The 124,239-nt window shown below is 52.9% G+C and overlaps 10 protein-coding genes across 24 annotated transcripts in view; 6 read left to right on the forward strand and 4 right to left on the reverse strand.

The window, feature by feature from the left end:
- LOC111162182 (F-box and leucine rich repeat protein 19) overlaps positions 1-460 on the forward strand; it is a 21,748-nt gene extending 21,288 nt beyond the window's left edge. For all 7 annotated transcript variants that reach the window (XM_022526398.1, XM_022526400.1, XM_022526399.1 and 4 more), the window contains one exon: positions 1-460. This exon is cut by the window's left edge and continues 1,654 nt beyond it. The gene's annotated coding sequence lies outside the window, so the exon portion shown is untranslated.
- A 230-nt stretch (positions 461-690) lies between these two features.
- On the forward strand, positions 691-5,416 carry LOC111162183 (ORAI calcium release-activated calcium modulator 3). Of its 2 annotated transcripts, XM_022526407.1 has the most exons (3): positions 691-978; positions 3,943-4,258; positions 4,370-5,416. In XM_022526407.1, exons 1-3 carry the CDS (start codon positions 751-753, stop codon positions 4,600-4,602), a joined length of 777 nt encoding a protein of 258 aa, XP_022382115.1. In that variant the 5' UTR covers positions 691-750; the 3' UTR covers positions 4,603-5,416. The 2 variants fall into 2 exon arrangements, with proteins under 2 accessions (XP_022382115.1, XP_022382114.1); XM_022526406.1 differs by having other exon boundaries at positions 3,943-5,416.
- A 1,716-nt stretch (positions 5,417-7,132) lies between these two features.
- Positions 7,133-28,832, forward strand: LOC111162294 (SET domain containing 1A). 3 transcript variants are annotated; one of them, XM_022526603.1, is made up of 19 exons: positions 7,133-7,697; positions 8,490-8,654; positions 8,875-8,970; positions 10,692-10,962; positions 12,068-12,189; positions 12,420-12,649; positions 12,938-13,790; positions 13,951-14,736; positions 15,080-15,256; positions 15,393-15,480; positions 16,219-16,376; positions 16,532-16,619; positions 18,457-18,795; positions 24,517-25,563; positions 25,992-26,164; positions 26,253-26,363; positions 26,530-26,649; positions 28,223-28,360; positions 28,465-28,832. In XM_022526603.1, exons 2-19 carry the CDS (start codon positions 8,505-8,507, stop codon positions 28,636-28,638), a joined length of 5,121 nt encoding a protein of 1,706 aa, XP_022382311.1. In that variant the 5' UTR covers positions 7,133-7,697; positions 8,490-8,504; the 3' UTR covers positions 28,639-28,832. The 3 variants fall into 3 exon arrangements, with proteins under 3 accessions (XP_022382311.1, XP_022382310.1, XP_022382309.1); XM_022526602.1 differs by lacking the exon at positions 7,133-7,697 and adding an exon at positions 7,878-7,908; XM_022526601.1 differs by lacking the exon at positions 7,133-7,697 and having other exon boundaries at positions 8,258-8,654.
- A 954-nt stretch (positions 28,833-29,786) lies between these two features.
- LOC111162271 (hydroxy-delta-5-steroid dehydrogenase, 3 beta- and steroid delta-isomerase 7) lies at positions 29,787-33,089 on the forward strand. 2 transcript variants are annotated; one of them, XM_022526563.1, is made up of 7 exons: positions 29,787-29,884; positions 30,251-30,422; positions 30,630-30,785; positions 31,043-31,151; positions 31,229-31,328; positions 31,512-31,674; positions 32,110-33,089. In XM_022526563.1, the coding sequence occupies exons 2-7, from the start codon at positions 30,257-30,259 to the stop codon at positions 32,523-32,525; spliced, it is 1,110 nt and encodes a 369-aa protein (XP_022382271.1). In that variant the 5' UTR covers positions 29,787-29,884; positions 30,251-30,256; the 3' UTR covers positions 32,526-33,089. The 2 variants fall into 2 exon arrangements, with proteins under 2 accessions (XP_022382271.1, XP_022382272.1); XM_022526564.1 differs by having other exon boundaries at positions 29,865-29,884; positions 30,255-30,422.
- A 3,009-nt stretch (positions 33,090-36,098) lies between these two features.
- Positions 36,099-50,745, reverse strand: LOC111162304 (syntaxin 1B). Its single transcript, XM_022526631.1, has 10 exons — positions 50,692-50,745; positions 42,588-42,662; positions 42,280-42,379; positions 42,089-42,163; positions 39,541-39,614; positions 39,089-39,197; positions 38,833-38,906; positions 36,774-36,911; positions 36,573-36,683; positions 36,099-36,277 (listed from the first exon to the last, which is right to left on the reverse strand). Exons 1-10 carry the CDS (start codon positions 50,719-50,721, stop codon positions 36,197-36,199), a joined length of 867 nt encoding a protein of 288 aa, XP_022382339.1. The 5' UTR covers positions 50,722-50,745; the 3' UTR covers positions 36,099-36,196.
- A 12,704-nt stretch (positions 50,746-63,449) lies between these two features.
- On the forward strand, positions 63,450-69,427 carry LOC111162320 (syntaxin 4). Its single transcript, XM_022526673.1, has 11 exons — positions 63,450-63,831; positions 64,020-64,121; positions 64,236-64,335; positions 64,471-64,545; positions 65,064-65,134; positions 66,530-66,638; positions 66,712-66,788; positions 67,026-67,163; positions 67,898-68,008; positions 68,129-68,227; positions 68,323-69,427. Exons 1-10 carry the CDS (start codon positions 63,802-63,804, stop codon positions 68,207-68,209), a joined length of 894 nt encoding a protein of 297 aa, XP_022382381.1. The 5' UTR covers positions 63,450-63,801; the 3' UTR covers positions 68,210-68,227; positions 68,323-69,427.
- A 17,667-nt stretch (positions 69,428-87,094) lies between these two features.
- On the reverse strand, positions 87,095-95,835 carry LOC111162329 (zinc finger protein 668). 2 transcript variants are annotated; one of them, XM_022526689.1, is made up of 3 exons: positions 95,774-95,835; positions 89,224-89,910; positions 87,095-88,732 (listed from the first exon to the last, which is right to left on the reverse strand). In XM_022526689.1, the coding sequence occupies exons 2-3, from the start codon at positions 89,886-89,888 to the stop codon at positions 87,520-87,522; spliced, it is 1,878 nt and encodes a 625-aa protein (XP_022382397.1). In that variant the 5' UTR covers positions 89,889-89,910; positions 95,774-95,835; the 3' UTR covers positions 87,095-87,519. The 2 variants fall into 2 exon arrangements, with proteins under 2 accessions (XP_022382397.1, XP_022382396.1); XM_022526688.1 differs by lacking the exon at positions 95,774-95,835 and having other exon boundaries at positions 89,224-92,507.
- A 772-nt stretch (positions 95,836-96,607) lies between these two features.
- LOC111162324 (zinc finger protein 646) lies at positions 96,608-105,249 on the forward strand. Of its 2 annotated transcripts, none has more exons than XM_022526679.1 (3): positions 96,608-96,910; positions 97,991-103,395; positions 104,661-105,249. In XM_022526679.1, exons 2-3 carry the CDS (start codon positions 98,073-98,075, stop codon positions 104,780-104,782), a joined length of 5,445 nt encoding a protein of 1,814 aa, XP_022382387.1. In that variant the 5' UTR covers positions 96,608-96,910; positions 97,991-98,072; the 3' UTR covers positions 104,783-105,249. The 2 variants fall into 2 exon arrangements, with proteins under 2 accessions (XP_022382387.1, XP_022382386.1); XM_022526678.1 differs by having other exon boundaries at positions 96,608-96,808.
- Positions 105,250-105,483: 234 nt separating this feature from the next.
- LOC111162327 (protease, serine 53) lies at positions 105,484-110,301 on the reverse strand. The gene is made up of 10 exons (XM_022526687.1): positions 110,244-110,301; positions 109,300-109,320; positions 109,050-109,212; positions 108,166-108,712; positions 107,786-108,005; positions 106,853-107,003; positions 106,523-106,767; positions 106,296-106,441; positions 105,866-106,082; positions 105,484-105,593 (listed from the first exon to the last, which is right to left on the reverse strand). The coding sequence occupies exons 1-10, from the start codon at positions 110,299-110,301 to the stop codon at positions 105,574-105,576; spliced, it is 1,788 nt and encodes a 595-aa protein (XP_022382395.1). The 3' UTR covers positions 105,484-105,573.
- Positions 110,302-111,397: 1,096 nt separating this feature from the next.
- Positions 111,398-114,140, reverse strand: LOC111162267 (vitamin K epoxide reductase complex subunit 1). Of its 3 annotated transcripts, none has more exons than XM_022526556.1 (3): positions 113,740-114,140; positions 112,869-112,978; positions 111,398-112,363 (listed from the first exon to the last, which is right to left on the reverse strand). In XM_022526556.1, the coding sequence occupies exons 1-3, from the start codon at positions 113,910-113,912 to the stop codon at positions 112,155-112,157; spliced, it is 492 nt and encodes a 163-aa protein (XP_022382264.1). In that variant the 5' UTR covers positions 113,913-114,140; the 3' UTR covers positions 111,398-112,154. The 3 variants fall into 3 exon arrangements, with proteins under 3 accessions (XP_022382264.1, XP_022382263.1, XP_022382266.1); XM_022526555.1 differs by having other exon boundaries at positions 111,398-112,447; XM_022526558.1 differs by lacking the exon at positions 112,869-112,978.
- Positions 114,141-124,239: the final 10,099 nt, after the last annotated feature.

The following is a 124,239-nucleotide window of genomic DNA, read 5'->3' on the forward strand; positions in this document are numbered from 1 at the left end:
GGGCAAGTGGGGGGTCCCAGCCGGGCTGGGCCCCTGGGCCCCAGGTCTGTACAATACGGTTTGCTATAAAACTCAAAATCTTCCAGCCAGGGCCGCCGCGTTCGTGTGTCTCTTTCCGGCGTTGGGGTGGGGGAAGAGCTGGGACGACCGGAGTGCTCATCCTTTGGGCCTCCTGGAGAAGGGAGCTGTTTCGATGGATCTGGGGGTCCTTAGGACCTCCTAGGCTTCTCGGAACTGAGGATGCCGGACTCCCTGCGATCCCTACAGGTAGATGGGTTCACCTTTTCGCAGCTCACCACTAACGGGAAGGGATTTGGACGTCGGCATCTAGGGGGTGTCCAAGTGTGCCGAATTGTCCCAGGCCCGGGAACTCCCGCTGGAGCTCGGGCGCCTGGGTGATGGCGAAGTGGCCGGGGGTCGCGAGGTCCCTTGGGATCTCTGCGGACGGTCTACCCTCCCCCCGCCCCGCCTCCCCGAGCTCCACCCCATCATGTGGCTGCACCGGCTCCGCCTCCGCCCCAGTTCCGGTTTCGGCTTCTGCTTTCCAGCTCCGGCCCCTGGGGCTGCCCGCGGACTCCTGCTTTTCCTGCTCCGCCCGGGCGCCTTTTTCTGGGCGCCCGCCGCCAGCATCCCCGCTCGCCCCGCCGGGGGATGGGGCCTTCCGCGGGCCTGGGCCGCCCCTCGTGGGGCCCCCGGGGCGACTCCGCGCCCCCGTGACCACCCAGCCCGCCCAGTGCTTCGGCCCCCAGGATGAAGGGCGGCGAGGGGGACGCGGGCGAACAGGCCCCGCTGAACCCGGAGGCCGAGAGCCCCGCAGGCTCGGCCACGTACCGAGAGTTCGTGCACCGCGGCTACCTGGACCTTATGGGGGCCAGTCAGCACTCGCTGCGGGCGCTCAGCTGGCGCCGCCTCTACCTCAGCCGGGCCAAGCTCAAAGCCTCCAGCCGCACGTCTGCCCTGCTCTCGGGCTTCGCCATGGTGAGGGGAGGCAAGGGGTTCCCGGGGTGGGGCTGAGGCACATGGGGGCAGGGGTTCGTGGGCGAAGCGAACGGGTACCCAAGGGAGATGGGACAGAGGAAAGGGAAGGGTTTTTAAGAGGTAAAGGAGCACCAATAAGGTCCCAAGGGACTACTCGATTCCCTTTTTGCGCGCGCGCGTGTGTGTGTGTAAACCCTTAGCATGAAGTGGGCCACTGGAAGTAAAGAGCCCCAAAGGTGTCATGAGGGGAAGACAGATCACGAAGGGGGGGGAGTATATATGCAAGGGTGGGGCAGAGAGGTCCAGGAGCGTGGTTCCAGGCAGAAGTTATTACCAAGTTCCCATGAGAGAGCCCAGGGCAAATCAGAGCTATGTGGGGATTGTATAAACAGAACTGGGAGAGTCAAAGAAAATAAACTGGATGCAGTAGTCCCCCAGGAGGGTGGCCAGTCCCTAGCAGTCACAGAGAGTTCTTGGTGTAACCCAGGACAGCTTTGAGCAGAGGGGATGGCCCTTGAGGAAGCTGCTGGGGAAAGAAGCTGATTGGGAAGCTGATACATGATTTCTGATCTGATAAACGGCACGTGTGGGAGGATGATACCAGCTAACGGTCCCTGCAGTGGCCTCGCAGGAAGTGGGGCTGGAGGAGTCCTGGGGTCAGGAGGAGTCAGCAGACACAAATCCTGCGTCCTCTGGGCCTGTGGCCAGCTGTGTGGCCCTGGAAAGGCATCCAAATCCTTGAGGGCCAGTGGGAAACTGTGAGATCATAGAGGGTGTGCCTTCTGTAGCCTGCAAATAGCTGCGGGGGGATGAGCTGACTCTTGGGAAGCTCTAGATCCTAGCATGTCAGAGCGACACACACATCGGAGATGGCTCAGACTGCCTTTTACTAGGCAGGCACAGAAACCCAGGCCCCGAATGGGCTAGTGCCTCTGCCAAGGGTGCTCAGCAGATGAAGTTTGCAGAACGAACCGGGACCCTGGATCCCTGAACTGTTGTTAGTGCGGACTTTCTCCACATCATGACGGGAAGGAGAAAGCAAGCTGGAGGGGGATCTTCATAGGAGTACGTGGAGATGGGGATTTGCGCTAGTTTCTGCCCTGCTTTTTACCAAAGTCTTTGTATTTGAATGATGAGAGGAAAAGTCTATCCCTAGGGGTCATCCAAGGTCTCTGGTTTTCTGTATGGGCCAGCCCACTTTTCCTGACGTGGGGTCAGCTAGGGACAAGGAAGTGGCTCCCTTTCACCTGTACAGACTGCAGAGAGAAGGAAGTGACTTCATGGACCTAGCTGAGGGAGGTCCCCCACCCCCATCCATCCCACGGTCCAGCCTGTTCCCAAGCCTGCGGCTGGACTTGCACGTTGCTGGGGCGACAGCTTAAATGCCAGGTCCTTCTAAAGGCCAGATGAGTAGGTTCTGAGGGCAGGAGTGGCCCCAGTCCTGCCAGGGAAGAGCAAGGTTGGGTCAGGCTCTGGCGGAAACCAGGCCTAGACCTGGCCCAGATCTCTGTCTGTGGAAAACTGCAAACACTCGCCATGGCCCAATTTCCCAAAATACTTAGCCTTGTCTCCCTACCACCACCCTCCAGGCTGTGTACCTTCTTCCTTCCTCCAGCCCCAGAGCAATCTAATGGATCCTGCAAGAACCAGGCATGGGGAGAGATCCAGATTCTGGGATCTAGGTAGCCTGGGTTAGAAAAACATGATACAAATTGTATTGCCCTGTCATGCAGTACCAGCTTTTATGTGTTTCACATTTATTATTCTGTGAAGTAGGTACCACTGCTATGGCTGTTTTACAGATGAGAAAACAGGATCAGAGATGTTACGACACCTGCCCAGGGTCCCACAGCAAGGAAGTGGCAGAATTTGAACTTAGGGAATCTGGCTCTGGAATCCGAATTTATACAACCCTAGAATCATCAAAGCAAATGTTTGCCAAGGACAGGCGGGTACTACGGACGCCAAGTTGGCTGAGTGGGGACTGTGGCTATCAGGAGACCCCATGACCTGTCCAAGGGAGTATTCATGAGCCAAATCTAGCTATAGTTGAAATGGAGGAATGTGGGTCTGGTGTAACCAGATCTTCCAAATTTTCAAGAGGATCTGAAAATAAGGATATTTATAGGAAATCTCTTGAGTTTTAAAAGTACAGACTAGTTTCTTAAAAAACACACTGTATGAGCCAAGCAAAACATGTGTGTAAAGTTGGCTTGGGTTCATGGTACACCACTTTGCAAACTCTGGCCTTGGACTTCGTTCAGTGTTCTTAAGAGCCTTGCTCTCCCCTGGCAGGACTGGCTGACAGGACTGGGGCCCCAGAACCTCTTAACAGTGTTTAGACCACTAATAATAACACCAGTATTAATAACAGCTAATAACCCTACTAATAAGTAACAAACACCTAGTGCTTACTGTGTGTCTTATACTGTGCTTAGTGCTTGGTGTACATTATCTCATTTAATTTTCACAAGAACCCTGGAAGGCAAGTAAGGTGCCGTTATCAATCCCCACTTTCCAAATGAGGAAATGGAGGCATAGAGCTAAATCACTTGCTGAAGATTCCACAGCTTGTAGAGCTGAGTGAACCCAGGAAGCCCAGCTCTGGAATCTGCTTCTTCTTCTTTTTTTTTTTTTTTTAAAGATTTTATTTATTAGGGAGAGGGAGAAGCAGACCCCCAGTGAGCAGGGAGCCTGATGTGGGGCTCAATCCCAGGATCATGACCTGAGCCAAAGGCAGACCCTTAACTGACCCAGCCACCCAGGTGCCCCCAGAATCTGCTTTTTTAACCCCCATAACAAGGGAAGATTTTCAGTGGATGTGTCAGCCCTCTCAATAGCCAGGTGCAGAAACCAAAGCCAGAATGACACGAAGCCTTACCACCGTTCTATGCCCTAGGGATATACCGGTGATGTATAGCAATAGGCAAGACAACCCTCAGTCCGTCTCCTCTGTCCCCACAGGTGGCCATGGTGGAGGTACAGCTGGAGAGCGACCACGAGTACCCGCCAGGCCTGCTGGTGGCCTTTAGTGCCTGCACCACCGTGCTCGTAGCTGTGCACCTCTTTGCACTCATGGTCTCCACGTGTCTGCTGCCTCACATAGAAGCCGTTAGCAACATCCACAACCTCAACTCTGTCCACCAGTCGCCACACCAGCGACTGCACCGTTACGTGGAGTTGGCTTGGGGCTTCTCCACTGCCTTGGGTACCTTCCTCTTCCTCGCTGAAGTTGTCCTGGTGGGCTGGGTCAAGTTTGTGCCCATTGGGACGCCCTTGGGCACACCAGCCTCCGTGGTACCTGCCTCCCAGGTGCCTGGGACTCTGTTACCACTGACCACCTCCCTTAGTCCAGCTTCTAAGCCCTCCTCTACTTCTGTAGCTCCGTCAGAGTCTGAGCCGTCTGAGGCCTGCCCACCCCTGCAAGCATGTGTTGGTGGAGGGGCCCACGGACCAGGCTGGCAAGCGGCCATGGCCTCCACGGCAATCATGGTACCTGTGGGGCTTGTGTTCGTAGCCTTCGCCCTGCATTTCTACCGCTCCTTGGTGGCACACAAGACAGACCGCCACAAGCAGGAGCTGGAGGAGCTGAGTCGCCTGCAGGGGGAGCTGCAGGCTGTGTGAGGCTGATGTGAGCCACCGGCGCCAACACTGCCTCCCTCTGGTCTGCGGGGGGGGACCCAGGTCCACAGACCCCATTCCCTGCCCCTGCCTGGAGCCACTTCTTGTGGCCACTCTCAGGTAGAGACCAGATTCCTGCCTTCAGGGTCCTTGGGGCAGCTTCCACATTCCCAGGGATTCTCCCTATCGGTTGATCCCAGTCTGTCTACATCTGGGCTGGGAGGAGCGAGGGAGGAAGTAGGTCTTCAGTCCAAGGATCATTGTAGGTAGAGGGGAGGCAGGGAGACCCTGGTCAGACCTTTGGTGCTGACCCTTAGCCACTTATCCCTATACAGGATGTGGAGGTCAGAAGGTTGCACACCCACCCAGCTGCCTCAGAATGTGGTTAACCCTTGCTTTATTTTTGTAGAATCTATGGTAGGCATGTGGGGGAAGATTTTCCCCATCTCCAGATCTTGATGGGTTCCACATGCTTGCTTACGTTGCTGTAGACAAGGATTTGGGTGGTTCTACCACAGACATAGGTCCAGCATTTCCTAGGAGGAGCCTTCCTATTTTTTGGGAGGTTCAAGTGCCTGCTCCACTGCCCTAGACCCACACTTAAGTTTCTGTGTCTGGTTCCTACTCTCCTAGGCTAGGGCTGGAGATCTTTGGAGACTGAGGGCCTCTGTGACCAACCTGACTCCCTAGCAAGGGTTGTGGGGTGAGAAGGTTTTTAAGGAAGAAGGTCCAGTCACTAGCCCTTGGAATACAGAGCTATTCTGACACTGAGGTTTTGATGCACCTTGTTTTGTATAATAAAATGTGTTTCACAGATGTCTCTGTGGCTTTGAATGGGGTGAAGGGGATGCCTCCTTTGGATCAAGTGACTTTCTTGCTCTCTATTTTTTTTTTTTTAATATTTTATTCATTTGAGAAAGTGCAAGCAGAAAGAGAGAAGCAGACTCCCCACTGAGCAGGGAACATGACATGGGGCTCCATCCCAGGACTGTAGGATCATAACCTGAGCTAAAGGCAGATGCTTAACCCACTCATTTGCGCAGGTGCCCCCAGGTGACTTACTCCTAAGAGCCAGGTGCAAGCAGTGTACCTGGGGGTGGAGAAGAATAGTTCCAGATAGGACCCCTTCTGGTGCTGACGGGGGCCAACAGCTCCTGATCTGGAGACTGAGTTATTCCAAAGCTAAAAATTTTTGCACTCTTGTTCCTGAGCCCAGAGTCTCCATCTCTTCCACTGTGGATTTAGAGTAAGTTTCTTTTGGTGTAACTTTCTTGAGTGACTACTACATACTAAAAGCTAGGTAATCTTATTTAACTCTCAAAACCACCTCAAGAGACAAGTCTTTATTATTTGCATTTCAGAAATAAGGAAGCAGGCCTGAGAAAACTGAGGATCTTGCCCAAAGCCAATGAAAACTTGGACTACCTTTACCATAGCCTGGGACATCTCTTTCCGTCTGACATAAGCCAATACCTTTGAACTGAGACAAAGGAATCTGCTCTCATCACCCATGCGTTTTTGTAAATTCTTTTCATCCTAATTTTCCTCAAAATTTTAAGGGGTTCTAATCCTCTCATCTATTCTTACCGCGTGAGACCTCAGTCAAGTCCGTCTTTTCTCTTTTCCTATTACTTAGAATAGTGAATTTGCATGAACCAGGCCTGCCTTTCCTGCACGGACTGTTTCGACGCCTGCAATAGTCCCGTGTGACAGGAATTAACATCTTTTCAGAGGAGGAATCTTAAGAGAGGTCAGTGGCTTGCCCAAGGTCACATAGTGAGGGACTAACGTAGGTAGAAATATATGAAAGCTAGGGCGTCCTCAACTCAAGCCGAGGGGCCTCCTGGGAGTGCCGTTACCCAGAAACCGAGATGCCCTGCGTCCCAGGCAAAGAAAAGGATGCCCGGCCTCGGTGACCTCAGCGCCTGGGCTGGTGCTGCCCTCGAGCGGCGGGACCACGTAAGCACAGGGCCTCCCCCACACCCCCACCTGAAAACTGGGGGCAATGGGATCACGATGCGTGGAAAATCGACCAGCCCAGCCCGTACTAGTTTATTTTTCACAAGACCTGTTCTAGGGCTTTTAGGCACCACAAGTCTTGTAACATTACTTTGGGGCAGGCTTCGACTTAATCACGAATGGTGGATCGAGTATAGGTAAAATGCGGCACTTTCTGCCGGCCTCAGTCTCCCAATCTGTCATATGGGCATCTTAAACAGCTACCGGCCCAAGGGGGTATAGCGACAGGAAAACCCTCCCCGTATTATGCGCGACGCCAGGCAAACGGCCTGAGTCACCACTGTCGGTTGTATTTTTCCACCTCCTGGGCACCCCTCCCAGCCCGCACGGTTTCTGTGGGTCCTACAGGAAGCACCCCCGCGACGCTTTACACGCCCTGGCCACGCCCTCTGCGCGCGGCGCATTGGCCCCGCCCACAGCAGGGTCCGCAGATTCGCTAGGTCGGCTCTTCCTCGGAATTACTTGGGCTTCTTTATACTCAGCCGAAAATTCTCATCGTACTCCGAGAGCAGCTTTGGGCCGTAGCCATTTACCCAGGGCCGGATCTGAGCATCCCCTAAGCTGTGCTACTAAGAAAAATCCCGATAAAGTGGCCGACTCTGCCAACAGGGTTTGGCTAACCGGGCATTAGTTTCTTGACTCCGCCAAGACGGGTGAAGGGAGGCGACAGCGAGGCCAGAACCTGTGGCGAATCTGCAGCCTTCTAGGTCTTTGGCCGCGCGAGAAAGAGGCAGGAAAGAGGAGCGAAGGAGCGCGCATCCCGTCCACCGATTCGCCCCGCCCGCCTGACGAATCTGCGCCTGTTCAACGCACCACTCAAATCTCCCCAGCTCTGGCTGGCCTCCTCCCCTCCGCCCCTCCCCTCTTTCCTCAGGGATTAGTCGCTGCTTCCGTCGCCGCCGATTCGTCAAGGACCCCAGGCCAAAGCAGCTGGATAGTCGTAGTGAAGCCCACTCTCCGGGGAATGCGGCCAATCTCCAGGTTCCCTGGGCCGCACCTTTCGAGCCTTAAAGGGCGCCGGCCGAGGCGAAGCCGCTTTCCTCGGCCCCGTGGATCTCCTGGCGGCACCCATGGCGAAAGTGCGAATGTAGACGTTGTGCTCGCTGGGCCTCACGCAGGTGGCGGTGGTGTTTGGTGCGCGCGCCGGGGAGGTGGTGGTGGGGGGGCGCCGCCGCCGCCACCGCTGCGGGGCCGGGTCTCGCGCTGCCGCCGCCGCCGCCGCCGCCGCCGCCTCGCGCCGCTGAGGTGCCGCGCGGGGTGGGGGGAGGGGGAGCCGCTCGCCACGAGCGGGTGAGTGAGGCCTCGCCGCGCGTGCGCGGGGATGGGGGGGCAGATCGCGCCGGGGCGGGAGGAGAGGGCAGCGGCGCGCGTTCCCCCCACCCCCCCCGCCCGGATTCGGGGCCGAAGCCGGGTCTCGGGCTCGGTCTCGCGGTGTTTCCAACGCCCCGAAGAGGTGCCACCTCTTGGCCAGAGGATCGGGGCGCGGGGACGCGAGCGGGTGTGTGGGAGCGAGAGCCGGGCTTGGCCCGGGCCGCTGGCCGGTGAGGAGGCGGGAGGGGGCGGGGCCTGCCAGGGGGCGGGGGAGGGGTCTTGCTCTGAGGCCAAGTGGGGCGCGCGCTAGGCAGAGCGGGAAGGTAAGGGGGCGCGAGATGGGCCTGGGGGCCTGAGAGGAGAGTTGGGAGGTGGAGAGAGAATGGGGTGTTGTGGTGAAAGAGGGTACTTGGGGGGAAAATCTGGGGGAGCCACGGGTCATGGTGAGGTGTGGAAACTGCGGTGATGAGAGGACCTGAAGTCTGAGCTAGTCGGTGAGGGGCAGCAAGGGAGTCAGGCCTAAGTCCTGAACCCCCTTGCGTATTCCTCTTTCCTAACAGTGTAAATGAGCAAAGATGGATCAGGAAGGTGGGGGAGATGGGCAGAAAGCCCCGAGCTTCCAGTGGCGGAACTACAAGCTCATCGTGGATCCTGCCTTGGACCCTGCCTTACGCAGGCCTTCTCAAAAGGTGTACCGCTACGATGGAGTCCACTTCAGCGTCAACGTGAGTGCCCCAGGCCTTGCCAACTACAGGGAGCACCGGGCCCCATTCTTCTCTGTTACCTCGGTTCAGCACCCTGAACTTTCATACCCACAGCCTGCCTTCTTAAAAGTGGGCAACCAGAACCCTGCTCTTTTGCATGTGGAGCTCTAGATGTGCTTCCTAGAGCTCAACAGCATGGTTTCACCTGAAGCTGTTTTTCTGTTCCTGCTTTCTTTCCTAGGACTCGAAGTATATACCAGTGGAAGATCTCCAAGACCCCCGTTGCCATGTCAGGTCCAAAAACAGAGACTTTTCCCTCCCAGTCCCCAAGTTTAAGGTAGGTGTCTGCTAGACTCTGGGTGTGGTGGCCCTTGATGGGTGGGTGCGTGTGTGTGGAGGAGCCATCCTGGTAATAAGTCTCAACAGTAGCTAGTAAAAAGGGGAAGGGGCTTTTCTATGACAGATCACAACCAGATCTTATCATCTCTGAGGCTGTGAGACTGAGTTGTTCTGGAGAAGAGTTGTGTTTCTTTTCTGGAAAGGTATAGGTGAGGTGTTCCAAGTGGGGGTGCTGACTTCTTGAAGGATGAAGTAAAGGCATGTTTAGTTGCTGTACCTGGCACTGTGTACTCCTAGAAGACACACAGCATGACAGTGCCCTGGTGTGGGACCCCAGTTTCTTGTCACAATTAAGCAGAGTGACAAGGCTAGGGACTCCATCGTTGGAGTCCTAAACCCTCCTTTCGTCACTTGATCCTCCATCTTGTTTTCTCAGAAAATTCCTATTTCCCTGTCTAGGCAGGATACTCATCAGGCCTTGGACTGGCCCTCGAAAACTGTTGGTTCTTGGTTTCCTCCACTCATTCTTTATTCTCCTTCATTTTTAAAGGAGTTATCTGTAAGGTTCTCCCCATTTTTTTTTTTTTATCACTTTGTATAATCTCTTTGGACAGTCTTTTTCATGCCCATAATTGTGACTTCCAGATTTCTGTTTCCACACAAAATCAGTCTCTTAACTCGAGACTTGTATGCCTGGTAGAGGGACAGCTCCATCTGGAGGCCCCAAAGACATAGCAAACTCAAGAGATTGAAAACAAGTTATCTTTACTCCTTAATCCTGCTTTCCCTTCCATTTCCCTTTTACTGATGAACGGTAACCATCTACTCAGCTGCAGAAACTGGAAACCTGGGAGTCATCCTTTGATTGTCCTCTCCTTTATTACATAATGCGTTACCAGGTCCTGCTGATTCCTTTTCCTAAACCGATCTTTGTTTTATCTTAGTTTCCCTATTTCCATTGCTGTTTTTTTAATGCAGACTCTTATATTCATTTTTCTGGGTTTTCTTGCTTCTTTTCTCTTCTCCCATTTCATGTTGCACCCTGCCACGTGTTTTCTTTATTTTATTCTTATATTACTTTCATTGCCAAGTCCATGTTTTGTGCATTGGCATGTATGGTTATTGATCTAGCCATGCCTCATCTCCTGCCTTCATCGTGTACACCTGTGTTCCACTCTACCGTACATTTTACAGCTCCTATGAAATGCCAAGTAATTTTATAGTTCTGTGTCTTACAGTCCTTGTCATCTGGTGAACTCTTGCTACCCAAAAAGCCAATATGAGTGTCACCATCTTTATGAATTCTTCCCTACCTCCACTCACCGGGCCTCCGGAAACCCTGTCTACACTCATGTTGACATTTGTGTCTTGTTGTGACTGTGTGTGTCTGTCTTATCTGCTTTTTTGAACCGGAATCTTTATTTTTTTTCATCTTTGCATTCCTACTGTTCAGTCCGTGGCAAAAGGTAAACTAGTGAGTTAGTTTCTACAATTAATTTTTTCCACATACGCGTATTTCTCAGTTGTACTTTCTTTTCTTGGTTCTTGTGGTATTCTGTGATAAGAAGGCAGAGCAGAGAGGGGTCAGTCTTGTTGGGGCCCTTTTCCCCGTTTCTTTGCCTGTGTTTCCCGGTCTTCTCTGGACCAAGCTTTCCAAAGGGCAAAGGCACCATGGTCAGTATTGAGACTCCAGACTCAAGACTCCTGTCCTCTCCACAGCTGGATGAGTTCTATATCGGACAGATCCCACTGAAGGAAGTGACTTTCGCGAGGCTGAATGACAATGTGCGGGAGACCTTCCTGAAGGATATGTGCCGAAAGTACGGTGAGGTGGAAGAGGTAGAGATCCTTCTTCACCCCCGTACTCGCAAGCACCTGGGCCTGGCCCGCGTGCTCTTCACTAGCACTCGGGGAGCCAAGGAAACAGTCAAAAACCTCCACCTTACCTCCGTCATGGGCAACATCATCCATGCCCAGCTCGACATCAAAGGTGAGGGCTCTCTTGCCTGCTGCCTAAGGTTGAGCTCCAGCAGAGACTGTACGTGCAAATGCCTGTTGGGGCCAGGCATGTGATCAGGTTCATGATTCCTCCGTGAAACTCTTGGGGCCAGGTGTGTTTCTGAAATTAGAATTTTACAGAGGAATTATGGCTTTTTTTGTGTTTTGCGTGTGTGTGATCTTTGGCAAGGTTGGGTAGCATCTTACAGGCTAACACGGAACTGTATTTGTAAGAAAACATACGAAGGGTCACGCTGTACGATCAGTACGAGCTGGTAAATCCCCTCAGCTCAGATCAGATTTTGAGGTCAAGTTCCAAAAAGGCTTGGTCTGGAGGTTCTTGGGTTTTTGAAAATTTGAATCGAGAATTTGGGACCTGTACAGAGGACTGAAGCAGCCTGGGGTTCTGTGTGAAGAGGCAGTAGGGAGGAGTGAGGGGCTGGGGAGGACTGTAGAGTAACGTGCCGTCAAAAGGAGGCAGCTGTTAGTTGGCATTAGCTAATTTGCAAGTGGGAATCAGGACTAATATGGCCAAGTACTGTGTTATTATTAAGTCAGAAATCTAGGCTTTTTGTGCATTCTCAGGGTTTTAAATGCTGCAACCCCTTCCCCTAAGTTTCTTAAGAGATTTTGTCGGGCAAGTGAGACAACTGTGGCCTGGATTTAGCCCCCAGGCTGCCATTTTGCAACCTTTAGTTTATAGGATGAAGAGCATGGTGGGATGTAGCATCAGATGTTCTGGGTTTGAATTCGTCTGCTACTGACCAACTTTGTGACTTGTGCAGGTCAATTTTCTTTGAGCCTATAAAATAGGGGTACTGATACTTCTCTTTGCTGGTGATATCCTACTCCGTAAGATAAGTAGAGGTGTTTGTTTATAAGCTGCAAAGCGCTGTTCGGTATGTCGTTTGTAGCATCATTAGGCAGACACGAGATAGGAGGTCCCAAAGATAGAGGTAACGTAACTGAAGTCCCTGAGCCCAAGACTCCCAAGAAATTGTAGGAAACTTGAGGTCTGAGAAAGAAGTGGGAAAGACAAATCAGGGAGGAGGGGTTTCTCTCTCTCAATCTGATGGTTCCCCTCTTCCTCCCTCTAGGACAACAGCGGATGAAGTACTATGAACTGATAGTCAACGGCTCCTACACCCCTCAGACGGTGCCCACCGGGGGCAAGGCCCTGAGTGAGAAGTTCCAGGGTTCTGGTGCGGCCCCTGAGACGGTAAGTAGCTTGTGGTTGCTGTGGCCCTAGCCACGTGGGCACAGTGCTAGGGTGCCAGGAACAGTATTTGAGAGGTTCTGGACTTCCCTGTTAAGGATAGCAAGAACCAAGAAAAGATGCTGAGATACTTTCCGAAGACAGGGAATTGGGGTTCTTGGTTTGGGGAAGGACAGGTTGTCACATGGTACTTGATCTCTTCTTTTCTCCCTGCTCTACTTGTGCCATTCCAGACTGAATCCCGCCGCCGCTCCTCCTCTGACACGGCTGCCTACCCGGCAGGCACCACTGGTGTGGGCACTCCTGGCAATGGCACCCCTTGCTCCCAGGACACAAGCTTCTCCAGCAGCCGACAAGACACCCCATCTTCCTTTGGCCAATTCACCCCTCAGTCCTCCCAAGGAACCCCTTACACATCTCGGGGCAGCACCCCCTACTCTCAGGACTCTGCCTACTCCAGCAGGTGCAGAGTGAACACCTCTGGGACCCCCAGATTCTGGGAGTTACCACTGGGAAGAAGATACTTGGAGTCTCTCTAAAAGGGAATTGGGAGTCATTTGTCCTGGTTTCTATGTGGCTTCAGCTAACATATCCCTGTCCTCAGGGAACTCACTGTCTAGCTAGAAACCCAAGAGCATTTAGATTTTTCTTTGGGGGCGGTGTCTCGAGGGGCTTCGAGTCCTGAGAACGAGGACTCTAGGGTTTGGTCCTACAGAGCTGAACGCAGCTAACTCCTGCACTTTCTCTCCAGCACCACTTCAACCTCCTTCAAGCCCCGGCGCTCGGAGAACAGCTACCAAGATTCCTTCTCCCGCCGCCACTTCTCCGCATCTTCAGCCCCCACAACCACCTCTACAGCTGTCTCTGCCACGACTGCAGCCACTGCCTCCTCCTCCTCCTCGTCCTCCTCCTCGTTGTCCTCGTCCTCTTCGTCGTCCTCTTCGTCCTCATCCTCTCATTTTCGTGGTACTGACTCTAACTACCCAGCGTATTACGAAAGCTGGAATCGCTACCAACGCCATGCTTCCTACCCTCCCCGCCGGGCGACTCGGGAGGAGCCCACTGGGGCATCTTTTGCTGAAAATGCAGCTGAGCGCTTCCCACCCTCCTACACCTCCTACTTGCCCCCTGAGCCCAGCCGGCCCACTGACCAGGACTACCGGCCTCCTGCCTCAGAAGCCCCACCCCCGGAGCCTCCAGAACCTGGTGGAGGCGGGGGTGGGGGGGGGCCCAGCCCGGAGAGAGAAGAAGCTCGGACCTCCCCCCGCCCAGCTTCACCTGCCCGCTCCGGCTCCCCGGCCCCAGAGACCACCAATGAGAGTGTGCCCTTCGCTCAGCACAGCAGCCTGGATTCCCGCATTGAGATGTTGTTGAAGGAGCAGCGCTCCAAGTTTTCTTTCCTGGCCTCTGACACAGAGGAAGAGGAAGATAACAGCACCGCAGGCCCTGGGTCTAGAGACTCAGGGAGCGAGGTGCCTTCTGGGTCAGGTCACGGTCCCTGCACGCCCCCTCCAGCCCCTGCTAATTTTGAGGATGTAGCACCTACAGGGAGTGGGGAACCCGGGGCTACCCGGGAGTCTCCTAAGGCCAACGGACAGAACCAGGTGAGCTTGGGGTCAGCCAGCAGAGGTGCCTGGGATCCGGGAAGCAGGGTTGGGCTCCTCGAGGGAGGGAAGGGAAGGGAATTAGGCAAGAGAACGGATTTGAGGAAAAGCCCTGGGAATAGACAGAAGCTTTCTGTGACCCTCCTCTGCATCCCTACAGGCTTCTCCATGCTCTTCTGGAGAGGACATGGAGATCTCCGACGATGACAGGGGCGGCTCACCCCCTCCGGCCCCAACACCCCCCCAGCAGCCTCCGCCTCCTCCTCCTCCGCCCCCTCCTCCCCCTCCTTACCTGGCTTCTCTACCCCTTGGTTATCCTCCCCACCAGCCTGCCTACCTCCTCCCACCACGCCCTGATGGGCCACCACCCCCCGAGTACCCCCCACCTCCTCCGCCACCCCCCCACATTTATGACTTTGTGAACTCTCTAGAGCTCATGGATCGACTTGGGGCTCAGTGGGGAGGGATGCCCATGTCCTTCCAGATGCAGACCCAGATGTTAACTCGGCTTCACCAGCTGCGGCAGGGCAAGGGATTGACTGCTGCCTCAGCTGGTCCCCCTGGTGGAGCCTTTGGGGAGGCCTTCCTCCCATTCCCACCCCCCCAAGAGGCAGCCTATGGCTTACCGTATGCTCTGTACACACAAGGGCAAGAAGGCCGAGGGGCCTACTCCCGGGAGGCCTACCACCTGCCTTTGCCCATGGCAGCCGAGCCCCTGCCCTCCTCCTCGGTCTCAGGAGAAGAGGCCCGGCTACCTCCCAGGGAGGAAGCAGAGCTGGCAGAGGGAAAGGCCCTACCATCGGCAGGCACTGTGGGACGTGTGCTGGCCACCCTTGTCCAAGAGATGAAGAGCATTATGCAACGAGACCTCAACCGCAAGATGGTGGAGAATGTGGCCTTTGGAGCCTTTGACCAGTGGTGGGAGAGCAAAGAAGAGAAGGCCAAGGTGAGGGCCAGTGCCTGGGACTGGGGAAACCTTGGGGCTCCGTTGGAGAAAGTAGATTTCTGGTTTATAAGGCCCTTAAATCTCTTGAGTTTCGATCTTCAATGTTACCGTTTGTAGAGTGGGACTAATAGTAGCTGCTTTGTGAGGTGGGTGGACTAAATGAGCAGACTTTGGAGAAAATGCCTGTACAGGGGCTGGTGCACGGGAGGTATGGCATAGATCTGTGTCAAATAGAGGAGTGAGTAGATGCATTTCTGTATTCCTGGGACCTGGGAGTAGTTCTCAGGCAGGAGGCAGGAGGGAGCGCCTGGGTTCTGGGGCTCAGTCCCCCTACTGCCTGCAGCCATTCCAGAACGCAGCCAAACAGCAAGCCAAGGAGGAGGATAAAGAGAAGACAAAACTCAAAGAGCCGGGCCTGCTGTCGCTCGTAGACTGGGCCAAGAGTGGGGGTACCACGGGCATCGAGGCCTTCGCCTTTGGATCAGGGCTGCGAGGGGCCCTGCGTCTGCCTTCTTTCAAGGTACCTAGAACTGATTTTGCTTCATAGGGAGGAAGAGGGTGGGGTGGGGACCTCTCTCCCTAGGGGTAAGTAGTGGGTGGTTGGGAACCATGAATGTTCGGGTTCAAAACAGGCCCCATCTCTTCCCACTCCCCAGGTGAAGCGAAAAGAGCCTTCAGAAATTTCAGAAGCCAGTGAAGAAAAGAGGCCCCGTCCTTCCACTCCAGCTGAGGAAGATGAAGATGGTGAGTGGGAGGTCAGGTGGGAGCAGAAAGGGGAAGAGGGTGCCAGCTTCTGGTAGGAACGCTGGAAGCAGTGAGAAAGGGGGCGTAGGTGTTGGGCAAGTGGCCAAGTAGAGGTTTCGGTATGGAGTTAAAGCAGTGCTGAGAGGTATGAGAAGCTTAAGATAGGGTTATCCCTGGGTCCTGGTTGTGGTTCTTACCCTGGTGTGCTGGTTGTAATTTCCCGTTTCGTATTTCCCTTGTAACATAGAAATGGTAATTTCAGTATCTAGAATCCTGTGGTGTCAAGGTTAAACATGTCACTTACCTAGGTTTCCCGTCTAATGCTTAAGCTCTTCTCCAACCATCCTTCCAGTTTGCCTTGGTATGAGGTGTTGGTTGGCAGCTTATGTGGCCAGGAAACTTCTTTATTGAGTCCAGTTGGCTTCCCTGGAGACCCGTTGGTCTTAGTGCTATTTTCTTGGGGCAGGCATAGCAAGTCTGCTCCGTCTTCCACCAGACCCAGAAAAGGATGAAAGGTGAAACAGGTGTGTTGTGGTTAAACTACAGAAAATGCTAGGTAGCTCTGGGGTTTTTGTGTTTCTCTGTTGAGCTTCCGCTTCTTGTCTGTAAAATGAGGTCTGTGTTGTGGGACCATCAGAAAGGTCAGCAATGGTGTGTGCAAGGCTCCTTTCAGGCCAGGGGAACGGGAACTGTTGTTGCTGATGGTAAATTCCCTAACTGCCACTCAACTGGGCCTAGACCCTGAGCGAGACAAGGAGGCTGGAGAGCCTGGACGTCCGGGGACCAAGCCCCCAAAGCGAGACGAAGAGCGAAGCAAGACCCAGGGCAAGCACCGCAAGTCCTTTGCTCTGGACAGTGAAGGAGAGGAGGCGTCCCAGGAGTCCTCCTCAGAGAAGGTGAGGGGCCATGGTGCCCACTCCCTGCCAAGAGCCTGCTTCCTGAGTTCCCGTCCCCATAACCACCTCCTCTCTGGGCTGGAGCCCAGATAGCTGTGCCTCCTGGAGGACAGCTGTCTTCTTCTTATTAGTCCCCATTTGTCCTTTTTTTTAAGGATGAGGAGGAGGATGAGGAAGATGAAGAAGATGAAGAACGTGAAGAAGCCATGGACACTGCAAAGAAGGAGACCGAAGCATCAGATGGTAAGTACAGACAGGACGGTAGAATCCTGCCTTGGGGAAGAAGGGGTTCCACTGCCTATTGACCCTTCTTTGTTGAGTCCACAGAAACTTCGTGCTGGATGTGTTGGTCTCCTTTGCTCTTCCCCAAAGCAGCTTTGTTTAGTCCCATCTTTTGGAACCCTTGGCCCACTGTAAACAGTAACTGATACCCAGACTGCTCCCTTCTGCTTACTTCCTGTGCTGACAAATAGTTCTCTCCTGAAGGGAGGATGGCAGAGCTAACTTACTTTCCCAGCCCCTCAAGATGAGGGGTCTGAGTTCCATGCTGCCCCCTGATACTACCAGACTGTGCCTTTCTGCCTTTGAGCACTGCTCTTTGAAGGCCCGGCCCCTGAGCTGTGCTTCCTCTCCCCTCAGCTGCCATCACCAGACACAGCTCCACTCAGTTGAAGAGTTCGTCCGTCCACATCCACTGAGTCTGGGCTACATGGTTTAGTCTTGCTTCTCCTTCATTTGTTCAGAGCTAGCTGTTGAGCCCTTACTCAGTACCAGGCCCTGTTCTAGGTATTGGGGACACATCTTTTATGGAACTTGGGATCGGTTGGAGGGGAGGAGGAGACTTGACAAATGAACAAGTAGTAGCGCCTTGGATAGAGATCTGTAGTTTGAAGAAGAGAAACTAGGTTACTGGGGTAGAGAGTAACGGGTGGGGGAGCTGGGGAAAGATGGGCTGTTCTAGATCTCTTGGAGAAGGAGTGCCTCTGAGAAGTGCCATTTCAGCAGAGGCCAGGTGGGGAGAATGATGATCTGAGAGACTGTCTTTTCAGGAAGGTAGAGGGTGGGGTCACGTGCTTTAAGCAGGGAGACTGCCACACATCCACTTGGTCACCGCTTTCTGTCCGTTTCACCGCCTCAGTGTCACTGGGACTTGTTGCCTTCTTTGATCCTGCTGGCCTGTCTTAGAAGACTTTCTTGTGAGAAGTGAGAAGATTCACTTAGAGTCTTCTGCAGCAGTGTTGACGGATTTCCCTGTCTTTGGTTCATTCCTTCCTCCTCCTCTCCAATCCATTTTCCAGTCTGCAGATGGAATTCTCTTTCCTTCCGCGCACACCTGATCCTGTGACTTCTCTCCATAAAGTCTATTTCTAGCTCCCTATTTTCTAGAAGATGACTCCTCAGCCCGATACTTTGGGCCATTTATAACCTAGCTCCTGTTTATTTGTTCAGCTCCATCTCACCACGCTCCAGACCCATCCCAGGCCGCCACCACCACCACCACCATCTATTCTAAATTCATCCACTTGTGTTCCTCAGACACTTCATAATTCTTAACTTCTTATAAAGCCCTTCCAATATATTGGCCATTTCTTGGAGGCATAGAGCATATAACGCTTTGAAAGCTTATTTTACCCTGGAATCCTTTTTATGAGTCTTCTCCAGGCAGCTTCTCTGAGACCCACCTTGGGAAAGTCTTTGGTAGTTAAAGAAGACTGCTTAGCGGTCTCAGGTCTCCTATCTCCCTTCACCTCTGACAACCCCGTTTAGCCCTCATGTCTTCCTAGTGTACTTCTACCTGTCCTCCTTGACTTGAGCATCTCCCACCTGGGGCTCCCTCCCCTGCCTGGATCTTCCAGGCAGAATCCAGGACTTCCCTTTGCCACACTCTACTGGTCTTCCACACTGAAGTTGGTCTCGCTGTGAACAATTAGCCTGCTCATCTAACTCCTTGAGGGTTGGACTTCCCAGTACCTGGCACAGAGCCTAACCAATCCGTAGTAGAGAGTCAGTGAATGGACCCATGGCTTGACCAAGTGAGGGGTGTTCCCACCTCGCCTGATTGCCCCTTCTGGATTTCCAGGCGAGGACGGGGAAAGCGATTCGTCCTCCAAATGTTCTCTGTATGCTGACTCAGATGGTGAGAATGACAGCACGTCGGACTCCGAGAGCAGCAGCTCATCCAGCTCCTCATCTTCCTCGTCTTCCTCCTCATCGTCGTCATCCTCATCATCATCTGAGTCCTCCTCAGAAGAGGAAGAGGAAGAGGAGCAGCCGGCAACCGTACCCTCAGCATCACCTCCCCCCAGAGATGTCCCCGCACCCCCGCCAGCACCCGTGGAAGAGCCCGAGCCCGAGCGGGTAGCGGGCTCCCCAGCCACGCCCCTCCCTGAACAGGAGAAGTCTCCAGCAAGACCTGCAGGTGGGTGGTGCCGAGCGGGTGATTTGGTCTTTGTTTATGTTTGTATCTGTCTTTGTGAGAAGAGTGGGGTCTGCATTTGTGAACGATGTGCCAGTGTGTGACTTTGTTTGAAAGCATACAAGTTGGCCGGAAGTCATCATCTCCTGCCCGTCCTCCCTTGGAGATGTTTATGGCCACATTCAAACCGTGCTTCTGGGAGCGGCTCGCAGAGCCCGAGCAGGGTGTCTGGCTAATACGGACAGCGGTGGTCTCTTTCAGCCCCACCCCGCCCAGCCCCCTGCCCACCCCAGAATGGTCTCTAAGTTAAGTAAGGAGAAAATTCCCAATTTAACAAGTTCTTCCTATTAATTTTTCTTGAGCTTCTGCCTTAATGTGTTGTGTACTTACAGGCAATTAAATGGACAGATAGGTAGAAGACAGCTTGAACAGTATTGGCTCGGAAGCTAATTTCACCTTGCTTTGCCTTATGGATTTGTACGTTTGATTGTTCCTTTATAGCACGGACACCTAACTTATGTTCTGAGTGACGTGTTCTGAGTGGAGTTTACTTACTGACCCTTGAACGATGCCGGGGCTCGGGGCGCCGGCCCCCTGTGCAATTGAAAAGCCACCAGTAACTTTTGACTCCCCAAAAACTTAACTGTTAATAGTCTACGGTTGACCAGAAGTCTTAGTGATGATGCAAATAGTTAACACATTTTCTGCACATTATATGTACCATGTACTGTATTCTTGCGAGAGAGTAAGCGAGAGAAAAAAAATTTTTTTTTGAGAAAAAAATTTTTTTAAGTCATAAGGAAGTTAATATTTATTATACTCTACCATATTTCCCAGAAAAAGCATGTGTATAAGTAGCCCCGCACAGTTCGAACCTGTGTTGTTCTAGGGTTGTCTGTATTTTAGGGCAGCTGCGGGGGGTACAGCAGTAGGCACGAAGGGCCCTGTTCTCACCCTCCCGAAGCTTATGGTCTAGAGATAGTTTAGTTGAGTAATAAATATCTCGGAAAATCTGTGATAACAAGCTGATAAGCCCCATGAGAGAAAAGTACAGGGCACTCGGAGAACCTGAGCACATCTGTGGGCATGTCTTTGCTGGTGTTTTCTGCTGAAGTGTTCTTGGGCGGCAGTCAAGGCAGAGCAGGCAGCCAGGCTTGGTTAACATGTGCACACGCCCTGAGGGCGGAGGAAATAGCATGGCAGAAAACGTAAGACAAACCTTTTGGATGGTGGGGAGTGAGGGGAAACTGGAATGACTGAAACTGGAGAGGTGAGCAAGGACTGGGCTGCACGAAAGGAGTCGCTCCATTAGGAATTTGGTCTTTATCTTGAGGGCAGTGGAATGCCATCAAAGGAGTGACGCGATCTTATTTGTGTTTTGAAAAGATGCGGTACAGAGAGAACTAGGAGAGGGGCCAGAGCCTGTGTTACGGTTAGTAAGTAAGGCAAGCGACGGTGGTAGCGTGGACTAGGCTGTTGTTGGGACGGCGTGCATAAGGCAGTTTGCAAGATAGGCTGTGTACTCGCGTTGGCCTTCTAGACCGCTCTCTCAAATGTTATCGAGAATCTGTGATCTGAGATGAACAGTGACCACCTAAAGACCTCCCGGCGCTTTTGGACTCTGCTCTGGTGTAGACCTCATGAGAGATGTTGAGGGTCTCATTAATCTGAGATGCCTCTCCCGGCGTTTTCTGAGCCCATTGGTAACAGAAGAGCTGGTGATCAGAGGGTGTCACTGTCACTGGGGTAGGTAGAAAGAGTGGGGCGTGGCCAGTTTTGCATTTCTCCAGAAAGATCATCCTGGTAGGACGGGTGGGGGTATTTGGAAGAGTGAGGAAGGAGGTAGGGTGACCCACGTGAGGGCTGGAAGAGATGCAGGTAAGTGAAGGGCGTCAACCAGAGCAGTGTTGGTTATAGCGAGGTGCGAGGAGTGGAAGTGCAGATGAGGATTTGAGAGAAGTGGAGGAGGTGAACCACTTAGTTAAACAACTTTCCAGGAAAGGGAAGAGAAGGCAGAGAACCGACATTAGGAAGAAAGCTCATGTGCTTCCTTGGGCTTGACTTTGGTATGCCTTTGGGACCTCCAGGTAAGAAACATCCAACAGGCAGTTGGATCACTAGATCTGAGGGTCTGGAGAGAGCAGTAGGCTGGAAACGAGGTAGATATTTGAGAGTAGTGCAGGTGTGGGTGTGAGTGCACTTAAACACACTGGAACAACGTGTGCACCGAGAGAAGGGGCCAGCGCCTTCCGGTCCTGTGAGAGATTGGTGGGCAAAGGGGAGCTGGGGGAGGCCCAGTAGGAGCTGTCGGCGAGATGGGAAGGAAACGTGGCAGCTTGGTTTTCCAAAGGAGGGAGTGGTGTGTATCAGCAGGCCAAAGGAGAGGTTGTCAGATAGGAAGAGCTTCCGTTGGATTTGGCAGTTAGGGGGTCACTGGTGACCTTATCACTTTCAGTAGAGTGGGTCAGACTGGAGCCAAGTTATGGGGTGTTAAAGGAGTGAGGGCAGGTGACAGAGATAACCAGTCTTCTGGAAGGGTAGACTACTCTGTGAAGAAGAGTCGAGAAGCTGTGATGAGTGGTATTAGCAAACATTTCTGGAGTGCTTCGGGTGCGCCAGGGTCTCAGCCTAGCACACTGCGGATTTGCTTCCTCATGCAGGACGCACACCGTCTGTTACTCCCACTTTCCAGATGAGGACTTTGAGGCTTAGTGAGATGCTTAAGGTCATCTAGCTGGGAACAGAGAAACAAAAGAGAATGCAGGGTTGGTGGAGGGTTAGTTTTTCAAAAACTAAAAGGTGAGACTTAAGCATGTAGATTCAGGGCCGGAAGAGGGGCAGGTAGACAGGCCAGGAGAGAGCGCGGCACCTGTTGGGGTGGCCTTCCTGGGAGTGGGTGGGTGCATCTTGGCCTGACTCACATGCACCCATAATTGGGGAGGCAGAGAGATGTGGGCTTTCATGCCCAAGGACCCCCCATTTCACCCTGCAGTAGGAAGAAAGGGCATTTTCTGAGCACAAGGGAATGGCTGGAGGAGTAGCCTTGGGGAAGGAAGGAGAACAGGAAATGAGGATGAAAATGGACAGGGCTTGCGACTCAGATGCCTTGCTAAGACTGAGAGGGGTGAAGGAGGAGAAAACGCAGGTGTTTGGGCAAAGCCAGGGTTGGGGGTCTCCAAGGTGGCGGCAGTGGCTGAAGGCTGTGGAAGGTGCTGTGAAAGAAGACTGTGAGGGCCCTGCAGGCAGGCACAGGAAGGAAAGCCGTTCATTTAGGAGAAGGGTGACGGTACGGGGAGCTAGAAGGTGGGAAATGGAACAGGTGTGGTGGGTGAGCTGAAAGGACCTGAGGAATTGTGACCAGAGGGCTGGGTGCCAGAGGGGTAAGGGTCCCAGGCAGGGCCATTCCGGGGGTTACAAAGGTCATGTGTGCGAGTGGGGAAGGCTAGCTGAGAATGAGTGAAGGAAAGCACTGGAGGAGGGAGAACGGGGAGAACAGTCCCTGAGGTAGATGACAGAGTTGGGAGAGGAGGAGAAAGTTAAGGCAAGTCCTTTGGCTTTTAGAGAACAGTGGGGTTGTTCGAGTTCCAAGGATGAGCCGGATAGATGGTATGTGGCCCCATGTCAAGAGAGGGCTTGTCTGGTGAAACCCAAAGATGGGACCTGGATACCTCTGGGGCTTGCTTTTCTTCTGTCTTCCAGTCTGATTGATTCCTCTCGTCTGATTCATCCTATAGATGGGTTTCCCCTTCTTCTGCTCACCCCTATGGAGAAAGCCACTCCTGTCGTAGGTCCTTATTCTCAGGGAAGTTTCTGGTTGGCCCAGCTTGGGTCAGGTAGTCATCAGTTAATGTTGGCTGGGGGCACAGAGTGGGACAGGTCATGTTATGGAAACCTTGGCTTCTGGGAGTTGTATAGACTGGGCAGGTTTCTTTCAGAATAAGAAGCAAAGGAGAAATCTGCGTGAAGAAGCAGAGCAAGGAGGGGAATTCGTTCTCCTCAAGAGCCAGGCTTCCAGAGGGCTCATTGGCTCAGTTGGGGTGATGGGTCAAAGGCAGGGCTGCCCCAAAACAGGAGAAGAAGAAACAGGGAGACTTGGAGAGACTGGAGAGCCTGGGATGAGCACCTGGGACCTCACTAGCTTCGGAGTGGCTCACTGCTGGCTGAGACTCCCCGCTGCTGTCCGGAGGCTCAGGAGCCAGCAGGCTGAGGGCCTTGCTCGGGGTGCCTGGCTGGGGCACGTCTCCTGAGGTCGTGGACACAGGTTGATCACTGCCTGCTTGGGTCAGGCCCGGAACTGGCTGCCCTTTAGCTCTGGGACGGGGGCCAGACAGGAAACTGCTGAGTCCCACAGCGTGGCCCACCCACAGGGGTGGCCAGGACAGCGTGGGACAGTTGAAGAGAGCTCGAAATTCAGCCCAGGCTGCCTGGGTACAGACTCTGTTCTGGCATTTGCAAGCTATATGACCTTGGGCCAGTTATTAACCCCTCTCTGCCTCAGTTTTCTTACTGGTAAGCGGGGTTCAGTAATAGTGCCCACCTCACACGGTGGTTGTGGGGAATGAAGGGAGTAGTTAGCATACGTGAAAGTCTTGGATTGATGCTTGACACAAAATACTAGTGGTCAGTCTGCTGCCACCCTGAAGCCTGGCACTTAAGAAACCCTGGCCTTCTGGTTCTGAGAGGAAGTTACTACCAGCGTCTCGAGAAGTTGGGGTAACCTTCACAAAGATGGCGTTGAGCTGAAAGCCACATGTGAGCTTTCCCAGTAGGCAGGAGGGGAGAGGGAGGTTTGAAAGGCTGTGCCTGTTCCGGTGGCCGAAATCTAGGAGCAGAGAGGGTCAGTCCGCAAGACAGGGTCTGCCCCAGGGACTAGGCGGTGTCCGTCTCAAGCTGTATTTAGAGCCCCGCACTCAGCAGCAGACTTGGGGGTCCCAGCAGAGGGAGGATGTGCTTCCTATCTGGGGGGCTGGAGAGAGAGCCCCACCTGATCAAGATGGTGTGTCCCTTCCCCAGGCTGTCCCCCATCCTTGGGGGACCTTCACCCTTAGCTTCTTTAGGGGAGTCTTCCTGAGCCCTCCCCACTTTGGCAAACCCTCCCGCCACTTGGCAGGTGGTGGGAAGGAAACAGATTTTGCTCAGTGTTTTACACTGCTTACGTTGTTATCTTTTTCACATCACTAAACAGAGAACATTGTTTGTAGTTGAAATAACGGATACTTTAAATCAGAGAGGGTTAATTGCACTTTAATTCAGAGAGGGTTAATCGCGTGCCCATCACTCAGTGTGACTGGTAGAAATTGTCTCGGCCTGGGTGCCTAGTCCTTGCACGTAGTTCAGTCATGGTAAAAAGGTTAGAGCCTAAGCGTTTGTTTCTCTAGAGCCCCCGTCCCGACTCTCCACAGTTTGGGCTATACATTTGTTTCCTGTCATTGTCCCCATTGGACTGTAAGCTCTGTGAGGGTTTTGAAAGTGTCCACTCGACTTGTTTGGCCCATGCCTGACACAGAGCTGGTGCTCAGTGAATGTTTGTCGAATATATGAATGAACAGGTACATAATCCCCTCCTGCCAAGGGAGCCCACCAGAAGCAGCTCTGTTGGCTGAGCGGGCACAGGCTGCGGCCTCCCCGGTGAGGCTGGCCGGTGCCCTGCCTGCCAGGAGTCTCCTCTGATCACATTGGCCCAAGTCACTGACCCTCTTCCTTCCTGTGTGCTTCCTTCCCCAGGTTCCACCGAGGAACCACCTCCCAGTGTGCCGCAGCCACCCACAGAGCCGCCGGTGGGACCCCCGGCCCCGGCCCCCCGCCCAGACGAGCGCCCCTCCTCTCCTATCCCCCTCCTGCCCCCACCTAAGAAACGCCGGAAAACTGTCTCCTTCTCTGCCCTGGAGGAGGTGCCGGCCCCCGAGCCACCCCCCGTCACCCCGGCGCAGATCAAGTGTCCCGGCCCTGCCTCCCGCAAAGCCCCTCGGGCTGCAGAGCGGACCATTCGAAACCTGCCCCTGGACCATGCGTCTCTGGTCAAGAGCTGGCCCGAGGAGGTGGCCCGGGCAGGGCGGGGTCGCACTGGAGGCCGCGGCCGCTCTGCCGACGAGGAGGAGGCAGAGCCGGCGACAGAAGTGGACCTGGCGGTGCTGGCCGACCTGGCCCTGACCCCAGCCCGTCGCGGGCTGCCTGCTCTGCCTCCTGGTGACGACTCGGAGGCCACTGAGACATCGGACGAGGCCGACCGCCCGGGCCCCCTGCTCAGCCACATCCTCCTGGAGCACAACTACGCCTTGGCCGTCAAGCCGCCGCCCTCCACCCCGGCCCCTCGGCCCCTGGAGCCGCTTCCTGCCCCTGCGGCCCTCTTCAGCTCCCCAGCGGATGAAGTCCTGGAGGCCCCTGAGGTGGTGGTGGCCGAGGCGGAGGAGCCAAAGCAGCCGCCGCCACCGCTACAGCAGCAGCAGCAGCAGCAGCAGGAGGAGGAGGAGGAGGAGGAGGAGTCCGAGTCTTCAGAAAGCAGCAGCAGCAGCAGCAGCGGTGGGGAGGGTGCTGTGCGGCGGCGCAGCCTCCGCTCCCATGCCCGGCGCAGGCGGCCCCCGCCACCGCCCCCGCCACCCCCCACCTTTGAGCCCCGCAGCGAGTTTGAGCAGATGACCATCTTGTATGACATTTGGAACTCGGGCCTGGACTTAGAGGACATGGGCTACCTACGGCTCACGTACGAGCGGCTGCTGCAGCAGACGAGCGGGGCTGACTGGCTTAACGACACCCACTGGGTCCATCACACCAATATCCTGGGCCCTAGAGGCCGGCCTGCTCTGGACAGGAGGGCAGGCCCCGGGGACGGGGACAGGCTTCCCTGGGGTCGCACAGCTGGGCAGTGGCCCCCTCAGATTGTAGCTAGTCTCTGGTTTATTCTGCTCCCTGTCCAGCGCTCTCTGTTACACTCAGCCTGGGTATCTCTCATCTGGCCCCCAGGCCATTCTTTTCTTTCTGCCTCCTGCCCCTTCTCTGCCTCCCAGAGTTTTTCTGGCAGAAAAGGTAAGGTCTCAGACTTCCTTCTCTCCATCTTCTGTTCTGCTCACACTAAATAATGCTTGGGACCTCCAGCTAAGGTCAGTCACCCTTTCCTTAGGCTGGGACTGGGAGGATAGAAGGGAGAGGGCCCCGGGGATCTGGCCAGTCAGGAACCCGTTTTCTTCCTTAACACCCTGCACTCACCAACCTGAGCACTCCGAAACGCAAGCGGCGGCCCCAGGACGGGCCCCGCGAGCACCAGACAGGCTCAGCCCGCAGCGAAGGCTATTACCCCATCAGCAAGAAGGAGAAGGATAGGTACCTGGATGTGTGCCCTGTTTCGGCCCGGCAGCTGGAAGGAGCAGACACTCAGGTAAGACTCTGCCCTGGTACCTGGCCACCTGGCGTCTCTTCCCACGGTCCTGCTGTCACTTACCCCCACTCCCTGCCTTGCCTCCCAGGGGACTAACCGCGTGCTTTCGGAGCGCCGGTCTGAGCAACGGCGGCTGCTGAGCGCCATTGGCACCTCTGCCATCATGGACAGTGACCTGCTGAAGCTGAACCAGCTCAAGGTGAGGAGGCGGGACTCGGGAAGAGAGGCTCAGAGGGAGGGCAGCATCACAAAGTCTCTTGGCCTCTTGGGGGTGGGTGTGGAGGTGAGGGGCCAAAAGGACGCTCCTCCCCCCGGAGGACAGCAGCCAAGGCACTGAGTGGCACAGTCTGCCTTCCGCCCTCTAGTTCCGGAAGAAGAAGCTCCGGTTCGGCCGGAGCCGGATCCATGAGTGGGGTTTGTTTGCCATGGAGCCCATTGCAGCCGACGAGATGGTCATCGAGTATGTGGGTCAGAACATCCGCCAGGTGAGGCCCTGTACCCAGCCCCCGGTCAGATGGCAGCACGGGATGCTGGCATGAGAACCACCTCATCTCTGGGTAAAGCCCCATGTGACCTCCCAGTTCCAAGACGTAGTTGGTGAAACCTGCCTCTTTGTGTTTCCTCCCTTCCATCAACAGTAAGGGATGCTCCTAAACTAGATGGTAATGATCCAGCAAGCAAGACCAGTGCTCTCTCTGGTTTTAAGGGCCTCATATAGTTCAGTGGGGGAATTGCAGTTGCCATGAAAGATGGCGTTCGGTCGATCAGGAAGGGGAAGTTCGGGGAGGCAGCGGCAGTGGGCACACAGTGATGTGGAAGCCAAGAGCTGAAGGGTGATGAACTCCCAGACTCAGATGAGGGGTAGAGTGCTCCCAGTTGCCAGACAGCATGTGCAAAGGCCTGGAGACAGGATAGTCTTAGGTGGGCAAGGAGGTCATTATGGCTAGTTCAAAAAACCAGGGCCAGCGGCCACAATGGAAGCTCCAAAGAGGCCAGTGGAGGCTGGATTCCATGGATCTTAGGAGCCATGTGGGTGACCTGGGGCCAGCGGTAAGGGGGGGGAGGCTGTGGCGAAGCACCCCCCCCATAACAGGCTTCGCAGTCTGTAGGCCCCTTCCAGCTACAGCGTGAGGGGACAGCTAGAGGGGAAGACCGGCGGGGGCGCTATCGCAGAGATCCCATAGAGGCCCAGGTGGCCCAGACTAGGCAATTGCAGCCAATAGGAGTCTGTGGGTCCAAGGCGGCTGGCTGGACTGGACAGTAAGTTGGCTCTGGCAAGTAGGGAAGTGGGGAGGAGGTCATTTCTCAGTGCTGCTTGGAGCAGCTCAGGCTGCCAGTGAGGTGGGGAGTGAGGAGGAGGAGCAGCTGTGTGGCCGCGAGGAGCTCCGTTCAGGACCCGTGAAGTTGCAGGGCCCTGGGGACACCTAGAGGATGACACCCAGCAGCACCACCGAGGTGGATTTTGGCTGGAGATGGAAGTTTGGGAGGAGTCCCCAGCCCTTATCTGGCAGCTGAAGCGCTGGAAGAGAGTGAGGTCACCCAAGGAGAGAGCACAGAGGGCCGAGCGTCCCATTTTCTGGGAAAAAGGAATCACTCCTTGCACAAGACTGTGGGCCCTGAAGGTGGCGAGTGGCAGCCCATGGATGCCTGTTTGGGGGAGAGAGGGTCCTGGGAGAAGAGATGGACGAGGTTCAGCCTCTGAAATGGCCATGCTGTCTCGGGAACTGGCCTGGCCCCACCGTAGACCGGGAGCCCCACTGGGGGCCAGGCAGGGGCTGCGGCTCCTGCCCACTGAGCCCTGCAGACTTCCCTTTGGGAGATGCAGAAGGGCATCCAGAGGTGTCGGGGTTGGGGGGACCCTATGAACATGGGCTCCTGGAGCAGACGGTCGGCACCTTGGGTTGGTGGGAGCCAGAAGGAGAGATGCAGGTCCAGGACAGGCCGATGTGGCCCCCAGGGGTGGTAGCCGGGTAACTGTCTGGGGCCCCTTCACGGGGACTGCTGGGGCAAGGCGTGGTCTGGCAGGAAGCCGACCGTGGCAGCACCCTGTTCTGCCAGATGGTAGCTGACATGCGGGAGAAGCGCTACGTGCAGGAGGGCATCGGCAGCAGCTACCTGTTCCGGGTGGACCACGACACCATCATCGATGCCACCAAGTGCGGCAACCTGGCGAGGTTCATCAACCACTGCTGCACGGTGCGCGTGGTGGTGGGGGGATGGGGGCCTGGGGGGAGGACCTGCAGGGGTGGTGGGGCGGCCCAGGGCAGGGGCTGCCGCTCACTCCGCCTTCCCTCCTGCAGCCCAACTGCTATGCCAAGGTGATCACCATCGAGTCCCAGAAGAAGATTGTGATTTACTCCAAGCAGCCCATCGGTGTGGATGAGGAGATCACCTACGACTACAAGTTCCCGCTGGAGGACAACAAGATCCCCTGTCTGTGCGGCACCGAGAGCTGCCGCGGCTCCCTCAACTGAGGTGGGGCAGGACTGGTGCCCGTGCCCCTATTTATTCCCCGTGGTGCCCTGAGCTCCCTGCGCCCCAGCCTTAGCGGGCTCTGCAGGCCCCACCTATCCCTGTCTCCAGATACGGGGTTGGGGGGCCGCAAGCCCAGCGAGGGAGCCTCAGTCCCTTGAGGCAGCTTCTGCCTCCCCCATCGCCCCCACCCACCTACCCCCTAACTTTTTTTTCTTTGCGGAGAAGAAGCTGTAAATGTTTTGTAGCTGCCAGCAGCTGTTTCCTGTGGAAACCTGGGGTGCCGGCCTGTACAGATCTTGTTCTTGGGGGGCTGCATAGCACCCTTGCTTTGTGTTAATGGGGACTTCCCCTTTGTGCCCTGCGTGCACCCCTCCCCAGTTTAGGGGTCTCTAGGGGCAGTGGCCATGTTCTCCCCCTGGGGGGGGGCCCTGTGCCCCCAGTCCTAGGGACTCCGTGCCTGGAACCCTGCCTCATCTTCTGTTCCTTCCAGACCCTGTGGGTCACCCTCCCACCCTGGCGTCTGGAAGCTCCTGCTCCGCCAGGCCAGGATGGTGGGAGGCGGGCCCTTCCTGTTGGGCTGGATTGTACATATGTTAATAGCGCAAACCCAACGCCACATTTTTATAATTGTGATTAAACTTTATTGTACAAAAGTGCTTGGTCAGTATCTTTGGGGAAGAGTAGGTGGGGGATGGGGGTTTAAAGACAGGGGACTGGTCAAGCGAAGAGAGGGGAAACGGATGGACCGAAGTTTGGGGTGGGCAGACGTACGGACTCAACTCCTTAGGCTGGAATAGTCATCCAGAAATCCCCCACCAAGGTCAGCCAGAGCTGGGCCAAGGTTGGCATCCTCTTCCCTTCCCAGAACCGCAGCTGCTGCTGGGCTTCTGGCATCCTGGGAAATCCAGCCAAAGGGGAGGACTGATGTCATGCAGTGGGAATGAGGTCACCGCACCTGCTGCATCCTCAGTGCCCACCCCACAGGTTCCAGCTTCCCCAGCCCTGTTCCTCAAGTTTTTTTGCTGGAACAGATGCCTGCGGAGTGCAGAGTGGCCACCAGGGGGCGCTCTATGGCAAGAGTGAAGGGGACGGAGGGGTGGAGGCTGGGCTGGTGTCTGTTCCTGGAACGGGCCAGGAGGGAGGAGGAGCAAGCGGAAGGGGACGGTGTGTTGGCTGGCCCGCCCCAGAGTCGACAGAAGACAGCCCCTCCAGTGGCCAGTGTGGTTGTCCTGGGACTGGCTGCAGGTAGGCAGAAGCGATGCCAGGGCCCCGGGGTCCCTTTCCCTAGTCACAGTGCTTCCCGTCTGCCTCTCCTTTCTTCCTCAGCTCTTTACCTACTCCCTTCCATTTTTGTCCCCAGAACCTCCCCCTCCAGCTCAACCCCTGAGCCCTTCCCACACCCCAGGCCCTCACCCTTATCTCAGTAACTGCGTTGGCGGGGCCAGGGGGCAGGTAGCCCAGCTGCTGCAGCCCACGCTCCAGGCTTTGGAGCCACTCGGGGCCCCCGGTGTCACCACTCCAGCCCACTAGGCCAGAGGCCCCAGCTGGGAGTAACAGGTGTGCTGCGGACACTGGGTAGGTGGCAGCAGGCAACTCACATCTCTTCCCCAGCCAGGCATGGCCGAGTCTACAGAGGCCCGGAAGCTGGTGTACCTGGTCACAGGTGGCTGCGGCTTCCTGGGGGAGCATGTGGTGCGGATGCTTCTGCAGCGGGAACCCCGGCTCTTGGAGCTGCGGGTCTTTGACCTGCACCTGGGTCCCTGGCTGGAGGAGCTGAAGACAGGTGACTGTGGTGGGGAGGGATATGGGGGTGGGTGGGCTCCTTTGGCGAGGGTGGGAAAGATGATGCCTGTTTATATCTTCCAGTGCACACAAACGGGATGAATGAGTCACATTGGGAACATGTGGCTCCTAAGGGTGTGGGCTGAGTCCAGCAGCTGGCCGGCGGCCCCAGCTCTGATGCTGCCTCTGGCTGCCCCATCCCTCCCAGGGCCCGTGCAGGTGACTGCCATCCAGGGCGATGTGACCCAGGCCCACGAGGTGACAGCGGCTGTGGCTGGAGCCCATGTGGTCATCCATACAGCTGGACTGGTGGATGTGTTCGGGAGGGCCAGCCCCGAGACCATCTATGAGGTCAACGTACAGGGTGAGGTGGCTGTTTACTCCCCACCCCCTCTTTGACCTTGATTTCTGGGCTTCTCCTGTGGAAACCTGTCCTCTGGACACTTCTGCCCCACTAATGGCAGTCCGGCAGCCCTCCCAGCCCTGCTGTGGTTTTTCCCTGGACCTGGGGAAGGAAGCCCCGAGCCCTCATCCAGAATTGAGATGCAAGGTGGGAAAAATGCAGAGAGGGAGGAAGCTTTAGCTCGGGTCCACCCTTCCGCTCCCCACCACCTCTCCCAGGCACAAAGAACGTGATTGAGGCTTGTGTGCAGACTGGAACACGGTTCCTGGTCTACACGAGCAGCATGGAAGTTGTGGGGCCCAACATCAAAGGCCACCCCTTCTACAGGTAAGCTGAGGTTCCCTCAGTACTTTCAGAGCCCCATCTCCCCTTAGCATTAAGAATTTTCCCTGTCCCTCAACTAGGGGCAACGAGGACACCCCCTATGAAGCAGTGCACAGTCACCCCTATCCTTGCAGCAAGGCCCAAGCTGAGCGGCTGGTCCTGGAAGCCAACGGAAGGGAGGTGAGACAGGAGGCAAAGTTGGAGTGGGGAGGGCTGCCTGTCCCAGGCAGAGCTGGCACCAGTGGGACTTCTTTGCAGTCTGCCCTGGGCCCCTCCTCCCTTCCATCTCCAATGTGAGGAGGCCAGGCCAGAGGGCAGGCTGCTGGGTACTGGGTCTTCGCTATGCCTGCCTTTCACCCCCAGGTCCATGGGGGGCTGCCCCTGGTGACATGTGCCCTGCGTCCCACTGGCATCTACGGTGAAGGCCACCAGATCATGCGGGACTTCTACCACCAAGGCCTTCGCCTAGGGGGTCGGCTCTTCCGGGCCATCCCAGCCTCCGTGGAGCATGGTCGGGTCTACGTGGGTAAGGCCCGGGCTACACAGCGGGGAGGCTAAGAATGGGGCAGGATCCGTGTGGTCCCGGGTGGGCAGTGTATGCCGTGGCCAGCGAAGGGTGAGCCACACATGGGCCGGAGTGACCAGATATGCCGGCCTTGTCTGCCCAACTCCAGAGGAAACAGTATCCATATGAGCTGGGAAGGCTGATGTAAAACACATGTCACCAGCCAAGGACAGGATGGCAATCATGGGAGCGGCATCTCCCCAGGAGAGGTGAAGGGCAGCCCCTGTACGGGAGCCCCCAAAGAAGTAGCATGCACCCCGGCTGGCCCAGGAGGGCGAGTGGGGAGAAAGCAGCCTTTACAAGAGCCCCTTGGACATGGGCCAGCCCAGGAGAGAGCAGCCTCTCCGTGGGCTCTGGGGCACTCGGGACCACGTCTGCCTCCCCCCACACCGGCAGGCAATGTGGCCTGGATGCACGTGCTGGTGGCCCGGGAGCTAGAGCAGCGAGCAGCACTCATGGGCGGCCAGGTGTACTTCTGCTATGACGAGTCGCCCTATAAGAGCTACGAGGACTTCAACATGGAGTTCCTGGGCCCCTGCGGGCTGCGACTGGTGGAGTCCCGCCTGCTGGTGCCCTACTGGCTGCTGGTGCTTCTGGCTGCTCTCAACGCCCTGCTGCAGTGGCTGCTGCGGCCCCTGTTTCTCTACGCCCCCCTGCTCAACCCCTACACGCTGGCTGTGGCCAACACGACCTTCACCGTGAGCACTGACAAGGCGCAGCGCCACTTTGGCTATGTACCCCTGTTCTCGTGGGAGGACAGCCGGACCCGCACCATCCACTGGGTGCAGACCATGGAGGGCTCAGCCCGGTGACGGTGGAGCTGGGGCCTGGAGCTTGGTGCGTGGCATGTCCGACTGTCCAGGTCCAGGGCCCTCCAGCCCTTGGGGGCAGAGGGGCCGGTGCCACACCGGTTCGCCTGCCTTGTAGCTCCCACGCTTCTAAGCCACAAGCCGTGAGTCTGCATCCTCACGCCTCTTAAGTCCTGGGGCAGGGTTTTGGGACAGGCACATCTTCACTCTCAACCCAGGCCCGACAGCTGGCTGGTGAGTGTCCGATGGCCCGATTGTTCTCACTTTCCTGTCCCATCTGGCTTTTCAAGCAGGAAGTGAGAAGGGGTCCCACGGGCTTCGTGCTGGCCTTCTGAGGCCTGGATTCGGCCTGAAGATCCTTTCTGGCTCCTCCTGCCACCTGGGGCCCTCTTTGAGGGTCATAGTCTCATTATTTTAAAAAAACATTTATCACCTTTTGACAGCTCTCTCTGTTCTTCAATGAAGCCTTAGCAAATCTGCAGGTTTTCCCTTGTTCCCACCTCTCCACCCAAATTAGTTCCTACAGTATTGTGCTGTACCCAGCCGAGCCCTGGATTAAAGCTCCTAATCCAAGCCTGTGTCCGTCTACCTGTCCAGTTCCCCCTCCTGCTTCCCACCCTGTCCCCCACGGCGCCTGTCCCACGTGGGGACAGAAGGAAGTGAGCACACAGCATGCCCGCTGTTGGATTGGTTGCTATTTCTCCCGTCCCACAGGGCCCAACCCGGCCCGGGGTGGGGGTGGGGGGCTCTGGGGACAGGACATGCAGGGTGGGGGGGGGGGGGCAGAATTTTCCTGTGTTTTATCCATTTGCAACTTGGTCACCAATAGAAATGGGACTCTGAGGGCTAACAGGAGAGGGTGGCCTGGCTCTGGGCCCCCAGCCAGGCCCCAGGAGTCCTGTCCCCTCCTGGGAGGAGAGGGAAAGAGCTCTAGAAACCAACAGAGAAACAGAAGGGGCAAGGGCTCATGTCAGCAAACACGGCTACATCACGTGACACGCCAGCGACACGGAAACACACGCCAACGCACACGGCTGCACAGCGGGCAGGGGGCGGGGTGGGGGGAGAAGGGAGCCGGGGGCCACCCATCATGTCCTCTGCGGGGCGGGCTTGGGGGACAGGGTGAATGCATAGAACACATCATGTACACACGCTCAAGGCGCGGCAAGAGCGTGCATCGACCCACAGGCACATGGGATGGACACGCAGTGTGCTTTGAGAGAGGCAGGGCTTGGGGGAAGGGGAAGCAGCGAGCCCCGGCCAGGCCCAGGACCACCCACGGGTCACTCGTGGGCTTGGTGGCTGTAGGCGCGTGGAGGGGGAGCAGCACACACTTGCCCGAGAACATGCATGAGACACCAGCCCCCAGACGACGTTCCAGGACCCATACAGACACAGCAGCCAACAAGCTGCCCTCACACGATGTGCGGGACTTGAAGAAGCTGGGGCCCAGCAGACCCTTGATGAACCTCCAGTCCAACTGCCCAGAGATGGGCAGCCATGGGCCCAATACCACTCCAGGAGGCCACAGCATCCCTCCAGACATGGCTCTGCCCTCCTGCTTGTGGCACCGAAGGCGGTGGGAATTCCGGAAACACCTGGGCTGCAAGGGTGTCCTGGCGCCGGAGGCAGGAAGGAAAAAGGGTGGGGGTGCTGGGGCCTGTTCTGATGTCCCCAGAGAAGCCTGAGATGGGAGGAGGGCTGTAATTAGATACTGGGGCAAACTTCCTGTCCTGCTGAAGGACACCCTTGGAAGGGACTGGCAGGCTCCCCTCCACAACAGAGCCCACCTTAGGGGCTGTTACATAGATGGGCCTCACACAGGGCTCGAACAGCTCAAGTAGGAATGGGGCCAGCCACGTGAGCTGGGGTGGGGCCGGAGGGGTACTGTGTTCTGGAAGGCCACATGTGCATAGTCTCCTTGTCTCTGTCTCTGACACACACACACACACACACACACACACATGCCTCACATGAAGGGGGACCCTGGGAAACAATGTGAACACACATGCCAGACTCCCTCACCCTGTCCATACACATGCCCAACCCTGGCGTGCACCCCGTGTGCGTTCAGTGCTGTACACGTGGGTCCTTTGCTCCTGCACCTCCCGCCTGCCACTAGCCTCGCAAACCCACCCGTGCCCAGTGCCTGTGCCCTGTACACAGCGAGGGAGGGGCTGGCCCTTTCCTCGCCCTCAGACCCCTGGGCCTGTGCCTCACTTCAGGGTGGCTGTGTCTCAGCCCAGGGAGTGGGCAGGGGCGGGGACCCCAACATCTAGCAGGAGAGGTGTCCAGGTCCAGGGGAGGGGTCCCGGGACTCGCCCCCCACCCCCACCGAGTGGAGGCCGCCACACTGGCCATTCCGGTCCCTGAGGCAGAGCCCGGAGCATCGACTGGGGTGGAGAAGACAAACGCTGGCCTCTCCCAGTTCTGAGGTAAATGTGTGGAAGGCAGTAGTGCCCTCACTTTCCGTCTGTCTGGGGCAGCCCTCATCGGTAACACTGCCCACGAAGAGGCCGGGGCGGGGGGCGCACTTGCACTCGCACACTCAGCCTGGGCACGGGGGAGCACACCAAGGTCTACCAGCTTTCCCAGATGAAGGCCTGCCTTCTGGCAGAGACACAGAGAAGGACGGGCATGCAGGCATGTGCGCACAGGGGCTTGGAGACCTGGCCGGGCAGGCCGCTCCAGTGGCACGGTGTTGGTGGAACGGTGTGTGGCCGCACCAGAGGGCGGTCAGCAGCTCCGGGGAGAGGGGGAGAGGGAGAGAGGGCAAACACGGCCGGCAAGACAATCCCGGACGGGGCGCCCGTCTCTGAAGAAGAACACGTGTGTGCGTCTAATACACTGGCGGGCAGAAACACACTATGTAGAAAGCCTCTCCGCACACACACACACACACACACACACACACACACACTCACACAGACGTATTCTACACAGCACAGAAATACAGATTTTGTGCCCACCCAACACGGGTGTCCCGCGCACAACACAGAGGGCTCTGTCTGAGGAGAACACCGATCAACACTTGAAGCACACCCTTCACACACACACACACACACACACACACACACACACACACATTACCTGCTGGGAGAAACGCACACATATACACAGGCCGGGCTGGGTTATGGATACGTGTGTGCTCCCACTCACCTTGATTAAGCTCCACAGGCTCACAACGTACATATGGGCACACACACGCACACACACACACACACACACACATACCCCTGTTCACAGAAGACAGAGCAGGGCTGCTGTGTTACACCTGGCCACAGTCCACACACAACAACCCAAGTGAAGGGGGAAAGCTCAGATGACACATAGACTGGGAGGGGGGCAGAAGGGGGATTTGGGGTTTCTACACACATGTACGCACGCACACACACACACGCTGGGGTGTCCACACGTCTTGAGCATGTTCTGGCGGCACGCATGTGGGTGTGCGTGTATAATCACGCCTGCTGCTGTCTACGTGCGGGGGTGGTCCGTGGCGGGTGCGGGGGGAGGTCCGGGGACTCTGGGGTCTGACAGGAAGTGGGGAAGGGGGGCTGCCTGGGTCTGTCTTCGGGGTGAGCCTGGAGCAGGGGATGGAGTGAAAGGGGTGGTGGGGGTATTGCTCCCAATGTGGTGGGGGAAGGGTCTGGGAGAGACAGGGGTGGGGGGGCCTACAAGCCCAGCGTCCCCCCAATGGATGACGCCAAGACCACCCCCAGCACCACACAGCAAATGATGATCATGATTTTCTTCTGCAGGCAGAAAGGTTGACAGAGAGGAAGGACGAGAGAGAGACAGAGAGATAAAGAGAGACAGACAGATGGGGGGGAGAAGGGGGAGGAGGTGTGAGGAAAAGAGGAGGGGAGAGAAAACAGAAAAAGGAAGAGGTCAGAGCCAGAGATAAGGCCTCCCTCTGGATTTCAACACTCACCTCAGCCCTGGCCTGAACCTACCGAAGCCCTCCTCCGCTCCAGCCCACCTGCCCTTGCTGCCCCCACTCCTCTCCCCCTCCCCAAGGCCCGCCCATCTCTCCCCCTACCCGCTTACCCTCCGGGCCTTGCTCTGGTATTTCACAGCTTTCTTGGTGTCGGACACAGCTCGCTCCACATAGTCCACGGAATGTTCCACGTTGTACTCAATGCGGTCAATCATCTCACCCTGCAGAGGATGGGGTGGGGACTGGGCTGAAGGGGGGGGGCACCCCAGGGACCTGAAGGAGGGTCCCAGAAGGCGGGGGAAAGGTAATACCTGGCTTTCCACAAGCATGGCCATGTCCACAAACATGTCATGCAGCTCTCGGATGCTGGTTTCCAGTTTGATGATCTCGTTGTGCCTCGTCTCGATCTCATTCAGTGCCTGCTTCGTCATCTGTGAGTCCATTTTGATCTAGGGCGATAAGGTGGGGGGGCGGGAGGGGAGGAGCTGCAGACCCCTCTTCACTCTGGTAAGTGTGGGTTCTGCAGCCAGAGTGTCTGGGTTCAAATCTGACTGTCATTTCCTTGCTCTAACTGTGGGCCAGTTGTTTAACCTTTCCGGGCCTCAGTTTCCACACTTAGAAAAGGTGGATGAGAGCAGTGCCCACCTCCCACCGTGCTTTGAGTTACTGTATATCCACCAATTAGAACGGCACCTGCTGGGCACACAGTAAGCACCAAAGAGAAGTCTGAGTTACAAGAAATAAAAGTTGGCTTGAACCCACCACCTCCCCAGGGCTTCCTCTAATACACACACACACACAGACACACACACCAGGGAAGAGCAATAGGGTTGCAGAGTCACCACTAGCATTGGGGGCCCCTGTCTGGTCAAAGGCAGAGGACACAGCAGAGAAAGCAAGTAGAAGCAGAGAAGGCCCAGCAGAGAAGGCACCGTGCCTGCTCTGGAGCCCCCAAGACATTAGGGAGGGCAGAAATAAAGAATTGCACTGCAGCCCTCAAGAGTCAGGGGGAGAGAAATTAACTCCCATCCACAAGCAGGGATTCCCTCTCCCCCCACACACCTGGCCTGAGCCAGGCCACTCGCTTCCCCAACTGCTTACTGTTCAGACCCCATCAAGCCATTCCCCTGCTCTGAAACCCTCCAGGGTTCCCCACAATTCCTCCCTGCCCCCCACCCACAGTCTGTATACCTTCACCCTATCCAGGGCTCAGTCTCCCTCTCTGTCCTCATCTCCTCCATCTCCTCTAACAGCCAAAATCATCCAATGGCTGTTTGGCAAGTGGTCCACTCTCCCCATCTTCGTTCAATCTGCTCCCCTTCTCTAGTGGGCTTTTCGCCCACCTCACCACGTCCAAACGTTCCTTGTTTCTTAAAGCACAGCTCCATGCCACTTCCCCCAGGAAGCCTTCCCTGACTCTAGGAGTTAACTGCTACCTTAGGGCCTGTCTGCGGGTTGCACATCCCTCAGGCAAGATCCCCAAGCACCATGCATTGTAATGACGGGTTTCCGTTGCAGTGACGGTGGGTTCACTGGCGGGGATCAGTTCTGTCCTCTTAGAACCCACCAGGCTCCCCTCTGTTCTCACGCGGAAGCCTGGGCAGAGCTGTTTGTGAGGACTCCAGGCGGCTACCTGGCCCTAATCAATTTGCTCCAAAGCTAATTTAATCAAGATCAGTTCTCTAAATAACAATTTGCTGAAAACTGCTAGACAGTCACTGAACAGACTGGAGTTCTGGTCTAGAAATCTTAACCAGAGCCGTTCTGCCATCAGAAGCAGAGACAGAACTGGGCAGGCCAAGGCAAAATCTACAAAGAGAAAGGAGAACTACAGTGGGGGAAGCCCATCCACTCACATTTAAGAGGACAAAGGCAGGGCAGGACGTAAAACTTTAGCAAAACTAAAACTGGTATTTTTTTCAAAATTTCATAATGTAGGCACATTACTCATTTGGTGAAATGCCCCGCTTCGGCAGGGAGTAGCGTATCTTCTCAGGACGTCAAAGCCCTAACTGGCAGGAAGGAGACCGTGTATCTGAATCCTGGCTCCAGGGCCCTCCGGTTAATCTCCGCATCAGATGTCCTCACTGGTGAAATCTGGCTCCCTCAGAGGGTGGTGGTGAGGACCAGATGAGACAGCAGGTACATGTGAATATGTAAGGTGCTCAGAACGGTGTGTGGCTACTCAACACATTGCCCATTTTTATGGGGGCGCCTTCCTGCCCTGCTCCCATGGAAACCCCAGCTCCAGGTCCTGGCTTTCTGCTGTCTGTGATCCCAGGGTGGACTTAGGACCTTAACTCAACCTCAGCTCGGGGAGGGAGAAGTAAATGTTTTCCAAAGCCGGACCCACCCCCACCCGGGGCTCACATCATCGGTGAAGATGGCCAACTTCCCGCTCTCCAGCATGTCTTCCAGTTCCTCGTTCGTGGTGGTCCTTCCAGCTGTGGGGAGAAAGGCCTCCCTGCTCATGGACTGGGCCAGTCTGGGGGCCTGAGGTGGTGGGATAGGGCAGAGACCCAGGAGCCCACCCTCCCCACCAGCCTTCAGCCTCCACACAAGGCCTGGGGAAGCCACGGAAGAGGGCTGGGGCAAGCCGGGGAACTCTGAAGCGGGGCACACGCACTGATCTCCAGCTGCCGCTGGATCCGGTCCTTGCAGCGGTCCCGGTACTTGGACTGGGTCGCGTTATATTCGGTCATTACTTCCACGAACTTCCGGGAGAGTGTGGAGTGCTAGGGTAGGGGTACAGACACATCAGGAGGCCGGGACAGGGTGGCGAGGAGGCCAGTGGAGGGATGCAGCGGGGAGGAGCTGAGCTGGCCTGTCGCCCTTCTTTAGCTCGCGCCACGATCCCAACCCCAGATAAGTGCTCAGTCCCAGGACGCCGCCCCCCACCCCCGCCGCCAGGCCCCTCATCCAACGCCCTAGCCTGCAGTGGCCCGGCTGCGCCCCCGCCCCACTCCACTGTGGCCGCCCACTCTCATTTCCCGGCTCCAACCAGGGCTCCCTTCCCAGTCCTGTCCAGTCCAGTCCAGTCCGGCCCAGCCCCCGCCTCTCCAGGCCGCAGCCTCCTACCTGGGTCTTGCGGATGCGCAGGTCCGCCGAGGAACGGTTCAGCCCCTCCTCTTGTTCAATGCTTTGTTCGATTGCTGCAGGAGAGAGGGTACAGTGACCGGCCCGGGGACCCGGGACATGTGGGGCAGGGATCTGGGACGTAGGAAGGGTTGACATCCCGAGGCAGGCCCCGGGCCTGTGAAGAGATGTCACCCCCATGGCGAGGGCAGACAGTAAAGGATCCAGGGTGCGGGGACAGGAGGTAGATGAATAGAGGACACACAGATCGGTGGGTCTGGAAGGCAGGTAGGAAGGAAGATTGAGGGTCACAGGGTCACCAGACAGAAAGGGGCTACTTGTTCTGGCGGAAGGGTTGGGTCTTGAAGGGTCCCACAGCTGTAACTCCTGCTTGACCCCACGAGGGTCTCCAGTAGGTGGGGAGCTCTCCACTTCCTACAGCCTCTGGAAAGAGGGCAGGAACCCGTCCTGCGGTTTTTCTGGCGGAAGGCTGGCACTTCAGGTGGGTCAGGTTCTAGTGGCCGCCTTTTTCTTGGAAAATTCTAGGGGGAAGGAGGGATATTCCGACAGAAAAGAGCTCTCCCCCAGCCCTGCAAAGTGATCTCTGTTTCTGGAATTCCCACTTCTAAAGACTGTTCTGGAAAAGCACACAGATTAACTGGGAGTCCTGCTTCTGGATCAGGCTCTCCTGACATCCATCCTTCAGATTTTCTAAAAAAGAGGTTGCCTGTGATAAGATCTACAGTGCTCTGAAAATGCAGCAGAGATGGATCACCAGGCCCTCCAGACCTGGAAGGGCCTCCAGGCCATTCCTGAGAACATCACTCCTCTGTTCTGCTGGCAGCAGGAAAGGTTGGGGGCTAAACAGCACCCCAGTGCTCTCCTGCCACCAATGGCGGGCACAGGGACTGAGTGACACTTCTGGCCTGCCTGCTTCGGAAAAGGCACAGGAACGCCAGGCACAGCCAGGGAGGTCGGAACCTCTGGCCCCTACGGGGACTCTGTTGTCAGACTTGGGTCTGGGGCCAAACTCCATAGTGAAGGGTCGTTCAGAGGATCTCACTGACTTCTTACAACAATCCTGAGTTCAGTGATAATCCGCCCATGGGTCACGCTAGAACCTGCGGTTCAGCCAGCTAAAGCGACTCACTTATGGTCACACACAAAGCCCGAGCTCATGCCACCAAGTAGCTGGAGGAAGATGGAGGAGAAGAGAATCTTTTTCTGGGGGTCTGGAAGGTCAGCTTCTCTACGTCACTGCTACATTTCCTAGCTCTTTCTTGGTGTGTTTCTGGACTCACACATAATCCACGGAGCCTACCTCGTGGTCTTATAGAGAGTGTTAAGGTCAGAGCTCGGTGGGCCCAAAGAAATCTTTACGCCCAGGGGTTTTTAAGCAGCGTTCTAGAGAACCCTGCTTCGGAGAAAGAACCTCAGCAGCCATTGCTGGAGGAAAGGGGAGACCAGGTAGGTAGGGCACTGCGCCTCTCAACCCCAGTGCAGCAAGAACAGCCTATCTTTTCTGTATTGTATATATTGGAGTTCTTTGTAAGATTTCATTAAGAAAAAAAAAAAAAAAAGTGCTACCCCCTGGAAGAAAAGCCTGCTTTGGAATTGCTTCTGTTTTTCTTACTGAGCCAGTGAGGAAGCCGAGGGGAGGAATGAGTTGATGATGGAAGTTGTCCAGAACTGAGTTGATGATGGAAGTTGAACTCCCTCTGCCTGGCTTTGTACTTAATGTGCTCCCAGTTTAAGTCATTTTCCTTTCCAAGATGCAAGTGTAAAAGGGTTATTTTTACTGATCAGCATTGGAGGCTCATACATGACCTCCCACTGAGTGCGGGAACACATGGAGTCCCTGTTCTCCTCTCTCTGGACCCAGGTAGGTGTGTTCAAGGCCAGGCACCTGACCTGGCACCTGTTCCCCAATGCCCTGCCCTGTGCCTCGGACAAAGTAGGTGGCTGGCAAATGTTTTCTGAGGCTGAATTTACCCCATCACGGTAACACTGCTATTCCCCTGGCACGGACAGACAAGGAGGTTCCCAACCCACAATGCTTTGGGGGAAGGTGGTTATTACCAGCACCCAAGTCCTTAAATTAGAGTGAATACATAAGCATTTGGCAGGTCCCTCCTGAAAGCTTGCCAGCTCCTGATGTCAGCCACACAATCCAATCTGTCCTGAGCCGAGGATACCAGTTCAGAAGCATTTGCTGGGCCCACCTACTGGGTGCTTAGCGCTATGCGCGGCACCTGTTCTGGAGAAAGAAGGATTTAATGAAACCGAAGCCACTTGGAAGCCTCTCTTTTCTGGTGGACCTTCACGCTGGTGGATCCAGCCATGCTCAGATGCACCTTGGACAGAAACCCTCCTCTCCCTCATTTCTTTGTCATGTATCTTTCTCCAAAGATCTGGATCTGGGGTTTTGTGCTTTCTCACTGTTTAGGAAGCTGGGTCCTGGAAACCTGTAGGCACTCCTTATAGAAAGGCATGTTTGGTCCCATGAGGGCAGAGTTGTTTTTCCCCTGAGTCTGGGGATTGCATTCCTCACCTTTCAACTTGGAGCGAACCTTGTTGGCCGTCTTCTTGATGTCTGCGGTGAGGTCCTCCAGCTCCTGTTTGGTCTCTGAGGGGAGAGCCAGAGTGGGTAAGAAGTCTGGAGGGGAGCCCACCCCCCACCTCCTCCCCCTTCAACACTGTCCACCCCCATCCCGCTGACGGCCACCCAGCAGCAGTACTCACTCTCATCTGGATTGGGGGCGGCCAGGATGGCACTGTGCTGTTTTTTCACTTGCTCCACATCCTCTGACAGTTTCTCAATGCAGCCCCGGATCTCTTCCACCTGGGGTACCAGATCAGCTGTGCCCAGCCAAGTCGCTGAGCCAGGCAAGGGGCCCTGGGGCTTAGATGGGGTTTGGGTAATCCAGAGTCGAGGGACAGGTAAAAAGGCCAAGAGGGTGTAGGAGTGGAGAGCAGGGGTGGGAACAGGGCAAGGGAAGTCATTGCCTGGGGGCCAGCTTCTGGGTCTGGAGCATCAGACGCTCAGTTACCTGTTCAAAGAACTCGTCCATGAAGTGGTCGCGATCCACGTGGACCACCTCCTCTTCATCATCACTGTCTTTAGCCTGGGAGGCAAAGAAAGGTAGAATTCATGAACAGTCCCTATCCTGAGTCTGATGCTCCCAGCTCTAGGTTCAGAGCAGAGGCCTGGGAAGGGGTCATCTGCAGGGGGAGCAGGTCATCCGCAGGTCAAATGCAAGAGCCCCAAGCGGTCCAAATGAACATTGGAAAAATTGTGGAACAGGGTCCGGGAAGCCAGGTAGCTGATAGCCCAAGGGACACCTTGGAGGGAATTAGCAGAAGGCACTCTTTCAAGGGTGGATGTGACCCCAAGAATGCAGTCACCCTGGGGGGGGCGATGACACCCAGGACAGCTGCCACTAACCGGTATCATAGCTACCAGCTAAATGTCAGCCTTGCAGGAATTGGCTCTGAGCTCCGGGAAGGGGTCTGGAATGGAAGCCTCTGGAGGCTGACTCTAGCCGCTATCTCCCCAGCCACTCCTGTCCAGGCCTCACTTTGCTCCCCTTCTCTTCCCCCTCCAGCCTCCACCAGACTGGCCTCGTCCCCTGTGCAAGGTCACTTCACTGCCAGCTGCGGGTACCAAGTTGAGCGAGCATAGTCAAGCCCAGGAAGGGCTGGAGGAGACCCCTGGGCAGCACCGCAAGCCCCCACCCGCACCCCTGCTCCCCGCGCCTGCCCCCTCCCGCTTGCTCTCACCCTCTCCACGGCTCTGCCCCTCTGGCGTATTCACTTGCTTTCATCTAGCCTCTCCCCACTTCACACCCACCTACTCTCACTTGCCTGGATTTCCCAGTTGCAACCTGCAGCTGCTCAGCCCTCCACCCCCAAGGCTCAGAGACACAAAGGGATTCACCCACCCACACCGCCCCCGCCCCCGCCACCGCCAGACAGACCAGTGACACAGACAGAAGGGCTGACACACAAGGCACACAGAAATAGGCCCCCGGACACCCACGCGGAGATACACTGACACGCTGATGTTCACCCACACGCGGCCCCACGGCAAAGCTGCCTGCTGCCACGCGTGGCCACACAGACGTGCACCCGCAGCCCCAGGGACGTCTGAGAGCACCCTGCAGGCCTCATCTCCCAGGCTCTCCCAGCCTCAGGCCTGCACACTCATGCGGAGCCAGGAAAGAAGACAGGGACGGACCGGCCTCCCCAGTGCTCCGCGCTCCTGACTGGAGACTCTTCTCCGCTTGGGGCAGAAGTCTGAGGACAAAAAGCTGAGCCCGTCAAGCTTAATTACACGCGGAGCCCTAATCAGCCCCAGTGGAAATTTAAACAGACTGGCTTCCGGAAACAACCTAGCCCAAACGGGACAGAATCGGACTACCCGAGCCTGAATGACATCAAGACCGGATCCGAAGGTGTCCACCTGGAGCACAGCCAGTTGGGATCCAGAGAGAGGAGCTCCCGTGGATCCCCGACAGGGTCCAAGCAGATCGCAGACAGGACCTGACGGAAACCAGACAAGCTCAGACCCAACTAGACTCAGGGCAGACAGATCCCAGACAGCTCAGATCGAACCTAGACAGAGCCAGATGGGCCCGAGATGCAATCTAGGCAGCCAAGTGAACTCGGAATCAGCAGAGCCCCGACAGCCCTGGGAGGAGCCTGCGAGCCGGGGGAGCCCTCCAGCTGCACGCTCTCGATGCCCCCCTCCCCAGGTTCCTACCCAAACAGAATGCAAGGGATTCTCCCTACAGACACTGGGCCCCACCCCACGTCAGAAAATGTATTCAGCACTTCCAGTGAGTTTCCAGACGATCCCAAACATCCACTGGGAAAGGGAGGCTCCTCTGTCTCTGTGCACAGCTGCCTTCGGAAGGAGAGGGGCACAGGTGGGGCTTGGGTACTCGGAGAGGACTTCTGGCTTCTCAGGTCTCCACCAGATCTGGGGTTACTCCGATAGACCTTGCCCCTGAGAGGCTCTGGGAGGCTCAGCTGCTCTTGGAGGACGGACCAGCTTCCCCTGATGCCCTGCCCTCAAAACCAGCTGTCCCACGGGGTCTCCTTCCCCTAGAGCCAAAACCACTCCTCCGTCCTTTCTCTGACTTGGGCCCCTTCCCAGCTGCCCAGAGGTCATGGGGCATCCCTCTGGCCTGGGAACTTTCCTGTTCTCCACCTTTTCCCCAGGCTGACTTTCGACCTTCTAAAGTCTGATTTCCCTTTCTCTCTCCGGTTTGTCCCCAGAGCCAAGTTCCCCTCGATTCTGCCCTGGGGCATCCCTGGTTGCCTGTTTACTTGTCCTTGAGAGAGGAAGAGATGTAGAGACCCAAGGATGACTTATTTGGTATAATAATTACAGGGAGCTAAGAGCTAATAATCCTCTACATTTCACAAACACTTTTACATCTATAATCCCTTTTGATCCTGACCACACGGGCCTGAAAGGAAGGCTGAGCAAATATCATTGTCTCCATTTTACAGATGAAGGAACGGGGAGGTTGGGTGCGGGGGAGGGAAGTGACCCATCCAAGGGCGCCTGGGCTGAATGGGCTGGCAATCATAAGCATCTAAGACAGACTCCCCCCTAGCCCTTCGAAGGCTCGAGGCCAGGCCACCTCCTTCCAGGGCCTCTGCCACTAGCTGTTTTCCCTCTCAGCTCAGCTCCTGCTAAGGCCCAGTCTGGTGGGGCTCTGTGCCCTGAAATCCTGGGGAAATACTATCTTTTAACAGCATCTTCTACCTGGGCTTTACATCCTTGTTTATCTCATTAACTCTTTCTTTAAACCCTATCAGGGCCCCTGGACAGCATAATTATAATTAATGCCAAACATTTACATAGCATGTGATAACGAGCTGGGCACGGTTCTACGCCCTTGGGATATTTGTCCATTTAATTCTTACAAAAGCCTTTCTGGAGGTCGGTATTATTATAGCTCCCTTTTATAGACAGGGAAACTGAGGCACAGAGAGGCTAAAGAACTTGCCCAGGCTAGCAGCTACAAGGCCACACGATTTCTGCCTTCTGGGCTTCAGCCTCTGCCTTAGCTGAACAGCAAGAATATCATCTGCCCCAAATGCTAGGCAGGTGGAGGCAATGAGTCCAGGCAGGAAAAATGCCTAATGTTGCCAGAAAGACGCAGTGTTTCGTGAGGGTTGGCTGGTACCCCCTGCAGCTCCTGTGTTACAGATACGGAAGCAGGCTCAGAGAGGTTGCCTGACCTTCCAAAGGCTTCACAGCAAAACAGCCCAGAGGTGGGACCTGAACTCCAAGTGCTTAATCCCAGGCTTCCCTGGACCCCACTCCACCCCATCCTGCTCTGCTTGTCCCCAGCACTGCTGAACTCCTGTGGCCAGGAGAAAAATCCAGGAAGGCCGGCCAGGCTGCAGGAAGAGCCCAGGTAGGAAGCCAGGCGCTCTACCTCCCCTCGCCCTCCTCTGTGATCCGAGGCAAACCTCAGCCCTTCTCTGCACCCCAGTCGGTCTGTGGAATGGGCAGGCTGGTGCACCAAGGGCCTCCCTGCTCTGAGGGGTGCGCGTTTAATAACGACTGCGGCCTCCATTTCCAGAAGGAGCTGGCCGGCCTGAGGGAACGCAGGCTGTGGGCAAATGAGATCACCCAGGAAGAGATGATCACATGCGCCCGATCCGCTTGAGGGACAACTCAAGCCTCAGTTTCCTCATGTCCGAAATGAAGGAGATAAGAAATCTAACATGTATGTACTAGTTATGGTGAGCTGGGCCCTGTGATACATGTTTTGTTCATTTCGTTTAACCCTCATAAGCACTCCATGAAGCAGATACTATTCTTATACCCATCTGACAGAGGAGGAAACTGAGGCATGGAGCGATTAAGTGACTCGCTCAAGATGATACAGCAGGCACCGTCAGGGGCACCAGGTTTGAACCCAGGCCCTCTGCCCTTCCTGCTCACCAGCTCTACCAGTGCTTAAGAGCATTCCATGAGGGACTGCAGAGGTCCTGGGTGCCCTGTGGCTCCGCCTTGGGCATCGGGGGCATCAGATCCAAGCCTCCAGCTGCAGTCTTTCCCATCAGAGAGACCAGCGGCCCTTGGGCACACCCGTGCGGGGTGACAACAGAGACAGATGTGTGGATGGAAGGAGAGGGACACAGTGAGCCAGCAAGTCAGGGACCAGAGACAGATGGTGAGAAGGTGACTAACACAGAGGCGGAAAGAGCCCGGTGTTGGGTGACAGCAAAGTCATAGAGCGCGCGCGCGTGTGTGTAAACACACATGCGTACCCATGCACACAGCACACACGTGCTCACGCGGGGTGCAAGCATGGCTCGATCTAGAGGCAGCTGTCCCTCTCCGCCGCACCCCCACTCCTGTCCATCTGTCTCCCTGACTGGGCCTTTCCGCCCTCCCAGCGCCCAGCCTGGCCCTCCCACCCCCACCTTGCCACTTGGCCCTCCCTCCTTCCCCACCTCTACTCCCCTCCGAGTCCTCCCTCTGCCCCACTGAGTCATTCATTCACCTAGCAGACATGTATGAGCTGAGCCACGTTCCCTGGCTGCTGCTGAGAACACAGTGGTGGATAAGACAGGAAGAAGGTCCTGCCTCGGAGAGATCGAGGGTGATGAAGAATGAACAAGACGGGTTCAGTCTGTGCTAGCTAGCAGGGGCTATCAGGGGTGGCTTTTTTCAGGATGACACAGAATTTTAGGCGGAGGGAACAGCAGTCCACGTGGAGGGAAGAGCACTCAAAACAGAGAGACCAGCAGAGGGAACAGCAAGTGCCAAGGCCCTGAGGCAGGGGTGAATTTGGTATGTCTGCATGGCAGAAAGGAGCCCTGTGCAGCTGGGGGATTGGCAGCCCATCACCAGGGCTCTGCTGGGCCCTGCTCACTCATGGGGTCACTCTTGCCTGCTGTCATTCAGGCGTGCCATCTAAGGCCCTCTCTGTGCCTAGCCCATATCTGAGTGCTACCCAGATGACTCAGTCCCTGCCTTCAGGGTGCGTGGCTTGTCCCATCACAGCCCCCACGCCCACCGGGCCTCAGATTTGAGCCTCCCTCATTGCGGGCCTTGCCAGATCTCTCCAAAGTCCAAAGGCAACACCCCCGCCCCCATGCTTCTCTCTCTCCCCAGTCCTCCCCTCTACCCCACTTACTCCTCTTTCTCTCCTGTTGAGCCCCATCCCTGGCCCCACCCCTTGGACTCTGGAGCACCCGTCAGGCTGACGAGCTCCCCTCCAGCCCAGCAGCTCCCAGCTCGCACCCAGAGGTGCCTGGTGAATTTAGAAAACAGAAAACCCTGGTTCGGCACCAGCTCTGCTTACCATCTGTTTGACCTCGGTCAGGCTGCCTCTCTGGCCCTTTCTACTCCAAAATAAATTAGGGGTCACATCCCGCCCATCCCAGGGGGCTGATGTGATAAGGTTCAAGGGAAATAAGCAAGTCAGCTGTAGAATAACAAACACTCACAGAGCACTGGGTGCCCAGGGCCCTTCTAGGCACCTTTTGCCTATTACCTAGTTCCAATCCTTTGGACAACCCAGCGAACAGGTACAATTGTTACTCCCAATTCACATGTGAAGAAACTGAGGACCAGAGAGGTTAAGAAACTTACCCAAGGTCACACAGGAAGTAGCAAAGCTAGGATTTGAACCCAGACAGTCTGACTCCCAACTCTGTGCCCTCACCCGCTATGTGATAAACAGATTTGAGAACCCCTGGGGAACGCTAAGTCCTGCTGGAAAGATGATCAGGTCCCTTGAGGTGACACCCCCCTCCAGCCCCCACCATCCCTCTCAGAATCACAGAGACTGCTTTAGCAGGCCTCTTTCCTACCCTGCCCAGTCTCTCCTGCCTCCCAGTCTCCTCACTCTCAACTCTAGTGGGGAGACCCTGGCACTCCTTGCATCTGGCAGCTTCTTTCCGCCCTACCCACCAGCCCCCTCCCAAATCTCCAGTCTCTCTGAGCTGTGACTAACACCAGAGCCATTTGCCCCAGCCCCCTTTACCCCCCCATGCCACCTCCCACCTCCCCACCTGGCTGCCCACCCCTGCAGCCCCAGCAGCCAGAACTCCTAGCTTCTGGGCAGGGGCCTATCTGATCCACTTGGATGAGGATGCCATGCTCTGCCTCCCCCTCCCTCCGTGTCTTAGGACTTTCCCTCCGTCTCTCTGATTAGACCTCAAATTTGCCAGCACCTCACCTCAACAACCGCTTTCCATTTCTCTGGGTTTTGGAGTCATGGAATAGTGTTGGCGGCAGGGGATCTGGGTTCCAATCTATGTTCCTCACTTGAGAGCTGTGTGACCTTGGGCCAGTTATTTAACCACTCTGGGCCTCAGTTTCCTCAGCTATAACATGAGGTAGTCTCTCAATCTACATACCTCACCAGGAGGTCAGCGAGGTTCTCATGAGATTATGGATGGCAAACTGCTTTGGAAAATGCAATGTGAAAGAAGGGGAGCTCGGAGCGCTAATGTGGGAGCCAGCCCGCCTGCCTGCCTTTTCTATGTGACTCTGGCTATGTGACTCTGATCAAGTTACTTAACCTCTCTGGGCCTCAATTTCCTTACCCATAAAATGGGACCAAACTAGTACCAGGGTTGTGGCGGAGACCAAAATGAGTAAACATGAATAAAACGCTTAGTACAATTTCTGGCACTAGAAGGTTGATTATTTTTATTACTGTCCTTTAGTGGATGCCCGGCCCCATATTCAGTGGAAGTCGAATACAGAAACCTTCAAAATTCCCTCTTTCAACCACCAGTTTCTCCTTCCTTCCGATTTGCCAACACATCTTTCCCCGGAGACAGCAACAGTCATTTTATTTTCCAGCCCCTTCCTCCTAGCTTTCTGTAGCCTGGTTTCCCACATCCCTATCCTGGGGGCTCCCCAAAACAGAGCTTTTTAACCCCCGTGTGGAGACTTCTGTTTCAAAGATCAAAAAAGCAGAGACTCATGTCAACTTGCCAGACTGAAACCCAAATTCCCATCTGATCCTCCCACCCACTTGCATGGTGACCTTGGGCGAGCTCTTGCTATCTCTGAACCTCAGCTTCCTCATCTGTCAAATGGGGTAGTAACCCGGGGAAAGGAAACAACCAACAGGGTCCCCCTGGTAGAGACCCAGGGCGTCAGGATGCATCATGGCTCTGGCTAGTACTTTCTGAACATAACACCACAGGCCCCCAGCACACAGCAGGCTGTCAGCTTTGCCTTCTCGGACCCCGGGTCATTTCTACGAACCCCCCAACATTCTCCCTACCCTAGAAACCGGTCTCATCAAGCCTCTCCAAGTGGCAGCCTCCACTGTGGGCATCAGCGCCACCCTCCTCCCCTGTCACCCAAACTGCCTGGCCAGACTCCTGAAGCTGGGCCTCTTCAAGGCCTGCAAACCAGGGGCCCACACCAACCAGCCCCTGCCTGTTCAGGATGCCCCAGTTCCACCCAGCAGAGCACGGTCCGTGTCACACAACCCAATTCCATGGCCCTGTGCACAGAGCCTCCTCCCCCTCTCTCCTCTGCAACCCATCTCCCACCTCTGGGGTCACCCCATCCCCAGCCCTGGCCCTCTGGCTGTCTCCTGAGGCCACCCCTTCCCTCCTCATCTCTGAGAGGTGCCCCCTCCCCACAGGGAGCAACACTCGCGTGTGCACACACACACATATACACTTCAGTCACTGCCAGGTGTTGGCATCTCTGTCCCAACCTGTGTCCTTCCCCATAGCACTCCCCGAATCTTGGTCCCGCTAGACTCAGCCTGGCCCAGTAACCACCCCCATCTTTCTAATTCCGCAAATCTGCCCAAGGGAGGACAGTACCCTCCAATTCTCTCCTGACATTCACTCTCTCCCATCCCGGATTAGACCCCCAGGCCCTCCTGGGAACGTGGGTAGCTAAAGCCCCTGGAACCTCTCCTGCCCCCTTGAGTCTTAATGGCCTCCAACCTCTTCCAGCCACCGTCCCCAAAATGCAGGTTCATTGGAGACATCAGGTGCCTCCAGATACTGGGGTGCCCCTACCACCAACCTCCTCCTGTCCCGTCGTTTGCCCCCATGTCCCAGCACCTCCCCCACTCCACCCCCACGCGCTCCCCCAATATTGGGGTCCCGCCCCCCCATTTTCCCCACCCCCAAGCTCACACTCCGCAGCTCCTGAGTCCGATCCTTCATCCTGCGACGGCTCCTCCTCCTCCTCCTCCTCGTCCTCCTCCTGCCTCTGCTGCTGCTCCCTGCCTCCTGCCTCGGGGCTGGAGGCTGGAGTCTGGGGGCGCCGGGGGGGCACCCGAGCCGCTGGGGGGGCCCGCGGGCGGGGGCGGGGCCGGGGGCGACGGGCCGAGGGCCGGGCAGGGGCAGGGGCCTGGGCCGGGCTCGGCTCTGCCGGGGCTGCGGTGGCGATGCGGCTGCGGCACAGGCTCGGATGGAGGGATGCGGGAGCCGAAGCGCGGGGGAGGGGGGCGGAGGGAGGTAAGGAGGAAGGGAGGGAGGGGGGAACCGGGAGGGGGCGGAGAGCAGGGGGCATGCGCAGCGCCCGGGGCTGGGGGCGCCTGGGGGTTGTAGTCCGGGGGAGGGGGACCAAGGGGGAGGGGGAGTAAAGAGGCCTAGAGGCAGGTGGGGAAGGGCAGAGCCAGAGAAGTGGGGAGAGATTTCGCGGAGAGACAGAGGAGATGCGGCGGGAGGCAGGGAGCTGTTTGCTGGGTTGGGGGGGGCGGGGGGGGGGGGGGGGGGGGGGGCACGGCAGAAAAGAGGTAAGGGGAGTGATTTCAGGGAATAACCCAGGGAGGGGTGCAGTGGATCCCTTTACAGCAGGAGATATAGGTAGACTTTATGTTTGGTGTCTGCGAGTTATCTGTGTGAGCCCGGCTCGACCACCTCTGTGTGTTATCCCTGCAGGAGGTTCTTTAGACACTAGAAATAGCAAAAGTGACCCTCTAGGTGGCTTTTGTGATGCAAGGAATCAGCCAAGCCTGAGAAGGGCAGGGACTTGTTTGTTTTGGGGTTTATTTTGCACAGCCTTCCTTACTCTATCTGTGCCCACCTCTGGGCAGCAGTGGGTCTCAGAGGTCTGCTTGTCTACCTCTGGGAACAGGGGGCTCACTACCTTTCCTGACCTCTTGGCCTATCTTCACATGGCTCTGACTGTTGAAAAGGAAATTCGTCCTTATTGGGAGGGGAATGCTGGTACCCCGGCAGATGCAAGTACCCTCCGTCCTTCTCCTTGATCCCCACCTCTCTTCTCCCCATAGCCATATTCTAACATCACATCAACAACTCCACCCCTGCAGTGGGCTTTGGCCCCTTGACAGGCCTTGAACCAGCTTCTACCAATTTACCCCAAGACCTTCTTGATGCCAAATCCATCGGCCACTGGTCAGGCCTTACCCTTCATGATCTTTCGGTGACATATGACCCTGATGACCTCTCTCTTTTTGAAACCCTCCCCTCCTTGACTCTCAGCCTGCCTCCAGCCTCCCTTCCCCCATCTCCACCCCCAGTTTCTGAATGTTGTTTTCCAGCCTCCTTCCAGATCCATCCTTTCTCCCACAACCCCTCTATATCAGGGTTCCCTGGGCCCCACCCTGGGTTCTCCTCTCTTCTTTCTTTACCCTCTCACTTTCCAGGGCCGACTGCACCTACTTGCCCACAGTACCCACATCTGTGGCTCCAAGACAGACCCTCCTCCTCAAAGACAGCCCCTGCTCTGAGCACTGAGAACAGAGAGGCGAAAGATATCATCAGAGATTCGAGGAAGTCCGTAACTGCAGTGAGTGAGGCCAGAGCTTTGATGGAACCTCCAAGACTGTGGCGGCCTTGCCTCCTCCTCCCAAAGCGCTCCTTCCTGTGTTCTCCATCAGAGGTGGCATCTCCATCAGCCAGTCACCGAGAGCAGATAGAAGACTGACCTTGGCTCCCTCCCCAATCCCCATAATGCTGCCATGTTCTGAGCGCACCCCCCCCCCACCTGGGTTTCATGCAGAGTAGGTCCTAGAATCTTCCCAATCACATAGCTGCTACTGCCATTATCCCAAGTGCACAGATCAGGAAACTGAAGCTCGGAATGCTGAAATGATGGCCCTAAGTTCACAAGGTTAGTAAAGGACAGGGCTGGGGCTCTCACAGGCATCCTGTGATTACAAAGCCTATTCTTGTAAAACCACAGTGTTGTACCTCCTCCCTCAGCTGTCAGATCTAGAGCTGTCTCCTGGGTCCTCTCCCTTCTCACCACCTTGGCTCAGTCTAAGCCCTCGTTGGCTTTCACCCGCAGCATCACAACAGTCCCCTCTCTGGTCCTCCCAACAGCAGCCCCTTCCCTGTGTGTCTAGTTTTCTCCACAGGTGTTTGTGCCAAGTGTGACTGTGCTCTAAACAAATGGGGTCCTATCAGTCCCCTGCACCACCGACTCTACCCCCCACTCTACCTGCCATGACTCCCCAGATTGCAATCGGTAGCTGCTCTGGCCTTTGAATCCCACCACCCTCACCTCATCTCTCCTACCACTTCCCCTCCTTGGGCTGCAGACCCCCAGCCTTAACCACACCACGGGATCCCGGACCCCGGACACCCCATACCCTTTCACTGTGCCATCTCTCCTCTGCCCAGTACTCTGTCTTGCCCCTTCTCGGATAGTCAGACTTCCCATCCTTCAAGCCTTTCCCAGCAGTCTAGGCAAACAGCCTCATGAGGTGTGGGCTGAGTCAGCTTCTCCACTAGACCAGACTGGGCCTGACTCATGTCTGCTTCCCTCGCTTCCCTCCAGCAACCAAGGTCAGGTGCAAAGCAGATGTTCACTAAAAATCTCAATGAACAAATGAATGAATGAATGCATGGTCTATTCTTTCACACCCTTACCCAGGCATAAGGATAAAGGAAATAAGGCCCACGAAGGTGGGGACCTTTGTGTGTTTCATTCGTGGCTGGTTTCCCAGTGGCACTAAAGGCACCCAGCACATAGAAGGTGCCCAGATATTTGTGAAATAAAGGAATGAGTGAAAGATGTACATCTCAAATCTGGCTGCAACTCTAAAGGTGGACATAAGAACACACAAGAGATGACAATCGTAATTCCTCTTGTTGCCCAGGGATTTTTTTTAAAAAAGATTTTATTTATCTGACAGAGAAAGAGCACGAGCCTGGGGAGAAGCAGCAGGAGAGGGAGAAGCAGGTTCCCTGCCGAGCAGGGAGCCTGACGCAGGGCTCGATCCCAGGACCCTGGGATCATGACCTGAGCCAAAGGCAAACGCCCAATCGCCTGAGCCACCCAGGCGCCCCCGTTCAGGGATTCTTAAAGTCCATCCAATAACCCTGTGAGATGGGTGACCTGGACCATGCCCCAGCCTCTCATGCCGTCCCTCCTCCCGACTGGCCTGTCTAAAGCATCAGTACAAGCAGGCCAGCACCTGCTCGAAAGGTCTCCCTATATCCCCACTATTCGTAAGATAAAGCCCAGACCTCCTACCTTGACTTCCCACCTCAGAACACACCACCGTCACTCACGTACCCCAATTCCATTCCAAAGCGCTCCTCCCTGCATTTCCCCCCGTGCTTTTCCTCATGTTCCTCTTGACCCCTAGAACACCCTTCCCTCTCACATCCCCAGGCCCCACTCCTACCCTGCCTTCAAGTTTAGCTGCTCAGGCTTTCTTGACCCTTCTGAAGATGGAGGGGAAAGCCTGTTAAATATACAGATTACCAGGCACTTCCCTGGAAATTCTGATTCGGTAGAGCTGTGCTGCAGCCCAGAAATCTGGGTTTTGAGCAACGACTGCCGGAAAGTCTTATGTTTAGTCAAGTTTGGGAACAACAGTGTATCTGGGCTGTGCCAGCCGAGGCTAGGTTATGCTACATAACAAATATCCCCCAGATCTCGGTGATTTAATGCGACCAAGGCTTACTTTTGCAGCGCGCTTGGGTTACTTCCTGTCCTTCAAGGAAGATTCAGTACTTCATGTGGAGAAATTTTTTTTTTTTTAAGATTTTATTTATTGGACAGAGAGAGACACAGTGAGAGAAAGAACATAAGCAGGGGGAGCGGGAGATGGAGAAGCAGGCTTCCTGCAGAGCAGGGAGTCCTCCGAGTGCTCATTCCACGACCCCGGGATCATGACCTGAGCCGAAGGCAGACCCTTAACCACAGAGCCACCCAGGCACCCCAAAAATCTCAATTCAAGCAGATGTGAAAGAACACTGTTGTCCTGTGCTTCCATCCCTCACATCAGGCTTTCAGGTTTTATTTCTCATGGCCCTGGAATGTGGCCGCTCAGGCTCCTCCCTGTTTCCACTGCCCATTCAAACCATTGTGAACCTGTGACATGAACATAATGTCAATAACGTGGGTAACAGTAGAGATGGTAATAGTTAAATCTTACTTAGTGCTGATCATGTGCGAAGCCCTGCTTTACGTGTTTTGTTTGTATTAGTTAATTTTCACAACCACCATCTGAGGTTATCACCGACAAGGGAACAGAAGCACAAAGAGTTTAAGTAATTTATTCAAGGTAGGAGCTGGGCCAATCCTGGCAGAAATCCTGGACTACTGAACCGTTCGCTTTGCTGGTTGATATCTGACTGCCAGGGGCCTCATTCCAGCCCTTCTCTTCATCAGAACCAGAGTCCACGTTCTGCAGCAGAGACTGGATCGTGGCTCTGACTTTGGAGATATACTTTGGAAGAACTGATGTCATTGCAATACTGACATCCTCCTGTTCATTTACATGGTATATCTACCCATTAGTTTTGGATTTCTTTAAAATCTTTTGATAAAATTAAAAATGTTGGGGCACCTGGGTGGCTCAGTGGATTGAGCCGCTGCCTTCGGCTCAGGTCATGATCTCAGGGTCCTGGGATCGAGTCCCACGTCGGGCTCTCTGCTCAGCGGGGTGCCTGCTTCCCTCTCTCTCTCTCTCTGCCTGCCTCTCCGTCTACTTGTGATCTCTCTCTGTCAAATAAATAAATAAAATCTTTAATAAAAAAAAAAAATGTTCTGTCATGGGGTGCCTGCATGCCTAAGTTGGTTGAGCATCTGACTCTTGATTTCGGCTCGTGCCATGATCTCAGGGTTGTGAGATCAAGGCCGGCATCAGGCTCTGTGCTCAGCAGGAGTCTGCTTGAGATTCTCCCTCTCCCTCTCTTCCCCTCCCCCACTAAAATAAGTAAGTAAAATCTTTTTTTTAAAGATTTTATTTATTTATTTGGCAGACAGAGATCACAAGTAGGCAGAGAAGCAGGCAGAGAGAGGGGGTAGGGGAAGCAGGCTCCCTGCTGAACAGAGAGCCCGATGCAGGGCTCGATCCCAGGATCCTGAGATCATGACCTGAGCCGAAGGCAGAGGCTTTAACCCACTGAGCCACCAGGTGCCCCAGTAAATAAAATCTTTTAAAAAAAGTAAAGTGTTCTTTAAGAAAAAAAAAAAAAGATTTTATTATTTGTGTGTGTGTGTGTGTGTGTGTGTGTGTGTGAGAGAGAGAGAGAGAGAGAGAGAGAGTGAGAGGGGGAGGGTCAGAGGGAGAAGCATTCTCCCTGCTCAGCAGGGAGCCTGATGTGGGACTGGATCCTGAGACTCCAGGATCCTAACCTGAGCTGAAGGCAATGAGCCACCCAGGTGCCCAAAAGTAAAATGTTCTGTCATAAAAGACATGAATATATTTTTAAAAGGCTTCCTTAGGTACTGTATATTTCTATAAATGGTAGTTTTCCATTTCCTAATAGTCTGTTGCTGTGATTTATAAAGGCAATATATTTTAAATAATTTCTCCTATTCCAGCAAACTTGCCTGCACATATAGCGAGAGGCAGATATCCAGGGGTGATCTAGGACCCTCCTGCTCCCTTACCAATTTTACCAGTCTGCAACCATGTCTGATAGACTCTGTCTCTTTAATGGATGTTCTATCCCTACCTCCAGGCCTCATTATCTGCTAACTGATTTCCCAATCAACCTTCACCTGGCCAGGGCCACTGCCAACCCTTACTGCGCCTTTGTGTAAATAGAAAAAGGTGTCCCTTCTTCATGATACTTGATCTCCATCTGTCAGACAATTGTAATAAATGTTCAGATATGCGGATGTCCACAATGTGGTTGGGGCCTCTCTTGTGTGATCGCTCCCATCGCGCCCACGGGCACAGCCATCTGTGGTCTCCCTGCACATGGCCACCAGCAGGATCCTTGAAAAGTAAAAGTGTGATCATAGAATTCTGTTATGGGCTGAAAGTCTGTGTGCCCCCCAAATTCATATGCTGAGGCCCTAACCCCCACTGTAACGGTATCGGGGGGGTGGGGCCTTTGGGAGACAATGAGGTTGAGAAGCCGTCACAAGGGTGGAGACGTCCACCCACCAGGGAGATGTCCCTGATGGGACGGGCGCCCTCATAAGAAAAGGAAGAGAGACCAGAGGTTCCTCCTTTTGCCCTGCGAGGATGCAGCAAACCATCTGCAATCCAGGAAGAGCGCCCTCACCACGAACCAAATCTGCAGGCACTGTGATCTTCTTCTTCCAGCTTCCAGAACTGCGAGGAATAAATGTCTACTGGGTAGGCCGGCAATCTGTGCTATTTTGTAACAGCGGCCCAAGCTGCCTAAGACAGCTTTTTCTTTGTTGGAAATTATTTGAAGGTAGCTTCTTTCTTTGATACAGTTATTTAAAATAGGTAGTACTTTCACAGATTCAAAAATCTAAATAACATTAAAGGTTGACAGTGAAGATTCTTACTCTTGACAACTGTGCTTACCAGCTTGTTCTCTTCTGTAATTTTTCAGGATTTCTTTGAGGATACAAGCACATGCACACACACATGTGCACATACACACACGCACACACAGACACACTTTTTTCTTTTTTCTTTTTTTTAAGATTTTATTTATTTATTTGACAGAAAGGGAGAGAGAGATCACAAGTAGGCAGAGAGAGAGAAGGAAGCAGGCTCCCTACTGAGCAGAGAGCCTGATACGGGGCTCGATCCCAGGACCCTGAGATCAGGACCTGAGCTGAAGGCAGAGGCTTAACCCACTGAGCCACCCAGGTGCCCCCACACTTTTTTCTTATACCTCAATAGCATGATCTACTCATTCTACACCTTGATATTTGACTAACAAGGTATTTTAAAGCACTCTCACATCAACGTCCTCATCCTTTTTCACAGCTGCTTACCTGCTGATGGACAAATCTGCAAACAAAATCCAATGAATAACATTGATGTATATGTCATTTCATTCATGGGCATATAGAGTGCATTAAAATTCTGTTTCTCCTCCCCCCACCTTTTGCAGCTGGTATGGACTTGAGACTTGCTTAGAGACTAATTGAAGAAATAATGTCACACAATTTCTGAGCAGGGCCTCAAGAGACCTTGAAGCTTCTATTCTCACCCTTTTGGAACCATGAGGATGCTATGCTATGAAGAAACTCAGGCTGGAGGCACTGGCTGGCTCAGTCAGTACAGCGTGCAACCCTTGATCTCGGGGCTGTGAGTTCAAGCCCCACACTGGGCAGGGAGCTTACTTAAACAAACAAACAATTAAACAAATTTAGGATGACTGACGTGCCACATGGAGACAGCGGCTCAGCCCCCTCTAGTTGACCGAGCCATCAGGGCTAAGGTCTCAGACAAGTCAGTGTGACAACCACGAGGGGCCATCCAGATCCAGGCTGGATGTCAGCTGACTGCCATCACTTGAGTAATCTAGATCAGATCAGCAGAAAAACCACCTGGCCGCCCTTCGAATCTAGAGAAACAATAAATCGTTGTTTTACGCCAGTAAGTGTTAAGGTGGTTCCTTGGGAAGCAATAGCTAATTGATAGAGGTAGGTTTTCAGATAGATTTTTGCAAGTGAGAATGCTGGCTCAAAGTGTGTATACATTTATAATTTTGATAAATAATGTCTGGATTGTATCATTTTGCATTCCTTCCAACAATGGGTGAAAGTCCCTGTTTCCCCACAGTCTTGCCAAAAGAGTGTTTCGTCAGACTTATGGGTTATTGCTAATGCAATAAAGGAAAAAAGGCATTTCAGTATCGTCTTTTCATTTCTCTCATTATGTGTGACGTTGAATATCTGCATATGTGTTTAAGGCCTTATGTATTTTCTCTTTTGTGATCTGTCATGTTCTTTGCCTATTTTTTATTAAACTGTTGGTCTTATCAATATGAGGAAGACCTTTAAATAGTAGAGAGATTACCCTTTGTATATGATAAGAATTGCAAATACTTTTTCCTAGTTTGTTTGTCTTTTGATTTTGCTTTGATTTTTTTTAACCATGCAGATTTTTTTCCATGTCGACAAACGTATTAATCTTTTATAGCTTCTGACTTTTGAGTTGGAGTTGGAAAGGCTTCCTCACTCCAAGAGTTATAAACGATTTTGCCCATATTTTCTTCTGGTATTTTTAGGGGGGCTTAGGCTGACAAATTGTGTGATCCATCACTTTTAAAATGAAGTTCAAGGCCAAGGTTATGGCACATGTGATCAGGAGTATCCCACATGGAGAGGCAACAGGAGAAATAGAAGCTAGCTTATGAGATTCTCAGGGGGAGACGATGCATCCTGTTTGAAACATGTTGAATTTAAGGTGCCTATGGGACCCCCACGAAGGGATGTCCAGGAGACAAGTGGATTCAGGGATCTGGAGCTCAAGAGAAAATTTGAGCCTGGAGATAGGGATTTGGGAGGCAGCCCATGCATGCCAGTTAAAGCCACAAGAATGTGTGTAGTGTCTGAAGAGAGGTTCTCAGATGGAACTCTTGGGAGTGGTCAAGGTCAGGCCACAAACACAATCATGAAAAGAGAGCTGTGGGGGCTTCCTCTTTGTGGGCCTTGGGGCTTGGCACAAAAACCACCTCAGAGACTTGTAGGATAAACAGAGGCCCTTTATGCCAAACATGCACAGATGTCTTTGCTCCTGGGGAGTGGGGAGAAGGCAAACAACTTCCCAGCAGTCAGCCCTACCCAGCAGGTGTGGAAGAGAGAACTTGTGAGGGACACCTGGGTGGCTTCATTGGTTATGTGTCTGCCTTCTGCTCAGGTCATGATCCCAGGGTCCTGGGGTAGAGTCCCGTGCGGACTCCTTGCTCAGCAGGGAGCCTGCCTCTCCCTCTGCTTGCCACTCCCCCTGCTTGTGCGCTCTCTCTCTCTCTCTCTGACAAATAAGTAAATAAATAAATAAAATATTAAAAAAAAAAAAAAAAAAGGAAGAGAGACCCTGTGATGGGGAGGGGAAAAGGCTCAATCTTGCAGGTAAAGTCCTCCCCTCTCCTCCCCACATTTGATCTAAAGCAGGACCTCAATAGGTGGCAGCAAGTTCCCAAAGGTAAGTGGACACAGGGAGCCGCCCCTAGCCCATGCTTTCCTTGGACCATAGTGGAGTGGACAAGAGCCCAGAACCTAGACCTCTACTTTCTGGGTTCAAATCCTGACTCTCCCCTTTGCTAGGGTGTAACCTCGGGCAAGTTACTTAATACTGCCGTGGCTCAGTTTCCTCCTCTGTAAAATGAGGACAATAATAGTACTTACCTCACAGAACTGCTATGAAAATTAAATGAGTTAATATTTACAATGTGCTTATATTGGTGCCTGGCACATAGTAAATGCTATATAAATATTAAATTTAAAAACAATAATTTGGGGTACCTGGTTGGCTCAGTGGGTTAAAGCGTCTGCCTTCGGCTCAGGTCATGAGCCCAGGGTCCTGGGATCAGGCCCCACATCAGGCTGTCTGCTCAGTGGGGAGCCTGCTTCCTCCTCTCTCTCTCTCTGCCTGCCTCTCTGCCTACTTGTGATCTCTGTCTGTTAAATAAATAAATCTTTAAAAAAAATAAAAACAATAATTCCATTCATTCATGAATATTTATTGTCCAGCTACCATTTGCCAGGCACTGTTGGAGGTCCTGGAGACACAGCAGTGAATAGCACAGGTGAAAAACCCTGTCCTCGCGGAGCTTCCATTCTGGTTAGGTGGAGAGGAGGGGTGAAAACAGACAATATAGAAAATAAATATAAAAAGTATAAGAAAATATATGGTGTGACAGATCCAGGTGGAGACATGAGAGACCTGAGAAGCTGGCAAGGCCTCCAGCCTTGCACCTGAAGCACAGCGGGGTGCAGGAGTTGGAAAGCAGGAGGAGACCCTGGACAGGCAGCAGAGTGGAATCCCTGCGGAGAAACCGGGGCCACTCACCCCCTCGGAGTAATAATCATCATCATCACTGCCATAGAAAAGCAGCAAACACTTCTATAGCATTTATTCCGTACCAGGCCCCATTCTATTCACTTTACATATATCATCTCATTTAATCCTACAAGGTTGGTACCATTATTGTTCCCATTTCTCAAATGAGGGAACTGAGGCATAGCTAAGTTCTGTAACTTGCCTTCATGAGCTGTATGATGAGGGGAACAACCTAGAATTCCAGCCCAGGTCATCTGGTTCCAGTATAGGTAGGATGTTGGTAGGCTGGACCTGCAGGTGGGGGGCACCGAACGGGCTGCCATGCCTTGGGACTGGGTAGGGCCTGACCTTCCCACGACTGGAAGGAATACACAAACAGAGCCCTAATACCTATACATCCAAGACCCAATATACTTAATGCACAGTTCAAGGTTGTTCAGAGGGCCCAAAAGGAATAACCCCAAAACCATGAAATAGAGATAAGGACTCAGCTCTGGAGAACTCTATCCCCAGAGCCATTCTACTTATGTGGTCCCTGCTCCCTACCCTCTCTCCATACCACTCCATGAGGCTTTAAGCCCAGCCTCCTGTGACCTTAAGTCACCATTCCAAAGCCCTGGGATCCCACCCAGAGACCACAAATACAATATATGAATGAATAAATATCATAATCCTGGGAAATTTAACAAAGGCACCAACAACTCCAGACCCAGCTGGGAACCAAGAAGGCAAACCATCAAGAGGCCAACAGAGAGGCAGGGGGCCACTGGTGATCCTAGAGAGAGCTGGAACCCACAGTCGTAAAATTCCACGGAGGGGGCAACCCTCGACAGTTCGCAAGACCTTTCCATAGCCTTTCTCACCTCATTTGATACTGTTCAATTCTTACCTTCGGCAAGGCAGAAATTACGAGACCAAGTTATCAAATTGAGAAACTGAGTCCCAGAGAAGAGCGATGAGTTATTTAAGACCACATGCAGGACTGGGAGTCAGATGTCCAAAAGCCCTTCCATTGTCCCACTCAGAGAGACAGAGTAGGAGAGAGAGAGAGAGAGAAGGGGAAGGAGGCAGGGAGGCAGAGGCTGATATAGAAGACCCAAGAGTGGAGAAATCCTCCTTCATGATCTCCAGGAGACCCTAAGGGGCAGGGCTTAGCCTCCTGAAAAACCCTCCAACCCTCCTGTAGGTTGATCAGAGCAGCACACCATCTTCACTTCTTCATTCCCAACCCCAGGCAAGCTGGGTTCTGAAGGGAAGAGAAGGATGAAAGCCCTTCGAGTAGAATCAGACAGCATTTTACAGTTTCCAACCTCATAATCAATGAACTTTAGAGCAGGGAATACCCATAAAGATGATTTCCCCATCCCTCTATGCCACCCATTGCATATAGATGGGAGATGGAGGCCCGGAGACAATGAAGTTACTTTTCAGAAATCCACACCAACTCAAAGGAAATCTAGATTCTCCTTACCAGGGCATACTAGAGAAGGGCCATTCTTTCTTTTGGTTGACACTGTAAGTTCCCTGGAAAGAGCCCTTGGAATCCAGGACACCTGATTTTTACTCTGGCAATGCTGAGACTCACTGAGTGGCCTTGGGAACTCCTCTTACATAATGCAAGTTTCATAAGTGAAAGGTATTTTGTCTCTAGGGCCCTGATTTTTCTCTGACCCCTTGAACAGTCTCTGTGCTATAATAAGTGCCTAATAAATATCCATTGAATGGTCATCTAGAGGGCTAGGGCAGTGTCACCGTGAGAGGCTGACGCCTGAAAGACAAGACTAGGGAACCACAAGCTTTATCTTCAGATACATGAAGGGCTCAAGTTCTGTCCACAGATATTTATTGAGGGCCCATATGTGCTGGGTACTGGGTATTCAGGTAAGAACAAGACTGCCATGCCCTGACCTGAACAGCTCACAGTCCACTATAATGTGGAATGTGTGCACATTTTTTTGTGGGCTTCAGAGGGTAGACCCCGATGCTAGGCAGGGAGTTAGATGTAAGGGGCAGACTGCTCAATAGAATACAGACACTTTTCTCAGCTTTAGTTGCCCTGAAATGTTCTCATGCTCAGAAGGTGGTGAGTGCAGCGGAACTGCAGTGTTCAAGCAGGGCGCCAACCGCCCACCTGTCAGAGGCTGTGCCAGGAGTATGCGGGAAAAGAGATTTCTGCCTTGGGTGAGGTCACTTTCCACCCCCAGATTCTCTGCCTACAAAACCCTGCAATTCTCTGACGCTGGATCTTATTATTTTCCAAATTTCAAGGTCTCATGATACTGACAGCAGCGAATTCTAAGTTCTCTGTCTGCCCACACCCCCGGACCCAAAAGAAATGAAGCCGATTTCAACAAGGGTCCTACCACCCACTGCCTCAAAAGGTCTTAGGGGATAGTCAGTAGTCCCCTCCCCGCTTCGTGGGGGTGGAGGGGCGTAGCTTGGGCGCGAGGGTGCTGGAGCCTTCGTGGGGAGAAGGGTGTTCCAGAGACCAAGTTGACAGCGCCGAGACACGTGACATTCGAAGCGTCACGTTCTGTGGTCCGCGAAGGTGGGACCGGGCCGGTCATGTGACGTGAGGGGGGGGTGCCCATGGGGTGATGTGAGATGCAGGGCCTGTCAGATTACGCACCGATGACGCACTCCCACCCGGTTTGGCAACTGGATTTCCGTTGGAAGATGGGACAGTTCCGGCAAAGGGGGCGGGTTCTCACGTCCTGGCAGCTTTGCTTCCGTTCGGGGCGCTACAGCTTCCGACCTCAGCCTCTCCCTCCGGCGAGGAAGAGACGCGACCCCGTGCGCATGCCCCGATCATCCCAGAGGGGCGGGGCCGAGGCTACAGGAGCGGGAGGGGGGGAAAGAAAAGGGAATTCCAACCTGTGGGATCTTGGGGGTTCCCCGAGGTCGGCTTCTTCCCATTGACTGTGGATGGTGCCCGGGACAGAGCCTCTGGTGGCTCGTGGGGGAGCTTGGGGGTCTGCAGGGTGAGGGCGGGGGGGAGTGTCAGTGTCAGAGTACGAGTGGGATACAGGAGTTCCAAAACTTAGTCTTGAGGCCCTCGGGGCTCCGGCACGGGGGAGAGGGAACTCGGACCGCCATGCGCGACAGGACCCACGAACTGAGGCAGGTGAGAAGTGGGGGCTGCCGGGTTGGGAACGGGCGGACTGGACAGGGTCTGGCTGGAATACAGGAATCCTGGACTTCGGGGCAGGGAGGGGTGGCTGAGGGCTAGGAAGGAAAGACCCGGAAGTCCCTGAGTCCTGCGGGGAGAGAGCAACAGCAAGGAAATGATGCCAGTGACCCCGGCCCTGGTAGGGGGATGACAGTTCGGACGATGAGGACAAGGAGCGGGTCGCGCTGGTGGTACACCCGGGCACTGCACGGCTGGGGAGCCCGGACGATGAGTTCTTCCAAAAGGTAAGAGGCTGGGGTCCTGCCTGTCTTCTTCGCGAGGGGGCTGGATGACTCGATTTGCAGCGCGGTCCGGAGTACCCCCATATCTCCTTCAGCCCTCTCGGTCACCTTCCCTAGGTCCGGACAATTCGACAGACTATTGTCAAGCTGGAGAATAAAGTCCGAGAGTTGGAGAAGCAGCAGGTCACCATCCTGGCCACGCCTCTTCCCGAGGAAAGTGAGTGAAACCCCAAGTGCAAACGCATGCTCAGCTGGAGGGATTGTGGGGATTGTAGTTCCGCGAAGGTGGTGGCCAGGGAGGTTTGTTGAGGTAGGGGCTGCTGTTTGGGAGTCATGGGTTTCTCTTGCTCAGGTATGAAGCAGGACCTGCAGAACCTGCGCGAGGAGATCAAACAGCTGGGGAGGGAAATCCGATCGCAGCTGAAGGGTGAGCTCCCTAGGACCTCAGATGGATCCTTCCCTGTGGTCCTGCCCAGTTCCTGGTATGTCTGGGAGTGTGTGGCCCAGAGAGGCCAGTTATGTTTCCAGATCACACAGCAGGCCTAGGCCTAGAAGCTCTTTCTCCTGGCTTCCAGTACATAGTATTTTCACAGCACATGCCAGCCCCTTAAGTTCCTTTATTTGTAAGGAAACCATTTACTTCTATAAATTTTGCTGCCTAATGTGCATTCTTTGGAGGAGCAGATGGGGGTTTCTCAAAGAGTCCTCTGTATTCCTGTGGGAATGCTCTGATGTATTGCAAAGAAAAATACACTTTCTCCCATCAGAGGCTCAGAATTAGTCATTTATGATAAATTATAATTCCCAAAAGAATCCCATGAGATAAGCACCTCTCTGTTATATGGATGGGGTATGGCTCTGGCCCTGTGTCCTGATCTCCACATGATTTTTTGAAATCACAGCTCAAATCCCCTTCCCCACCAATACCCTTGTGTCTTCCCACAGCCATAGAGCCCCAGAATGAGGAAGCTGATGAGAATTATAACTCAGTCAATACAAGGATGAGAAAAACACAGGTGGGTTGTTAGTCCCAGAACTAAGACATTTCACATCATTAGATGGATCATTAGCTGGTTTTCAGATGGGGAAACTGAGGTTGAAAGAGAGAAAGGACTCACCCAAGGTCAAGACTCCCGATTCCCAGTCCACTTAACACCCTGTCACCTTCTCCATTCAGTGACAAGTTGCTGGGTCCCCAGATATGATCTGGGCTTGACTGTGGAAGGCATGCTTTCTAGAAACCAAGATGGGAGGTCAAGCTTGAATAGGTGACAAAGACCTCACTGAGATAGGGTTTGGTAGCTAATATCCCTGCCCAGGGAAGAAGGGGGAACAGTCATAAATAACTGGGAGGTTTCCTGCCCACGTGACAGGGACATCCTCTGCCCCATGAGCAGAATTCAAGAAGTCAGCAAGAGGAACTTCCCTGGAGGAGGAAGGTCACTGAATCAAATCTTAGCAAGGAGATTTGAGGCAATCTAACTGCCCTGCTCTGGGTGGAGAAGTGAGGAGTTACTTGGACTTCCTGGAGGTCAGAGTTGGAGTAGGAAGGCCCAGAGCTCAGCAAGTCCCCTAGATTGAAGATAGAGCCGTTTGGGCATCCTGCAGGGGTGCAGCTGAAGGCAGGAGAGCAGATAGGTCTCTGAGGAAAGTGCTCCAAGGATTGAACACATTGAAGGCGGCAGGGGAAAAGACAAGATGAGAGGACATTTCAGGGGGAGCCTGTGGTGGTCCCTGGTGTGAGAGGCTGAGGGCCCAGATGGACCCTGTAAAATCCAGCAAGTGGACTGCCCTCCAGGTATACTAGCCCACCTTTGGTCTAAGCAGTGAGGCTGGTGTTCAGCAAGCTTTCACAGGTGTTTATTAGCTGTTTTTTTAGCTGTTTGGGATACAGCAGTGAACCCCGGAGCCCTAGCCTCATGGAACTTGTGTTCTGGTGGGGAGAGACAAACACCTTAATAAATATGTACATTATTTTAGAATGTAATTAAGTATTCAGGGAAAGAAACGAGGAGAAGAGGGATGGAGAGTGCCAGGAGAAAGCAGGTTGCAGTGTTCGTAAGGTAGAGAAGACTTCATTCAGAAGGTGATCTCTGTGGGGCATGAGCATTCTAGACCCAGGGAGCAGTAAATGCAAAAGTCTGAGGTGGGGGTGGCTTTCGTGGAGGCAGGAGGAGTCCACCATTGTTGGAGAGAAGGAGTGAGGCAACAGCTGGAAGAGGTAGGTCAGAGGGTACATGGGGGAAGGGAGGGTCATGTAGGCCCAGAAAGGGCTTTGGCTTTTAACTTGGAGAGAATGGTGGCCGCGGTGGCAGGCACCTAGAACAGCCTGTGCTGTTTGCTCGCTGTCCTCGTGGGGGTGTTGAGGCCAAATCCTTCTGGGGTACCCAGCCTATATTCTCTTCCATTAGCATGGGGTCCTCTCCCAGCAATTCGTGGAGCTCATCAACAAGTGCAACCTGACGCAGTCCGAGTACCGGGAGAAGAACGTGGAGCGGATCCGGAGGCAGCTGAAGATCAGTGAGTTGTGGTGTCTGGTCCACAGAGTCAGGTAACCTGACGTAGCTCTGAGCCTGGCTTTTCCCCTTCACAGCAAATGCTGGAATGGTGTCTGATGAGGAGCTGGAGCAGATGCTGGACAGTGGGCAAAGCGAGGTGTTTGTGTCCAATGTGAGTGGCCACAGCTTAGCCTCCCTCTTTTGGGATTCTCATCTTCTCCGAGGCCTGGCCCCTTCTGGTTGAGGGAATACGGAGGCCCAGAGGGGAAGGAGTTAGCATGCTTAGTGTCATGTGTCAGGGCCCCAGCCCCGGTTCCAAGTCCCAGGGCTGCCTGAGAGCTCAATGGGAACTTCTGACCTGCTGCCAGGTTCCCTGTGACCTGTCTGTCCATTGCTGTCCACTCCCCAGATACTGAAGGACACACAGGTGACTCGACAGGCCCTAAATGAGATCTCGGCTCGACACAGTGAGATCCAGCAGCTTGAACGCAGTATCCGTGAACTTCATGAGATCTTCACTTTTCTGGCTACCGAAGTGGAGATGCAGGTGGGCCCCCGAGACAGCTGGCTGGGCTTGACCTGAGACCATGTTCAGTCAGAACCCCTGCTGTGACTGTTAGCCCATCTCCACCCTCAAGCCTCTCTCTCTGAAGCTTTCGTCCCCCATCTCCCCCAGGCTGGCCCTCACTCCTGAGAGGGCCTGCCTCCGCAAATCTGGATGAGGCTGGGTGGGAGGTGGTGGTCTTTTGTGGCCCTTGGCTGTATGGCTGAGGGTAAGCTTCTGGCTCTGTCCTGGGGGAGCTCACTCGCTAGTGCGGCAGCCAATAGCCTCGTGCAGCTGGGAGTCACGGGGAAGGGACTTCATTCAGTAGGAGAACCAGGACCTGAAGGCTGGCGGTGCCATGAGGAGGCAGGGGTGGGGAGGGCTTCACAGCTGTTGAGAGGCAGGCCTAGAAGAATGGGCAAATTCAGACAGATGTATGAAGGGACAAAAGTCCACACTCTGTGAAAAGGTATGGGCCTCTTAAGGCACTTGGCCCAAAGTCACAAAGGAAGGTTGTAGCGGGTAAGGGAGCAGGGCAGAAGGGACCACAGGATAAAAGGGAGCCTGGAAGCCACCCTCAGGCATGTGAACTTTTGTGGTCCTGCCCCGCACCTTGTTAGTGCTGTTTGCTGCCGGAAAATGTCCTTCAGGCGACTAGGGCGAACAAGCAGAGGAGTTGCGGGGCCCTCGGCCCCCAGTCATCCCTACCTGCCTGAACCACGCCCTCCTCTGAGCAGGGGGAGATGATCAACCGGATCGAGAAGAACATCCTGAGCTCCGCAGACTATGTGGAACGTGGGCAGGAACACGTCAAGATTGCCCTGGAGAACCAGAAGAAGGCCCGGAAGGTGAGCCTCTCCTCCCCTCCCATTCCTTCCCCTCTCCTCCCCTCCCCTCCCCTCTCCTCCCCGACCCCGGTAGCCTTCCCTCCCCTCCTGAGTGAGTGTCCCTGAACTCCTCTCCCACAGAAGAAGGTCTTGATCGCCATCTGTGTGTCTGTCACTGTCGTCATTTTGGCGGTTATCATTGGGATCGCCACATTGGTTTGAGAGCATCGCACATTCTTGGTGAGATCCTGTGGGCCTGCCCCCCGGCCTGCCTCATCCCAGGCCCCAGCCTTGCCTCCTTCCCTCAGACCCTCTTCTCCCTCCTTCCCTTGCAGGCGCTAAAAGCACCAGAGACCCAGGTCTGCCCTCGCTCCTGGCAGCTGAGGGGGGAGGGCAGGACAGAGCCTCCAGCTGGACCCCTTCCTCCCACTGGCCCTATGCAGAGGGCAGATGGTTCTCCTGGGGTCGGCAGCCACTCATTCTTGGGGGCTTCCCCAGTCAGGCCACAATGCCTGGGGGGAGGCCTGCGGCGTCCTGTTTGGTGGGGACACACGGTTTTGTAAGAAATTAAAAAAAAAAAAAAAGTGCTTGGAGCCTGCCCTGTGCGTGTGTGTTCCTGGAAGGGGTGGCCCAGGGCCTTCAGGTATCTAGCCTCCCCTTTTCCTGGCCATCCTTGGAGCCAGGCCCAGCCCAGAGAGACTCAGACCAGATTGTTGTAGGTGCTGTGACCCCAGAAACTGGCATTGCCCTTCTACTCTCCCACAGGAGCAGGTGGGACAGGGAGGGACAAATGCCCCTATCTGGCTTAGTACTGCCCTTGGGTAAAGACTACTGGGAGTACCTAAGCCCAGAGCAGTGAAGCTGGGCCAGGCCAGCCTGGGCCAGGTGAGATGTGTGTGGGCATTGGTGGGCATGGGAGACCAGGGAGAGGCACCGTGAATAATGGAGGCTGTTACTTCAGATACAGTATACAGGGAAAGGCCTATCTCAGAATGAGTGACATTTGAATGGAATATTGAGGAGGAGCCAGTTACAAGGAAGAAGCAGGGGGAGAGTTACCAGGCAAAGGAGAGCAGCCCTGTACCCAGAAAAAGGCATAGCCTTTGACAAGAGTTTGGCCTGGAGAGCCAGGGACTCTGGATCAACACACCTGATTACTAAGGGGTTATCTGGCTGAAGCAGTAGAGGAGGCTGAAGAGCCTGACCCCTGGTTTCTATGAGGTTTCTATGAGGCACCTAAGCTCCAGACCCCAACTCTCAATTTCTAAGAGTTCCAAGTCCAGAAGCCTGGTTTCCAGAGCTGGGTGTCCCTTCCCCAGACACCTGATTTTAGGGGAAAGCTAGCTCCCAGCTCTGAAGCCTGGTTGGAGTGGGGCGGCGCCTGACCCCAAACCACGGTCTGGGTGCCGGGTTCCAGCCACCCCGACCCATCCCACTTTCGATCCCACAGGTCCCTGCTGCTGCTGTCGTCGCTGCTGCTCCAACCTGCCCTTGCCCAGCCCATCTGGCCTGCAGTACCGCTTTCTTCGGGTGCTGGGGTAACGCGAGCCCTAGAAGGGCAGTCTTGCCCTTGGTCTTGTCCTTGGTGCAGTCTCGGACCCTGCCCCTGGACCTGGCCTGGGGAGGAGCCAGAGGGCAGGATTAGGCCCCCACGACCCTGGCCTGCTTTGCCTCCATCCACCTGGGTACCCGCCGGCAGCGCCTCGCAGTGGCCCTAGAGAGACTCTGGCTTGGCAGTTGCAACGCGCGTGCGCCAGGTCCCAGCGTTTGCTTGGCCCTGGGCGTGGGGGGCGTGGCCTGGCCAAAACTGGAAAACAATTGGCCCGCGGAACTAAATGTTTTTCCTAAGGAGCGTTAAGGATTGGTCTGTAGTTCGTCCAGGGAACGCCTTGGGGAGTGATTAAACCACAACCAGCCGTCTGCGGATATGAGGACTCAGTGAGTCCTCAGTCACCCCCGAAAGTGATTGGATCATAGGGCGGGGCATGACCAAACCTCTAATTGCGAGGGGGCGGGTACAGGCTTGAGAGGGGCTGACCAGGATAGGTGAGTCGGGGACTTCTTTCCAGAAGGAGTGGCTGGGTCCCTCTCCCCAGCCCCAGAACTTGGCAGCTGCTCGAGTCTGGGAGGCTACCCACGCCTTGGTCCTGCCGGAGACAATGTGTCCTGAATACAGATGAAGCCCTAGATACCTCAGGAAAGAGCTCCTCGTTCTCACCAGTGTGCAAACACAACCTGGATGTCCACTCGATGGGAAAACCGCGGGGCCAGACGGATCTTGTCCCAGTAGAAGACTGATTTGGATACGGGGCCTCCGGGCTTCCCTAATTCTCCATCTCTTCCCCTGTGGCCTGCATCTTCAGCGGAATACTGTCCTCTCGGTCGCCTTTGTCCACCCCCTCATCTTTCTCCTTCGGAGGAAAACTGCACAACCCGTTGGCAGCTACTGGGATCTGATAGAGACTATCAGATCTGTGACGAGACGGAGTCACATCTATGCACCTGGGGTGTCAGTGTGTGGTATATGACTTGGGACTGGCTTTGCTGGACGGCGCCACCCCTGAAAGCCTGCCTATGTGTCTGCCCCAGGAAGTGGTCTAGAACCTCCTGACAAACCTAACTAGATGGCCGAGTGAGGCCTTGGATGCCAGGCCCAGTAGTTTGAACTTTTCCTGTGGGCTAGGGGACACATAGAAGGTTTTTGAACAGGTGAGTGGCAAGTTTGGGGCAGACTTAGCAGTCAGGTGGACCTGTGCACTGGACATTTCACAGCCTCCCCCGCATATACCCTTTCACTGGGGGAAACTGACCTGAATGAGGGCTTAAGGGCAGGTTTTACACTGAAATCTTCTCTTGGCTGCTGTCAGCCCAACTTTCAGAGAACAGGATCTTGTTTGGATGTGGTTTTTCTTTTTTTCTTTTTTTTTTTCTTTTAAAGATTTTATTTATTTATTTGAGAGAGAGAGATCACAAGTAGGCAGAGAGGCAGGCAGAGAGAGAGGAAGGGAAGCAGGCTCCCTGCTGAGCAGAGAGCCAGATGCGGGACTCGATCCCAGGACTCTGAGATCATGACCTGAGCCGAAGGCAGCGGCTTAACCCACTGAGCCACCCAGGCGCCCGGATGTGGTTTTTCCAAATCCATCTTGCATCATAACTTTTCAGCTGTAGCTCTCCCTGCTTATTGCCTCATTCACTCAGTATTTTATGGTTCAAATTACCAGGAAAAATAACATATAAATTGTCTAGCCGGGTCAAGACTTTACCCTTGATCATGATGTATGTGAAGTGTTTATATGGTATGAAACACTGTGGCAGAGTGTGCATAAAGGAGGAGTGGATGGGCTCAATGACTGACATTTCTTGTGCAACCCTGTGATAGACTGTATTATTGTTCCCAATATATACTGTCCTTCCTACTGGACCACTCACTATAGGGTTGTATCCATTCGTGCCCCACTTAGGGGTTGGCTCTATGTCTTGCTTTGGCCAATGGATTGTGAGTAGAAATGTAAAGTATCACTTTCAGATAGAAGCTTTAAGTATCAGTGAGTAGGCTGGCAGTTTGCCTTTTCTTTTCCCATTTGCTGCAAACCACTGATATTTGAAGACTAGTTGTGGCCACATCAGAATAAGTCTAAACCAACTGTCACAGAGCTAGTACCCAGAAGCGGGGCGCTACCACATTAAAAAATGAACCTGAATTATGTGCCATTGGCTTTGGAGCTGGACAGCAGCTGATGAGGAAACCATCGCAGAAGTTGGAAAGATGGTGGTGTGTTAGGCTGTGGTGAAGCATTTGGTGAAACTGTAAGCTGGAAATAAGTAAGACTATAAATCATGTCCAAATGAGCTTGGGCCTTTAGGGAAAAAAGAATTTGAGAAAGAATATCAGCAGCATGACTTGATTGCTTTGGGGGTGCATTTGACAAATTACTGTGAGAAAGAGATAACTCTGAAAATAATTGGCCAGTTTTTAAGCAGAAATGGAAGAGAGTATAGAAAGTCCAGGCAGGTGATCTATATTTTTAAGCAATGAAAGATACAGTTGACAAAGCCCTTAAGCTGAAAAGTTTGAGTGAAATTCATCTTTGTGGCAAGGGTCTTAATCAAGTGTATGGCTTTCATGCCTTTTGTAAAAACCTCTGAATTGATCAAAGTGGTTCCAAATAAAGCCTTTCAGTTAGTGGAGGTGATTCAGAAAAGAGAGATTAAGAGTACAACTCTCCCAGAGGAGTTAGTAGGCTTCATTTGCTTACAATTAACTCTAAAGAGAGAGGCATGTCGGAAAAGAATTGTGGGTTTGGCAGTTAGCCCATAGAACTGACTGGAATCAAATAGATAAGAAGCTTCTTTCCCTCCTCACAAAAGCCACTAGCTTGGATTTTCAAAAGACCATGAGTGTTCAAGATCTTGAGAGCTCCCAAATTTCTATGGACATGAAGGAGACAGAAAGCTACTTTGCCTCTGAAGGGCATAACCTCCAATGTTTTCTCAAATGTGGCCAAGGAGAATAAATGGGAAAGGATGAGCTACTCTATGGGAACCAGGGAACTAGCTCCAGGAAGCAATCCCACCCCCAGGTAAAGGTGGTGGGCCTTCGAACATCTGCCCAGCAGGATGCTGCAGTTACCATGGATCAGTAAGTTGCTGTGTGTCTCCCATTCTTCCTTCTAAATGGGAGTGTTTACTGCTATTATCCCATCCCTGTTCCACTTCAGATGTTGGATGTGCATGAGGAAGTGGGGGCAGAGATAACTGGTGATGATGATGATGATGGTGGTGGTGGTGGTGGTGATTATTTTGGTTCATAGGTCTCTGGATCAAGAGAAGCTACCTCTGGACCTGATACGAGACTATTAGTGGTCCTGGACTTGAGCATGATGCCGTGATTAGATGGGTCATTTGGGTAGTCTCCCTGGGGAAGGATATGTATATATCTTGCATGTAGAAAAAACACAAAGGCCATATTTGTGACAAAGAAGGCAGACTAGGAAGATTTCACAATTGTTCAAAACCCATCGTTCATTAACCCTTGCTGTGGGGCCCCACCATATGAGAATATATTTCCCTACCCCACAGATATCAGCTTTGGGGATGTGGCTTGCTTCAGGCCAAGGAACTCGAGTAGGAGTAACATGTACCACTTCCAAGAGGAAGCTTTAAGAGCCATCACGGGGCCTGATGCCTTTCTTCTCTTCTTTGTCTTGAGATTGAAGGATTCCAGATTGAGGCTGTTCCTTCAGACTAGATTACGATTCTGGAATGAAGATGAAGTAGAACAGAGCCACAGCTGTCCCATGGAGGACATTGGTTCACAACATCCTCAGAAGCTTCCCAAGTGAAACCTGAAACCAGCCCCTGTACACAGAGCACAGGGAGAGACTGAACAAAGAGGCAGGCCACCGCAGATCAGTACCCGGTGGGGTTAAGAAGCAAGGGGACTTACATGCCACCAGACACATAGATCTCTGCACCTCCCACCAAATCTTAAAAATCTATATAGAGGCCTTGGGGTGCCTGGCTGGCTCAGTAAGTAGAACGTGTGACTTTTGATCTCAGGGTCATGAGTTCAAGCTCCATGTTGGGCATGAAGCCTACTTAAAAAAAAAAAAAGTTTTTATAGAGGCCTTCGCTGGGTTCAGTCATGTCTACCATCCAGATGGTCTCAACAACACAGTGCTCTCTCAAGGCTGCATCCTTGGGGCAGCCTCTGGGGGCAGAGAAGTCAAGCCAAATGGACATTCCAAGGACAAGGGAGGGGTATGAGGAGCCTTTGATTACAGGGGAGGGGGGCTGCCGCTCACAGGTCAAAGAATATCAGTGAGAAAAACACATTTGTTGTGAACCACTGAAATTTTGGGATGGTTGTTACTGCAGCATAATTTGATCCTAGTTGATGGATAAAAGCTCTCTCCATGTTGCAGAGACTCTATTCAGTTCTCCTTTCCTTTTTTAATTTTTATTTTTTAATATATATATTTTTTAAAGATTTTATTTATTTATTTGACAGACAGAGATCACAAGTAGGCAGAGAGGCAGGCAGAGAGAGAGGGGAAAGCAGGCTCCCCGCCGAGCAGAGAGCCCAACTTGGGGCTCGATCCCAGGACCCCGAGACCATAACCCAAGCCGAAGGCAGAGGCTCAACCCACTGAGCCACCCAGGTGCCCTTTAATATATTTTTAAAAGATTTTATTTATTTATTTATTTGACAGAGAGAGAGATCACAAGTAGGCAGAGAGGCAGGCAGAGAGAGAGGGAGAAGCAGGCTCCCCGCTGAGCAGAGACCCCCCACCCCCGATGTGGGGCTTGATCCCAGGACCCTGGGACCATAATCTGAGCTGAAGACAGAGGCTTAACCCTCTGAGCCACCCAGGCAGCCCCATCCTATCCTTTTTAAAAAAAAAAAAAAATTATTTATTTATTTGTTTGAGAGAGAGAGAGAGAGCGAGTGAGCGCACAGAAGGAGAGTGTGAGGAAGAAGCAGACTCCCCGCTGAACAGAAAGCCTTACGCAGGGCTTGATCCCAGAACCCTGACATCATGACCTGAGCCGAAGGCAGATGCCTAACCAACTGAGCCACCCAGGTGCCCCGTAGTTCTCCTTCCCTATCATCGAGACAGTCAGCATACCAAAATGAGCTGAGGTAGTTCTCTGAGGTCTGAGGCTTTTCCTTTGTTTAGAGATATTTACCCTCAGATCCCATGAGCCTTGCTGGTTCTTGCTGGTTCTTGGCAACCTGTGGTAGCTGCTTATGTGAACTAGAAAAACGTCTGGGGGGATGGGGCCCAGACTTTCTACCATCAGCTTGGTGCCTGGTAAATGCCAATCAAACATATATCCTAAGACATATCTTAGGATACACCATATATATCCTGAGACCACAATGGTGCTATTACAAAGGACTTGTCCAAAAGGAAAAAAAAGTAAAACCCAAACTTGCCTTAATTACAAAGATATCTGCCCTTCCAGGAAGCCCCAACGTAATGGAGTAAGTGGCAATTTGCACTTTTGCTTATGGGTACATCTGCCTGAAACAGAGAACCAAACTAACCATGGCTTATGCAAGGTAGGAGTTTATTTCTCTCTTGTATAAAAGTCCAGATTAGTATGGTAGGTCTTTGCGTGAAGTCATCAGGACCAATGCATAATAATTTAAAAAATAATAAATTATTTGTTTAAGATTTTACTTATTTATTTGACAGAGAGAGAACAAGCAGGGGAATGGCCATCAGAGGGAGAGGGAGAAGCAGGCTCCCTGCTCAGGGAGCCCGATATGGAGCTTGATCCCAGGACCCTGGGATTGTGACCCCAGCCAAAGGCAGATGCTTCAGTGACTGAGCCACCCAGGTGCCCCAGTAATAAATTCTTTTATTTGTCTTATTGCTGTTCCATCCCTGGGATATTGCCCTCACCCACGTAGTCTAAGATGGTCCATCACCACTTCCACAGTTGAGCCCTTGTGAAGCAGAAAAGTGAAGGGGATGGCTTGCCCTTTACCCTAAATTGCAGAAGTTTTACCCAGAATTTCTGCTCTAATCCTATTGGCTAGAATGTAGTCACATGGCCAAGAAATAGATTCTTCCCCTGGGCAAGCTTTTTGTCCTGCCAAAAGTTCTAGGGGAACTGGGAAATTATTCCCAGGAAACAAGCTAACTTGGGAAGGATGACTATTGGGGGACAATCCACAGTTACAGCCCCATACTACCAGTGTTCACCCATCCCAATTGTATTAGCTTCCTGTTACTCCTGTTACAAAGTCCCACACACATAGTGGTAAAACAACATGCATTTATTCTTTTACAGCTCCAGAAGAGATTAGAAATCCAAAATTAGTTTCAGTGGGCTAACCCATCAAGGAGTCGGTAGGGCTGGCTCCTTCTGGAGGAACCGTTTGCTTGCCTTTTCCAGCTTCTGTTGGATGCCAGCATTCCCTGACCAGTGGACTCATCCTCCAAAGCTTCCATTGTCGTATCACCTTCTGCTGTGATTCTGACTTTCCTGTCTCCCCCTTATAAGGATGCTTATGATTATTTTGAGCCCACCCAGATACTCCAGGATAATCTTCCGTCTTACAATTCCTAATTTCATCTGCAAAGTCCCTTTTGTCATATAAGGCAACATTCTCAGGTTCCAGGGATGAGCGTGTGGACATGGTTGGGGGCAATTGTTTAGCCTCATTTCACATGTAAGTGGAATTTAAAAAAAAAAAAAATATATATATATATATATATATAAAGATTTTATTTATTTATTTGACAGACAGAAATCACAAGTAGGCAGAGAGGCAGGCAGAGAGAGAGAGAAGGGAAGCAGGCTCCCTGCTGAGCAGAGAGCCCGATGCAGGGCTCGATCCCAGGACCCTGAGATCATGACCTGAGCCGAAGGCAGAGGCTTTAACCCACTGAGCCACCCAGGCGCCCCTTAAGTGGAATTTTTAAAAATGTATTTATTCATAAAATATTTATTGAGCAAGAGTTACACACTTGGTATTTTGGAAAGTGCTGGAGAAATAGAAGTAAAAATACAGACAAGGTCTCTGCCTTTCATGGAGTTATTTTAGTGGAAAGGACAAGTAAAGAAATAACTAAGACATTCCAAAACCATGACTTGTATTATTAAAAATTAAGCAGCATTCTATGACAAAAAATGACAAAGGATTGGAGATGGCCATGTTAATAGGTAGTTAGGAATGGCTTCTTAGCGAAGGTGACTAATCCAAAGGACAGACCCGGGAGCTCAGGCCAGAACTGAGCCATGGAGGATTACTTCTAGTCTGGAAACCTAAGGGAATTTGCTCAGCGGGATTTTGGAATTGCTTTGGATTAGTGACTCCTTTCTACCTTCCATTTCTCCCCATTTTGAACCAGAACGTCTATCAACTATTACCCTATGCATTTCCCACCATTGCAAGTTGGGAGTGCCTGACTTGTTTCTTTAGTTCTATAGTCCACAGATGGCAGGAGTTGTGTCCTAGGAAGGATTATAACCAGAGCCTCATCTGCATCTACTTTTGGATAATGAGATTTAGGACTCTGGACTTGATAAGATTTGTATGAGATTTTTTGGACTCTGACTTGATGCTGTAATGGGATGAGACTTTTAGGGACCTTGGGAGGAAGTGAATGTATTTTGCATGTGGAACAGACATAAATATTCGAGGGCTAGAGGGTGAACTATAGTAATGAGAAAAATGGCCCCCAAAGAGTCCAACCCCTAATATCTATGAATATGTTACCTTACATGACAAAAGAGACTTTGCACAGGTAATTAAGTTTACTAATTGGTTGACCTTAAGATAGGGAGAGTATCCTGTTATTCAGGTGAACCCAATGTAATTACATGAACTCTGAAAAGCAGAGAAGCTTCTCCAGCTAGCAACAGAAGAGGAAGATAGAAGTCAGAGAAATTTGAAACAGGAGGATCTGATGTGCCATGGCCAGTTTTGAAGGGCCCCCAGCCAAGGAATGCAGAGGGCCTTTAGAAGCTGAGATCAACCTCTGACAAACACCCAGCAAGAAAACAGGGACCTGAGTTCTACAGCCAAACGGAACCGAATTCTGTTAATCACCTGGATAAGTCTGAAAGTGGACTCTAGGTGAAAGCCTCCAGATAAGAACCCAGACTGGCCAAGACCTTGACTTCCGTTTTGTGAGACCCTAAGTAAAGGACCCAGCTGAGTCAGACTGGACTTTGGACCTATAGAACTGTGAAATAAGAAATGGGTGGGGCGCCCGGATGGCTTGGTCGGTTAAGCAGTTGACTCTTTTTTTTTTTTTTTTTTTTTTTTTTTTGACAGAGATCACAAGTGGGCAGAGAGGCAGGCAGAGAGAGAGGGGGAAGAAGGCTCCCCGATGAGCAGAGAGCCCGATGCAGGGATTGATGCGGGGATCAATCCCAGGACGCTGGGATCATGACCTGAGCCGAAGGCAGAGGCTTTAACCCACTGAGCCACCCAGGCGCCCAAGTTTTCGACTCTTGATTTCAGCTTAGGTCATGATCTCCGGGTCCTGGGATCGTGCTCAGTGGGAGACTATTTCTCTCTCTGCGCCCCACCCCCAGCTGGTGCTCTGTCCCTCTCAAATAAATAAATAAATCTTAAAAAAAAATGGGTGTTGTTTTTAAGAGGCTGAGTTTGTGGTTTTTTAGTATGCAGGGATAGAAACCTAATACTGGAGCCAAGACTTGAATGAAAAGAAAGAGCATCATGGATGGGCAAATCCTGGTCAGTGTTTTCCATCCCCAAGGAAGAGCAAGTGTGATGGCCCCAAGCCTGGGAAGAAACAAACAAATTTGTTTGTTTGCTGGGACCTGCTCTGTAGGAGTAGGTAGATGAGATCAGAGCAGGGATAGGGACTGAAAGGAAGGCAGGCCCCAGGTGGAGGGATTTCTATTGAGAGGGGACTATGTGTAGGGAATTGAGAACTGGCTTCCAAATCTTGGTCGAATCCAGAATGACTGCCCCACCTATTAAGCTAGCTGACTTCCCCTTATCTCCTTCGCAGCCCTGGCCCTGGAGCATTCTCCTGGGAGAAGCCCATAATTCATCCAGCCATTTGGCTGGGAAGCAGGTGATGACTGTCATCCATAGTACGGACGGACCAGTGATACCAGCTGCTGCTCGTGTCAGCAGCAGGGTGTGTGATTTGGCATTCCTGAGATGTGCTCCCCCTGGGACAGTCGTGGTAGAGAGCCAGGGGGCAAAGGAAGTGAGGGCAGAAGAAAAGTGAAGGCCAGAAGTTAGACTGGACATTATCCAGATAATAAAACTGGACACAGACATTACAAAAAAAGAAAATTACAAACCAAATCTATTAATATATAAAAATTATTATACAGCATAATTTTTTTTTCCGGAATGCAAGGTTGGTTTAACATCCAAAAAAATCAATTAATGTAATTTTTAAAAGTTTATTTAAGTAATCTCTAAACCCAAGATGGAGCTTGAACTCATGATCCTGAGATCAAGAGTTGAATGCTCTTTCAACTGGAGCCAGCCAGGCACCCTTCAATTAATGTAATTCTGAATATATTTAAAATATTTTATTTATTTATTTGAGAGAGAGAGAACATGAGCGGGTGGGGTGTAGGGACAGAGGGAGGAGGAGAAGCAGACTCTGAGCAGGGAACCAGACCCAGGGGTTGATCCCAGGACCTTGAGATCATGGCCTGAGCTGAAGAGAGATGCTTAACTGACTAAGCCACCCAGGCGCCCCTAATTCTGAATATTAATAAAGAAGAAGAACTATATAATCATCTCAATAGAAAATACATTTGGGGCGCCTGGGTGGCTCAGTGGGTTAAGCCTCTGCCTTCGGCTCGGGTCATGATCTCAGGGTCCTGGGATCGAGCCCCGCATCGGGCTCTCTGCTCAGCGGGGAGCCTGCTTCCTCCTCTCTCTGCCTGCCTCTCTGCCTACTTGTGATCTCTCTCTCTCTGTCAAATAAATAAATAAAATCTTAAAAAAAAAAAGAAAATACATTTGAGGGACTCCAACACCCTTTAATTACAACAATTAAAAAAACTTAAGAAACTATGAATAAAATGAAACTTCCTTAACTTGCTAAGTATCAAAAGGAATCTATAAAAAATTTCACAGTTAATATACTTAAATGGTGAAAGACTGGATGTTTTCCCCCTGAGATCAGTTCCCTTTAACAATGTACTGAAAGTTCTAGCTCGGGCAGTTAGGCAAGAAAAATAAGTAAAAGGTATTCAGATTACAAAAGAAGAAGTAAATTATCCAGATGACATGATCTTGTATATAGAAAACCCTTAGGGATACACACACAAAAACTATTAGAGCTAATAAACTAGTTTAGCAAGGTTGCAGAATATAAGAATAATGCACAAAAATCTATTGTATTTCTCATTGCCGGCAATGAAATAATCCAAAAATGAAATAAGAACAATGCCATTTATAATAGAAACAAAGAGAATAAAACAGTTAGATACAAATTTAACAAAAGAAGAGTAAGATTTATATGCTGAAAATGATAAAAACACTGGAAAGAAATTTAAAATTTAAATATATTTTTTAAAATATTTTATTTATTTATTTATCAAAGAGAGAAAGAGCACAAGGCAGGGGGAGAAACAGGCTCTGCACTGAGCAAGGAGCCTGATGCTGGACTGGATTCCAGGACTCTGGGATTCCAGGACTCTGTCTGGCCAAAGGCCGACACAACTAACTGAGCCACCCAGGTGTCGTGAAATAGATTCTTTAAATCCCAAGTTCATGGGTCAGAAGATTTCACGTTAAGATGGTAGTATTTCTCAAACTGATCTACAGATTCAATGCAATGCCCATCAGAACCCCAGCTGCTTCTTACTTTTCACAAAAATTGTAAAGCAGATCCTAAAATTCATATGGAAATGTAGGGAATCCAGAAAAATTTGAAATAGAAGAATAAGTTAGAGGAATTACAAGTCTTCATAAAACTTACTACAAAGCTACAATAAGCAAAATAGTATGGTACTAGCAAAAAGAAAATAAAGAGATAGATAGATGATAGATAGATAGATAGATAGATAGCTACATCTACATGGAATACATTGAGATTCCAGAAATAAACTATGTGTACAGTTAGTTTACTTTCAACAAGGGTATCAAGAGAATTCAGTGGAGAAAGAACATTCTTTTTAACTAATAGTGTTTGGATAATTGGATATGCATGTGCAAAAGAATGAAATCACATATAAAGATTAGCCCAAAATGGATCAAGTATCCAAATGTAAGAGTTTTTAGCTATAAAACATTTATAGGGGCACCTGGGTGTCTCAGTGTGTTAAGCCTCTGCTTTTGGCTTGGGTCATGATCTCAGGGTCCTGGGATCAAGGCCCACATCAGGCTCTCTGCTCAGCAGGGAGACTGCTTCCTGCTCTCTCTGCCTGCCTCTCTGCCTACTTGTGATCTCTCTCTCTCTGTCAAATAAATAAATAAAATCTTAAAGAAAGATAAAAATAAAGCCTCTGACTTTTTTACCAAAAAATGTTATAAAATTTTTTAAAGATTTTATTTATTTATTTGAGAGATCACGAGTAGGCAGAGAGGCAGGCAGAGAGAGAGGAGGAAGCAGGCTCCCTGCCGAGCAGAGAGCCTGATGCCGGGCTAGATCCCAGGACCCCAGGATCATGATCTGAGCTGAAGGCAGAGGCTTTAACCCACTGAGCCACCCAGGCGCCCCTGTTATAAATTTTTTAAAAAGATTTTATTTATTCATTTGACAGAGAGAGACACAGCGAGGTAGGGAACACAAGCAGGGGGAGTGGGAGAGGGAGAAGCAGGTTTCCTGTCAAGCAGGGAACCTGATGTGGCGCTCGATCCCAGGAGCCCAGGATCATGATCTGAGCCGAAGGCAGACATCCAACGACTGAACCACCCAGGTGCCCCGATGTCACAAATTTTTTAAGAGAATTTATGTTTAGAGAGAGAGAGTGCACATGGGGTGGGGGAGGAGCAGAGGGAGAGAATCCTCAAGCAGACTCCCTGCTGAGCGTGAAGCCAGTTGCAGAGCTCCATCCTAGGACCTTGTGATCATGACCTGAGCCAAAATCAAGAGTCAGATGCTTAACCGACTCAGCCACCCATGTGCTCACAACTTTTATAAATTTTAAGCCTTATAAGTTTAAAACTAGGTTGTAAACTTTGTACGTAAGGTTTCTAACACTTGTAGATAAAAACACAGGCATAATTCTTCATGACCTTGGATTAGGAAATGGTTTCTTATGTATGGCTCACGAAGCACAAGCAACTAAAAAAAAAAAAAAAAAAGATAAATGAGATATCTTCAAAATTAAAATTTTTTTCTTTTGTGCTCCAAAGGGCACCCAGAAAGTAAAAGGACAATCCACACAGTAGGAGAGAATTTTTGGAAATCATAAGAAACTTCTATCTGGAATACAGAAACAACATTTGCCCCTCAACAGCAAAAAGCCAAACAGCCTAATTTTAAAATGCGCAAAGAACTTCAATAGACATTTTTCCGAAGATGAGGTACAAATGGCCAATAAGCAAACAAAAAGATGTTCAACATCAGTTTCTTTTTTTTTTAAATTAAGATTTTATTTATTTATTTGACAGAGAGAGATCTCAAGTAGGCAGAGAAGCAGGCAGAGAGAGAGGGGGAAGCAGGCTCCCCGCTGAGCAGAGAACCTGATACAGGGCTTGGTCCCAGGACCCTGAGATCATGACCTGAGCTGAAGGCAGAGGCATAACCCACTGAGCCACCCAGGTGCCCCAAGATGTTCAACATCAGTTTCCACCCAGGGAATCCAAATCACAACCACAAATTCACACCCACCAGGATGGCTATAATCAAAAGCTAATAGCAGCTATTGGTAAAGGTATGAAAAAATTGGAACAGTCATACCCTGTTGGTGGGAATGTAAAATGGTCCAGCCACTTTAGAAAACATTCTGACAGTTCTTCAAACAAGAGAATTGAAAAACATGTCCAGGGATTCCTGGGTGGCTCAGTCAGATAAGCATCTGCCTTTAGCTCCAGTCAGGATCCCAGGATACTAGGATCGAGTCCCGCATCCTGCTCCCTGCTCCGAGGGGAGCCTGCCTCTCCCTCTCCCTCTGCCTGCTTCTCCTGCTGCTTGTGGCGCTCTCTCTGACAGATAAATAAATAAATAAGAAAAACATGTCCACATAAAAACTTTTACATGGGATGCCTGGGTGGCTCAGTTGGTTAAGCCACTGCCTTTGGCTCTCAGGTCATGGTCCCAGAGTCCCGGGATCGAGTCCCGCATAGGGCTCCCAGCTCCGCAGGGAGTCCGCTTCTTCCTCTGACCTTCTCCCCTCTCATGCTCTCTCACTCTCTCTCTCTCTCAAATAAATAAATAAATAAAATCTTTAAACAAAAAAAATTTACATGAACGTTCATAGCAGCATTATTCACAGTAGACAAACAATGGAAAACCCAAATGTTCATCAAGTGATGAAAGGACTAGAAAATGTATTTCTGGGTGCTTGGGTGACTCAGTCGTTAAGCGTCTGCCTCCGGCTCAGGTCATGATCCCAGGGTCCTGAGATCAAGCCCCACACCAGGCTTCCTGCTCCTTGGGAAGCCGGCTTTCCCTCTCCCACACCCCCTGCTTGTGTTCCTGCTCTCACTGTCTCTGTCTGTCAAATAAATAAAATCTTTAAAAAAAGAAAAAAGAAAAGAGAATGTATCTCCAAGGGGCACCTGGGTGGCTCAGTAGGTTGTCACTCTTGATTTCGGCTCAGGTTATATCTCAGGGTTGTGAGATCAAGCCCAGTTTTGGGCTCATGCACTGGGCTTGGAGCCTGCTTGAGATTCTCTCTCCCCCTCTTTTTGCCCCTCCCCCCTCTCCCTCCCTCCCTCTCAAAAAAGTAAATGAAATTGATCTCCATACATTGGAATATTATTTGACAATGAAGAGGAATGGAGTACTGACAGCATAGCTGAACCTTGAAAATGTTGTTGGAAGTGAAAGAGGCCAGTTACAAAGAGCACATATGGTGTGATTCTGTTTGCATGAATTGTCCACAAGAGGCAAGGCAACTCCAGAAAGATAGAAAGTAGATTAGTGATTGACCAGGGCTAAGGGAAAGGAGTTGGGGTTGGGGCCAATAGGGAGTGACAGCTAATGGGTATGGAGTTGCTTTCAAGAGGATGAAAATTAGATTTCAGTAACCCTGTGGATATACTAAAATCCCAATTCAGTGATACTCTAAACAGGTTAATTGTACAGCATGTAATTTATATCTTAATGAAGCTGTTAAAATACTTAAAAAAAAAAGTCAGACCATCTGAGTCCTTAGGGAGCAGGCACTGGGGTATGGGATGCCTGGGGTATCAGAGAAGGGGGACCAAGAGATGGGTGCACTGTCGGGTCTCAGAAAGGGAGCAGAGGCTGTGGATTCCTTCCAAACATCCAGGGGACCCACTTCATCCTTCACTATAGATAGATACCCATGGTTATCTGTCGATTAGGGAATATGGTATCTTTGTACCAATTTTAAAAAGATGCCTAGTCATTCCCAACATAAATGATCTTGGGCAAGGTCACAAAGCAAGTTGGTAGTAACCCAAATCCCCCTGTTTCCAATACTCCAGTCCAAGTCTGTTTCTTTCCTGAACCCTGTCAGTATTTGGTTCCAGCCTGGACAGGCAGAAAGCCTGGGGTCAGTGCTTGTCCTGCTTTGGGCAGTGAGTGTCCTTGGCCAAACTGGTGTCTCCTCCTGCAGCCACGACACCCTGGTCCCTGCTGGTGCCGTGTGGCCCCCTTGTCCTTGATGGTCAGCAGGAATAAGAACCTTTCTAAAACTAATTTCTGAGGATTGGTCATGACGACTGTAAGTGAGGTCCATGACATCAGGGGACACTTGATACTTCTGTTCCTGAAGCTACCTGGTGCTGCCAAAGTCCCCTTTGACTGGCATGTGGGCCTAGAGAGGGGCTGCACACTGGTCACTTCCTGAGGCTGCCAGCTTGGTCTAGAGTTGGTAAGAATAAGTCTAGAGATGATAAGAGCATGGAAAGGAAGATCTGGTTCCCTGAACTTTGGCTTCATTTTGGCTTATAAATTGGGAGGTCCCTAGTGGCTGGACTTTATAATAATCCAAAATCAGTTCTGGAGTGTCCTTCTAAGAATATTCTTTTTTTTTTTTTTTTTAAAGATTTTATTTATTTATTTGACAGAGATCACAAGTAGGCAGAAAGGCAGGCAGAGAGAGAGAGGAGGAAGCAGGCTTCCTGCTGAGCAGAGAGCCTGATGTGGGGCTCGATCCCAGGACCCTGGAATCATGACCCAAGCCGAAGGCAGAGGCTTAACCCACTGAGCCACCCAGGCGCCCCTCCTTCTAAGAATATTCTATAGGAATTTGAGTATGAATGTGTGATTAGACCCAGATGGGAGTATAATCATACTGCTTTGCATCTTATTTTTTTCACTTGACATATTTTGGGGAGATCTTTCAACAACAAGAGTTAATAAGTGTCATTTAAAAAAATAGCTGCATAATATATTTTACAGTGGCTAGCCTTATTTAATTAGTCCTTTGCTAATGGACTTTTTAAAAAGATTTTATTTATTTATTTGAGAGAGACAATGAGAGAGAGTATGAGAGAGGAGAAGGTCAGAGGGAGAAGCAGACTCCCTGTGGAGTTGGGAGCCTGATGCAGGACTCAATCCCAGGACTCTGGGATCATGACCTGAGCTGAAGGCAGTCGCTTAACCAACTGAGCCACCCAGGCACCCTCCTGTTTGCTTTAAAAAAAAAAAAAAAAAAAAAAAAAAAAAACTTCTGTGGGTTTGGTCTGAGCTGAAGGCAGTTGCTTAACCAACTGAGCCACCCAGGAGCCCTGCTAGTGGACTTTTAAGGTATTCCTGGTTATCACAGATTTTGCCGCACTGAACATTCTTACCTTCAGTTTTGCTGTGGACATGGAAAAAGAACTCATGGTGTAAATTCTTTGACATGTGCTTGCCCAGCCATGGGGTATATGTACATAACTTTTTTTTTTTTTAAGACTTATTTATTTCTTTATTTGGCAGAGAGAGAGAGAGAGAGAGAGAGAGAGAGATCACAAGTAGGCAGAAAGAGAGAGAGAGAGAGAGGGAAGCAGGCTTCCCACTGAGCAGAGAGCCCGATGTAGGGATCAATCCTAGGGCTTTGGGATCATGACCTGAGCTGAAGGCAGAGGCCACCCAGGAGCCCCTGCACTTAACTTTTTAATAACCATGACCAAATCATCTTCCCAAAAGATTATTCCAATTCACACTAAATGTGGGGCTTCGTTTCTTTTCTTTGCAAAGTTGTGTAGCCTTCCAGAGTATGGATAGGACTATAATTTAACAGCCTATCTTTTCCCACTGATTAGAATAATCACATTTTATGTAAACTAAATTCCCAGAAATGGGGCTGTTTCTAAACCTTTGCCCCCACTCCATTGGCTAATTTATTCTTGTCCTAATAATAACCTGTTTTAACATCAACGTGTTGCTGTTTATCTAATATGTCAAATACATCACCTCCATTTGTTGTTAAAAAATGTATTATGTAGAATTTTGAGTTTTCAAAATTTGGGTTTTCAGGCCCCTTTTGGGGGGTTGCATGGGGGCTTAGTCTGTTAAGCCTTCAATTTGATTTAGGCTCAGGTCACAATCTCAGGGTCAAAGGATCGAGTCCCAAGTCAGGCTTCACAGTCAGTGTGAAGTTGGCTGGAGATCCTCTCCCCTCTGCCCCCTCCCCACTCACACCTGCCCTCTCTGAAATAAATAAATACAAAAAACGACAAAAAAACCTTTTTGGGGGCGCTTGGGTGGCTCAGTCGGTTAAGTGTCTGCCTTGGGCTCCGGTCATGATCCCAGGATCCTGGGATCCAGCCCCATATCGGGCTCTCTGCTCAGCAGGGAGCCTTCTTCCCTCTCTCTCTCTCTGCCTCTCTGCTACTTGTGATCTCTGTCTCTCTCTGTCAAATAAATAAATAAAATCTTTAAAAAAATAAAAATTAAAAAAAAACCTTTTTGGATGACAGTGAATCTAAGGATTAAACTAGAAAGAATCAACATTTTTATTTTATATTTTTAAAGATTTTATTTATTTATTTGAGAGAGAGCAAGCAAGAGAAAGCATGAGAAGGGGGGTCAGGAGAAGCAGACTCCCCGTTGAGCTGGGAGCCCGATGTGGGACTTGATCCTGGGACTCCAGGATCACGACCTGAGCTGAAGGCAGTTGCTTAACCAACTGAGCCACCTAGGCACCTGAAGAATCAACATTTTTAATAATGTCTTTCCATTCAGGTACTTGGTATGTCTCCTTTCACTTAGGGGTTACAACCTTCAGAACAGGGATACCATTTTCTTCATATGTGTTTTGCATGTTTCTTGTGAGGCTTATTCCTTCATAGTTGATGGGTTTTGTTGTTACTATGAATGGAACCCCTTCCTCCCCTAAGTGGGTTTTCTAGTTTGTTATTGCAGTATACGAAATACACTAATTTTGGACCTCAGTGGATTATCTATAAAAGGATGGAACTACTCAGTAAAAAGTTTCCATGACGAAATAACAGTGGGCTAAACAAAGATAAGTAGATTTGTTCATTGTTGTATCAGTGACTTTAATACACTTTTGATCACCAAAAATCCCCAAGAAGGGCACAGGGTATTTCCTGTACTTCCTTGACCAGGGAACCCTTTGTCAAGACATTCTGAAAATATGCATTGGGAAACAAGCCAGCCAAAGACACTTCTGGTTTCTAATCTGTCAATCCAGGGGTCTCCACTGAACCTTATCTGATGCCCAAACTCCCAATCCGTTTCCCGCAGCCAAAACAGAAGACAACCCAGTGCCAAAGTGAATGCTTTAATGAGTGTTGCTCAGAGGACACGTGTCTCTCAACAGCTGCTGCCTGCCTCCATTGTCCCCCAACTCTTTGTTGACAAGGAAAGCTAGCTGCCCGGGGGACAGGAATCTGGAGTCTAAAGAGCAGGGGCAGAGAGGTTCAGGAGGCACCCTGTAAAGTCTGGGCTCCTGGCAGTGAGGTGGAGGGGGCATGGGCCTCAAGCTGGTCCCTCTTCAGGCATTCCTAGCAAAGCCACAAGGGGCTCCAGGGGCGTGGGGGTCCCGATGGGCACAGGGTGGGTGCGCTCGTGCTTGCGCAGGTCACTGGCACTCAAGAAGGCCTTGGGGCAGTGGGGGCAGGTGTAGGGGCGCACAGAGCTGTGGGTGCGGCTGTGTTTGCGCAGCCCTGCCCGGTCAGAGAAGCTCTTGCCGCACTGGGTGCAGGGAAAGGGCCGGAGCTCCGGGTGTGAGCGCTCGTGCCGCCGCAGCAACGTCAGCGTGGAGAATGTCTCCTTGCACTCCCGGCAGGCAAACTGTGGTGGCTTCTCGTCCACCTCCTCTCCCCCCACCTCGCCTGCTCCCCCCAAGTGACCAGGAGCCTCCCCAACCCCAGCATCTTGGCACTCCACATGTTCCACCGTCATGCCCACCACTTGCCACTGGGTGGCCATCACACCACCTGATTCCGGGGGCAGCCCTAGCAGCCCTGCTGGGGGGTCACCTAGCCCTGCACCTGCGGTGGGGGCAGTGGAGCCCTCGCCTGCCACGCTGACTGGCAGTGCCAGCCCCACTACCAGCTCCTGCTGTGGGGGCGCCCCTGCGGCTTCGCTACTTCGATGGGTCCGCTCATGCTTCCTCAGGCTGGATGATACCACGAAGGACTTCCCACAGGCGTTACAGTGGAAGGGGCGCTCACCCGAGTGCACCCGACTGTGCTTAGTGAGACTGGCTCGCTCGGCGAAGGCTCGCCCACACTCCTCACAACGGAAGGGCCGCTGGCCCGAGTGCACCAACGCGTGGCGCTTGAGGTCCCAAGATGCCACAAACGTCTTGTCACACTGCAGGCACTTGAACGGCCGGTCCCCCGTGTGCACCCGCCGGTGCATGGCCAGGTCTGCGGGCTGCCGGAAGTCTTTGCCGCACTTCTCACAGCGGTAAGGCTTCACGCCCTCATGTGCCCGCTGGTGGCGCCGGAAGCTCGAGGGGTCGGAGAACATGCGGCCGCAACGCGGGCACAGGAAGGGCTTCTCGCCGGAGTGAGTGCGCTCGTGGCTCTGGTAGGAGCTGAGCTGCGTGAAGCCCTTGCCACAGGCCGGACAGCGATAGGGCTTCTGCGCCGCGTGGATGCGCTGGTGGCACGTGAGCGAGGATGAGCGGGAGAAGCTCTTCCCACACTCCGAGCAGAGAAAGGGGCGCTCACCGGTGTGGGACCTGTGGAGCAGGGAGGACCCGGCATGAAGGTGGCAGTCCTGTCACCCAGCCCCTGATGCCTGTATGCACTGTACAGTAGGGGCTCCTAACGTCCCTGGGGACCACAGGGCTGCACCCGAGAGTGGGAAACCTTCCAGCTGGGTGTCTAGATCCCAGATAAGACCTTGCTCTGCACACCAAGGCCAGGCTCCACTCCCACCTACCAGCTTCCACCAGGGATCCTCTGGGTGGCACAACTTTCAGCCCTGCCCCCTTTCCAGCCCAACGCGCGGTCCACCCCGCCCCACCCAAGCTAGGGTACCCACTACACCCCGGTGCTCGGCTCTCCCCACAGCCCCGCCCGCTCACCTTCCCATTGGCTCTCCTCACTCTTTAAGACTCTAACCCTGTTCCCAGGGGGTCACAGGGCAGCCTTGCCCCACCTCCACTCCACTAGTAGGCTCTTCCCCAGCTCTTTCCCGACGGGATCACCCCCAGCACCGCGCCCTCACCGCTCGTGGTTGCGTAGGTCCTTGAGCTCCGCGTAGGCCTTGCCACAGCGCTCGCAGCCGTAGGGCCGCAGGCCCGCGTGCGTGCGCCGGTGCTTGCGGAACACTGAAGGGTCGGCAAAGCTCTTGCCACAGTCGGTGCAAGCGTAGGGCCGCTCGCCCGTGTGACCACGCTGGTGAATCTTGAGCTTGGAGAGCGCGCCATAGGCCTTGGGGCAGTGAGCGCAGCGGAAGGGCAGCTCGCCGGCATGGGAGGCCAGATGCACGCGCAGGCACACGGGCTGCATGAAGCGGCGGCCACACTCGGGGCAAGGGAAGGGCTTTTCGCCAGTGTGACTGCGACCATGACTGCGTAGCTCAGGTGCTGTTTTGTAGGCCTTGGGGCACAGCGGGCATGCATAAGGCCGAGGCTTGGCCGATGCACCTGACACCTTGTCCCCGCCAGCATCCTCTGCCTTGGGTTCTGTCTCTGGCTTCAGCTTTGCTTCCGCCACCTCTTCTGCACAGTCTACAGGACCGTGTGTGGCAGCGTGACGCGCGGCCCTAGGCGCATTTGGAAATGTCTTGGTACAGGACAGGCACTTGTAGCGGCGGCCAGAGCGTTTGTAGCCCGGGGCGGGGGCGGGGGCCGGGGCGGGGGCCCGGGCCTCCGCAGATTCCACCTCCATGGCTTCAAAGGGTGGAGCTTCTCTAGGAAAGAAGCAAAGTTAAGACACAAGCCACGTCCCTTTGGCGTTCTCTAAGGCCTCTCCTTGCTAAGGCCTCAAAGGGGGACTCTGTCTTATCTGCATTTCTCTCACCAGGGATGGTCATATCTCTCCTTCCAAACATTCCTGGCTCTTATACTCTGAACTGGCGTTTCCTCTCTGGTCTGTTCATTGATGAAAGAAGTTGGACCAGGTAACCTTTCAGGGGCCAAGAGAGAGGGCTGGCGTCATCAAAATGTCCACCTGTACTTTTTTCCCAAGCCTCTGAGCTTCTCCAAAGGCTGTAGCATTCCCAGAAGGCCCAGGTTCCATCCATCTCCCCACCTTCCTTCAGCTCAGCAGCTAAGACCTGTGCCAGGGTACAGGGTCCCATGCAGGGCTGCAGACACAGAGGTTACCTGGATGTGGGCCCAGCCTGAAGGCTGCCAAGTTCCCAGGGAAGACAGAGGTAGGTCCTGAAGAAGGCAGAACTAGTGGGCTAACGGGCGACTGGCGCCGTCTGTCTGAAGTGACAGGTCCCCAGCATATGTATTTTGTCTTTCCCCTCTTATTAGTCAGAGGCAGCAACTTTTCACACAGAATTCTGGCTTTGCACAGCTGCAAGGGACTCCACCCCATACAGGAATCCTGGTCCGCCCTCTGCTCGGGAATCGTTGTTGGGCTCCTGTTCCCATAGCTCTGGTAACGGGGAACTCATTACCCTCAGGGCAGCTTGAGCTGCTAGCAGTTGGATGTGTCTCAGTCATAATCAATGTATCTGATTTAGCCTGGCCTCCTGGGGCACCCGCTCTAGCTAAGGCCCCTTCTTCCTCATTCCACCCAGCTGCTCCTGGGGATCATGGCTGGTAGGAAATAGGATTAATGGCTGCATTAGTCTTAACACCAGCTCATCCTCCCAAGGGGATGAAAAGAAGAGGATTATGGGCAGATCCACTTAGGGAGTACTGGGCAGCAGCTGCTGGGGGCGGCCAGTGTGGGGGGTAAGGATGCTGCTATAGGCAGTGGTGGGAGCCAGGTGTGTCCAGAAGCTAGTCTGGGCAGAAGGAGGCCTGAGTCTAGTGCTCCCTTCTAGGCCTGCTTCCTCATCTGTATACCTCAGGGGTGTGGCTTCCAAGTTATGACCCACAGGAGCCCTTGGGGTAAATGGCACGGGCTGAATCTTTAGAGACAGTACCTTTCTGCCTAGTTGCCCTTCCCCAGTCTCCCGCCCCTAGACACAAAAAAATGCTATGTGTACAGGCAGCCAGAATCTTCATTAAGTATCATGTCATACTTTGTCCCCTGCTCAGTAACTTTTCATGACTTCCATCACACCATGCAAGCTCCCAGGTCCTTCCTGGCTATTACAAAGCCCACCAAGCCTTTCTTTGAGCCCCACTTCCCCCAGGAAGCTCTTCCTGCATCTCCCCTATGGTTTTTGGCCCCAATCCCACACAACTCTGTTCCAATCTCAGCTTGTTTTAGTTTGTTTCCCCCCCCCCCCCCCCCCTTTTCCCACTAAGTGCTGGGGCTGGAAGGTGAGTTAAAGGGCATGAGGCCTAACCTTCCCCGTGGCTTGAATTCTCCCTAGAATTTCCAGGGGATTCTTCCCTATCTCTGGATGAGGCAGTCACTAACTCCTTTCTAGACCATCTCTGAACAGTCTGACTGATAAAGTTTCCCTTAAATAAAAATGATAGTTCCTGTTTACTGAGGACTTGCCTCAGTAAAAGGCAGTATCCTAAGCTCTTTACATGTATTAACTCAAACTTCACGTCAACACTGTGAGAAGTGTTCTGTTATATATATTCCTTTTTTACAGAAAAGGAACCTGAGGCCCAATCAGTGTAGCATTGTGGCTAAGTGTCCCATCTCTGAAGCCAAACTGCCTGGCTTCCAATCTTGCCTCACTCACTTCCTAGCTATGACCTTGTGCCATTCACTTCATGCCATGGCATCTCGATTTTCTCATCTGAAAAATGGAGATAATAATAGTACTTCCCAGTGTTGGTTGAATTCTATGAATAACTGCCCTCGATTATCGAGAGTCTTCTTAGAGCCAGACACTTTGTTGAGCATGTTACCTTAGTTCATTCTCTCATAGCTTCCTGAGCTAGAGATGCTTGTCCTCATTTCACAAAAAAATGAACTAAGGTTCCAAGAGGTTTAGTGACTAGCCCATGGTCACAAAGATAGACTCACAGCTGGGGCTTGAATCGAGGTGTTTAATTTGCCTTGAGTTACTGGGCTCTTGCATCAGTTGTCTGGGCCCTCCCTACGCTGATCAGAACCCAGAGTTCAAGCCACATCTTCATGCTCTCTCATCCCTGGGGAACGCCTTGAGACCAAAACCAGCACCCTTTATGTGTCTGTTTCCCTCTCCGAGGGTTTGACCCCTGCCTGTGTTCCAAGCTCTGGGCTTCAGTATTCCTATCTGTGAATCAGAAGTCAGATAGCTGGAGGTGTACACCTCTCCTCCTAAAGCACTTCCTGGGGGGAAAAGGTAGGGAAGCATCAGGTTGGTTGCACTAGGAGCCCACCACGAAGAGCAGGGGACCATGGAGGCTAAAATCCCACCATTAGGGGTGCCTGGGTGGCTCAGTTGGTTAAGCATCTGCCTTCAGCTCAGGTCATTACCTTGGGGTCCTGGGATCCAGCCCTGCTTTGGCCTCCCTGCTCAGTGGGCAGCCTGCTTCTCCCTTTCCCACTGCCCCTCTGACCACTCATGCTCTCTCTCTGTCTTTCAAACACTCTGTCTCTCAAATGAATAAATAAAATCTAAAAACAAAACAAACAAACCAAAAAACCCTAAAATCCCACCATTAGCTCCTCACTTCATTATTTACCAAGGACCTTCCACCCAACACTCCCTAGACTGATATTTCTCCAGGTCAGGTCCGTGAACCCCCTGCGTGACAGTCATCATCCAGGGAGTATGGGACTTGGACACACGCTCTTGGGGTCACATCAGCCGACACTTAACACTTAAGAACCAAAGACACATCCTTAGGTCTTCACAAAGCTTCTAGGAGAGGGGCATTGTTACCAGGCCTCTCTTTCAGAGATGAAGATGAAGGCCCCCGTAAGCACTTGTACAAGGACACCTAGCTTGTCAAGAGGCCCAGACTCCAATCCAAGTTTTCAGGCCCCTGGGCTGGGTTCTTTCTCTACCAGTCTGTATTTACTTCAGGTTTATGAGCCGAATCAGGAGACTTTCCACTGCTCCCAGGACAAAGACCTGCATCTTTTCCATGTGGAGGCTACTTCACCTCCCACTCCTCTTTGCAGTCTCAGAAGGCTCCACCTGCCCACTCCTCCCTTTCTTTTCCAAAGAGAGCTAAATTCCTTTCCACCTCAAGGTCTTTGTACTAGTAGCTCCCTCTGCCAAAACCACTGTTCCCCAAGGATCACTGTGTAGCTAACGCTTTGATTTCATTTGGGCCTCAGTCCCCTGTCACCTCCTCAAAGAAGGCTTTCCCTGACTACCACCTTCCTTAATGCAGTTTTCTATTCTTGCTAATCACTATTCCCTCCCCTTCAGTTTCCCATATAGTGTCATCTGGATAACATTCCTTGCAAGCTTACCACTGGCCAGGTATCATTCTATGCATTTTGTGGGTACTACTCAGGCTAAGCCTCACGACTGCTTAGAAATGTCTTATGACATTTATGAATGAGCACATGCATGGAGAAGGCCCTGTGAGGCTATAACCAGAGGGAGGACACCTACAGGCCAGGAAAAGGGTCCTCACCAGGAAGTGAATTGGCCAGCATCTTGATCTTGGACTTCCCAGCCTCCAGAACTGTAAGAAATAAATTTCTGTTGTTTAAGCCCCTTCAGTCTGTGTGGGTTTTTGTTGTTGTTGTTGTTGTTGTTGTTGTTATGCTTAGCCTGAACAGACTAAGTTAAACAGTATTATTTCCCCATTTTACAGACAAGGATACTGAGGGAAACAGATATGAACTTGTGGCCACAGCTAATATTCAAAGCCAAGTGGTCTGGCTCTCAAACTTCTGCTTTCTGGGTTGCCTGGGTGGCTCAGTTTGTTGAGCACCTGCCTTCGGCTCAGGTCATGATCCCAGGTTCCTGGGACTGAGCCCTGCATTGGGCTCTCTCCTCAGTGGGGAGCCTGCTTCATCTCTCTCTGCCCCTCCCTTGCTTGTGCTCTGTCTCTCTCTCTCAAATAAATAAATAAAATCTTTTTAAAAATCCAGAAAACAAAAAACTTCTGCTTTCTGTGCTGATTGTTGCTTATACATTTTATGTTGCACTTGCACATTTTATGGCTGGATTATTCATCCTCTGTCTCTAGCACCAGAGTCTAGGCTGGCAAAGAGTCAGGAACCTTTATTTATCAATTATTATTATTATTTTTTGTATCCTGTACACCTAGAACTGTGGCTGATGCCCCAAAACAAAGTGAATGAATCAACCTCTGAGACAGAATTCAAACCCAGGTCTATTGCCTCCCCTATACTGGGGGTTTGTGAGACTATCTGTCAACAACTATTTATTAACTGAATTTCTCTGCCTTTTCAAGTTCACAACGTCCAAATACCACCCAGTATCCCACAGTGCGTTCACTGCTCTGGTGAGGGAGGCTTGTCTTTGCTTCACTACTGGTTTAGGAGGAAGATGCAGGGCTGCTGCCTGAACAGGCTGTAAATGCTAGAGAGGCATCGATTTAATTCCCAGACAGCTTAGGCTAGGACCCTGCCAGCAGGGATGAGGTAAAAAAGGAATCAGTTTTTATCCCTTCTGCACCTTGGTCTCCCCATGTGTAAATAAGCAGACATCAGTAAGGCCTCACAGGCCATGAGACCTGATGAGATGGTGAATGGGGAACCATAAACGGTGCAGAAGTGAGGGCTAATCATCTCCTAAGCCTCCAAGCTAGTCAGTTCACAACCTAATCCTAACCTACTTTTTCAGCCTCAGCTCCAGTGGCAGTGTCCCCCTCCTAAGAGCAAACTAATCCCCAGCCTCAATTCTCCAACTTTCTCACCTAAATGCATCTCCGCTTGCAGTTCTCTCTGCCTCCGGAGCCCTTGCTTGCCTTCTCCCATGGGAAAAACTCTTGCATCCTTCAAATACCCGCTTCCTCGGTGCCCTCAAGAATACTAAATAGGCAGTAGAGGTAGGGGCGCCACGGCGCTCTGGGCCTCAGTTTTCTAAACAGTAAAATGGGGTCTCTGAGGTACGTGGGAGTTTGAAGGGCTTTCGGGCCTAGAAGCGCTGAGAAGGGGCCTAAAGGTGCAGAAACCTTGTGCCTCCCGCTCCCAACAACTATCTACACGTCGGCGCCCCCACCAGACAACCCCTGCCCTGCGGGGCTGACTCGTCTCCGAAGGCTGGGAAAACGTGGCCTCGGAGAATGAGTCAAGAAGGAGTGAACGAAGAACGAGAGAATGAACAAATGAATGGGCAAAGGGCTGGACGCCGGACAAAGGCCTGCAAGATGGCGTTCTCTAGGACCGCGGGAGGGGCGACCAGGACCTCGGCCGGGGAGGGGTGCCGCAGGCGCCGGGGACCTTGTTAGGCGGGCCGCGCGCCTGGGACAAAAGCCCGCAACATGGCGGGCTCTAGGACCCCCAAGGCCCGCACCGTACGAGGCGGGCAGCCGCGCCGGCCGAGCCCAGGAGTCCGCAGCAGCGGGCCCGCGGGGACAACCGGCGGGTTCTAGGACCCGCTGGGCCGAAGCCCGCCGGCGCCCTCCCGGGGCTGCACTCCTCCTGCCCCGCCCGCGCTGCTCGCGCCAGGCCAACCCCATCCGCCCTCTGCACCCGCGGGAAACTGAGGCCTCTCGGACTGCGTCCGCGCTGGGGCGGCCCGGGGGTCCCCGCGGCTTCCCGCCGGCATTTCCTACCTCCGCGAACTTGGGTTGGGTCCGTGGCGTCAGCGGCAGCTGCTCTCGCCGATGGAGTCCGGGACACTGCCAGGGAGGGGCAGGCGCTAGGACCCAGCGGGGGGGGGGGGGGGGGCGGGGCCGGCAAGCGGAAGTGGGCGGGAGCTTTTCCCGCCCGGGAGGGAGGCAAAGTTTATCCCAGCACTGCAGGCTAAGGTGGCGGAGAAACATCTTGCAAGGGTTCTCTTTGGGTGCTAATGACAGGGGACGCCAGACAGGTTTACGGTATATACCGGGCTACTGCTAGCTTGGGGACAGATCACCAAGAACTGGAAGGCGGGAGGAGAGAAGGGTCATGGCAAGATTTGTAGTACCCAAATCCGCTTCTATTCTACCAAATTTCTCTCAGTATCACGGAGTGAACGAGATTCCCTCTATTTGCCTTGGGAAGTTTCTCAGGGAACCCCACGAAAAGTGTCGCTGAAGTATCGAGGCCAGAGCAGCAGAACGCTTTTCTTTTCCTCTTTTGCTTTCGTCCAATATGCACCGGAACAATTTTCGCAGCTCTTGCCGGAAGTGTGGCTAATGCTGGTGCAAAACTACCTACCGATTTGACCCTCCTGGGCGGGGTCAGAGTCGCGCTTCAGCAACCTCTCCCTCAACCCCGGAAGTGTGTCTGTGTAGAACTGCTGTCTTGGAGGCGGCGCAGGAAGTGTTCTCGAGACAGAGGTTTCGAGGGGAATCTTTTGCGGCTAGGACACTTCCTGTTTCCTAGTAACAATAGGAAGTGTCCGCGGAGCTGGGGGTAGACTCTGGCTCCGGCCAGCTGCGGCCTCTTTCCCTCTTCCTTTTCTCCTTTCCTTCTTTCCCTCCTTTCCCGCCTCCAGGAGCCCTGCCGAAGTGTGCGTGTGTGGGAGCGCGAGAGCCCCCCACAGCCACCCCTTGGGGCTCGCGGCTGCAGTTAGGGTGAGGGTCCCAGTGCGCAGGCGCGCTCCCGTTCGCGGTCCCCAACGGACTCACCCGCGGCGGGAACGAAAAAGGGGCCACGCGAGCGAGGTAGGGGTCCCGAGAGGAAATTGGCCGAGGAGATGAGTGAGGCGAGAAGACCTGATTGGTGGTTGATCAGGAGAGGGGGCTCGAGCGAAGGGGCTTTGTGAGGTGAGAAGTCGGGGAGCAGGTTCTGTGAGGGGGTTTAGATCCGGAGATACGAGTTGTGTGTATAGGGGTCCCATGGGAGTGAGGAATCAGAGCCAGTGAAGGCCAAGGTGTTGGAGGAGGCATAAAGGCCTGCTGTGGACAGAGTAAGGGCTTTGGAAAGAAGATTGCCCCAGTCATTGGGTTTGCTTCTGTGTAAACTGGGATAACAGCGCTGCAGTGTGTCTCGAGGATTCAGTGACACAACGAATATTCTTTACTTAGCACAGTGCCCCGCACATGGTAATGCCCACTTAGCATGCGTTGATGTTATCATAAATATTTCAAGAGGAGATAGAAAAAATGAGAAGGGTGTAGTGATGAGGTGTAACAAAAAGGTAGGGGGTGGGAAACAACCAGAAATGGGTTGGAATTTCCAAGATACAGGATAATTTGGGCTCAGTGGAAGTAGGTGAAGGAAGTGGCCAAGAGAGTCTTTTAGAAAGGAGACCTTGTGACCCTGAAAGGAATAGGGGAGCTGGGGGAACAAGCCAGTGCTTTCTCTGAAGAGGGTTCTGACCCTACCTCTCAGGTCCTCAGCTGTCAACTGGAGAAAAAGGCTGCTTTTCAGTGCCTGTAGGCCACTCTGTTTAGCTGAGGGGTCAAGGAGAGAGGATTGGACTTCTCACACTGAAGGTCCTAGAAAAGGTTCAGATTTGCTTTTCAGAGGTCACAGGAGATAGGTTGGTTGGTTGTTTTGGGATTATGCAGCAGTGAAGGTTAGGGACAGTAGATTTTTTGGATTTGGTCTGATGAATAGAGGTAGGTAGGTCTGTGATCAGAGATAGGTTGCATCCCTCTAGACTTTAGTTTTCTTACCTATATCTCTAGGGATGAGTTAGGCCTAGGGGAGCTTCCATATTTGGGGAGTTTGTGTGCAGGGAGGCCTTAAACGATGGGTGCTTTCAGATCTAACAGAAAGCAGGTCCCTGGGCATTATTGCTTGGGGAACATTTCTGTGAGCTCTGATGAGCTTGTTGCTTATAGAGCCATGAGGCATTGTTAACTCAGGCCTGCCTTCTGACCACTGCCCCCTCTTCCTAGGCCATTGCCCTGCCACTAGAGGAGGATGCTGCTGCCACCTGCCTGGTCTTCCTGAACCTCCAGGTTTTTGCCACACTGCCTCATGGAGGACACGCCCACCTCACTCAGCTGCTCTGACTGTCAGCGCCACTTTCCTAGTCTCCCGGAACTGTCCCGGCACCGAGAGCTGCTCCACCCATCTTCCAAGCAGGACAGTGAGGAGGCAGACAGCATCCCTCGGCCCTACCGCTGTCAGCAGTGTGGGCGGGGCTACCGTCACCCAGGGAGCTTGGTCAACCACCGTCGGACCCACGAGACTGGCCTCTACCCCTGTACCACCTGTGGCAAGGACTTTACCAATCCCGTGGCCCTCAAGAGCCATATGAGGACTCATGCTCCTGAGGGCCGCCGTAGGCGCAGGCCTCCCCGATCCAAGGAAGTCATTCCACACCTGCAGGGGGAACCAGCATCCTCTGACTCTAGGGACCAGAGGCTCAGCCCTGGGGAAAGCTGGATGAGCCAGAAAAAACAGGCTGAAGAGACATCTGGCTGTGAGTCTGGGCCTGACCCCAGGGCAGCTCTGAGCACTTGGGAAGATCTACCCACCAGACAAAGAGAAGTTTGGCAAAGCCAGCCAGATTCTGAGGGGGGTGCAGAGAGCTGGGGGCCCACTACTAATTCTGCCAGAGCCACCCCGCTCCCCACCCCAGCGAGCAGTCTCCTTAGTAATTTGGAACAGTATTTAGCTGAATCAGTAGTGAACTTCACAGGGGGCCAGGAGCCCACTCAGTCACCTCCTGCTGAGGAGGAACGGCGGTACAAGTGTAGTCAATGTGGCAAGACTTACAAGCATGCTGGGAGCCTCACCAACCACCGCCAGAGCCACACCCTTGGCATCTACCCTTGTGCTGTCTGCTTCAAGGAGTTCTCTAACCTCATGGCTCTGAAGAACCACTCCCGACTCCATGCCCAATATCAGCCTTACCAGTGTCCCCACTGTCCCCGTGCCTTCCGGCTCCCCCGAGAGCTGCTGGACCACCAACAGACCCATGAGGGTGAAAGGCAGGAGCAGCTATGGGAAGAGAAAGGGATGCCCACCGCCAACGGGCACACAGATGAGAGCAGCCAGGACCAGCTCCCGACTACACAGATGCTGAACTGCTCCGGGGAGCTCAGCACCTCTGGGGAGCTGGAGGACGGTGGCCTAAAGGAGTACCGGCCTTTCCGCTGTGGGGACTGTGGCCGTACTTACCGCCATGCTGGGAGCCTCATCAACCATCGTAAGAGCCACCAGACAGGAGTCTACCCCTGCTCCATCTGTTCCAAACAGCTGTTCAACGCAGCTGCCCTCAAAAACCATGTGCGGGCTCATCACAGGCCCCGGCAAGGAGCTGGGGAGGATGGGCAGCCATCAGTGCCAGCAACTCCCCTGCCCATGGCTGATACCAGCCACAAAGAGGAAGAGGTCCCCACCACCACCCTGGACCACCGGCCCTATAAGTGTGATGAGTGTGGTCGGGCTTACCGCCACCGGGGGAGCCTGGTGAACCACCGCCATAGCCATCGGACAGGAGAGTACCAGTGCTCACTCTGTCCCCGCAAGTACCCCAACCTTATGGCCCTGCGTAACCACGTGCGGGTACATTGCAAAGCTGCTCGTCGCAGTGCAGGCCCAGGGGCTGAGGGGCCCCCCAGCCACCTCAAGGTAGAGCTCCCTTGTGACCAGGTGGAAGCAGAGGCAGCCCCGCATACAGATCAGGGGCATGGGTGCAAACATGAAGAGGAGGCAGCTGATGTCCCACCAGCAACAAATAGGACAGCACCCCAGATCTGTAGCACGTGTGGGATGCTCTTTGAAGACCTCGAGAGCCTTGAACGTCACAGCCAGACCCACGGGGAAGGGGAAGACAGCAGGACAGAGACCAGGGTGTCCCCTCCTCGGGCATTTGCCTGCAAAGATTGTGGAAAGAGCTATCGCCACTCGGGCAGCCTTATCAACCACAGGCAGACCCACCAGACGGGGGACTTCAGCTGTGGGGCCTGCGCCAAGCACTTTCACACCATGGCTGCCATGAAGAACCATTTGCGACGCCACAGCGGGCGGTGGAGCAGGCAGCACCGGAGGCGGGCTAGCAGTGCTGGCAGCGGTGGAGAGGCCAGACTCCCGTTGGGTGGGAACTGGGCCCAAGAGTTGGTGGAAAATGAGGGCCCGGACTGCCTGCAAGACCCTTCTGGGGGAGGCCCTAATGGATCTGAAGGCAACTTGGAACGTGATGGGGACTGTTTGCAGGCCGAAACTGAAAGGACTGGATGTGGGCTTGAGCAAGCTGAGGCCCATATCCAGGGTGCTAAAGAGAGCAGGCATACTGAGGAAGGGCTGGAAAGGAAGGAGGCCTGTTTCCTAGACAACTTGGATATCCCAGGCGATGAGGAGAGTGGTGGGACTCGCTTCTGTGATGGTCTCACCAGGCTGGATGGAGACCCGAAACCAGCCACTGGCCAGCCCAGCTCCCCTCCCCAGTCTCCCGAAGCTGGACCTGGCTGGCAGGTTGAGGTCTCCCACACGTGTTCTGACTGTGGGCATTCTTTCCCTCATGCCACTGGCCTGCTGAGCCACCGGCCCTGCCACCTGCCGGGCATCTATCAGTGCTCCCTCTGCCCAAAGGAGTTTGACTCTCTGCCTGCCCTGCGCAGCCACTTCCAGAACCATGGGCCCGGGGAGGCAGCCCCTGCACAGCCTTTCCTCTGCTGCCTCTGCGGCATGATCTTCCCCGGCCGGGCTGGCTACAGGCTTCACCGGCGCCAGGCTCATGACTCCTCTGGCCTGACGGAGGGCTCAGAGGAGGAGGGAGAAGAGGAAGGAACCGCAGGGGCAGCCTCTACCCAGAGCCCTCCGCTGCAGCTCTCGGAAGCAGAGCTGTTGAATCAGCTGCAGCGGGAGGTGGAGGCACTGGACGGAGCCGGTTATGGGCACATCTGTGGCTGCTGTGGTCACACCTATGATGACCTAGGGAGCCTGGAGCGTCACCACCAAAGTCAGAGTTCTGGGAACACCACAGACGAAGCTCCCAGCCACTTAGGAGAGCCCAGTGATGCCATGGGAAGGGCTGCAGGTGGTGACCGTGTCTTTGAGGGCGCAGTGACCTCTCTGTCTGGGGAGGGCGAGGACACAAAGTCTGGAGAGGGAGCCGGTGCGGTGGTTGTGGACAGCCTTTGCAGGCCGGGTGAGGAGAGCGCGCCAGAGGCCCAGCCCCGCCCCTTCCGCTGCAACCAGTGCGGCAAGACCTATCGCCACGGGGGCAGCCTGGTGAACCACCGCAAGATCCACCAAACTGGTGACTTCACCTGTCCTGTCTGCTCCCGCTGCTACCCGAACCTGGCCGCCTACCGGAATCACCTGCGGAACCACCCGCGCTGCAAGGGCTCTGAGCCCCACGTGGGGCCCATCCCGGAGGCCGGGGGCAGCGGCGAGGCTCAGGACGTGGCGGAAGAAGGGCTGGGTCAGGCAGACGGGGGAAGGTTCCAGGAAGAGCTGAAAGTGGAGCCCTTGGAGGAGGCGGCAAGTGTGAAAGAGGAGGAGTGGGAGGAGGCCGCTAGGCAAGGGGAGGAGGAGCAGAGGCTGGAGACGGCGGAGAAGAGCTGCCAGACCGAGGCCAGCACCGAGCGGCCCTTCAGCTGCGAGGTGTGTGGCCGGTCGTACAAGCACGCCGGCAGCCTTATCAATCACCGCCAGAGCCACCAGACCGGCCACTTTGGCTGCCACGCCTGCTCCAAAGGCTTCTCGAACCTCATGTCCCTGAAGAACCACCGGCGCATCCACGCCGACCCCCGGCGTTTCCGCTGCGGCGAGTGCGGGAAAGCCTTCCGCCTGCGGAAGCAGCTGGCCAGCCACCAGCGGGTCCATGCTGAGCGGGCTGGGAGTGGGGGCGCCCGGAAGCTGCCGCGGGAGGATCGGCCCTTCAGGTGCGGGCAGTGCGGGCGCACCTACCGCCACGCGGGCAGCCTCCTGAACCACCGGCGCAGCCACGAGACGGGCCAGTACAGGTGCCCCACGTGCCCCAAGACCTACTCCAACAGCATGGCCCTGAAGGACCACCAGCGGCTACACTCAGAGAGCCGGCGGCGGCGAGCGGGGTTGTCCCGGCGGGCAGCGGTGCGATGTGCCCTGTGTGGCCGGGGCTTCCCTGGCCGGGGATCTCTGGAGCAGCACCTGCGGGAGCATGAAGAGGAGACCACAAGTAGTCCGGGAGACACAGAGGGCCATGAGGGGAACCTGGCCAGTGACCAGGGACCAGAGGACAGAGCGGGTGGTCCTGAATCAGTTCTCCAGCTGGAGGGTGGAGCCAAGAGGCTGGGGGAGCAGAGTCTGAGCCCCATCATGGCAGCGGAGCCGGGATTCCAGGACGTGGGGAAGGCAGAAGGGAGGCAAGGAGAGGGGGGACCAGTGAATCATGGTGGAGGTTGGGTTCCTCAGGGTCATGTACTGGCCAAGCCAGCAGATCAGTCGGAGGAAAGTATCCCCAAGAGTCCTTGTTGTCATGGCAACACCCAGCCCAATGGACCCAGTCTGAGTCCTGTGGATAGCTGGGACAGTGGAGACAGCCGACTTCAGGTCCAGCCAGAGAGTCACCCCTTTTCCTGCACCCATTGTGGCGAGATGTACTGCCCGTCGTCAGAAGGCCCTTTGAACCGCCACAGCACCCCTGAGACGGACTGCCATCATTGCCTGCCCTGCCCTGAGGAGTTCACGAATCCTGTGGCCACTAAGAGCCACAGCCACAACCACATAGCTGCCCAGACCTTTGCCTGCTCTGACTGTGACAAGGCCTTTCAGTCCCATCACGAACTAGCTAGTCACCTGCATACACATGCCAGTGGCCTCAGTCAGATGCTACCCCAGATACAGGAGGCCACAGGTCCTGAAGGTGGGACTGTGGAGGATGAGGTAGATACCTCTGGCCAAGGGGAAATCCAGAAGTCCCCATCAGAAACCCCCAAGGTCCCAGGAGAGGATGCTGGGAGAGCTAATGGGGGGCAAGGAGTAAAGTCCACTGTGGCTGAAGAGGAGGAACGGCCCTTCCGCTGTGCCCAGTGTGGGCGGTCCTACCGCCACGCTGGGAGCCTGCTGAACCACCAAAAGGCCCACACCACTGGACTTTACCCCTGCTCCCTCTGCCCCAAACTTCTACCCAACCTGCTGTCCCTTAAGAACCACGGCAGGACCCACACAGACCCCAAGCGCCACCGCTGCAGCATCTGTGGCAAGGCCTTCCGGACAGCTGCCCGGCTGGAGGGTCACAGGCGGGTCCATGCGCCTCGGGAGGGGCCCTTCTCCTGCCCTCATTGTCCCCGCCACTTCCGCCGCCAAATCAGCTTCCAGCAGCACCAGCAGCAGCACCAGGAGGAATGGACGGTGGCCAGCTCTGGTACGGGGGCATGAATGGCTTGGGCAGAGGATAGAAAGGTTCCAGAGGAGGTGGGCACAGAGTCGGGGTGGGGGGGGCATGGAATGAGAGGAGAGGGTCATACGGCTTCCAGGAGGTGTGAGGTAGGTGGGGGGAACTTCCATATGGAGGAAAAATAGTTTGAGGATGCTGCCTTGTGAGGGCTGAGATTGAAACCCTGGGTGAGGTCAACAGCATGGTGTGTGGGATGGTGGGGTGGGGTAGGGGCATGGGCAGCTGCTGAGCCAAAGAGGAAGGGGCTTTTTATTTGGGGAAGGGAGGCACCTATTACATCTGGCTACTTCCCTGATCTAGCAGAAAAGGAATGATTTCCAGAGGAAAAAATGGTCTAGGCGGTGCTCTTTCCTTGAGGCAGGGAGCAGGAGAGTGAGGAAGGGTGTGGGAGCCACCCCCAGACTCGACTGCTCTGTGGCTTTTGTGTTGACTTGGCCAGGGAAACCAGGCCACTGGTTGGCCCCCAGCTCCCTGTCCCTCTTCCCTGCATCTTGTCCCCCTCCTCTTTTCTTGGAATCTAGACCTTTGGTCCTTTGCTAGTGATACTGCCCCCATGTCTCATATTCCCCTCATCGAACCCTTTCTTCTCTCTGCTGTGCATCTCCTTTTTAGGAGCCAACCAAACCACTCTTTCTACCTGCATACCCCCGTTCCTGCCAACACACCTTTAACTGGAGGACTGAGTCACAGATAATTGTTTCTTTGAAGCCAGGCCCAGCTGTAGTAACAACAGTCATTAGCCCCTGTCTCCCATCCTCTATCAGGGGAATCTCCATGGAAAGTCACCCCACCCAGCCCAGCTGGAGGATGAGCCTGCGGGGGAGTGGGGCAGCCTGTTTCTGAGCCCTGGGCTCACGCCTTCAGCCTCCCCCTCGAGATCTCTAGGCCTTCTCCCAGGACCCATTCCATTTAGTGGCCACCGAGGGTGGGTGTCCCTAAGATGGCAGGTCCTTGACCAGAGATTGTCAAGGAGGGAGGGCATGGTGGGTGAGAGTCCCCCGAGAGAGCTGACGAGATGGCTTTCAGGATAAAAGATTACTTGTGACCTCAAGGGAATGAGCGAGAAGCCAGTTAATCAGGCCTGGAAAAATAATTGGGAGTTTCTCATGTAGGCTTCTGGGGCCACGGTGGGGGTGGGGGCGGTGGCGGCAGGATGGCCTGCAGGGCTTGGGAACAGGGTGCAAGCTGTGTGCAGTTTGCTGCCCTCAGTGACCTCCTCTCTTTCTCCCCAGGATCCCCAAAGGCACCAGCGGCGGGGAGAGGGGACTTGTCATTGCCCCCTCCTTCCACTCCCACGACCTCACTTCTGGATCCTTCACCCCAGTGGCCTGCAGACCTCAGCTTCTCCCTCTAAACTCCAAGTCTCCAAAGATCAGAATACGGGCGGGGTGGGGGGGGGCGGGTTGCAGGGAAAGGCTTGATCTCCATGTTTTGCTCAGGAGTAGTTAGGCATCCCCATCTCTCATTCTCCTCTCCCACTGTGCAGAGGACCCGGATCTGGCTTCTTGCCCAAGGAGGGGGTAAGGTTTTCCTCACGTCTCTGTCCTTGAAGACCCTCCTTTTCCCAGCCTTGGTCACTATGCTCTTCCCTATGACGAGCCCTGCAAGAAACCCGGTGCCAGGCTCTGCCACAAATTGGGGCCACCGTCACCAGCCAGATTCCAACGCCAGGGAGAGGCAGAATCAGAGAGCTACAGGTGGGAATGTTGCCTGTGGAAGGGGAGCTTTTTGCTACAATTTGTAACTTATTTTCTAAAGTCTATTTTGTAACAATTTATTTAAGTTTAGAAAAAAAAAAGGAAAATTGCTCCCCCCCACCCCAAAAAAAAAACCTCGAATTTTCAAAGTAAGTGACTGGTGTGATCCTATCTGGGTCTGAAGAATAGGGAAGGCTGGGGACGCCTGCGTCGGACAGCAGAGCTGAGTGTGTCGGGGAGCATCCCGCAGGTGACATCTCCCTGTCCTGCAGGGGTTGGGAGTGAGGGCAGCCGCCGGCCCAGAAGGGCTCCAGTCCTGAGCCCACTGGGCTGGTGGGCCTGCCCCGGTGCCTGGAATCATGTGCAGGCAGGGACTACAGGAGAGGGACATGGGTGGTGACTCAGAAATTGTCTGACGGTGTCTGCAGCAGCATCGCAGAGCCACCTATCAACAGCCAGCTGGTTTGCCTGTCAGAAAGAGGAAGGAGGGTAGGGTTGACCTCATCCTCAATACTCTCCCTCCCTCCCTGGAAGGTACTATTTAAGCCCCATGACAGATAAGAAAACCGAGGTTTGAAGAAGTTGGGAGGCCTGCTCCAAGGCAGAGTGATGAAGAACCAGTGTTTTGCCCATGACCCCACCCAGGGAGCTTGAGGTGGGCCAGAACTATCTTTCCCCGGGTTGAGAGAGCGTGCATCTAGAGAGAGAAGTGTCAGCAGAGAGGCCCTAGGGCCACATACTCGTGTTGGCCAAGCAGCTTCCAGTCTCGGCCTCGGGCTCTGGCTCCTCAGCAAAGTAGACCTGCCAGTCCAAGCTGCTGACCCAGTTCTCATAGGCGGGAAGCGCCACGAACACTGCAGGCCTTGCGGGGCCCTGGCAGGCATCTCCAAAGCTGTGTAGCCCGGCCAGGAACCATGTGCCCCTCACCTCGTGCACCAGTGGTGCCCCAGACAGGCCCTGTCAGGGGTCAGGTGACAGTGGGTGACTTTCTCTTCTCCCTAGGCAACTGTGGGGGCTGAGGCTCTGGCCGTTTGGGAACTAGTCAGCAGAAAGACCGAATTTTGAGGGACAGGCAAGTCTGGAGGCCAAGCCTGGCTAAGGTTCGTTCATGAATTAGAGGATAAAGATGTCAGCCCTCTAGGGGGTAAGGTTTGGGGGACCGGGGCTTACCTCACAGTGGGGTGGCTCACCCACGACACTGGAGCACACCATGCCTGGCAGAATGGGGACACTGTCGCTCCCAAGAGTTGTACGCAGCCGACTGCAGGCCCTGGGTCCCAAGAGGGTCACAGGCACTGTCTGAGGGGAGCTGGTGCCTGTAGGGCAGGGGACAAGACCCAGCTGCCCAGCAGCCTCTAGGCTGGATGGACAGCTGCTGGTGGGCCTGTCCTACGTACCTGTTTCTGGGCAGGGCAGCCCCAGGACCCATCCGCGTTCCCCATCAGGCAGATGGTGGTCAGAATAGGGCAGGCAGAGCGGCCGAAGGTTGGGGCCTAGTGTCACGGGTTGGGCCAGCAACAGGAGGGCTACGTCATAGCCCCCCTCTGGATGGGTGTAGGCCCCATGCAGGATGAGTTGCTTCAGGCCCCGCTCCTCTAGTCCGGACCCCAGCCTGATGCTCCATTCTTCTGGGGTCTGGCGCCTGAGCAGAGGCAGCATTGACAGCCACGGGTGTCAGGGCTGCCGGCAAGGGCAGGGGGCACGAAGGCAATAGAGACATGGCTCACCCAATGAAGCAGTGGGCAGCGGTCAGCACGACCTCCTCTGACACCAGGGCTCCACCACAGGCCAGCTTCCCCTGGTGCATCAGCCTGGCATCCCAGGGCCATGGGGAGGGGGCTCCTGCCTGGGGGCCTTCTCTCCTCAAGGATCCACAGGCTGGAACAGACGGGATGACCTCACCTGCCTTCTTGCTAAGTGCTCACTGCATGTCTGGCCCTGTGCAAAGTGCTTTCCACAAACTATCAGATCCTCACAATATCCTTTTAAGCTGGATTTTGTTACCCTCGTTACCAAAGTAACCAAGTCCCAGCGAGGTTAAGTGACTTTCTAACTCAGTAACCACAGGCAGGTAGCCAACTTGAGACTCAAAAGCCAGGGCCCAAGCTTTTAAACCCTAATGGTCTAGCCTCATGGGAGTGGCCCGGCTCATCATACTCCCACCCCAGCTGTCTGCACCCCCAGGGCTTGAACTGGCCCCAGAATTCCTGGCTCACTAGTACTTCTCTTACCATCAAGACACAGCTTCCGCCCTAGGAACTCTTTTGCATGTTAGTCAGCCTGGCATCCCAGGGCCATGGCTAGAATTTTGAGTGGGAGCCCTGCCCTGTCCCATCTCCCTGGGTCCCTGCTTAGAAACTTGGAGCTTACTCCCACAACCTTCAGTTAGACCTCAGATCCCTCTTCTTACCTAAGCTCCAAATGCACAGAGTTCTTAGGTATGTATGCCTCTCAGCCCTCAGTAGGGCTGTTCCTCTCTTGAGGGCTGAAAGGGCCCTTAAAAGCCGCCTAATTCGCCCCTGACAGTGTGTGAATGCCTTGTCCCAGTTCTCTGTTCTGAGCTGAAATTGGCTTTACGATGCATCTATCTGCTCCCCAGAGGTCCTTAGCCAGACCCGGTTATCCCCACCTGTCCCACTCCTAATGCCCCCCGCTCATACCTACACAGCTGTCCTCATCACTGATCTCCGGGGTCCCCGGGTTCTGGGACAGGAAGGCCGCCCCCTGAGCTCGAGCGCGCAGCCAGGAGCTGTGAGCGGCCGTGCTGGTCAGCAGCACGGGGGTGTCTTCTTGGGCACAGCTTGATGCAAAGCTGATGATCCCAGCCTGAACCCAGCGTCCATCAGGCTCACGGCACAGCACAGGGCCCCCAGAATCTCCCTGGAACCAGGCAAGGGAGTCAAGGGTGGACACTTGAGCCCCAACCACAGGCAGACCCCCTCTAACAGTGGCACGTCCACCTGTCCCTAGGAAGTGAGTACCGAGCCCGGGGCTAGGCCCCTTCTCTTTCTGTTCCCCTCCCTCATCTCCCCCATCACACCTGACAGGGACCCTGCACCCCAGGCTGGGCACCCCCACACAGCATCCCAGGTCGAGCTGGGCTGGCCAGCAGCCGCTGGTGCAGCCGGTTGTAGAGACAGTTACAGGTAGGGCGGCTGATTAGACGCAGGCGCAGATTCCGCAGAGTCCTGGGAGCTGGCAGAAGAAAGGGGCTTGGTGGGGAGCAAGGGAGATGGAGCAGAGGGACAGTTGGCAGCTGAGGCTGTGTGACCCCGGGCAAGCGTAGTGCCTCTCTGGGCTTTAGGCTGCGCCAGCACTTACCACCATTGGTGTCCTGATCCCAGCCTGTGGCCCAGCAGGAGGTCCCGAAAGGAAAGCGATGGGTGGGCTGGGGCAGGCAGAGGGGTGTGCGGGCCGTGGGCTGGGCGAGCCGCAGCAGGGCCAGGTCTGAGCCCTGGCTGTAGTGGTTGTAGGCCCTTGGCAGCTGCAGAGCTGTCACCCCCACCGTCTCGGCCCCTGGGCTCAGCCCGTCACGTTGCAGAGAACCCAGGACAACTGACCAGGAGTTCAGTTCTGTCATTGCTGCCCTGGAAGGGGAGGGATATAAAGCTGGGGCATTGAACACAAGAGGGGACAGTGACACCATGAGAGATACCACGGGTAGGTGAAGGATGGACAGAAGTCAGCCCGGAACCTTAAGCCAGGTCCTTCCCTTCCCCAACCTCCATTTGCTCGCTTATAAGGCTTCCACCACGAAAGCTTCAGATTAACCTGATAATGTGTGCCTAGCACGTGGCCTGTTCTCAGGACATGGTACCGTGTTACTCTAGGGGTACAACGTGGGTCAGTTTTATGGAGTTTGGGGACATAGCATCCATGCCCCCCAAAAGCCAGAAACTCTGCTTGACCCCAGCCAGGACTCACTTTTCAAAGCAGTGAGCAGCAGTGAGGACCCAGGTATCTGCCACCAGGGAGCCGCTGCAGAGGTGGACCCCCCACCGCCTCACACTCGCTTGCCATGGCCACTCGCCAGGTACTGTGATGCCTTCCTGAGGCTCAGGGGGGCCAGGGCCACGCTGCCCACAAACTGTAAAGGGGAGGGGGATAGGTCAGACTGACAGAAGTCCCTGTCCTGCCCTCCCCACAGGCCTGAGCCCATGTCCCCAGAGCTTACCGGGCTGAGCTGCTTGAAGACCTGGGAAAAGAGACACGGGTGAGACTTGAGGGAACCTTACCTGCCTGGCCCAGCCTTGATGGAAGGCAGACATTTTGGGGGACTGGCCCTGGATCCTTGCCTATGATTGTGTGGCTACCTTACCAGCCTCTCCCAGAATGAAAATACATGATGAGGTCAAGAAACAGCTTTTATTGGAACCTATTCAACGCGTATACTCAGTAATTAATTCTCCTCCTTCAGCTGTGCTCAGCACTCCTAGGCCTGTGAAGGAGGGCCAGGGTTCAGCCTAGGACTGGCCCAGCCCTCCTCCAGGCTTCAGAACCCCCAACTCCAGCCCACGCCACTGAGTCAGGGAGGCAGCCTGCATATGTGGAGAGCATTAGCTTAATTGTGCCCTCAGCCGTGATGCCTAAGAGGAAGGATTAGAGGCAGACATCATGTCCAAGTTGGGGAAGGCGCCAGGAGATGGAGACTCACCCCACCCCTGTTCTGACGACTCAGAGTCCCCCACCTTTCCAGAATCTGCCAGAAACTCTACCAAAGGATCCCCTGCCCTGCTTCTTTCCCATCACAGGCATATCTATCGGCATCTGGGCCAGGAGAGGCCAGGAGAGATGGGACAGAGAGATGAGTACACAGAGCCAAAGGGCTCCCAGAACCTGCTGAAGGTAATTCTGAAAGTAGAGAAGTAGAGAGGCAGAGAGGAGTGCAGGGTACACACACAGGCACAACGACAGCAGACACGGACTGTCATCTGGCCCAGGAAAATCCCACCTGTTCTGACATAGGTGGCCTGCTCCACAGGCAGACACGGTTACACCAGCACCAGCCGACTGTCGCCCCACGGGCTCGCGCCCTCACACACCCTGAGCTGCAAGCCTGCTGGGTCAGCGGGCGGCCCACCATACCACTCCCCTCCCCGCTCACCCGCAGTGGCTCACCCTCCACGAGGACCACTGCTGCCAGGATGAGCAGTGCTGGTCCCCAGCTCTGCAGCATGCTGCTCCAGGCCACTCTGCCGCTTCTGCTCAGGTTTTCAGAGGCCGCCTGGGTCTCCCTAGCTCCACCTCTGCTCCGCCCCCGGCTGTCTAAGAGTCAGGTGTCATTGCTTTTCCCCCGGCTGGAAGGGAGCCTGCAGCTCCTAGGTGGCTGTGACTGTTACCCTGGGCTCTTCACCAGCCCTCCGTGGGGCTCCACCATGTCCAGACTGCATGGGTTCAAATCCTCATTCCCCCAGTTACTGCCTAAGTGACCTTGGACAAGTAGCCTGTCTGTGGACTCAGAATTGCTGAATGTGAAAATGCTTGGGCCAGAGTCTGACACAGAGAAGACTTGCTCCCAGCATGGAAGCTGTCCTCTGGGAACTGGGAGGGGAACTGTGGGCAGAGCCTCCCAGGTCACAATTTGTTTCAGCTTCCCTAGCTCTCCTCCAGGCGCACGAGCAGATGGGTCTCACATACCTTCTCCCACCTTGCTTCAGAGGCCGTGTGTGCGGGCCCGGGACTCTCTGCCACTCGCTGCAGCGAGGCTGACAAATCCCAGAACCTCTCTGCCACCTTCCAAGGGACCAAGGTTACAGCGGCGCCCACCCTTCTGGCAGGTGGTGGAAGACTCAGTTGGGAAGGAGGAACACTCAGGGTGCACCCTTTTTCTCTTCCCCACTTCTAACTCAGGCCAGCCCAAACTACTCAGGAACCCTGACCCCCAACACAGGCAGTTGTGGTAAGGGCAGACATGAGCCAGACAGCCCCAGTGGATCTGAATCCCCAGGGCCCCTTAACCCCCTCCCTGGCGCCAGCTGTGTGGTCTTAGGTAAATTACTTATGCTCTCTGTATCACAGTTTCCTCATCAAGATAGGGATAAGAACATCTACCTCATACAATTAGATATGTAAGGGTTAGAGGAGTTAACATATGTCATGTTCTTTTTTTTTTTTTTAAAGATTTTTATTTATTTATTCATAGACAGAGATCACAAGTAGACAGAGAGAAAGGCAGAGAGAGGAGGAAGCAGGCTCCCTGCTGAGCAGAAAGCCCGACTCGGGGCTCGATCCCAGGATCCTGAGACCATGACCCAAGCTGAAGGCAGAAGCCTTAACCCACTGAGCCACCCAGGCGCCCTCATATGTCATGTTCTTATGCAGTGCTTAGCATGTGGATAGGTGCTTAGCACATATTAGGAAAACTAAGACAGAAATACTCAAAATGTGTTCCTGGTCCTCAGGGTGGCCAAGACTGGCTTGGGGTGGTAGATAAGGCAGCTGGAGGGGTGAAGGTTGGACCATAGGAAGAACTTCCCAGTTAGCACGCACAGAAGTAGAAGGGTAGTTTGCCCTTTCAAGTGTGTGCTTGGCCCCCAAGAAGAGAAACCCTGGCTCCCGTTGGGCAGCAAGGACAAGCTGCCAGCCTGTTTTTTGGGGGTGGGGCTGATGGCACCCCAAGTCTTACCAACTCCACACACTGGAGAAGGGACCAACCATCCTTTCCAGGTAGGCCCTACACTCTCCCTCTGACTCATTTGCTTCCAATCCAGAGGAGACAAGACTGGGGGAGGCCCAACACTAGGGTCCCTCACAGACAGATGGCTCAGACTTAGCCAGTTTATTTAAGAAATTTTATTGCTCAGAACCTTCCCTTCTTGGGCAATGGCAGGAGCTTTGGAACCCAGCCCTTGGGGACAGAGCCAGAGGCACTGAAGTGGAGGAAAGAATGTGGCACATTTGGTCCATTGTCCTGTGTGGGAGTATGGTGGGGTCAGCCTGTAGACTCTTCTAAGGACCCAGACATGGGCCCCCTGGGCAAGGCTCCCATGCCAAGGCAGAGCGTGAGGTCAGCCTGGCTTGGGTGAGGGCTCAGTGCCCCTTGATCTTGCCCTGCGGTTCCCGGACCTTCCGGAAGCTGAGCACCACCAGGCCTACATTGATGGCATAGGTAGTGATGCAAACGATGCAGAAATCATGGAGTACGAAGAACAGGATCCAGGCCAGGTAGACAGAACCGACAAGAGACACCAGGGAACTCAGCACCAGCAGGATAGATGCCCAGCGGGCCCGGAGGCAACCTGCAAGGCACACAAGGCTCAGGCAGGGCTTCAGGGACTGGCCATCTCTAGAACACTGCCTTGACTTCAGGGTATCACCCAGACCTCAGGATCTGCTTGAGAAGAGTCTCTAAAATGAGAGACTCTGATGGGCCTCACCAAGGCCTTGGTTCTCCTATTTGTTCATTGAGCCCTAGAACCCAAATAGTGAATTTCCCTGCTGAGCTCTGCATGTGATGAAAGAGATGCTGTCCTTGGGAGTCCCCCCAGAGAGTAACTCCTGAGTCTTTCCCACAAAGTGGAGTGAGTCCTAGGAGGTCTTTAAGGGCCCTTCTGGCTCTGACAGGACCTTAACCAAGTGAAAGACTTGGTAGTTCCTGCCCCCTCCAGGGGGCTCACTGATGTGCAGCGGGCTCTAGGCTGTCTGGGTCACCGAGATTCCGAGGGATGGGGCTGGGCGGGCCAAGGGGGGGAGGGGCCTATCAGGAAGAGGTGGAGCCTTAAGGGCAGGGGCGGGGTCACTCACCTAACAACAGCTGTAAAGTGTAGAAGATGCAACCGAATATGCTATTGGATTGATTGAGGATGCTGTCCTGGCCGAGCACATGTTCCACCAGCCCGAAGCCCCGGCCCCACCTGGTGGAGGGCAGGACCCCGGTTAGGAGTGGCAATCCAGTGCCTTGGCCCTGTCCTGCAGGGGTGATTTCCAAAAAGCCACCTAGGTTGTACTTCCCCTTCCCTCCCCCACGCCCTCCTGAGTCCAAGGGTCGATGAACTCCTGGCTACCCTCCCTTTGGCTACGTCAGGATTCCATGTCCCTGCCCCGGTGTTCCCCTATCCCCAGGCCAGGGCTGGCCATGGCTCCACCATATGCCCCTCTTTTCATCCTAGGCCTTCAGTAATTCTTAAGATGGCAAGGTAGGTAGAACGGTTGACCTTGCATTCCTGGGAATCAGGTGCAGAATCTCTCTGCCCTGGACCTCTAAATCTCCAGCTCCCTTCCCGCCCACTCCCCTCTTATGTATTCTGTCAACCCCAGACCCTCAAGCATAGTCAGAGCTGGCCACCTTATCCTAGTCACGGCCATCCTCAAGACCTCAAGCCCATCATCGGTCCCCATACGCTAAGCCATTCCCCCTTCTACCCGGTTACCGTTATTCCTTGGCATTCGGATCTACGTGCTACTCCCCAGAACAACCACAGTGCCCAGTACTACCTGCACCACCCGGCCCCAGCCCGAGGCCCCACACACCTTTCTTGGAACACAGTCTCCCCAGGCAACGCCCCCTCGAGCAGCCCCGCCCCCAAGCGTCCGATCCCAAACTCCAGAAGCCGCCGGCAACCTGTCCCCCAAGACGAGCAGACCAGTCCCGCAAGTCTTCCACTCCCATACTCACCTGGAGGAGAAAACGCGCGAACAGCTGATGGCAGTGCCCACGTCGCAGAGCGCGCGATAATCCCGGTCCCGGGCGCGCGCCGCCTTCACGTGCAGCGCGTAGAGAGAGAGCACTAAACCCGCGAGGCACAGCGCCAGCCGCACCCATCCGGGGTTCCCCCAGGTAGCGCCCATGTCTTCCGATCCCGCCCGGAGGCACTAGCCCGTAGGGAACCAGCCACGGAGCTGGGGGAAGACAGGATGTGGCCACGCCTTCTCCCGCCCCTCTGGGCGATTGGCCTTCCTGGCCTCGCACTCCCTGATCCAATTGGTTGTTCCTACGACTTTGATGGGCGTGCCGTGGCAAGGTAGGAAAACAGGGAGGAACGCTAGGTTTGGAAAACCAGATTAGGGACAGGGGTAATTACTGGAGCGCACGGCCTGCCAGGCATCATGGGAGTTGTAGTCGGAGTGGCCGCAATGCCTTAAGGGAAATGGAGTCTCCGAGTTTTAAAAATTATATTAATGTGGCTAACCGTGTAGCGTTTACGCTATGCCGAGCTCTGTTCTAAACTTTGGAACATCCAGGGATTAGGGACCGGCGGACCTGGGAACCCAGAGAATACTGCGATCCGATAAAAAACCAGCATTTTCACTGAAATTATTATTTCAGATACTATTAGGACCCTATAATCTCCAATCGTCCTATCTTGCTCAGTTTTCCCCTTCTATCTCATCAGCGCCGCCTGCAGGCCAGTCTCTCTCTCTCTCTCCCCGCCTCTCCCTCTTGCCCTTAAATTCCCAGCTCCACACTGGGTGTGGTGCATTAACAGTGAATTCTGGAACACTGAAAAGAAATTTAAAAAATAAATTAGGGGCGCCTGGGTGGCTCAGTGGGTTAAGCCACTGCCTTCAACTCGGGTCATGATTCCAGAGTCCTGGGATCGAGCCCCACATAGGACTCCCTGTTCAGTAGGAAGCCTGCTTCTCCCTCTCCCACTCCTCCTACTTGTGTTCCCTCTCTCACTGTGTCTTTCTCTCTGTCAAATAAATATATAAAATCTAAAAAAAAATAAATTAAAATTAAAAAAAAATTCCTAGCTCCATTATCACGCCACACGCTCGACATTATCCTAACCTCTGTTCCGTCGTGGCGCCAGCCTGGCAAAAACCTGAGTCTGGATCAACCCCAGAGTCCCTCTTTTCCAAGCCTTCCGTGGGCTAGCTGCGCTGTTTCCCTCCCAGACATCACGTCTATTGATGACCCGTCTCTCCTATACCTCTCCTGCCTTCTCATCTGCATTGAAAGTCGCTTCTCTTTCCCCGTTTTAGAAATAGTAACAAATTTCCCTTCACAATAGAGTTTTTGGGAAGATTTTACAATTCCAGCGTGTACTTTCTCACTTCTTCCTTACTGCCCAGCACACCATAAACTAGCTCCTGCCCCCAAATACTCCCCTGACAACTAATGGCTGATGTCATCACAATACTAAATCCAATGGGTATGTATATATGTGTGGGGTGGGGGGATGGAAAGAGAGAGAGAAAGAGAAAGAGAAAGAGAGAGAAATCTCTACACCCAATGTAGGTCTCAAACTCAGGACCCTGACGTTAAGAGTCACATGCTTCTCCTACTGCGCCAGCTAGGTACCCCTCCAATGGATATCTTTGAGTTCTTATCATGCTTGATCTCCAACAGTGGTAGTCACTCCTGTCCAGGAACTCTTTTTCTCTGGATTCTGTGATATTTCACTCTCCTTCTGGCTCCTCTCTCTGTGCCTGCTCCTTCTCAAACCCATTCTTTCAGGCAGCATGGTCCCCAGAATAATGGCTCCCAAAGATGCCCATGTTTAATCCCAGCGACCTATGCATATGTGAGTTTCCATGGCAAACAGGAATTAGGACTGCAGATGGAATTAAGGTTACGAATCTGCTGGCTTTAAAGTAGATTATCCTGTGTAACCAATATAATCACTTAAAAGTGAAAAGGGGCAGGGGGAAAATGAGAAGCAGCAGCAGAGGAGAGTCAGAGGGAGGTGTGACTATGTAAGGAAGGTACAGAGAGGATGCAGTGTTGCTGGCTTTGAAGATGGAAGAAGGAGGTCATGAACTGAGGAATGTTGGGTGGCCTCTAGAAGAAGGAAAAGGCAAGGAAATGGATTCTGCCCAAAAGTGTCTGGAAAGGAACTATTGATATCTTGATTTTAGCCCAGTGAGAGCCTTGTTGGGCTTCTGAACTGCAGAACTATAAGAGAATAGATTTATGTTGCTTTAAGCCACTAAATTTGTGGTAATTTGTTATAGCAGCCTTAGTCCTATGTCTTGTCTTCAGTATCCTATGGGGTCACATCAGCCCTAGGCAGTGCTGGAAGATACTACAGAGTGGTGTGAATACCAGAAGGTGGGAATTGTTGAGGACATACTGCTGTTCAACAAATCATCTCAACAAAGAATGGCATGAAACAAAAACGGTCATTTTATTTTCTCTTACAGATTTTATAGGTTGGGAATTTGGGAAGAGAATTTTGGCTCAGAAGCCTGGGTCCCATTGTTGCAGTCCAATGATGGCTAACGCTGGAATAATGGGAGATTGAAGTCACTGAGGGCTAACCTAGTGATTCTTTCTCCTTCTCTTGTAATCTCAGGATCCATATAGTCTCTCTGTAGGGACTAGTCTGGGCTTCCTCACAGTATGGCAGTCTCCAGGCTACAATAGTCAGCTTTCAAAATTGTCCTAAATGATTTCCATTTTCTAGTATTCATATCATTCATTGTGTAGTCTCTTTCCACACTAGATGGGGGCCAACCTGGGCCCATAGGCTAATCCAGAAATTATCATGTGTCATGTTCATGGGTAAGTCATAAAGATATTGTGGCTTCCATCTTGCTCCTTCTTAGATCACTGGCTCTGTGCGAAGCCAGTAACGATGTTATGAGGACACTCAGGCAGCCCTAGGGAATGGACCACTTAGTAAGGAACTGAGGCTTTTTGCCAACAACCAGCATGACCTTGTTAGGCATGTGGGAGAGCCACCATGGAACTGGATTCTCCAGCACCAGTCAAGCCTTTAGATGCCTGTAGTTTTAGTCAACATCTTGACTGGAACTTCGTGAGAAATCCTGAGCCAGAACCACCTAGCTTAGCTGCTTCCAGATCCCTGACCCAAAGAAACTGTGAGATACCAAAGGTTTATTGTTTTGAGCACTGTGATGCTCTGGGAGTAATCTGCTACACGGCCATAGATGATGAATACAGGACAGTCAGACTGCTTGCTTAGCAAGGCAGCTCTGGATTCTAGGACAAGTGCTTCAGGGAGCGAGGGGGAAGCCGTATCATCTCTTATGATTTAGCTTTAAAAGTCACATGGTAGTGTCCCAGCTCAGTTGGTGGAGCATGTGACTCTTGATCTTGGGGTTGTAAGTTTGAGCCCTACGTCGAGCATAGAGATCACTTAAAAATAAAACTTTTTTTTTTTAAGTCACATGTATCTCTTCCACTGTAACACAAGCCTCCTCTGTTCCAAGGGGAGGAACATAGGACTCCGTCTCTTGATTTGAGAAGTGTCAAAGTCATATTCTAAGACGTTCATGTGGGGTGGACCATTTTTGGAAATACAAACTACCACATGGGAAGGTATTGTTTTCTCCTCTGTCTTTTCTTACTCTCTCCAGGTCACAGCTTCCAACCTCTGCCCTGAGCCTAGATCTTTCTCCTGGTTCCAAACCCCATTGTAGGATCACCTCTTGGATGTCGCCACCTGGATGCTTCCCAGGCCATTCAGATGCAATGCAATGCATCCCAAAATGAGCTCCTTAAACTTCCCCAAACCTGTTCCTCCTCGGGCTTTCCCATCCACCCAAGCCACTGCTCCAGCATTACTCTCTCAATCCCTGTAATCTATGCAGACCACTACCCTGGTCCAAGCTACCTTCACCTCCTACCCAGATAAATGCAATAGTCTCCTCACTGGTCTCCCAGGTATCCTTGCCCCTCATCCACAGACTGATTCTCCACATCACAATCAAAGTGATTCTTTCAAATGGGAAAACAAACAACAAATTAAGCCAACCCCATGCACAAGAAGGGAAATAATCAAGATTAGAGCAGAGATCAATGAGTTAGAAACTAGAGATATAATAGAAAACATCAATGAAACTAGAATCTGGTTCTTTTACAGAATCAATAAGATCGATAAACCACTGGCCAAACCAATTCAAACGAAAAGAGAGAGGACACAAATTAATAAAATTATGAATGTAAAGGGAGAGATCACAACTAACACCAAGGAAATAGAAACAATCATCAGAAATTATTATCAACAGTTATATGCCAACAAGTTAAGCAACCTAGAAGAAATATATGCATTCCTGGAAACCTATAAACTTCCAATTGAATCAGGAAGAAATTGACAACCTGAATAGACCAATATCTAGTAATGAGATTGAAGCAGTGATCAAAAACCTCCCAAAAAACAAGAGCCCAGGACCTGACAGATTCCCTGGGGAATTCTACCAAACATTCAAAGAAAAAATAATACCTATTCTCCTGGAGCTGTTTAAAAAAAAAAGAAAAGAAAAGAAAGAAATAAAGAAAAAAAGAGAAAGAAACAGAAGGAAAACTTCCAGACTCTATCTATGAAGCCAGCATTACCCTGATCCCCAAGCCAGGCAAAGACCCCAGCAAAAAGGTGAATTTCAGACCAATATCCCTGATGAATATGGATGCCAAGATTCTCAACAAGATCCTAGCTAATAGGATCCAACAGTACATTAAAAAGATTATCCACCATGACCAGGTGGGATTTATCCCTGGGATGCAAGGGTGGTTCAACATTCGCAAATCAATCAATGTGATAGAACAAATCAATAAGAGAAGAGAGAAGAACCACATCATTCTCTCAATTACTGCAGAACAAGCATTTGACTAGATACAGCATCCGTTCCTGATTAAAATGCTTCAAAGTACAGAGACAGAGGGAACATTCCTCAACTGCATAAAATCTACATATGAAAAGCCCACAGCAAATATCATTCTCAACGGGGGAAAAACTGACAAGCAATTCCTTTGAGATCAGGAACACAACAAGGATGTCCACTCTCACCACTGTTGTTCAAAGTAGTACTAGAAGTCCTAGCAACAGCAATCAGACAACAAAAAGAAATAAAAGATATTCAAATTGGCAAAGAAGAAGTCAAACTCTTTCTCTTCGCAGATGACATGACACTTTACAAGGAAAACCCAAAAGACTCCACCCCCAAACTATCAGAACTCATACAGCAATTCAGTAATGTGGCAGGATACAAAGTCAATGTACAGAAATCAGTTGCTTTCTTATGCACTGACAAGAAAAATATAGAAAGGGAAATTAGAGAATAGATTCCATTTACTATAGCACCAAGAACCACAAGATACCTTGGAATAAACCTAACCAAAGAGATAAAGGATCTGTACTCAAGGAACTACAGAACACTCATGAAAGAAATTGAAGAAGACACAAAAAGATGGAAAAGCACTCCATGCTCATGGATTGGAGGAATAAACATTGTTAAAATGTCTATACTGCCTGGAGCAATCTATACTTTCAATGCCATCCTGATCAAAATTCCACCAGCATTTTTCAAAGAGCTGGAACAAACAATTCTAAAATTTGTATGGAACCAGAAGATACCCTGAAATGCTAAGGAAATGTTCAAAAAGAAAAACAAAACCAGGGGCATCACGTTGCCCGACTCCAAGCTTTACTACAAAGCTGTGATCACGAAGACAGCACGGTACTGACAAAAAAACAGACACTTAGACCAGTAGAGCAGAGTAGAGAGCCCAGATATGGACCCTCAGCTCTATGGTCAAATAATTTTCGACAACGCAGGAAAAAATATCCAGTGGAAAAAAGACAGTCTTTCAATAAACGGTGCTGGGAAAATTGGACAGCTATGTATAGAAGAATGAAACTTGACCATTCTCTTACACCATACACAAAGATAAACTCGAGATGGATAAAAGATCTCAATGTGAGGCAGGAATCTATCAAAATCCTTCAGGAGAATATAGGCAGTAACCTCTTCGACATTAGCCACAGCAACTTCTTTCGAGATATGTCTCCAAAGGCAAAGGAAACAAAAGCGAAAATGAACTTTTGGGACTTCATCAAGATAAAAAGCTTCTGGGGCACCTAGGTGACTCAGTGGGTTAAAGCCTCCGATTTTAGCTCAGGTCATGGTCCCAGGGTGCTGGGATCGAGCCCCACATCGGGCTCTCTGCTCAGCAGGGAGTCTGCTTCCCTCTCTCTCTGCCTACTTGTGATCTCTGTCTGTCAAATAAATAAAATCTTTAAAAAAAATAAAAAATATTAAAAAAAGATAAAAAGCTTCTGCACAGTAAGGGAAATAGTCAACAAAACAAAGAGGCAACCCATGGAATGGGAGAAGATATTCGCAAATGACACAACAGACAAAAGGCTGATAATCCAAGATCTAATAAAGAACTCCTCAAACTCAACACTCAAAAAACAGAAAATCACATCAAAAAATGGGCAGAAGACATGAACAGACACTTCTCCAAAGAAGACATACAAATGGCTAACAGACATGAAAAAATGTTCATCATCATTAGCCATCAGGGAGATTCAAATCAAAACCACACTGAGATACCACCTTACACCAGTTAGAATGGCCAAAATGAACAAGACAGCAAACAACGTGTGTTAGAGAGGATGTGGATCTTACACTGTTGGTGGGAATGCAAGTTGGTGCAGCCACTTTGGAAAACAGTGTGGACATTCCTTAAGAAATTAAAAATAGAGGGGCGCCTGCGTGGCTCAGTGGGTTAAGCCTCTGACTTCGGCTCAGGTCATAATCTCAGGGTCCTGGAACTGAGTCCTGCATTGGGTTCTCTGCTCGGCGGGGAGCCTGCTTTCCGCCCCCTCTCTCTGCCTGCCTCTCTGCCTACTTGTGATCTCTCTTTCCCTGTCAAATAAATAAATAAGATCTTTATTAAAAAAGAAATAAAAAATAGAGGTAATAGGGTTACTGATTGGCTCAGTCATTAAGTGTCTGCCTTCGGCTCAGGTCATGATCTCAGGGTTCTGGGATCAAGTCCCACATCAGGCTCCCTGCTCTGCAGGAAGGCCGCTTCTCCCTCTCCCGCTCCCCTTGCTTGTGTTCCTTCTCTCACTCTCTCTCTGTCAAATAAATAAAATCTTTTTTTAAAAGATTTTATTTATTTGACAGAGAGAGATCAAAGTTGGCAAAGAAGCAGGCAGAGAGAGAGGAAGGGAAGCAGGCTCCCTGCCAAGCAGAGCGCCCGATGCAGAGCGCCCGATGTGGGGCTCGATCCCAGGATCCCGGGATCATGACCCGAGCCGAAGGCAGAGGCCCCAACCCACTGAGCCACCCAGGTGCCCCAATAAATAAATCTTTAAAAAAAAAAATAGAGCTACTCTATGACCCTGTAATTGCACTACTGGGTATTTGCCCCAAAGATACAGATGTAGTGAAAAGAAGGGCCATCTGTACCCCAATGTTCATAGCAGCAATGACCACAGTCACCAAACTGTGGAAAGAGCCAAGATGCCCTTCAACAGACGAATGGATAAGGAAGATGTGGTCCATATATGCAATGGAGTATTATGCCTCCATCAGAAATAATGAATACCCAACTTTTGTATCAACATGGACAGGACTGGAGGAGATTATGCTGAGTGAAAGAAGTCAAGCAGAGAGAGTTAATTATCATATGGTTTCACTTACTTGTGGAGCATAAGGAATGACATGGTGGATATTGATTGAAGGAGAGAAGTGAATTTGGGGAAATCAGAGTGGGAGACAAACCACGAGAGACTGTGGACTCTGAGAAACAAACTGAGGGTTTTGGAGGGGAGGGGATGGGTGTTGGGAGACCCTGGTGGTGGGTATTAAGGAGCACTGGGTGTGTGGTACCTAAACAATGAATCTTGGAACACTGAAAAAATTAAATTAAATTAAAAAATGTTTTTGAGGACATTAAAAAAAAAGATGTGATCCTTTCAGGGGTGCCTGGGTGGCTCAGTTGTTAAGCATCTGGCTTTGGCTCAGGTCATGATCCCAGAGTCCAAGGATGGAGCCCCGAATTGGGGTTTTTGCTCTGCGGGAGGTCTGTTTCTCCCTCTCCCACTTCCCCTCCTTGTGCTCTCTCTCTCACTGTCTCTCTGTCAATTAAATAAATAAATAAATTTTTAAAAAACAAAAAGAAAGTGGTCCTTTGAGAAATGGATGATTGTAGGGGTGTTTGGCTGGCTCAGCTGGTAAAGCACGTGACTTTTGATCTTGGGGTCATGAGTTCAAGTCCCACTTTTGGCCTAGAGCTTATTAAAAAAAAATAATGATGTAGTCCTGTCACTTTCTGCCTTTCAATAGCATCCCATTTCAATAGCTCAGAAAATAAAGCCCCAGATTTCCTTCACTTATTTAACAAATGTTTATGGAGCCCATGTTATGTGCCAGAGATTGTGTTAGGAGCTTGGGATAAATCAGGAAAGCAGACAAATATTCATGCTCTGGTGTTACATTTTATTTTATTAAAGATTTTATTCATTTGAGAGAAAGAGAGAGCGAGCACAAGTGGGGAGGGGCAGAGAGAAGCAGGCTCCCTACTGGGTGGGGAGCCCCACACGGGACTTAATTCTAGGACCTTGGGATCATGACCTGAGCGGAAGTCAGATGCTTAACCAGTTGAACCACCCAGGCACCCCTGGTCTTATATTTTAGAAGAGAAGATAAAAGGGGCATCTGGGTGGTTCAGTTGATTGAGCATCCGCCTTTTGATTTGGGCTCAGATCATGACCTCAGGGTCATGGGATGGAGCCCCACAGTGAGTTTCAGGGCTCAGGGCTCCATGCTCAGTGGGGAGTCTGCCTGAGATTCTCTCTCTCCTTCTCCTTCTGCCCCTCCCCCTACTCTTTCAAACAAATGAATAAGTAAATCCTTTTAAAAAGATGAAAAAGTGCACAATCAATACATAAAGTATATAGGATCTTGTTGGTGACAAATGCTACAAATAAAATAAAAACTAGAGTGAGGGGAATGGAGGTGACTGCAAGTTTAAATAGGATGGTCAGGGTGGGCTTCATTCAGTTGACATTTGGGGGAAGGCTTGAAGGAGGTGAGGGGTCAGCTATGTGGGTATCTAGGGAAGGGCGTTCCGGACAGAGAGGACAGCCAGTAAGAGGCTCTGAGGCAGAACCTACCTGCTTTGCTTAGGGAGCAACAGGGAGGACAGTGTGGCTGGAGCCATTGCGTGTGGGGGGTAAGGACAGAGAGAAAAGAGCAGAACAAGTCTTTTAATCGTTCTGTAAAATGATAATAATAATAGTTGCTGCCTCATGGGTTGCTATGAAGATTAAATTAATACAACACACGACTCATCAAAGAGTGCCCAAGCAGTGGTGGACTGTGCACGAGTGTTATGAAACGCCCGGGTGCATGTCCACCCTCCGCCTCCAAGTGTCAGCAACGAGTTTAGGCCGAGCCGGGGGCCAAGACAGCCAGGTCAGTTGGGGTGAAGTCCTGCCCAGACGCCTCTGCTTCTGGGCCATTACAGCAACCCTCTCCCGGACACGCCGCGGCCACGTAAGCGCCGAGCTCTGGCACACTGCAAGCACTCCGAGTCCTTTGCTTCTCTGCGCATGCTGTCCTCCCCACCGGAACCAGCCTTCCTTCTCCCTTCTTCCACCGGCTGGAGCCATGCCTGCCTCCAGAGCTCAGAGGCCTCGTGGCTCCGTCCAGGATATTGCCAGGAAGCTGGAAAAGAAAGGGTGGGAATGGTGTGGGGATGAGGGGGCGCAATGGAAATCCAGAGACTCAGGGAGCCCTATCCTCGTGGTATACGCAGACCTTCCTCCAGTTCCTCAGGCCCTCTGGCCGTGGTAAAGGGTCCCACCTCTGCTGAAGTTTAAAGACAGCCTTTGGGCTCCAAAGATGTTGCCTGCTTCATTTAATCCTTTTTTAATTAAAAAAAAAAAAAAGGGGGGGATGCCTGGTTGTCTCAGTCAGTTAAGTGTCTGCCTTGCACTCAGGTCATAACACCCCTGGGATCCTGGGATGGAGTCCCGCATCAGGCTCCTTGCTCCCCTGGGAATCTCCTTCTCTCTCTGCCTGCCATTCCCCCTGCTTGTGCTCTCTCTGACAAATAAATAAGTAAATACAATATTAAAAAGAAAACTTATATCAAAAAATTTAAAAAGTGAAAAAAAATTTTTTTAAGATTTTATTTATTTATTTGACAGACAGATCACAAGTAGGCAGAGAAGCAGGCAGAGAGAGAGAGAGAGAGAGGAGGAAGCAGACTCCCCATGGAGCTGGGAGCCTGATGTGGGGCTCGATCCCAGGACCCTGAGATCATGACCTGAGCCGAAGGCAGAGGCTTTAACCCACTGAGCCACCCAGGCGCCCCTAAAAAGTGAAATTTAAAAAAATATTTAGAAAATACATAATCATGGTAAAGAAAAATCCGATCAGTACAAATACAAGTACACACACATACACA

This window comes from Enhydra lutris, unplaced genomic scaffold (genome assembly GCF_002288905.1).
Source record: "Enhydra lutris kenyoni isolate GAN:26980312 unplaced genomic scaffold, ASM228890v2 scaffoldscaffold90, whole genome shotgun sequence".
Taxonomy (NCBI): Eukaryota; Metazoa; Chordata; class Mammalia; order Carnivora; family Mustelidae; genus Enhydra; species Enhydra lutris.

What these genes read in the sequence shown, in the direction of transcription:
- LOC111162183 (XM_022526406.1), top strand. Translation starts at nt 751, where the DNA reads ATGAAGGGCGGCGAGGGGGACGCGGGCGAACAGGCCCCGCTGAACCCG. An exon ending in TGCTCTCGGGCTTCGCCATG is followed by an intron (nt 979 to 3,942) that starts GTGAGGGGAGGC and finishes CTGTCCCCACAG; the next exon opens with GTGGCCATGGTGGAGGTACA.
- LOC111162294 (XM_022526603.1), top strand. Translation starts at nt 8,505, where the DNA reads ATGGATCAGGAAGGTGGGGGAGATGGGCAGAAAGCCCCGAGCTTCCAG. An exon ending in CTGGTGCGGCCCCTGAGACG is followed by an intron (nt 12,190 to 12,419) that starts GTAAGTAGCTTG and finishes GTGCCATTCCAG; the next exon opens with ACTGAATCCCGCCGCCGCTC. An exon ending in AGGCCAACGGACAGAACCAG is followed by an intron (nt 13,791 to 13,950) that starts GTGAGCTTGGGG and finishes GCATCCCTACAG; the next exon opens with GCTTCTCCATGCTCTTCTGG.
- LOC111162271 (XM_022526563.1), top strand. Translation starts at nt 30,257, where the DNA reads ATGGCCGAGTCTACAGAGGCCCGGAAGCTGGTGTACCTGGTCACAGGT. An exon ending in GCTGGAGGAGCTGAAGACAG is followed by an intron (nt 30,423 to 30,629) that starts GTGACTGTGGTG and finishes CATCCCTCCCAG; the next exon opens with GGCCCGTGCAGGTGACTGCC. An exon ending in GCATGGTCGGGTCTACGTGG is followed by an intron (nt 31,675 to 32,109) that starts GTAAGGCCCGGG and finishes CCACACCGGCAG; the next exon opens with GCAATGTGGCCTGGATGCAC.
- LOC111162304 (XM_022526631.1), bottom strand. Translation starts at nt 50,721, where the DNA reads ATGAAGGATCGGACTCAGGAGCTGCGGAGT. An exon ending in CCAGCGGCAGCTGGAGATCA is followed by an intron (nt 38,907 to 39,088) that starts GTGCGTGTGCCC and finishes TTCTCCCCACAG; the next exon opens with CTGGAAGGACCACCACGAAC. An exon ending in CCATGCTTGTGGAAAGCCAG is followed by an intron (nt 36,684 to 36,773) that starts GTATTACCTTTC and finishes CATCCTCTGCAG; the next exon opens with GGTGAGATGATTGACCGCAT.
- LOC111162320 (XM_022526673.1), top strand. Translation starts at nt 63,802, where the DNA reads ATGCGCGACAGGACCCACGAACTGAGGCAG. An exon ending in CTACCGAAGTGGAGATGCAG is followed by an intron (nt 67,164 to 67,897) that starts GTGGGCCCCCGA and finishes TCCTCTGAGCAG; the next exon opens with GGGGAGATGATCAACCGGAT. An exon ending in ACCAGAAGAAGGCCCGGAAG is followed by an intron (nt 68,009 to 68,128) that starts GTGAGCCTCTCC and finishes CCTCTCCCACAG; the next exon opens with AAGAAGGTCTTGATCGCCAT.
- LOC111162329 (XM_022526689.1), bottom strand. Translation starts at nt 89,888, where the DNA reads ATGGAGGTGGAATCTGCGGAGGCCCGGGCCCCCGCCCCGGCCCCCGCC. An exon ending in GACCTACGCAACCACGAGCG is followed by an intron (nt 88,733 to 89,223) that starts GTGAGGGCGCGG and finishes CCTGCTCCACAG; the next exon opens with GTCCCACACCGGTGAGCGCC.
- LOC111162324 (XM_022526679.1), top strand. Translation starts at nt 98,073, where the DNA reads ATGGAGGACACGCCCACCTCACTCAGCTGCTCTGACTGTCAGCGCCAC. An exon ending in ATGGACGGTGGCCAGCTCTG is followed by an intron (nt 103,396 to 104,660) that starts GTACGGGGGCAT and finishes CTTTCTCCCCAG; the next exon opens with GATCCCCAAAGGCACCAGCG.
- LOC111162327 (XM_022526687.1), bottom strand. Translation starts at nt 110,301, where the DNA reads ATGCTGCAGAGCTGGGGACCAGCACTGCTCATCCTGGCAGCAGTGGTC. An exon ending in GCTGCCCACTGCTTCATTGG is followed by an intron (nt 106,768 to 106,852) that starts GTGAGCCATGTC and finishes GCCTCTGCTCAG; the next exon opens with GCGCCAGACCCCAGAAGAAT. An exon ending in GTGAGCCACCCCACTGTGAG is followed by an intron (nt 106,083 to 106,295) that starts GTAAGCCCCGGT and finishes GACCCCTGACAG; the next exon opens with GGCCTGTCTGGGGCACCACT.
- LOC111162267 (XM_022526555.1), bottom strand. Translation starts at nt 113,912, where the DNA reads ATGGGCGCTACCTGGGGGAACCCCGGATGGGTGCGGCTGGCGCTGTGC. An exon ending in TCGCGCGTTTTCTCCTCCAG is followed by an intron (nt 112,979 to 113,739) that starts GTGAGTATGGGA and finishes GCCCTCCACCAG; the next exon opens with GTGGGGCCGGGGCTTCGGGC. An exon ending in CACTTTACAGCTGTTGTTAG is followed by an intron (nt 112,448 to 112,868) that starts GTGAGTGACCCC and finishes GCAGATCCTGAG; the next exon opens with GTCTGGGTGATACCCTGAAG.